The 144,179-nt window shown below is 44.0% G+C and overlaps 3 protein-coding genes across 20 annotated transcripts; 2 read left to right on the forward strand and 1 right to left on the reverse strand.

Annotated features, from left to right (window-relative positions):
- The first annotated feature begins 1,378 nt into the window (after positions 1–1,378).
- On the forward strand, positions 1,379–21,343 carry pax6b (paired box 6b). 13 transcript variants are annotated; one of them, XM_020051326.2, is made up of 15 exons: positions 1,379–1,397; positions 1,497–1,581; positions 6,553–6,710; positions 9,792–9,845; positions 10,732–10,755; positions 13,277–13,407; positions 13,722–13,763; positions 13,854–14,084; positions 14,571–14,736; positions 18,308–18,466; positions 18,612–18,694; positions 18,815–18,965; positions 19,524–19,636; positions 19,990–20,128; positions 20,985–21,343. In XM_020051326.2, exons 3-15 carry the CDS (start codon positions 6,698–6,700, stop codon positions 21,068–21,070), a joined length of 1,392 nt encoding a protein of 463 aa, XP_019906885.1. In that variant the 5' UTR covers positions 1,379–1,397; positions 1,497–1,581; positions 6,553–6,697; the 3' UTR covers positions 21,071–21,343. The 13 variants fall into 13 exon arrangements, with proteins under 13 accessions (XP_019906885.1, XP_019906889.1, XP_019906892.1 ...); XM_020051330.2 differs by lacking the exon at positions 1,379–1,397 and adding an exon at positions 9,443–9,497 and having other exon boundaries at positions 1,434–1,581; XM_020051333.2 differs by lacking the exons at positions 1,379–1,397; positions 10,732–10,755 and adding an exon at positions 9,443–9,497 and having other exon boundaries at positions 1,434–1,581.
- A 7,021-nt stretch (positions 21,344–28,364) lies between these two features.
- elp4 (elongator acetyltransferase complex subunit 4) lies at positions 28,365–97,209 on the reverse strand. Of its 3 annotated transcripts, none has more exons than XM_010876159.4 (10): positions 97,000–97,209; positions 94,508–94,543; positions 89,455–89,573; positions 85,342–85,473; positions 84,254–84,417; positions 76,414–76,498; positions 71,744–71,932; positions 65,073–65,181; positions 60,640–60,746; positions 28,365–28,982 (listed from the first exon to the last, which is right to left on the reverse strand). In XM_010876159.4, the coding sequence occupies exons 1-10, from the start codon at positions 97,175–97,177 to the stop codon at positions 28,857–28,859; spliced, it is 1,245 nt and encodes a 414-aa protein (XP_010874461.2). In that variant the 5' UTR covers positions 97,178–97,209; the 3' UTR covers positions 28,365–28,856. The 3 variants fall into 3 exon arrangements, with proteins under 3 accessions (XP_010874461.2, XP_010874452.2, XP_010874470.2); XM_010876150.4 differs by having other exon boundaries at positions 89,455–89,576; positions 97,000–97,208; XM_010876168.4 differs by lacking the exons at positions 60,640–60,746; positions 65,073–65,181 and having other exon boundaries at positions 89,455–89,576; positions 97,000–97,208.
- Positions 96,611–106,796, forward strand: immp1l (inner mitochondrial membrane peptidase subunit 1). Of its 4 annotated transcripts, none has more exons than XM_010876179.4 (7): positions 97,251–97,331; positions 100,384–100,487; positions 102,931–103,043; positions 103,136–103,224; positions 103,357–103,483; positions 105,852–105,962; positions 106,645–106,796. In XM_010876179.4, exons 3-7 carry the CDS (start codon positions 102,939–102,941, stop codon positions 106,714–106,716), a joined length of 504 nt encoding a protein of 167 aa, XP_010874481.1. In that variant the 5' UTR covers positions 97,251–97,331; positions 100,384–100,487; positions 102,931–102,938; the 3' UTR covers positions 106,717–106,796. The 4 variants fall into 4 exon arrangements, with proteins under 4 accessions (XP_034142871.1, XP_010874505.1, XP_010874481.1 ...); XM_010876188.4 differs by lacking the exon at positions 97,251–97,331 and adding an exon at positions 97,350–97,458; XM_034286980.1 differs by lacking the exons at positions 97,251–97,331; positions 100,384–100,487 and adding an exon at positions 96,611–96,740.
- The last annotated feature ends 37,383 nt before the right edge of the window (positions 106,797–144,179 follow it).

Raw genomic sequence — 144,179 nt, forward strand, 5'->3', positions numbered from 1 at the left:
GTTGTGACATGTATCTTAAGGCTTTTAGTCCGTCTTTCTAAAGGAAAAACTGAAAGCACATAACGTGTTAGGGACAAATAATAGATTAAATCTGCTCCTCGGCAATACATGGACTAAGATGAATGCATCACATAAAGATAAAATGAAGCTGTTCTGAAATGTTTTATAATCGATTTATATAACAATCACAGTGAAGGAAAAGTGATCATTTTAGGTTGCCATAGATTAGTCTCCCAAACCAGTGTTAAAATTAATTACTTACTAAGGCATTTATTCATTTTACACATGTTTTGTGAAATATTTTTTTTTTAAAGGATAATTGGGGTGGGGTGGGGGGGGGGGGGGCAAGGAATGTTCATTTTTACCTGTCAAGTACACAGAGTGAAATGTATGGCTACAAAAAAATTTACCCATGCGTGCAGATTGTGCTTGTTGTCGAACATCCTGTATAATCATATCCTGGCTCAGAGGGTCCCGCGTTTAATTCCAGTGTCAGCTGCACATTTCTTTTCAGTTTGACAGACATTTAAAATACGGCACCACATGGCGTAGGCCTAATTATAACGTCATTGCGAAATTCTGTTGCTGCAGTTTTATTGTGGTTTGGGTATTTCTTTGGAGAATTTATGGGCTATCGACTTGGAATTGTATTGCTATGAACATGTGCAATGCATTTACATATAATTGTATTTAATATTATTATTTTGTAAATGGGATCCTTTAATTCTGTCTATTCAAAATGCTCCTCTTTACTTAGAGTACAATTCCCCAACTCCTTAAATTTTTATTCGTAAACATATAATTGAATGTTAACATTGCATTAGAATTAACATTTAGATGTTTGTGTATCTTACATGTGTAATACTCCAATATACAAGAAGTACGGGGGACTCAGACACAAGCTTTTGATGTTCCAGGGAAGTCCTAACAACTAATTTTGGTTTGCAGGGAAAAGAGGTTAAAGCCTTCGTGGACATGGGTCAACTGACCCATCAAAGCTTTGACACTCTGTTACAGGACCAAAGGATTACATTTGCCAAACTTGTCAGTAAATTGTGAATTAGGCCTAGTGAAAATAATTAACCAAATAATATTTTATTTTTTAAATAAAACTATCCAATCATTTTCAGAAACGTTTTGCATGATGTAAAAAAAAATGTCGAATTTACAACCAGCAGCGTTTAGTAGCCTAATAACTTGGACACATGTAATCAAGTGGCTTTTCTTCTGTCAATGTCCAAGACAATGAAGACTGTTGGTCGAATTGAATTGTGACCAGGGCATGTGTTCCATAGGAACTTCACCATTTCCCGGACAAGTGCCATGGAAGGTGACGTAGTCCCGTCGCTCTAGCCAATCACTGCCAAGTTGAGGCTGACGCCAAGGGAAAGTTGGTGGTAAGCGCGCTGCGTCTTTTTTCACTCTCATTGACATTTCAACTCAGCGGAGAATCCGAATGTAATCTGGACCCATAACTTTAACTTGATTTGTTACAGCAACTATTTTTGGAGGGTGAAGGAGCGAGTGCTGGTATCAGCAGGATATCGGTCATTGGTCTGCGCCCTATATACCCTATCCCAGGTGAGTTTCTATGCATCCGGAGATGTAGCCTATATACTATGTCGCATAATGCTTTGAGATTAACTTTATGAACCTTGTATATAGTTATATGCACATCGCAGTACTTTCATTGCATTGGATTGAGAGGATTTCGTTGGCTGCTGCGCGTATTCTGTACGTGGGCGTCCGCTGGATGGTAACATCAGTTTTAGTTTTTTTTGTGTCTAAGGCTTACTTAATGTTACAGTGCATCTGATGACCGTATGAAGGTATTCGGTGGAGAATACATAAATTCAACGATACATTTAGAGTAGGTTAAAAGAGGAAATCCCAGTGTCGCTGGAATGGAAACACTGTTGCGCATGCATGGCCTTTTGATGTGTTACATTTGTGCTTTTCGTAGTACAGCAATAGCTAGGCCCTCTTTGAGGACTCCGGTAGAATTCAATTAGCTGTCTTCACTGAAGTAGAAAGTAAAACGAGCTTTTAAGAAATGTTATTACGGGCTTTAACGCGCTCGGAACGAAGGACAGACATGGACATAAACCCTGACATGTTCGGAGCAATTGAGGCTTTGTCAATTCCAACAGTTTGAAGAATATAGTCCTGAACTATCCAAACCCTCTTTGAACAAAATACAAAAAAATAGAATAAACCCGTTTTAGACTGATTCACGTGAATGCCTATGTATATTTAAGGGAAGTATTCTCTTGCCTTAAATGTCCCGATGAAATGAAATGTACTATTTTAGGCTTAAAAACGATAATGTAGATTTAAAGTGCTTTAATGTCAATAAAATATAGTGGACAGAAGCTTAAGATCAATAACTGAAAAGGGGTTTTAGGATATCAGCCGTAAATCGCAGTTACAGGCCTACAGTTGATTTTATAACATGCAAGAGCGCTGTGATCCACACTTGGTATGTTCTGGTGCGTAATAAGTCTCAGAACGTGTCCCGCGCATCCAAGTCCATCTGGCCCATTAGTTATAATTTGTTAGTGCGTTTCTCCAGCTGCATCACCTCGGAACAGACCGTCTTCTGCCAGGAGAGGGCTTCACGTTCCACACTACAGCTTTCTCGCGTCGTCAAACCACTTTCCCTGCCAGACGTCACAGTTGAGATTAAGAACGCTCCTTGCAGGAGTTTTCTCAACAACAAAAAAAGAATAATAATAATTTCAAGTTCATAACATACGTTGAAGTGAAAAACAAAAATAATAATAAATATTACTTACTAAACATAAACTTGAATTTAATATTAAAATGTGTTAGATCAGATTTTTTTCTCTGCCCGGGTACTGCGGTAAATGAATGAAGAAGAAAATATGCATAAACAGTAAAAGACCAAGGCAAGAGCTCTACCACCGCACAACAACTCACTAAACCCACTAAACGAAAGGGGTAGGAGTTAGCAAAAGAATCGCTGGTTAAAAACTAAAATTGTGTAGGCCAAATAAATGTGTTATCTTGCCAAAGCTTTTAAAATAAATGTCCCTCATCTTAATGATGGGTATACATTAAATACAAAAGACTAAATTAAATATTTTTATAATTCAATAATAATAATAATGATAAACATCGTAAAAAATAAGTATGCAATAAAAGTATTATTTGTATACTTTGTGCTTATTTATCATATACATCTTTCTAAAATAATATTTGTTTAATTTAATGGAAATACCTTATTTAATGTAATTAACAGAAGGCCCAACAATAATATAATTACTTCACTTATTAATATCCCATTTAGTATATTTTGTAATTGAATGTATTTTAAACCCTGTATTAGCCAATCATTAGGCCGTTGCATATTACATTTAGAAATGCAACAACTGGCAAATGCATCATCCTAATCTTCTACTTTAGTGCAACGGTGACTGCTAGGCCCCAACTGTATATTGTCATGCAGAAGTGTCCTGAGAGTCGCTGGATGATGAAAACTCCGCCTCCTCCACAATTAGATGATTATTGAAATGATTAAGATTTATTTCCCATTGGCTCAAAGGTCCTCTGTGCCTAAAGTCCAGATAAATTAATGGAGGCAGCCATGACTCCACTCCTCAGTTGTTTTCTAATATAACTTCCTTTCTCGCTCTCTCACTCCCTCCAAGCATGACGTCAGCCGTGCTCACGACTCCCTCCTCCCTAGTCTGATTTGTTTTGTTAAAAGTTTTTCGAGGGGCCACAAAGACCACAGCCCCAGGGGAAAATAGCGACAAGATTAGGATTTATTTTCAGGGCCTATGGCATTAGTTGCTGCTAATCCGAATTGGGCTAATTGCTAGCTTCTATACAGTTACTCGTTTAACAACATTTTCACACTTACCATGGAGATGCTGCTGTAATGCACTCCCCTGAACAGATATATATATATATATATATATTCCCGTCAACAAGCTTTTCTTTATATGCGTTGAAAGAGAATGATAACTTAGGCCTATCGCTTTTTGACCAGCAAGGGAGTCGAGAAAAACTTATCGTGAGGAGAATGCACTCGGAGCGGATTTACTACTTTCCCAAAGAAATCAATAATCTATTGGACTTATTGTCTTCAGAGAAAACTACTCGAAACACTCATCAGGGATTCTCTCTCACTTAAGCGGGTTAGTAGTGAATTTTCGTCAGCTGCATTCTACTTGCTAGAGGATGTCGATTAAATTAGAATGACTTAATGTGTCCACACATTTTGCCCACCAAATTAGCATACATTTGATATTAATTAATTATTTAAATAATTGGTTAGATTAGCCTAACAATATCTGGACGTATGTAAATTGTATAGGCTTTTCGGCTCAAAAGATAGGCCTACATTAAAGTCACCAAAAAAGTAAAGTATTGTCTTCGGTGCATTAAACATTATAAGATTTGTGAATCTATAAAATCAATGTGCCTATAGTTCCCATTTGCTTCACTGTATTTTTTTGCGACAACGATGCATGGGGCTGGTCAAACTGTCACATTCACCTTATCAACGTTTGTTGATTACTGGCATGTAATGTCAATTCCCCTACTTTCACAAGTTCGTTTACATTAAGAAACGAGTTGAGAATCAGGAGTAATCAGGAATAATTGTCATTCAGAAACACAGAAAAAGAACTAACTGTTAACGTCAAAACAAAGTGAAACATCACAATGATTGATATATCTAGTCAAACAGACCAAGTTAGTAATCCAACAAACAGTGGACAAGAAATGGGAGAGAAAATCTGGGTTACTTAACAGCTAGTTTGGGGAGAAACTTTTGGCAGAGGTGTTTTTCTTGTTCCTCATTGGAAGACTGGGTGACAGTTTATGCTGGTTCTCGAGCTCATTATCCCGCGCGCCCACTGAGGCCCCCATTCAGGCCTCGCGGTCCCCCTCTCTCTGGCAGCGTCGTTTGTCTGCTCATTGAACGCGTAGTTAGGAATCCGATGGTTGTCAGGGAGCCCTCTTTCACCTCCGAGGTAGTTTATTGATGAGCTCTGACTTCTCTGACTTTTTCACATGTCAAAGAAAGTCAAGTGTAGGCCTCCATGACTTCATTTCATGCTCTGCGCTCTCCGAAAACCTAAGAGATCCCCATCCCCTCCCCCTCTCCTCCTCTTTCCCCCCTTTTTTGTACCCCCATTTTGCATTGGGTTGTTTCACACAACCATACAGCTAGCATTCCCCCCTTCAACACAGCTTTGGAATAAGCAACAGGGACTCCCAGCATTGAGACTGGTGCTACGCAAGCTACGAGTGTAAGCTCCAATACGGGCTCCGAGGGGTTGCTTTCGGGTGCGCTGAGGTGTGCCCTAATGGCCAGGCATTCAACCAGCGCAGTTAGGGAGCGTGTGGTCATGGCTGCAGTCATTTGCCTTGATTTATTTACGCGTGTTATTTGCTGTCAGGTCATATGAGTGAGGTCGCCCTGTCCTGGAAATGCGTGTATAAAAAGCAACAGAGCCTGTCTAAAAGCAGAGGACCATTACGCATTGCGGCGGCAGGCGGAGAACGGTGTGTTTTTATATGTTTACAATGTCCCTGACAGGCTGAGCGGTCAGTGAAGGAGATACCAAAAAGTAAACAAAGGCACGTGGGGAATGTTTGCGATTCTTTTAAGCGAGAAGGCCTATACTGGAGCCCACCTTTAAGTCAACTTCATACACAAAGTAGTTTCTCCTTTCAGAAGCAACAGCTGGCAATGGGAAGACCTCTTCAACTCATATGTGATCAGTAGCTCTGATTGCCATGGGCCACATCACTATGTAATCCAAGTAGAACCATTACAACCATTGCAACAGCCATTTTTTTTTATCTGAAACGTTCTGTTGTCATACAGACCTCAAGTAAATATTTTACTTTCGTATTTTGTTCCAATAAACTTAAAGTGGACTAGTAAAAACATAGGCTTACCATACGCATAACAAATAAACATTTCGAATGGAGGGCACCTGTGCTATCATTTTAGCTGTAAAACATGCCTGAGTTTCCCATCACTACCGAGCCAACTAAGCCTCTGCTGAAAACCGGGCCTTTCCTCTCTATCCAATGGGCATGTTTGCTTTTCAGCGGGCAATATTCAGCTACCGGGGGAGAGAAGCGGAAAAGGGGGGTGCATGTGTGGGCTGATTAGTGTGTTCTGGAGACCGGTATCTCCTCTCTCTCCCCACCGTTTCCCGCTATGGCTTTGGCGGAGGGAGAAGTCTTTACGTGGGGCTGATGATGACAGAGGTCGCCTAATGGGCAAGTGAAGAGCGGCGGAGGCGAGACAAGGCACAGTGCACAGCAGACCAGGAACACATACAGTAATACACTTACCATCACCAATCAGCACCGGTGTGTTCTCTCGTTTAGCCCCCAACCCCCTTCTTTTCTTCCACTCTTTCCCTCCCTCCCCTTCGCTTCTCCCTCTCTCTTCCCACTCTCTCATTCGCTCGCTCTTTCACTCACACACACGCGAACGCACATTCTCGCTCACTCTGTGGTCCTGACATCTGAGTTCACTGTCAATCTCTGTCTCCTTCGCAGGGATATCCCTTCCATCTCCACTGAAGATCACTGGAAAACTATTTTTTCTTGTTGCTGAAAATCTACCACAAGAAACTGTCCTACATTTGTCCCTTTTCTGTGGCGCGGAGAACTATTTGACAAGGACTTTAGACAGCGGCGCAGGATGCCTCAAAAAGGTGAGGAGTGGACATATTCTAATAAAAAGTTTGTCTGTACATTTCAGCCTAGACCGCAACCCCACTACCATACATACATTAGATTGGTCACATTTAATGCTAAACACTCAATCATATCATTGAAAACAAGTCTATGGTTATGATTAAAAGTGTCGATATTATTATTAATGTTATTATTATAATAAACATCAAGGCTGCAGACTATAAGCCTAGCCTGTGTAGGTTGGAGTTTGTGTAGCATAGCCACTGCTACTGTACTCTCTACTCAATTCCTACTGGAATGGCAGAGTACGATTTGAAGCGGAATTCCGGGTTGCTTTCCTGTTTTTTATGTGCTCTTTAATGCTCGGTAGTGTTGGTGTTTACGGATAGCTTAATGCGTATTTATGACAGCAAAGAGTAAAAAGTCACGTTAGGCCAAGACAGTGATCATCGTGGAAAATGGGGAGCAATGACCCGTTGAGGAAAGGTGTCACTTTGATTCATAGACAGCGGAGTCACCCAAGCGCTTTCGCTAAAATGCACCTAGAACAAGCGGGCTTACTTATTTTCTTTCTTGTTTGTGTGCCAAATAAAATATATCTCAAGTTAACTCTTTTCCTAAACTCGCTTTTCCCCCTTCAAAGCAAGTGGAGATAAAACTAGGCAATTATTTATTATAATCTCTACAATTATTAAGTTTCCTTATAAGTACGCTAATACTACCTAATCGAAACAAAAACAAAAAAGTTAATCAAGTATATAAAAGATCAAAACATGGTGCTATGAATATAATCTGTAAAAATATAAATAAATAAAAATCGACATTCACACCAACTAGAAAACTATGTCCAACGAAAGTGTCAGAAATACCTAGATTTCACAGTTATTCTCATCATAAATCTTATCGTTTTAATTTATGACAAATTAACATAGACTATAAGCCTGACAAATAAAACGAGCTAATAACCAATTATTATATGAAAGATAACACTAAGATTCTTTGTGCATGTAAATGCCTGCTGCTCACATCTTCCTACCGAGCCATTGTTGACATAGTAATGTATTTCTGCATTTGAATGTTGTGAACTCAGGATCCAGCAGCCTGAATAAGCATGTTTAATTAAGGCGATTGTTGTTACGGATTAGCTACTACTAAAGGAAAAGAAATGCAGATTAGACCCTTGTTAACCTCAAGGACAACAATGGCAGAGTTTTCGACCATAAATAAATGATTAACTGGGCCGATGATGTCATGGAATGGGAGTGTGACACGGATGAATTTTCTAAACATTGTGCATTAATATTTTTTTCAACACGGATAACCATTTCAGATTATTTTACCATTCGCCAATGGCGGGGTGGTTAATTTAGTGCCATTGCACTAGCCACATTACAAATAAATGTAAATAACTGAGAATTGCATTTCTATTTCTATTCTAAAATAAAATAAAACATCTTTTTTTTTGTGCTCCTAGTGACCCTTCGGGTGTTTTCTAATAGGCTGCATCAAAAAACAGGACTGAAGAGAAAAAGTAGCCACTTTTTCTCCCCAAAGTGTACACCCCCGTTTGCAATACAACTGTTCTGATAAATTGTAAAATGGCCTTAGAAACACGCTGTTTTTCAATAGGCAACATTTTCCAGAAAATGCTTAGGTCTTAATGCATAACTCAATGCGTGTTTCCAAAGTGTAGCTTCAGGCAGGAATACACAGATGCCCACAACAGGTTTGTTTAGGCGTAAAGACACAAAATTCGGACTATTCCTTCACTGGGCCCCTTTTTAACCGTTCGTTTGAATGGGTTCTTTATTGCGTTTGTCTTTTCCCAATTGAGCTCCCTACTGAGCTGTTGTATCTTTTTACAACCGCCTAACAACTCTCACCAGCTACACAATTATTTCCAGATATTTATAACAAGAAATTACTTTTCCATTTCCCAAAACGAAACAAACAAAACCCACATTGGGCTACGGGCAACCGAGGTCACGTCGTCCGCTGTGCAAGTGAGAAGGTGTTGTGGTGGTGTGTATGGGCCCAGAGGGGGTGTAGGCATTCGGGTCTTTGTATTCTGGAGTTGTTGGTACGTTTAGTGGGAAGCTATGTTTCTAGTTGCTGAGGCCGAGTTGTGCGCCCTGGGTTTGGGTATAACAGTTGAAAGGGGCGCATTGTTGGGACTACGGCGGGCATTGTGCGCCGGCCTCTAACCCCTCCTGGTTTGTACTTTCGCTGGGCAGTGAGGCGAAGTAGACAGAGTGTGTCACTGTACACTTTAGACTAGAGGGGTCAAGAAAGGGGAGGGAAACTGGTAAAACGAATATCATATTATCTACCATTGATACAAGGCTAAATGTGAGAATTTAAGACTGGAAATATCTCCTGTGGACGCTGCATTAAGTTTATATAGGCCATGTTTACAAGCCATTGACTAGAACAGAAGAAAAACCCAGTCAAGGAATCAGAAACAGGGGATCAGTAAACAAGCATGCCATGATGCACGCACTAATAGAAATCCTCTAACTTATTTGCTTCAGCATTTTCAATCAGGCTAATAAAACGGACAATCTTTTAACGTTGTTTTGGCTACACAAAATAAAGAACAGAAATGTACCAAAATATATATATTAGCTGATTTATTAATTAGGATCCGAATTAAATTATTTTAATATTTTTAGTAGGGTTTAGCTGTAAAATGTAGGACACAGTCTTCTCTAGGGCTGTACTAATCCTACTGTTTTGCTTTGTCCTATAGGGAGACATTAAGATTGGCTAAATTGTTTTAAGCGGACAGTCAACTCTGTTTCCAGGCAAGTTTAATGCTAAAATATATATTTATATATACAATGGGGATATGCCAATTAACATGGATCATGGCGAAGTTATAATGAAAGAGCAACATTGTGGTGGTATTTTACCAAAGTATCCGCCGTAATTGCCTTGGAATTCGAAGTAACCAAAAGGAAAAAAATAGAGAACATATATTACATATATTTGAAAAAAATAGAGAGAACATTAATTAAAGTATTTCGGCATTTGAATACTGCCATTATAAATTGTAATGTTGGTACTAACCATTATTGTTATTTCCTTATGACGCATAGAATACCACAACCAATCCACGTGGGAGTCTGGCGTAGCCTCAATGATGCAGAACAGTAAGTAGATTTGCATATTTCTGTTTTTAAACGATGATACTAAGCGCAAGTGGAGATATGAATGCATGCAACCACAACATTGACAATCCTATATGTATTTTTGCACCTTTTCCTTCAACATAAACATATTAGCTTTAATGCCTTGTTTTCCACGAAAACGTACTGCCTCAGTTTATGTATTTTGTTCAATACTGTCTTGATTTTGATAGTCCATTGTTTAAATATTTCCTCATCTTCATATATATGTTAAGCATGTTATATGGCCCATTCCAGTAACTGAACATTGAACGGTTATAGTATAATTATATGTCCTGTTAATTTCCACAGATTGTTTTAGTGTTCTGCTATGTGCACAGAGAGAGAGAGAGAGAAAGCGCGAGCGAAAGGGAAAGAGAGAAAAAAGAGCGAGAGAGAAAACGAGCGAGAGAGGGAATAGGGGGTTGAAGGGGGAGATCTTTCTGCTTGAGTTGGTATTAAATAATTGCACAGCCGTCTGCATTAGTGTTAGGGCTGACTGCCAGGCTGCATACACGATTAGCTGGGCGGAAAGGGAAAGGACATTGCATGAAACATGAGGAATACCAAATGTTTTATGTAGATTAGTCTCCTCGTGGACAGAGCAGTAGTTAGAATGATGATGTCCACATTATAAGAACAGAGTAAAAATTTACACATACACTTAAGGAAGGAAAAACATGTTAAAACACTATATTGTCTTACATGGGCGACATAAAGGAAAATATACTGTGTGCAGGCCTATTATATTTGTTAGAGTGTGTTATTTGGCTGGATTGTTTAACATAATAGCCCATGTGAGTAACTGGCGAAATTTACTGAACCATAAAGGATAAACATAACATTATCTTCTCTCTTGCTGCTGGACAAGAGGTGTATGACATCTGTGATGAAGGTGTGTGGAATGATTTTCGATTTGCTATTCTCCTCACCTTGATGACGTGTCTGTGCTGTAACTTGTGTTCATATAGCCACATTTTGTATCTGTCTAAATTCAATGTTCTTAGCTAGATCACGTGTAGTTTCTAGGGCACCTTGTTATGTTGTTCTGTAAGGTTAATGTGAAGGTTTATAATTTCTATGAAAATTAGGAATTTGATTTTGTTCAGTGTCAGGTACAATTACAAAAGGCTCACCAAACATGTCCTGTCAGATTATGACAATTGGTCATTGTCTAAGTATATTTATTTGTCTCATAATTCGAATGTATAAATACATTGTCTATTTTGAAACGTTAAACAAATGGGTAGCCAATAACACACCGTACCCCACCTTGGCACAAGTGCCGCGCTTTGCATTGACAAAGTGGGTAGGCTAATCGCTGACAGTGTTTACTGAGATAATGTTTAAACGAGGCTTTATCAAAGCTGTGCACTGCCCCCTCTGCCCGGGACAAGCGTTAATGGGATGCTCCCCTGGCTTGGCCGGGGATTTCTGGTGCGAATTGCCGAGGAGATATCATTGGGCCAAGCCCTATAGTGTTGTGTAAAGGTCGCCGCGGCCTCCGTGGCTTTTGTGCTAATAACTCCTGGGTGTATATGGTGGGGAGCGTCCAAATTGACACCATATGTTTTCCTATTAGTCAACTAGCAATAGAATACAAGGCGCATAATCAGCGCCAGCGGGCGAGAGCGACGCTGCTAGCCGTAGGGAATTGGACCCATGATTAAGACTTAACCTTTGAAGAGCAGAAATTGTATGTGATGTCCTTATCTGACGGCTTTATCGATCCCGTGGATTTATATGATAGTTATACATCTGTTGAGGTGACGGTGCCGCGGTGTAAACCCGCGGCGCTCAGCTGCTTAGCGCCGACAAGCCAATTTGAGAGCCAGAAGTCTATTAATTCCACTTAATCCTGGAATTACCAAAGAGCAAGAAGGATGATAATGGATTTTCTATTAAAGGTCTACTTAGAAAAATAATCATTAACCACGGTGGCCAAGGAACTGTGTTTGATTCTGTTAAAGAGATTTATCACCCAAAACATGGCATTGAATTGGCACATGACATTCGTAATGCATATTGGTCCATTTACAGAGTACATAGCACAATGCAAGCCTACCTCTAAGCAGAGATAGCCCACTGATTTTACACAACAGGACTGTAGTGGCTGTGAGGATTTGTTGCCAAATACAAACAAGAGAAAAAAACTAGATGTCAGTTTTAATATGTTGAGAATCCAAGCGCGCCCTCGTTGTTGTGCCCGCGCGTCGCCCCTGGCCACCTTAAAACGAAGCCTCCCTCGAAGGGTAAACGAGTAGCGTCCAATTTTGTCTGAGTGATATCCAAATGCAGACAGAGAGGGTCGTTTTATCATGCTACTATTTGTCGTGACGATGCGTTTTTCAAAAGCAGAGCGGTGTCATAAAGTGACATGCCTGCCACAAGTGCTCCAACTGATCTTTTCAATTAGCCTTCCATGCATGATCCGAGGCGACTTCCGCCTATTTCCAGAAATTAAGCTCAAACTTGACGTGCAGCTAGCTTTATTTTAAAGACAAATGTCAGCCAGGCTCATCATATTTTCCCCCTCTTCTATATTTGGAGCTTATTTATTGCTAAGGAGCCTCTGCTCCCAGAGTCAATGTAGCAGGCGGCAGCACAGGGGAAGGGAGCGGAGAAGTAGAGCACAGCCAAGGCACTCCGGGGAGGCATCTGTCCCACTTGGCTTCAGGTTTGCTGGCTCTTTCGATGCTTTTCAACCTCCTCGTCAACTAGAAACCTACCTGAATATTCGTTTTAAAATTATTTATATTCAGATAACATTTATTGATTTTTGTATATTTAGGACTAGGCAAATCGATTGTGTTTGGTTGCATTTGTGTTGATGTGTTGCGCAACGTGTACATTGGAAAGGCGGAGAGGAAGATTAGGGGTTTTCATTTCGAAGTTTGGGAAAGGCTGAATTTGGTTGGCTTGCTCGGCGAAATAATATTAGTCACCTCTCGTATGAATAGCTGATTTCACCTTTGAATAGCTTATTTAATCTCAGTTGGATGGAGATGTTTTGATCCAGATCATTAGATGCTGCTGACGCTTAATCAATGCTCTCTGTATGTTGATTCAAGGCTATTGAATTACAGTGACAATTCTCCAAAGTGGGCTTGACCCTGAGGCGCTGATAACAATAGAACTATTGAACAAGAAATAACTACTACATATTTATTTTGCGGAAAATTGGAAAATTGTCCAATTAGGCTGTGTATCTCGCGTTTTATTATAAATATATTTTTTGTTAACAATGAATGCCATTCTTTATTTTCTTATTTTTACTCTGAACGCTAAACATTCTAAACGAAAAGCATTAATTGACTCACTTCTATTTTGTTATACAATATATTTTGTGATCATAAACTTATATTGTTACAGTGGAACCGTAGCATATAACGGGGCTCTCCTTTGTCTCCGTTCAGGTCACAGCGGTGTGAACCAGCTGGGCGGTGTGTTCGTTAACGGTAGACCGCTACCGGACACCACCAGGCAGAAAATCGTCGAACTTGCTCACAGTGGTGCACGGCCGTGTGACATCTCCAGGATTCTGCAGGTGACAAGGGCGCATTCTTTCTGTCTAGCGTGGGATACAGTAGCTTTCAGTGTGGTTTCCAAACGTCTTTAGGCTACCAAAAATAAAAATAATAAAACAAGAGCCTTTTATTAAACCCCCCCCCCCCCCCCCCCACAATATGTATGGCTGTAAGAAGGCCTGCATATTTTGTTCTCATTATCTATGTCCTATTCAAATTAAATTAAGGGTAATCGTAGGCCTAAGCCTACCACGTATCCCCTAAAACCGGTTGCATTTTAGAAAGTGCATTATCTGTTATCCTATACCATTTAAGGCATATTTTCTGTTTATAGACCCATGATGACTCAAAAGTCCAAGTGCTGGACAATGAAAACGTAAGCGTATTATTGTTTGACGTAATCTTAAAAAATTCGCAACTAGTCTTAAATAATGTATGTGAATTGTGTCTATTGTTTTCTATCCAGGTGTCCAACGGGTGCGTGAGTAAGATCCTGGGCAGATACTATGAGACTGGCTCCATTAGACCGAGAGCGATTGGAGGCAGCAAACCGAGGGTAGCCACTCCAGAGGTGGTGGGGAAGATAGCGCAGTACAAGCGGGAGTGCCCGTCTATCTTCGCCTGGGAGATCCGAGACAGACTGTTGTCAGAGGGGGTCTGCACCAACGACAATATACCCAGTGTAAGTGCAGTGAGTGTAAGTTATGAGCATGATTTAATTTACCATCTGAATTTTTTCTCAGAGAGTGGACGCAAAAGCATGCATGACGAGCAGCCGACCGTTTAGTCATGAGTGATGGGAAATACATCCATAAGTCTACATATTTACACCATATGATCTGCATGAGTTGACTTGTGGAGGCATGCAGGCATTTTGTGATTTCGAAATATTTCGTTGTAATAATACGTTTTGACCAGATGCATGTACAAAATTCGTAGTTTATTTTTAAGTACATTTTCATGGTTTATCAACAGTATAAAGTTTTTTTCCCACTGTTAAATATTAACAAGCTCTGTTAATATATTTATTTGCAGCTCAATTGTCAGGACTGACCTAGGCCTGTGTGTGGTTGCGCATGTCTATTTGTACGCCTAGTGATCGCGTGCCTACACACCACCAGGGGTGGCGGCACATTTTCAATCGTAGCGCAAAACAAGGCTTTCTATTTTGTTTGTCTTTCAGGTGTCATCGATAAACAGAGTCCTTCGCAACCTGGCTAGCGAAAAGCAACAGATGGGCGCAGATGGCATGTATGACAAGCTGAGAATGCTCAACGGTCAGACAGGAACTTGGGGGACCCGACCCGGCTGGTACCCCGGAACTTCAGTGCCAGGACAGCCCAGCCAAGGTGAGCGTTTATCATTAAATGATGGCAATAACTAAGACTATATAAGACTATATTATATATATATATATATATATATATATATATATATATATATATATATATATATATATAGTCTATATATAACACAAATGTCTGCAGTTGTGCCAGCAATGATTATAATCACCATAATATAATATAAATTTGTATCAACCTATATTCAAGGCCTTCGGTCTTGATTTGAAAAAACCTTAGTCATATAGTTTCTGAAAAACAATATTCACGGGCCATGTGTGGTTGGACAATTCGGAAAAACCTGGGCATTTACCGAAGATTCCCGAAATTTTCCAACCTTACATCCATATAAAAACATTTTTAATTGTTCCGAGAACAGGGTATGGCGATGCAAAGATTAACTGCAATGTTTTACCCATATCTTCGCGTCTATTCAGCAACTCTGAGTCACTTTATGCAAGGGTTCTGACAAGAACATTACGTAATTGACTGGTTAGTTACTTTGCGGGTATACCTTGGGATAAGCTAAAGTCACCAAATATGTTCTGCAATAGAAATCTTAAAGCCACACATTTTAATGAGATTTGAGCATTTGGTCATAACAAATACATTAGGACCGTTCATGATTGGTCAGCATATTAAGCAGGTACCTATTGCCAACATGCTTTGATGTCTTTCGAGGACAAGATTCCCAATTAATCGTAGTCAATTAGTGAACGGCCAATTAATCAGCGGTCTCAATGCCTCCACTGTCTCAGACCGGGATGTGCGTGACAGAGGCCTGTCCTTTCAACGGAGGTGTCCATCCAACAGCCCGCATTTCCCTGCTCTTCTGGCTGGGGGAAAGGCCTGAGGGCAATGTGCGGGATATCAGTACAAAGGAATGTTTTCCTTCACACGCAAGGTTCGGTAATGAGAACAGGCCTGCTATGTATAATTGCTCATTAGACATAGCTTTGTCTCCCGTTATGGTGACATGCAGGAGTGCCTAGTTGGGGAAGACTGATGGAGACATTTTCCGCAGGAGACCCCTGGACATGGTACGACATGGCAGGGCAATTACAAGAAACTAATTAAAATCAGACGTATGTGTATATGTTCGTTCTATTTTCGTTCTGTATTCACTTACCACACACGGACGGAAACGAATAAAAATTACAGGCACAAGCTAACAGCCTATGCATTGACAGGCTGAGTATATGTTTTTCCACGAATGTAGTTTGCTGTGAGCATAAAGGCCATTAATTTAGCCTAATGTTTAGGCTAACCGAGCTTTGTTATTATTTGTATTTGAATATTTAATTAAAATAAGCTTACCTGTGCCTATATGGTAATATTACTGTCTATTTTACAAAATAATTCACTCAGTTTACACTTCGTTTGATTTCATGTATCGTAATTATTCATTATTGCAATAATTATAATTATAGTAGGCTATAAAAATGTTGAATGCCTTAAATGCAATATTGTTTTTCAAATAGGTATTTTATTCCCATCTTTATAGTTTTATTTCCAGGATTAATGTTCAGTGGGCTCATTAGGTTCAAACCATAAGTGGAGGCTAGGTCTCCAAGGAGAGCGAAATATGGTCCCCGTCTGACAACAGCTAGGCAACAGTGACTAAACTAATGATTACGAGGAGTCTGACAGGAACCTGAAAGCAGACAACTCTATCTGGAGACGCAATAAAACTCAATTTATTTATTCGCTTCGATTTCATACTGTCATTCTACTAACTACATTCTGTAGGATTTAGACACTTCCTCTTTCGGTCTAATCTGTTTCTTAAATCTCTATTTTGACTAAACTGTGTCGCAATTGGTTCGCTATCTCCTTTTGATGCTTTTCCACCTCACTGCCCCAGACACCGTAATACCAAAGAATGTGTTTTAAAAGAAAACAAATAGCAAACCTAGCGTCAGTAGGCCTGGAAAAGGGATCATAGGAATAATAATAGTACATTCGCTCGTTACTGCGGATTTTCATTCGAGAATAGATATCTATAGGACACTGGCAATGAAAAAAAGTACAAAAAAAATCTTGATTGTCATGATCACACATTATTTCGAGCGAGTTTTATGGGTTGCAAACCCTTGCTATTTATTTAATTTCCTATAGCTTTAGCAAATTCATGTCTAGAATTAATTGGCTACCTTAGTCTATATATTGTGTCATGGATCCAAGCCTGCGACAGAAGCGTTGAGGTATAGCCTATATATTTGCGTTCACAGTATTGTTATTACGTGGTACTTTTATTGTTACCAACCCAATATTTCATAATGTTTTATGTACATTAGGTTTGATCCTATGGCCCTACAGTTGTTCAAATATGAATATAAGAGACAATAAGGCTACTGTTATATCAGTTTTAAACAGGTAGAGTAGGCCTACACAAGCTTTGTCAACTCAGAAATGTTTCTCCATAGGCCTACAGGTGCTACTAACCTGTGAAATAGCGTAACACGCACAAAAACATCTAAAAAATAACTTTTTGCTTAATTTCTTATGCATACATTCCTTTTGCTTACTTTCTAATGTTCAGTGTGACAATACTGTGAAATAACACGACAGGCATTAGTGGATAAGCCTCGCCCTAGAACAGAAGTCCCCTATAGCCCTACTACGGACAACCTGAATACGTGAATAGATATGCCTTATTCAGGTTGTACAGGGGGTTGCATGCCCTCTCCTCACTCATTTGTTTCCAATTGAAGACAGAAATCCTGACTGGCGTTTAGCCGGCCGGGGGACGTGATTAATGATGCCAGTGGATAAGGGTTAACACACTGAACTCAAAGCTCTGTTGACCGGTATCCTCGTGTGCACAAAGCACAGAGAGAGGATCCTTTTGTCGCCTTCTTCGATTGTGCTCCATCTCGCTTTCTGGTGATATTCAGCCCACGATGAGTTCGCTAGCCACCTCTTGCTGTGTGCACGGAGTTTAATGGTTTCCCTTACCCGAAACTGCATTGTTTCATTGTGAAAAGAGCCTCCTTCTATTCAAGTGTTGGTGGTCACCTCAATGGCTATACGAACGCCCATATGGGGACGGCCATTGAGGCTCCTCGACGCTCTTAAAAGGGGTAGAGAGTTTGGGTTTTAAAACATCTCAGAGGGCCTGAAAGGGGTTCGCCACATCTTGTCACATTTCTCTTAACCCTTTGAGCACATGTGCCATTGTTGAGTGGTGATAAAGGATCTAAGTTCATGCAGCTTTGCTGAGCAAGGTTATTTTTCCCACAATATTTTACAAATAACTAGTCGGTCTTTTAGTCAGGCTATTGATGTGTATAAAACATGAAGAGATCAATATGTTCGCTAGATCATTAATTTATCATTGAAGACCTATATAGCCTATATCGGTTTTATGCCAAATAGACTTCTATTAGTTGTAAGATGTAAGAGTTTGCTGCAATAAAAAAAAAAAAAACATCGAATTAAAACTAAATTCCTAGAAAATGATGTATTTAGAAAGAAATAAGCCTACTTTAGCAATTTACTCAGAAATATTAAACAAAATAAAAAATTTTTAGATAGTGACGATTTATTAATGAAAATGTGTTTACTGATTATATTATAGATGGCTGTCAATCACAGGACGGAGCAGGAGAGAACACTAACTCCATAAGTTCAAACGGGGAGGATTCAGATGAGACGCAGATGCGACTTCAATTAAAGAGAAAACTACAGAGAAACCGCACGTCGTTCACTCAAGAGCAGATCGAAGCACTGGAAAAGGGTGAACTTGAATTTGCAAGCTTAACGTATCTCTGAAAAAAAAGCAAGATGTAATGTTACATTAACTTCAGTGGCCTGCTCGACAACACAGACAACAATATTTGTGATAGCCTACTAAAGCTAGGTCTTTTCATGTTTTATTACAGAATTTGAAAGGACTCACTATCCTGACGTTTTCGCGAGAGAAAGACTTGCAGCGAAAATAGATCTGCCAGAAGCAAGAATACAGGTGTGGACACATTTAACAATATGCATTTTGATGCCTGGTCTGAAGACGAGGAAAAAGCAGGCACGACTCAGATGTTTAAACGTTCCATTCATGTTTTGAGTCACTTGGCTTTTTGTGCAGGTCTGGTTCTCTAACAGAAGAGCGAAGTGGAGGCGAGAAGAGAAGCTCCGCAACCAGCGTCGTCAGGCCAGTAACTCCTCCAGTCACATCCCCATTAGCAGCAGCTTTAGCACAAGCGTCTACCAGGCAATCCCTCAACCCGCCACACCCGGTAAGTCCGAAAGTCAGAGCAGCCTAATTCTGAGCTTTTGCACAACGAATGTCAGAAGACCTGATTAGTCAAAGGGCCAATCATTTAGTAAAATATTACAGTTGAGCTTCATGTGAGAAAACAGCAACATAGAGCATTTCATCCTTGATCTATCAGCAGCGCAGCGGGACACGTCAAGATTTGTAATATTTAGTTGACCCATGTCTGTTTGTCTTCATTGCACATCTATACATTCCAATTGTAACATACACTTTACGTAATTCTTGTACATTTCCTGCCCTCTTCTATTTGCACTTCTGGTTAGATGCTAACTGCATTTCGTTGTACTGCACTCGTTCTGTTCAATGACAATACAGTTGAATATAACCTAGAAATCTAATCAGTGTTAGATAACCTTTATATTGAAAACTGCACAGGGACATGTTTGGTTTTCTGCATCGAAAATACCATATTTGTGATACCGTTAAAGACCATATTGTGCTACCGAAAAGATCACCTGTGCTACCGTTAATCTGTGAAAAACATATTTTAACCAACGTCTTCACCCTTGTTCCTCAGTATCATTCTCTTCTGGGTCTATGCTGGGCAGACCTGACACCGCCCTCACAAACACCTACAGTGCACTGCCTCCCATGCCTAGCTTCACCATGGCTAACAACCTGCCTATGCAAGTAAGTCGATAACCGGACAGATCTATAAAAGAAAATAAAACTAACTTCCCGGGAAATGTCTAATCTGTGATCTGATCAAAACATTTTAAAATAGTACAGCCACATTTGTTATTTAAAAGACAACAAGTGATCACCCGGCTTCTACCCTTTCCAGTGATGCTCTTTTCTTCAAGTCCTAACAACAGGTCGAGGGGAAAGCCAGCAGCATTCATGATGTTTATAGATGCCTGAAGGAAATACTAGTCTTTCTATATCTATACCTGGGCATTGCTTGTAAGGACTGACTGCTGAGCTGAAGAGGGTATATAGTTGGCTAAGCTAATATATAAACATTATTCTCTCCCTGTCTATAGCCCAGCCAGACCTCCTATTCCTGCATGCTGCCTACCAGTCCGTCAGTGAATGGGCGGAGCTACGACACATACACGCCCCCTCATATGCAGGCACATATGAACAGCCAATCAATGACCACTTCTGGTACCACCTCAACAGGTAGGCAGAAAGTTCATTGTTTCCAAAACAAGCTTGGCCAATAGAAAAGATGAACAAAATTCCAGATAGTTGCTAACTAAACACCTGCCGCACAACCTTTAAATAGGGGGTGCTACAAAGCCACATGGTCACACTTTCATAATTCATGCTTTACATTTCAGCATAACTTGCCATTTAGCTTTTCCCCGTTAATCAGACTACAGACCCATAGCTACCTTTAATTTACACACCATTTTATCTCCCCTGACATTCTAATCTCAGTGGATGAACGCACCTTATTCCATTTCAGCTTAACGTCATAATGTCATTTTAACCACTCCAGACTGGCGGTTTAGTTCCAAGCGATTACATGGCTGTTTATTGAGGGCCATATATACTGCTCATAGTAATGAAGGGTTAATGGACCATTGAAACATTTCCTCTATGCTCAATCACTAATTAATTTGATTCATTTGTGGTGGTATTCTCTGTGAGACCTCAATCTATCTAGCTAATGGAATACTGTAAGTCTTAAACTAAACACTGTAATGGATTCTGCTTCTGTTCTGTATGCTAACGCCCAGGTCACAATATTAAGAGGCCTGTAGTTTTCTGTGGTCAATCTTTACATTCACATACACTGTTTGGATGTGCGCTCTGTGCTAAAGATTTAATCAACTAAAGTGGATATTACATTTGTGCTCCGGCACTCTCCTCTCAATGTACATGTTTTGTGTTACGGTTAGTCTCCCACTATTATGCTCATTGCTTTGGCTAAAGGAAGCTGGAATCCAAACTCCCTTTGCCCAAAAGTGGTACGGTACAATCTCTCCGGGCCATTTTGACTGATGGGCGTTTCTCTTTCCTCTGTCCCCAGGACTCATCTCTCCTGGAGTGTCTGTCCCTGTCCAAGTCCCCGGTGGCGAACCTGACATGTCCCAGTACTGGTCAAGACTACAGTAGAGAAAAGAGCTATTTCACCCTGTGACTGTCCATCCTCCTGTACCAGCCATCGCCCTCCGCCGGCGTCCCAGACATGCATAGAGAGAACTGGAGGAGTGGAGTCTCTGGAAGAACCCTACAAACTACGGGGCTTGGTTTATTCACTGGGACCGTGGGCTGCTCGCTAGCTCCTGGCACATGTGAGAACGCTAGGGGAGATCAACATTTGAGAGAGAGGAGTAAGAAAAAAAACATGGACCTATGTGAAGTGCCCGGTGTAAAAAAAAAAAAAAATGATGGAACAAAACGTCTTTTTTTCCCTTCTGTTTTCAAGTCATTGATTCTTTTTTTCTTTCTCTGGTGTGTTTGTTTGTATATGGCCATGTGTATGTTAACGAAAAACCCAGATCAAGTACTGATAGATGGACTGCTAGAAAGCCATGTTGGTCTGGTGTTTTCATGCGGCAATGGACAACCCGAGAGATTTCAGCCATGACTATTTTTTAATCTGCTTATATCAAGACTTTCTACCAGACGTTTGGCAGTCTGTGGACTCTGGCAAAACCTTTGCATATCACTTGAGAGGAGCGCTGTGGGGAGCAGACTGTGTTTGTTAAACCTATTTATTGGTCGTATTCCTTCAAAATGGACGTCGGCAGAGGAGGACCTGCAGTGATGTGAATCCATCCATCTTGGCCTCAGGTCTTTGAACGTCGCATTATCAGATGAAATGTATGGTTCTGGGTTTACCTGTGGTCACAGAAAACCGCCACTAACAGTTTGCAAGGACAGTGGGACATACAGGACTGATGGACGTCTGTGGTGGATGGATTGATTCTAGGTCCAAGTGAACAGCAATACATGAAGTGGAGTTTGGGGAAAAAGAGTTGATTCGCTAAATGGTAGACTGCGTCTTTGATATAATCAAATTTGTTTATGTTGAATTGTAAGTATTTGTCTTCCCTAGAAATTGAAAGGATTCTACAATAAAATATAATTTTCATTTATATCCCCCAATAATATTCTCTAAATGTTTTCTACACATTTTCATGCATCATAAGAAATAAATTTCTTTAGGTCAGGTAAAATTTGTCTCTTAGGTATAGTTGTAATATAGTGTCCTATGGTCAAATAATTTTGTGCAACTAGAAATATTTAATTCCTATAATTATGATTAAACATGCTTGACAGAGTTTTAAACATACGTGTTTGGCAGTTGTTTACAAGTACATATCAGAATTAATCATTGTTGATTGTAAAACAGACCAAAGCCTTTGTATTTCATCTATTAACATCTATTATGTTATTTTTGTTATAATTATTGTTATTTTTTTTTTTTACAGATATTAGTCTTGTGTTGCAATTTTTAAATTTTATTTCTGTTCTATTACATTGGCTTCGAGTATGTTCGACTGCAGACTAATCAGCAGTCCTTATTTATAATTGAAGACCATGGGTGGGTTTTTCTTGCGTTGTCTGTCATGCCTTTTTTTTTAGTTCTACGTTGTTTTTTAAAAATGTGTATGTAGAACATGGACATGTACTCGAGGTCTACGTCTGAGCAATGCTTTTGAGATGAAACGTTGACACTGTCTCTTAAATATTTCAATTTAATTTTATTTAAAATGGAGCTTTCTAAATGTATTTTGTGAAAACTATAAAAACATTTTGTACAGTAAAATTGTGTCTTAGCGAAAACTTTGTGCTATTAATTCTTTAGCCAGTGTGAAATAATATGCTTTAGTTGAGACTTGCTACAACCCACATTACCAAACAAAGTATTCTACAAACTGGCAAAGGGATAATTCCAACAACAACGAAAAAACTAAACAACGAAAGCTGGGCTTGTTCCAACCAAACATGTATTACAAAATATCATGTGATCCACGCCCTTCACCAGCTCCACACAGACAACACAGCACAATGAAAAAGGTCAGTCAATTCACCACCACTGGCCCTTGTTTCGGTAGAGTTATGAGCAAGAGAGAGCAAGAGCGGGAGGCAGGGAGGGATGAATGGGGGGAGGTGGAGGGATGAATGGGGGAGGCAGAGGAATAAAGCAGTCGGTGCCCAGAGCTAGGCAGAGGAGCGATTCTATGGCAGAGTGAGTTATTTTGCTTCACTTGCTGCCACAGCAGGGGTGTGTGTGTCTGTGTGTGTGTGTGTGTGTGTGTCAAGGGGGATCTGAATAGTTGCAAGCGGATGAGGACCTGGATAGAGCTGGGTCAGGTACCCGAGTTATTGCTGCTCTCACACTCACAGGACATACAGCAACACCCGCAGCCGTGCTCTCAACAGAACCGGGCCTGAGCATGGCTGCACATTCACTGTAGACGACTGAAAGCTAGTGTGAAGAGTTCTTTCTGGAAGTGGTAATGTATAGGAACATAAAGCATGGATCAGTTGTCTGTCAAAACGACTACAGCAACATTCACAGAAATAAAAGAGAGCGTGATAGAACAGCATTAGAGATAAACTGAGAAGCAAATATAAATAAATGAGCTCAGACAAATACAATGTAAGGTTTTACCAAGCTACGCTCATCAAAACCCTAATCATGAATAGCCACATGATACATACAGAGTGAGTGGTCATTAAAACAGGGCCCAGTAAAGACGGGCCTGATTGCTTCAGAGAACATCTATTCCTCGGCTCATCTCTGCAGGGACACAAGGATCACGGCCTGTTCGCGGGGAGTTTTTCTGCACACCACAACCGCAAACAAACAGACACTCATTCAAAGGTGTCAAATGGATCAGTCTCTTTCAATGGAACAATAGCACTCACACTAAAGGATGGACTTGCTCTGAGCATTTCTGTGTGTGTGTGTGAAAGTCAGATGTCTCTACAGCGTGTTTACAGTGGTCTCTCTGATAAAAGAACTACTGTTTCCACACCACCATCAAGCATTAGCACCGCCACATGAATATCTAATTCATAAGCACCTTCTGTACATCCAGCAGGACAGCGGCATTCGACATCCTGGGAGTCTCCAGAGTAACCCTGGGGGAAAACCGGGGGAATCGATGAGGGAAAGTGTCAGCATCGTTAGCTGCAGAGGACCAGACTAGAAGAACGGTTCATGAGGTATTCATCCAGATTTTGGTGCACACCGCGCTGATATGTAGAACACGCTGAAGTGAGAGAGGAAAGAAAAGCTCTTGAAAAGTCTCGAACAAGATGACAGGGATGAGGAGGGCCAGGAGGAGGAGGTCCAGGCTTAGGAGGACCAGGAGGAGGAGGGCCAGGAGGAGGAGGGCCAGGAGGATAGGTCCAAGAAGAGGCAACGGTGATGCTTGGAAGGAGAATTTGACCCCGTTTAAGAAAGATACCGAACAAGCATTTAATTAGCAGTGGTCTCTTAATTTTAACCCTTTTGTTCCTTACTCAAAACCTTCCTTTTCTACTTTTTTTGGAAAGGAAAGAAAAAGGTGCAGTGGTCTCTTCATTTTTTCCAGAGCTGTATATTTTGTTGCCCTAACATACTTGACTCAAAATCATCAAAGCTTGATGATTGGTTGATGATATGAAACCAAACCTACGGCCCAGGACTGAAAATCCCTCGTTCTAACGTAGATAATACAGTTGCAGTGTGTGAAGCCAGTCATGTGACTTTAACAAGGCACCGAGACTCTCGGCAGAGACACTTTCTTGACTTCAGACAGGTAACTATACAGTAGCTGTGCGCATTAAAGCGAATGTGTGCCGACATGGTATGGACTGAAGAATCAGAAGATGCCCCGTCCATGAGCTGATTTACAGAACCCTCCTGGATGCAGGACTCGTGGCTTAAAGCATTTCTTCATTGTTAACACAATTTCCTGTAAAAAAAAAAGCTTGTACCAACTGAAAGCACAGGCTACGTGTGTGCATCGCATATATTAGACAACCGGCCCATGCAATAAAAAACTTCCAGTAACATTACTGCCACATCTCCGTTAGCCAAACACTGTTAATCTCACTCAACATGTGAAAGAGCGTACACACACTCAAGGCCACATTCATCTCTAAAGGTCTCGATATTTCATGTTATGTTTAAAGACTTGGCCATGTCTGATCATTTCTGTGTCTTTTTTGATCCAGTGAACTCGGTTTCTGTTAAGAAAAGGTACATTAATAAGAGTACCAATGCTCAGTTTATTGAAGCCATGGCTATCTCTCCAACAATAAGTGCTGAGTCAGTTGATGTACTCCTGGATAATTTTAATGCAAAATATTGAATGTCATGGATCGTGTTGCACCGGTAAAGATAAAGAAAACTATGAGCAAACAGAAAACAACATGGAGAACCACTATGATGGTAAACGCCCTGAAAAGAGAATGTAGGAAAACAGAATGTAAGTGGAGGAAAACTAAACTTCAAATTCACTATGACATCTATAGACTATGCCTTGGTAGCTTCAACAATGAGTTACGCAGGGCCAGACAGCAACATTTATCGGGAAGGATCAACAAGAATATCAACAATACCCGCACTCTATTTGTCATGGTCGACAAGCTTACAAACCCAATAAAGCAGATAGCATCAGAACTCATGTCCACTGTGAAATGTAATGAATATAAGTATTAGACGGAACCTAAGAACTACACAGTATAACAAGGACTCTGTACCATCACCACCACCACAAAGACATTACTTGGTTATTATATCGCATTTTACTACAATTGATAAAAAAATCCCTAGAAGAAACATTTTGACTTCTTAAAGCTTCCACTTGCTGTCTCGACACACTGCCATCAGTGTGTGTGTGTGTGTTTAACTTATAACAATGGACCTACAGCACTAGTTAATAGCTCTCTGCAATCAGGCCTTTTCCCAATGTCTCTAAAAACAGCTGCCATTAAGCCCCTATTAAAAAAGAGAACACTGGATGCATCTATAATGAACAACTATAGACCTGTATCAAATCTCCCTTTTATAGCCAAGATCATTGAGAAGGTTGTCTTCAATCAACTCAGCAATTTTGTGACCTCAAGCGGTCTCTAAGACAAATTTCAGTCAGGTTTCTGACCTCACCACAGTACTGAAACAGACCTGATTAAAGTTTTAAATGATATACGGCTGAATACTGATTCTGATAAAATAACAGTTCTGGTTTTATTAGATCTCAGTGCAGCATTTGATCATAGAACATTAGATCGGCTAGAAAATTGGGTAGGACTCTCCGGGACAGTCCTTTATTGGTTCAGATCTTATCTAGATGGCCGGAGTTACTTTTTCACTATTGGTTATCATTAATTTGATAGGGTGGTTATGACATGCGGAGTTCCACAGGGATCAGTTCTTGGACCGCTTTTGTTCAAATTCTATATGCTACCTCTGGGCCAAATTCTACAGAACAACAACATTAACTACCACAGCTACAGTGGGGAGAACAAGTATTTGTATCTGTAGCATTTAAATCCATGATGGCGTAATGTGTTACTAATGGTTTTCTTTGAGACTGTGGTCCCAGCTCTCTTCAGGTCATTGACCAGGTCGTGCCGTGTAGTTCTGGGCTGACCCCTCACCTTCCTCATGATCATTGATGCCCCACGAGGTGAGATCTTGCATGGAGCCCCAGACCGAGGGAGACTGACCGTCATCTTGAACTTCTTCCATTTTCTAATAATTGCCCAAGTTGTTGCCTTCTCATCAAGCTGCTTGCCTATTGTCCTGTAGCCCATCCCAGCCTTGTGCAGGTCTCCAATTTTGTCCCTGATGTCCTTACACAGCTCTCTGGTCTTGGCCATTGTGGAGAGGTTGGAGTCTGTTTCATTGAGTGTGTGGACAGGTGTCTTTTATACAGGTAACAAGTTCAAACAGGTGCAGTTAATACAGGTAATGAGTGGAGAACAGGAGGGCTTCTTAAAGAAAAACCAACAGGTCTGTGAGAGCCGGACTTCTTACTGGTTGGTAGGTGATCAAATACTTATGACATGCAATAAAATGCAAATGATTTATAAAAAAATTATACAATATGATTTTCTGGATTTTTGTTTTAGATTCCGTGTCTCTCACAGTTGAAGTGTACCTATAATAAAAATTACAGACCTCTACATGCTTTGTAAGTAGGAAAACCTGCAAAATCGGCAGTGTATCAAATACTTGTTCTCCCCAATGTAGCTTCCTATGTTTTTATCAAATTTTTCATCTTTATGTTTTCTTATTGTATTTTTTATGATTGTATCATTTCTTTTGATGTTTTCATTTGAGTATTTATGTTATTGTACTTTCATATATTTTTCTTTGATGTATGAATTGCTTCGATGTATGAATTGTGCTATATAAATAAACTTGCTTGCTTAAGGCCGGTCTGAACTATTTAAACCGCAATTAATATCTGACCCTCTTAAAAGACATCATATAGTAGCTTGATCTTCATAGACTGGCCTAGTGACCTTACACTTGTAAATGGGAATTGCTTGGTAGAAAATTAGCTTGAACACCCAACCCACATACAAGTACACAGTCATGCACCGCCACACACACTGTCCTTGAGGTGAACTTGAAGGAACACTGGCAAAAACTGCTTCACTGAGAAATCCTCGATTCCACTAGTAGGTGTCATGGTGACATTAGGGGGAACAACTTATTCTCTTGTCATTGGGTTTGACAGTTGTGTGACGCCGAACTGCTTAGATATAAAACAGTTTTTGACAAAAAAGGAGGTGTCATTTTGTCCCTTTCACATGGGTGGAGTACTGACAGGTATAGCTACTAAAACATGAGCTGGATTTGGGGATTTGCATTTAGATTTTGAAGAGAAAACAACTAAGGATGTATTTGTCACTTCTCCCATGGGCTTGTGAAACCCCACACCCGATGTGGACCTGGAAGGCTGATGTTGCGTCTCTGGGTTTGAAAGCTCTGTGCTGTGCTCCAGTCAGGCATAAAACTGTCAAGACCCATACAACCCTTTCAACTCACTCAAATTGTTGATCTTTAGAAACAGTACCGGTTCTTACTAGGTCTTACAGACCAACACATCCAAGCCGACACCAACGAGGGAAAAGATTTTACATGCGCTACATTCAGCGTCACTGTCTGACCTAATTATTTTGGTCTCGTCATTGCAGAGCAGTACTTCCAGATAAGAAGACTGGCAAGCTGCGAAAACCTACGCCCAAGTTCAGACTGTGCCTCCACCCACAACTCCCCCTCACTCAGCCTGCCCCCTTCTAGGGTCAGCTTACCCTAGCCACATTCTCACCATAACCATGAATAGATAAAAGAGAGACAGACCGCAGATCAGTGGAGAATGGGTGCTACGACACAAACCTCAGATGTTTTCAATAGACAATAAAAAAACGAAACATTGAGATTAGTGTTTTTTTAAACAAATTTATTCAACCCCACCCCCGCCACCAAAAAACTATTTAAAGTAACCCTTTGATAGAATCTTGCTGTAGCAGATTGGCACATCCGGTACTGGTCAGACAGGATGAATGCAGTATGGACAAGTGCAAGGACTTACAATATAGATGCAGCATAGCTCTATGACTCCCTGGAGTATCTTTGCCTCATTAGTCCAATGCGTACATTGTGTTGGACACCAGCATTTATTAAATGACTAAAACATAAAATGTCAAACAGTCCTAGGAGGGAAAGGGGGGATTTCTGGGTCAATTGGACAGTTGGTTGGGGGGGGGGCGTGGTTGGCAGGCGAAAAACAGTTGTCAGGGAAACAGTTGACTAAGTGACAGTGGTGTAAATGGCTGCAGGGTAACAGTGCGTAATGCCATGGTTGCCATGCCAAGAGAATACCGGGCAAGGGGTCAGGGGTCCAGGTGTTGGTTGCCCTTGGCAACGCTGCTCATGGGTGTTCTAGAAGTCCAGGTGTTTGTTGCCGGCGGAGCCACAGCCCGAGGAGCCCAGCATGGCTGCCCCGGCCAGCCCCCCATGCGACACGCGACTCACTGTCTCTGACAGGTCTGGAGGCAGATGTAGTCTCTGTACAGAAAAAGAGGAGAGAGACCACTGTGACTGAACCAAAATGGAGAACGCACAGACTCAGTGAGCGAGGCCACATGCAAGCCTGGCAAGAGATCTGGCAAGACGGACAATGGGCCCAGTGGCCAAACAGTTAGGTGGAAACAGAACAATCCCTAATCTCCTGCCAAACTTACAACCACTTCACATACACATATCTCCCTCAAATCATACAGACTCACAATGAATAAAAGTATTTCAGCCAACCAATATTCAGTATCCGAAACACCCAGTTTAAAGATATGTCTTGCTTATCATCCACAAGTTTCCCATGTCTATGAAGCCTTTAACTTGAAAAGAGAGAGAGAGAGGGGGAGATGGCCCTCTCCAGGCAAGTGATGTTGTGTTCAGATAGCCCATGTAGGGTTTGAAATCGTATTAAATGCTTCAGCACTCCGCTCAGCACGGCCAGGGTGGAGAAAACCTGCTAGCGTGACACCAAATGCCTCGGAGAGATTTAGCTCTGTGACAGCTCAGAAGGAAAAGGTTTGTGTAAGTGCTTGCACTTTGTGAAGGCGTGTTTTAAAGGAATGTGTATCCATGGGTTGTATGAGTTGCATTTGTGTCGGTAGTATTTTGGTGTGCGTGTATGTTTACGTGTGTAAGTATCTGGACGTGTGGGTGTGTATGTGTGTGTGGGGGGGGGGGGGGTGAATTGCATAAATGCCGCTATATGTAACACAAGTGACAATGGTTTGGTTAATACCAGAGTCATTCGAATCAAGCGCTTTAGCAGCTAGAGTAAATTGCTCCCCAGCAGGCAGGGTTAATCTTTGGAGCTGCCCTGTGCCAACATAACACAAAGACGTTAAGCTAATGAGACCAACTCACGTAAAGCCTCGATGCTAACACGCCAACCACTCAACAGGCTAAGGGTGACTGCCCTGGTCCTCTTGGAGGGCCGCAAGAGTGGCCGCTAATGTGTGGAAAAGGTTTTGAGCAGGCTGAGTGTGTGTGTGTGTGAGTGTGTTTTGGTATTAAGGCTGGGGGGGTGGAGGTCTTTGTGCAGGGGGGAGCATGTATGGACAGAAGGCTGTTTCGGGAATCTCAGGGATCAAAGTGAGCATCTGGTTAATACAGATTCAGTATGTGTGTACGAGTGTTACCTGGTTGTGTACTGTGGAGATGTGTGTTTTTCGGCATAGTGAGGCGATATGGGGGCACATAGCGGTACACTCTTCTCAACAGGACCTAAATATAAAACCCTATAATTACCTGACATCTAAAACCCAGTGGTCCATCCTTCCAACCCCACCCTGTAAACCTTCTGGGACCCCCACCCCCTTTTCAGGCATGCAGCTTATCGAGAGCTCCTCTCCTCCCAGAGATACTCATCTTTCCTGTAATGACTAGGTGTTTCGGTACAGAGGTTAACAGCGTCAGAACGTGAGGCAAATTGGATGCTTCTTTCAGAACTTCCCTATCTCTCTCTACAATGACCCCAAGGGTGGACATGGCCGGTCCACTTCGCTACCCTGGAGCCAGCTGAATTACTTTGTGGAAACACGTTACCACAAATCACGTAACTGGGAGTATTTCAACAATAATACATCAAAACAAATAAAAAGAGAGAGTGTCACCCGTATAACTTATTTTAACTATAACTATATTTTGTGTAACCAGTTTACAGTAACCTTTCCATTTGTTTAACCTGACAGCCTGTCACTTGTACCCACAATAGCAGGCATTTTCTAGCCGGAGACACTGCTCATTCCTCTGGCCGGAGCTGGAGGAAGAGCAGTGGCAGCACATGCTGCATTAGTCTCTGGGCTGAGTTTCACTTTCTTGAAAGAACTATTTGGCTTTGTCGTATTGTAGGATCTAAAAGTTAAACTGGATTTCCCTCAAAGCTCTAATAACAGAGTCTCATGGCACTTTAAAGTATTCGTAACAAAAATTATTATAAATGAATGCAGCACAGATAAATCAGGTGTGTTGTACTTAAATAACAACATGAGTTATACAGGCATTTGTAGTAGATGTTTGAGTAGTCACTACTCAATTTAATGAGTTAGACAGATACTTTTTACAGTGTATAAAGCTTGGCTAACTGTTGGTGGTTCATAGATTCTAAAATAATCTATTAAATTAAATAATTAAATGAATTAAATATTAAAAACCTACAAGACTGTACCAATGCCATTGCATGCAAGAAAACATTTCTAAATGTCTTGTAGAGATTATCGAGACCTGCCAAATGCACTGTGAAATAAAGTTGAAATACAAAAGCCACTTAAGCCCATCCCCTTCCCACTTCAGTAGTTCTTGCAGCACTTCAGGTCTGGTATGTCAGTCTGTCAAACGGCCAATTGAGCATTCTGGATGACTCACGGAGACTAACAAGACTATGACTATGCACACCCTATCAGGCCACCTCCAAACTATTAAGTGTTAATTAACTGCTCGGTACTGCCAGTCAAATCAAACACTTCTTCCATACATTAGATCCCTTGCAGCCAATACCACAGCATTTTCAGATGGCTCCTGCGGTTCAGGAATTGCATTGGATCCGGGACACCAGACACCGGCTGTAGACGTGCCCGTCAGGCAACAGGAGGAAACAGGCCGGAAACAGGAAGCCCAGAGGTTATCTACGGGGGAGATCAAGCCTGGTTGAGCCAGGAGACTAGAGGCGAGGAGCTTCAGGGTCACCTAAGAGATGGTCTGGAGAAGGGACTGTTGTTAAGGCCATGCTTAACCTAAGGTGAGAGAGGGTAAGCACAGAAAATACCTGAAAATCCATGGGGTCAATTTAACAGGATTAAGCGATTCGGTAGACACAGAGTAAACTGAACACCTGTCGAGAGAACCGGCCCCTTTCACGATATCCACAATGACATGTGCCTTTTCTTTTCCATGGGACTTTAATGCACACCCCCACAAGACAGAAGAACACGCTGTCACAGGGCCTCCCTATGCTTCCGGGGGCCTGCGTCTCCCCCTGCCCAAACCCTCGCCTCTCTGACCTCTGGTGCCTGTAGCTCATTCAAGTGTGATTGGAAAAGAAAAACAAAGAATTGATCAAGCCAGGACTCAGTCCTGCGAAGTGCACTGAAGTGGAAACTGGCTAGAGAGAAAATCAATCGCATATACATCTTTCCTCAGTGGGTGAGGACAGGAAACACATCGCACCGTTGTCGGGCTGTCACGCACCTAGAATCCTAACCTCCTGCCTGGTGTGTGCGTGTGTGTGTGTGTGTGTGTGTGTGTGTGGGTTACTCTGGGCCTGCAGACCCCCACAGAGAAGGTGGGAAACAGAAGGTCAAACCGATCCTGGAGCTGCTCCCCTAACCTTGAGTTCAGGGGCAGACCAGAGCAATCGATGACGACGACAAAGTTGAGGACAGAGACAAGACTGGTGCCGTCAATATACCGACGGGAAATGACAACAGGGAAAGAGTGAAAGAGGCAAAGGGAGAGAGAAGGAGGGAGACAGAGCGATTGGAAGGGGGAGGGACAGGATGAGATGGAGAGTGTGGAAGAGAGAGAGAGAACGAGGGAGACCAAGAGATAGGGATAGAATGAGAGGAAGAGATGGAGGGAGAGGAGGAGAGGTAAAGATGAGACAAATACAAGGAGAGCATGCAAACATCCCTCTGACCTGCTGACAGAGTATAAAGAGATGACAACAAAAGCTGCCATCAGTTCACCCTGGAATCCTTTCTTGATAAAAACAAAGGCAACCCTAAATCCATGCATCCACACAGTAGTTAGACGGTTTCGGTACGCAGCTTGTGCAGAATATTGAAAGCGTACATTCCCAGCTGGGAGAAATCCCACATAGTCATGTTAACAGTGTTGATCACTGGATGAGTGACCTTGGGTAACCCGGGAAATTTGTATTATTCAAATTGATTAAAGTATCCCGTAATTGGTCAAATGTTTGATTAAGGTCCATGTGTGTTAAGAGATGAGCTCAGAACTGGAATGAAAAGCTCCACTCTCTCTCATTTAAAGTGATCAATGTGCCAAGTCTGCCCGTGCAGATACACCTGCGTATTTGGGATTTCTCTACCGCAACAGAAATGTTGCTCGCAATTACAAGAAAACAGTTGTTTCATTGATTACATTTTTTTTTACGTAGTCTGTCTGCGAGAGATTAGTGGATGAGTCTCATAAAGACAGACTCCCACCAAGCACATACATTTTGCCAATGACTGGCACCAACATTTTGGAAACAAAGACACCTGGAAATGAAGGATGAGGGCAGGACAACAGAAAATAAGACCATTGGTTGAATGAGTTGGAGGAAATAAGACCATTGGTTGGATGGGTTGGAGGAAATAAGACCATTGGTTGGATGGGTTGGAGGAAATAAGACCATTGGTTGGATGGGTTTGGGGGAAATAAGACCATTGGTTGGATGCTAGCTGGTGTGTGTATGTACGTCATGTGCAGGAGCGCTAGCTGGTGTGTGTATGTACGTCATGTGTAGGAGCGCTAGCTGGTGTGTGTATGTACGTCATGTATAGGAGCGCTAGCTGGTGTGTGTATGTACGTCATGTGTAGGAGCGCTAGCTGGTGTGTGTATGTACGTAATGTGTAGGAGCGCTAGCTGGTGTGTGTATGTACGTCATGTGTAGGAGCGCTAGCTGGTGTGTGTATGTACGTCATGTATAGGAGCGCTAGCTGGTGTGTGTATGTACGTCATGTGTAGGAGCGCTAGCTGGTGTGTGTATGTACGTCATGTATAGGAGCGCTAGCTGGTGTGTGTATGTACGTCATGTATAGGAGCGCTAGCTGGTGTGTGTATGTACGTCATGTGTAGGAGCGCTAGCTGGTGTGTGTATGTACGTCATGTGTAGGAGCGCTAGCTGGTGTGTGTATGTACGTCATGTATAGGAGCGCTAGCTGGTGTGTGTATGTACGTCATGTATAGGAGCGCTAGCTGGTGTGTGTATGTACGTCATGTATAGGAGCGCTAGCTGGTGTGTGTATGTACGTCATGTGTAGGAGCGCTAGCTGGTGTGTGTATGTACGTCATGTGTAGGAGCGCTAGCTGGTGTGTGTATGTACGTCATGTGTAGGAGCGCTAGCTGGTGTGTGTATGTACGTAATGTATAGGAGCGCTAGCTGGTGTGTGTATGTACGTCATGTATAGGAGCGCTAGCTGGTGTGTGTATGTACGTCATGTATAGGAGCGCTAGCTGGTGTGTGTATGTACGTCATGTATAGGAGCGCTAGCTGGTGTGTGTATGTACGTCATGTATAGGAGCGCTAGCTGGTGTGTGTATGTACGTCATGTGTAGGAGCGCTAGCTGGTGTGTGTATGTACGTCATGTATAGGAGCGCTAGCTGGTGTGTGTATGTACGTCATGTGTAGGAGCGCTAGCTGGTGTGTGTATGTACGTCATGTGTAGGAGCACTAGCTGGTGTGTGTATGTACGTCATGTGTAGGAGCGCTAGCTGGTGTGTGTATGTACGTCATGTATAGGAGCGCTAGCTGGTGTGTGTATGTACGTCATGTATAGGAGCGCTAGCTGGTGTGTGTATGTACGTCATGTATAGGAGCGCTAGCTGGTGTGTGTATGTACGTCATGTATAGGAGCGCTAGCTGGTGTGTGTATGTACGTCATGTATAGGAGCGCTAGCTGGTGTGTGTATGTACGTCATGTATAGGAGCGCTAGCTGGTGTGTGTATGTACGTCATGTATAGGAGCGCTAGCTGGTGTGTGTATGTACGTAATGTATAGGAGCGCTAGCTGGTGTAAAGGTTGCTTGCTCTGTTCAGCTTTGAACCCACAGGGGCTGGCCGGGGTGGAAGGGGGACATGTCATTGGGCAAGGGGGCGAGGAGTGCCACAAAGCCCCAAATGAGGGCTAAGCACTTCAAATGAGCCCTCTGGGGCAGGCCCAGAGACTGGCTTTGCCTAAGAGGGTTACTAATATCTCCTCACAATGGTCAAAACCCCTACAGCCTATTACCAGCCCCCCTTCAAACACCAGCCCACCTAAAGCCTCGGCTCTGAACACTGTATAAGATGATGGGCATAGCTGGTCACATAAAACGCTGTAGCTCAAACAGGGTGAGCTTATTCGGACGAGGGTCTCTGATCCTAGAGCAGAACTCTGAGATGATGATGGCGTTTGAACAAAATTGACCCGTGGTTAATGGCCACCTTTACCCTCCACCACAATATCCCCTCTTTACCGGTCTCCCTATGATTACAACGAAAAAGTTATAAAAACAATAAAGGAGAGTGAGTGTTCATTCTTTAAAAAGAAATTACTAAAAATAAAGAAATGCTCAAACTTAAGGACAAGTTACATGTTTAACTGTTTGAATCACTTCATGTAAGCAGATAGTTTTGTCTTGATTTGGGGAAAAAACGCATCCCTGCATCAAAGACATTCCACAGGCAATACGAGCACTGCTAATGACTGAGGTATTAAGTGCTAATTAAACAAGTAATTTTTTCCACATGAGTTTTAGCCACTCTTTGACTAGGACCCTGGATGTGTCACTGAACTGCTTAGAATTCTGGGAAACCCACCACCGTGTTGGAACACATGACTGTTGGTCTGGCCGCTCCAATCAGATTAGTCAATGTAAGAAAATGCTAAGAGAAATTAGCATGATTATTTACTGTAAACCACAAATTATGGCAATATTTTGTTTGCACTTCAAAAAACATATTAGCCCCCTGTGTACAACTTGTAAACTGCGATAGGAATTTTGAAACATAGACAATACGAATCAGCCATTTTAGGGACGTTTTCTAAAGATAGCTGGACAAAAAAAAAGTAACACTAAACAGCAAAAAAACTAATATAATAATATTTCCAAAAACAAATAAAAAATGCATTACAGGAACCAATATTTTTTTTTGTTGGTGGAATTCCAAATTGTAGATGGAGGTGATGGACACAGACCTACTGTATAAGTAGGTCTGTCCAGTGAAACCCTCCACTGGTCATTTCATATATCCAGACCCAATTTTCTTCTCACTTCTGCTTGTGGCTACAGTGCAGCCAGTGTTAAATATTTGCTTTCCATAACACCAGTCCAATATCCCTCCCATCCCACAATGCAATCTGTTCTTTCGGCCGTATGTCCAAAATGTTGGAGAAAGTTTCCCTGTCTGAAAACGAGTAGAAATGTCTCTGCCAGTCACCGGGCTTGTTCCTTTCAGGCTGTGACTCTGAATCACCTCCCCAAACCTTAATCCCTAGCTGCGATAGAGTTACACAGCATTGTGTGGGAAATCATTTGTCAGAGTTAGAGGAACGAGTATTAACTCTGTCTAACTCAAACCCCACATAATCAGGTGATGATCTTTTCTATTCCAGGAAACTATCACATTTGCAACAGCAATTTCAGAGAATACTTCCGCTAGTCAGACAGATGGAGAAAATGCAGAAGCAGCTCTCTGAAATCCCATTACGTTGGTAATTCTAGCCCACCCTGGAAATAACAAAAGCTGACGAGAAGCTCTGCCTTCATCTTCTATTGTGATGCTAGAGAGAGTGTAACAAGATCTCTGGTTCGTAGTAACCCCAGAATAACCTTACGACTGGGGAATTTTTACTTTTACTGTGGCTCAGCTCACGATTCACCTTCACTTGGGAACTCTCTCATGTATATAATGTTTCTTAATAATAAAGTTGCGTTGCTGTAAAACCTCAATTTCAAAAAGGACGGTGGATGCGACAGCGACTAGCTGAGCTAACAGCATATTTGGGCAGGTGGGGCAGAAACAGAGGGAGCCATTTTAAACAGGTCTCATGTTTCAGTCGTGAGAAGACGCCACACCCTCTCACTAACTGGACTGAATGTCACCTGTTCTGTGCCTCACCTGCTTGTCTGACCCAAGATAACCTCAGGGAAGGGCACAGAAAAAATGACAGACAGAGACAGAGTTGTTGTACGCACAGAAAAGTATGTGTAGAGAAAGAAGACTAGCCAATAGCGAGCTGACATGTTGCCCACCGTTAGTGACACACCGCACCCTGTGCCAATCAGAGTGATTTTGTTTCAAAGCTGGATCTCTACGAAAAAACACATCTTTGAAGTACAGTCAGTGTAATGCCATTAGCGTCAGAGACGTTGGGAGCTCTACCTGTCAGTAATAGGGGAAATAATGCTACAGTTACATATTGTAATATTGATAAGATATCGTACTGTTTGGAACATATCGCAATATTCTTTTTGTGCAAATTTGCATTTATGATCGTGGAAACGTCAAATAGCTTGTCAAGGCAAGCCTTAACATGCACGCATAAATACCTCGAAAGTGATCCACAGTCTTCTCCCCTACTGCATTGGGGGAGGCAATAAAACCTAATGTTCCATATTTTCTACTGGTACCAACTTTAATTAGTGGCAAGGCTTGGACGCGAGCTGGGTTGTTGTCAGGTCAAACAGGCAGAGACACACACCGAAACACTGGAGTTGCATCTCTTCTGCTCAGTAGCTGATGCTTTTGACAGACCAGGCAGGATGATGAGTTGGCAGTATTTTGGGGGAAATCACAGCCATGAAACGCATATGAAACCAACAATAAAAAGTGCAAGAAAACTACTGTCGAACAACTTGTTAAAACAGGAAACTGATTAGATGCAATTATTTTTACTGGGTTTTTAATATAAAATGGAATGTTTTACTAAGGCCAGACACCCAGGCGTCACTGGTACTCCATGCCACTTGGAAAGTTAGATACCGGGCCTCACTCACACACAATGCTTCAAATTAAAATATACCAATAACAAATGGCATCTGTTGCCAATGCAGACATGCATTTGCCCTAAACATTTGTCATGTCCCTGAAATAAGATTAACTAATAAATGACAGTTATAGGGGGAAAACCTGCCAGAACGGTCATGATAAAGGTAAACGGGTATAGCACCAAGACAGAAAAAGTGTAACAGAAGAAAAGACCCTTCATCGGGATCACATCCCCCTACAATATGGTCAGCCCTGTCAGTAGCTGTGAAGACACCTAGTTGTCGGTAGATAGCCGTGTCAGTATCTTTTAGGAGGAAGGAAGCACAGGGAGATGTAGAGTGGCCTGAATAAGTATCCACCCCCCTAGTACATTGTTATGGAAATTACTCCGTAACATCCAAAAGGAACAACAGTGAAACAAATGCAAATATCAACGGGGAAAAAAAGTCCTCAGTCCTGCTAAAACGAGCGTCTGGTAAAATGTTATACCTTAATTAAATACGATTTCAACCTCAATACAAGTCAGAAATGGCTTTGGCAGTAACTGCACTTGGATAATACAATATTTAGCCAGAATTAATTTCTAAACTATCCAGACTCTGTTAAGGTCTTGATCATGGCTAGACAGCATTTATAGCCATAGACTCAAAACGGTGAATTTTCCACTCCATTGAGAATGCATTCTATTTCTGTAAATCAACTTGTTGATTTGGCCTTTTGATGGTTGATAGCTATTATCCTGCTCAATAATGCATCTCCAGTGTCGGGTTTATAGCAGACTAAAGGTTCTGCAAGAATATGCCAGTAATTAACGGCATCCAGTGTCAAGGCCACCCATACCATGAGGCCAGTTGTTGGAATTGCAGTGACATACCAATCACTGCTTTTCTCTATGAAACTTTAGAAAACCTTCCTGATCAATGCAGTTATACTGTATGTGCTTGAAATGCAGTACTTGACTGACAGACATTACAAATGTTTTCAATATTGTGGATATTATCATGTCAAGCCAAACATTTCTCAAAAAGTGTGCAGCTTAGGTGATTTTTCAAGCTGCACTTCACTCTTCAAGATATTTAGGTTTGCCCTCAACAATGACTACTTATGCAACAACTATATTTTGTTTTGTAAAAATGCACAGAATTCTAATTTCACATTGACTTCATAGATTACATTTATTGTAGATAAAAAAAAAAAAATCGAATCAAATAAATAAAAAAGAATACATTTCTATCCCTTCTTGTAACGCAAACAAAACACAAACCGGTACACGGGGGTAACACTTACTCGACCCACTGCAGCCGCCCGCTTTCAGTTTCATCCCTTTTTAGAGGGCAGCACACTAGCTTAGACCACGGGCAATATGATGTTAGGGGACAATGGGTGAGGGGTGAGGGTGTGTTGACCCCAGTGGGGAAGGACGAGGGGGGTGACGCTGGCGTTATAGATCGCGGCACAGGCAGAGGGCGCGGGCAGCCATGTTTCCCCGGGGTGACATGGAGCCCGGGGGCAGAGGAGGGGGGGGGGGGGGGGGGGAGGGGGGAGTGTGTGTGGGGGGGGGGGGGGCGCAGGGTACAAACACATGTAAGTGCTGCCTTCCATTCAAATAGGCTTGTAGCAAAGAAAATGGCTGCATAGATTATGACACCGGCCCCACTAGCCCCTACACTCCAAATAAACACTATACCCCTTAAACCATGAGTCCGACGCCCAGCTACAGTGCAAAGAGGAGAGTATCATGAAGACATCAGGCACGCTCGCCCTCCGCATCCCCGTGGAGATTTGTCACATACTGAAATCAGCACCGAGGTTTAAGAGGCTTGGGTTGGAAGGATGAGGCTAACAAAGATCAAGCTTAACACGTCGTTCCACCAGCCCCGCACGCCAGGACAGTCACCGCCAAATAGGCCCGTGGGTCGCTCACTCTCAGGCAGGACTGTTGGACCATAAACAATGTAACCAGTTTATCTGTTCTCAGTTACAAAGCCTTTCGGCTCTCTAGGTGAATTCATTTGGGTACTAATGGGATCATTCTAACGTGCTGTAGCCTGCCACGGGCTCAAGACATGGGCCCGCAACCAGCCGATCTCATTTATGTTTTTTCAAGTCAGAAATAATGCTATACCAAATATTTTTAAAAAAGAAACGTAATGGAAAAGTACTAAACTACTACAAATGAAACATTTTAGTTAAAGCAACATAATGAAAGTATTAGAAATGCTTTATAATACAATTCAATTGATGTTACCGCAATTTGACTTTTGCCATAAACCTAACCCCTAAGCCAAAAACGTTGTATTTCCTTATGGGTACGCTTACATTTAAATTGCATCCTTGCCAAGATTTTGGTTCTTATCAGTTCAGTAAAAGGTGAACAAACACACACCCGCCTCCCCTCCAGGTTTATGTTGATATTTAAAACATAATTCACTGTGCTGCCTTGTCCAACTTGGCCGTCCTAAACAAAGAGATTTCATCCCCCCACCAGCTTCGTCCTTCTCTTCCCTCTCCACTGATGAGGATTTACAAGCAGTTTTTGGGCTCAAGGTTTCTAAGGCAGACACTGGCTGTGAGGTCGCTGTGCCAAATCAGGTGAGAGGGTGACCCCCTTGGGATGAGATGGCTCCCAGGCAAACCCTGTCCAACTCAGGAGCAGAGCAGAGCAGCACAGCAAGGGAAGAAGAGGAGGTGGGAGGAGAAGAGAGGGAAGGGATGGGAGGAGAGGTGAGAATAGGAGAGGTGAGAGGAGAGAGAAAATGGGAAAAGATGAGGAGAGAAGAGAGCGAAGGAGAGAGTGAAGAGGGGGAGAGGTGAGGACAAGGTCAGAGGAAGAGAGGCGAAAAAGGGGAGATGTGAGAGGAGGAGTGAAGAGAGGGAAAGGAGGAGAGGAGGAGAGGAGAGGAGGACGTACAGTGGAGTCCTGAGACAGGCTTGTTGGCTGCAGTAGAAGGGCGTTCAGGATCTGATTATGTGATACAGTTTGCGTGCGTTTCAGTGTCGTTAGAGTGTGTGTGTGTGTGTGTGTGGGGGTGTGCGTGTATGTGTGTGTGGGGGTGTGCTTGTGTGTGTGTGTACTGCCTCTTGGGGTGCAGATTTATGGGCTGAGTTGAAGAGAGTGTGCGTGCGTGGTCGGGTGTGTAAGTGATTGACTGCGGGAATCAAAAGGAGTGGGTGCAATCCATCACTAGTCGATAGTGCCCACAAAACAGGAGGCCCTTGTGCGGACAAAGACCACCATACTGGAGACTTCATAGGACCAGGCTGAAAAGGTGTTGCCCGGAGTAACCTCATTCACAGCAACAGGCATGTTGGCCACAGTCAGCCGTCAGTGCTGAGTTAGACCAGCCAGCCCACACAGACACTTGACCGCGGTCCCATTCACCAGGCGACAAACCTGAGAGACCGGGGGGGATTACCTGAACTCAGGCAATAAGACCATCGACTCAAGGTAGAAAACGCTTAGGCATGATGCGGTCAACGAAACGCACACCAGTCGAGAGACTCCGAAGGCAGACACTGAAGCGGACAGCGTGAACAGCCGCCTCCGCAAAACATGTGAACAGAACCCACCTCCATCTGACCGGAGGATTGGTTATGAAGCCTCATCCTTAAAAGCTTGACTATAGGCTCGCCATGAACAGACGTAGAAAATCTGATGTAACTAAAACAAGGGCGCTATGAACGACGACAGCCAAGAACCACCACTACTGTTCATGACCAGAATACACAGTGGCTGAATGGAGAAACCCTCTTCTCATGTGTAGACACACTTTACACATGGGAACTTCTGTTACACAGACTGCCTCCGGTCTGACTGCACAACCCCCCCCTCCCTCGCTTGTGGTGCCCCTGAAAAGGGAGGTCATGTTTTTTAAGGTTACACAAAGTTGCGGGAGAGGGGAGCTCAGCGCCCCCGTGGACGTCCAATGAGATCACAGGGATATGGGCCTGCCTGTTCTGGTAACCCACTGAACTCCTGACCGCGTTCAGCCAGGGGGACATGACATCCAGATCCATCAGAGCTGGCAACACCCCACCACACGAGACAGTCAGAGAGCCGAGACCGACCCACGGAGAGAAATGGAAAACACCATAAAAAACTAAACGCGACGACGAATGTGTGGAAATCGTTGAGTTCTGAAGCTGTTAGTGACAGCAAGCGTCCGTCAAATGTTGGTATAGCTAGACAAGGTTTGCCTTGCAGTGAATTACCACAGTTCCCCCGACAAGAGACAGAAAACCAGACAGTACAACCCTGCGGTAGCCCTCCACCAGACGCCCCCCCATCGCTCCTCCCCTTTTCTCCCTCCCGTCCTGTAGGCAGGTGGCTGGGCTGTATAAATCCAACAACGGGTAGGTGAAGTGCACCCTGGGTAGACGGTTGACACGGTCAGTCACCTTTAGGGTGTACAGCAATGTCAGAGGAGATAAGGCGTCACCTCGGCCAACCTGTCTCCTGTTCTCGCCACACCCCCAAGCTGAAAACTGTCATGCACGGTGTTGTGGATTTTTCCATCGCCGCGGTTTACCTGAAACACACGAGCTTCCATCTGACCCACAGCACTGGCTGGCTGTTGGCACCACAGCCATACAATGTGAGTAACCTACTTGCCGAAGCTCAAATTAGACCCTTAATTGCACATGGTAGCATTTGGGGCCATGACACTTATCGTGGCATTTCACCAGCGGCCAAGTTGAGGGGAAAACCCAAAACGTGACAGTTTCCAGAAGAATATATATTTTTTTTAAATACTGAAGAGGGCTTGTATGCCAGGCATTACCACATACTTAGGAGGCTTCATACAGAGGTTATGAAATCTCGGGTATCTGTAATCCCATATGAATAACCTCCGTCTCAAACAGAGGCGCTTGATTTAGACTAGCCCCAGTGCTGAGTATAGATAATGTTTTAGGCATGTCTGGGATCTCACCTCAGTCTGACTCAGAGGTCATGTGTCAGAGGGACTGGAGGGGTGTTCAGTATGAGGCCAGAGGTCAGACAGAAGGTGTGGTGCGTTGGGGGGGGGTCCCTGCAGGTACTCAGGTTCTGTCACAGAGGGTTTGTCAGACCGTACTGTTTATGTCCTGTAGTATGTTCTAACACAAGCTAAAACTACAACCCAGTTGGCACAACAGGCCAGGGCGTTTGGATCCCGGGACCATCCTTGTAAAATGTATGCACGCATGACTGCGTTTCACTCTGAGGAAAATAGAAGAAAAAACTGTCTGCTAAATGTGCCACATGACTGACTCTTGTTCTGTCCTAATTACTACATCAAACATCTCCTTCGAACAGGTGGAATAAACATGAGCAGCACATTGAGATGTGAGACTCTTCGTCCTCCGGGCCGTGGTGATGAGGAGAGCCGTGCTGGGAACTGGGCGGGCCGCCAGACTGGGACCGGGTAGGAGTTTTGGGGGGATTACAGTTCTGCGCTGGCCACCACAGGGGGTATGGAGAGGGCCTCAATTACCCCACAGCGGCCTGTTTGATTCGGCCAAGCACTTTTGGGGACAAACCAGAAAGCTGAATAATGCCACCATTAGCAACTCAAAGTCCGTCCCTGAAGCGGACGAGGCCAGTCTGCATTAATTACAGAAAATGAACCGTGCATAATATCACAAACCAAAAACCGGTAGACAGCGACCCCATTTCCATTCAACATCTCAGAGACATACAGTTCAGCAGTTTCATTTTCTAGAGCTGCGGACGTTTACGAGAAAGAAAAAGAAAGGAAGGGAGAGGGGGAGCAATGGAGACAAAGCGAGAGGAAAATATGAGAAATCCCATTCTCTGGCTACAGTGTGAGATGTGCAATTGAATTTCACAGGATATGAGGCAGCAAATGGCATGTAAACGATGAGGCAGCCAGTGACATCATTAGGTAGCTCTGGAGGGCACACAGGCTGAAGACCAGTGGTCGGGGAGCCCAGGACAGTGAAAGGCCTTCCTTCGAGGTCCGCTGAACAGAGAGCTGAGGCCGGATACGCGCGAGGGCGCGCACACTAAACCCACACACTCCACGAGACTACGACCCCCTCCCCCCACTCCAAAACAAACAAACCCACACCTTCCACCACACACTCCACCTGCCATGTGTAACCAAGGACGCCTCATGGAGGTACCGAACCCTCTGAGTTTACCTGGGTTTGACTGAGCCCAGCCTGGGACTTGGACAGAGACAACAAGGGTGACAGGGGCTTGCCAGTTGTCCCCTGCCCCCCAGTCTGTCCACTCTTAGTCCCTCTCGGAGGGGAGCGCCCGTGCTTATTGCCTCTCTCATCCACACCAATTACCCCCTAAATAAACACACACAACCCACAGGCAGCTACTATGACATCCAGCCTGAAAGGGAAGAAAGGCTGTCGTCCAGACAATCTGCACGCAACAGAGAGCTCCAGCTAGAAAATGATGATGGACTGACAGGGATTGGGGGGAGGGTGTGGGGGAGGCAGAGAGAAGGAGCGGAGAAAAAAGATAGAGAGAGAGAAAAAAAGAGTGAGTGAGGAAGAGAGAGTGAGAGATTGAAAGTGAAAGCAACAAGTGGGGAACTGGATCTTTTAAGGGCTAAAAGAGAAAAGATAATGAAAATGAAGTGACAGAAAAAGATCTTGGTAGTCTTATTGCATTTCACCTGACATGTCCTACAGAAACGACTGTAAAGGGAGGGGCTACAAATGGGAGGGGCTAAGGGGCGGGGTCTACTGGCAGGGGAAAAGAAGGAAGACAGAATATTATTTGGCTGCCACACACTGGTAAAATTGTGAACATTTTAAACCAGGCCTGCTGTCTGCTCCAAAATAATTAGAAACCTTGAGAAAGATTAACAAAAAGTATGTAAAATAAACAACACAGGTAATGATCTACAGCAAACTCCAAAAGTATATGGATTATGACAAATGTATTTTTTTGCCCTGTATTGAAGCACTTGGAATTTATAGTGATTCAATGACCATGGCTTCAAAGTATAGACTATCAGCTTTAATTTGAGGGAATCTGATTAACCATATAGAAATGACTGCATGTTTTGCACATAGTCCCTAAATTGGGGTGCAAAAAATATTTGGACAGATTAACTGGGTGTTTTGTAAAAAGTGCTTTATAAATACATTTGATTGATTGATTACATTATGTTTAATTAAGTAGTAATTAATTGGTACCTGGTAGCATTTCCTTCACGGGTATGATGATGTCAGATGATAAAATTATCTTTGATTTGTTTTGGAATAGTATTGGTTCCATCTAAACACAGTTAAAATCACTACCACAACAAAGGCTTTACATGTTTTTTGTTTTGGAATAGTATTGGTTCCATCTAAACACAATAAAAACCACTACCACAACAAAGGCTTTACATATATTTTTTTATTGTTATTTTTCCAATACATTTCCCTTAGCTTATTTAAATATTGTTGGTTAAAATATCTTATTTTAAGGTGAAAAATGGTCTGACATGATTTGTCTTGATTTCATGAGCCTTAACATGAACAAAAGCTGTATTTTCAATAGGGTGTAGACATTTGAGTACACCACTGTAGGCTTAAAATGTTTAAGGGGCCTCAAAAATTCTCTAATTTTGCAACATGACAGGTTGTCAGTTGTCAACACGCCCGAGAATGCCACCTGCCAAACCATGGAATTCACTAGGTTAGAATTGGAATCCACTCATATTTTGTCTCTTAAACTGGAGCGCACCGTTAAGATATCTCACTCATATCTTTGTGTGCACAGACTCTGCTGGTTTAGCTTCTTGGTCCCGGATCTACCAATGGGGTGCCAGGACCGAGAAGAGCTCCGACAGGGCTAAGGGGGAGCTGCTCTCACGCAGGGCTAGACTTGGGAAAGCTGAGAAATGTGTCTTCTGATGGCGTTCTGGTTGTTATCATGCCGTTTGCTCAACTAGGAAGTTTAGACCGTAACCCTAAAGTGCTGAAAGGAACACACACTCCAGCCTTCTTTCTCACAGGCACACAAGCCACCACAAAGAGTCAGTAGAGCATAATAAGGCAAAGCAAATGTATTTAACTACTAACCCTAACCCCAAACGTGGACAGTGACGGGCAATCGCAATGCCCTCTGCGGGACCCATACTTATCCGGCAGCACGGTTTAAACCCTGGCCTGTCGATTCCAACCTCAGACAGGGGTTACCACTGCTGCTGATGGGGAGAACTTCACTCTCCCCTTCACAACTAGATAATGTTTTCGACTGCTGTGGAGAAGAAGGAACCAAAGAGGGATTTGTTCCCCCGAGGGGAAATGTAGAAAAGAAACGTCTCCCAGTGGAGTTGTCCAAAATAAATGGATGAGCGTGTGTGTTCATACCTGCTCTCATGCTAATCATTTCCTGTTAGACACCTGGCCAGTCAGGCGATGGGTAGGGCATACAAAATGTGTCTGTCAGGACATGACTAATTAAAATCAAATCAACAGGATGTATTACGCTCAGAGTAGAAGTTGCCCTTCGGCAAAAATCTAGGATCAACTTACCATCCATGCATCGTAACATTGACCATTAACAAGAAAAACAGCAAACTGATCTTACATCAGTATTAAGGTTAATTACCATTCCACCTGCATCGGCTCATCCCAACGTGAGCTACGCCCACTTCACCTGAGCAAGCAAATCACTTAACCGGGGCAGATTCCAGTTAAACGGAAAGTGTTGGGAACATTTGCCTCGTCCGCTCCATCGGTCTCAGGTATCAGGCGGGAGCTGATGGATGGAATTGGACAGCAGGGCATTCCTATCTGATAGAGGGCTAATTGGGAGCGCGAGGGCAAGGCCATCATGCCATGTCAGGGTTGGGGGTGGGTGGAGGAGCACAGACATGCCAGAGCCCTGTTATGTAAAGTGTTGTTGTTGGTGCAACTGGGAGTTGGTGTATAACCATCCTAAAAAGCCCAAGCACGCACCACGTGCACGCGAAGGTGGACAAACACAGAGGCACAGAGAGACGCCTGCGCCTCCTCAGCCTAACATCGTCTGAGAAAACAAGAAGGGAATATGGAGGACGGGTGGAGTTCTGCCTGCTACATTGGAGTTCCCACGGGACTGTGCACAGCGCTATGGGGGAAGCACCCACGCACTATCACACATAAACAGGAAAACACCTGAGGTCTGAGACTCAATGAGTTCCAGCTATGCGGTTAGTGTGAGAAATATTAAAGCTGCGCAGCCAAACATGCTAGCTATGCAATCTGGCAATGTTAACCTACTTTGTAGGACTGGCAAGGTCGACGGCATTTATGCCTAAAAGGAATGTCCTGGAAATATGTAAATGTCCTCATATTTATAATACACACCCAAATGCGAGGACATTGTCCTCCCTTCTGGTTAAGTTCTCTGATCATGCATCACTCACGTCAGTCCACTTGCAGAACATTGATATTGAAAGAGCTCCATTTTACAAAATAATGTATTACAATGTGTGCTGTGCATGAACTACCATGCTATGTTGTCTATAATGCAGACAAAGGCTCACTGGAACACCCCAGGACACTCCAGAACACCCCAGAACACCCCAGGACACTGCAGAACACCCCATGACACTGCAGAACACCCCAGGACACTGCAGAACACCCCAGAACACCCCAGGACACTGCAGAACACCCCATGACACTGCAGAACACCCCAGGACACTGCAGAACACCCCAGGACACTATTTGACTAACTGGTCTCAAAGAAAAGTACCCATTGTGGTTTTAATAGTGAGCAAAACAGACAGTCTCACTTAAACATATCCTAGGGTCTTACCGGAGCAATTAAGACATATTTAAGATGAGTCATCTTGTGTAAGTCCAAACTCTTTTGTTCAGTACTCCCGTTGTGGACAGAGCAAGGACTGAGACATTCCAACCAATATGTTTTTTTTAATAAGGGGTACTGATCCCTTATACACGGCATACTGATCCCTCACAGGGTTAAACTGAACGATACAGTCGCCCATGCAAACGCCTGGTTTCCAGGCCTCTGCTAGTTAAAGGAACAAGAGAGGAAGTCAGGGAGAGGCAAATCAAGACGCCATGTACCTGCATTCTGACATTTGATAAATGTCTTCATATGAACTGATTCATTTACATTCCAATTTCCATGTTAATCACGGCACTCTGTCAGCGCGTGCTACGATAATGAGCTGGGACCCTGCTGAGTTTGAGAAGCAGACGTGTCAGGAGACAAGTGTTCCCTACCGCCACCCAGCCACCCCGGCATGTTCCAGTAAAACCCAGTCAATCCTGAATATTAACAGGGTGCGAGCCGCCACCTGTAAATGACACTCCCATTAAGAAGGCAACGAAACGACAAACACATTTACAATGCAGACGTCCCTGCATAAGGAGCCCTAATTTGGAATTACAAACATCTTAACCCTTTGTGGGTGTAGGTAAAAGTCTACTGTATGCCACACTGAGGACAGACACCAAAGTATCACAGATTACTTCTGGTCAGTGGTCAAGCGTGTGTTAAAAACACACTGAGAAAGCACTGGAAATCAAAGATGAAACCAATCTCTCCGACTGGCCATTGCCTCACTCATCTCTTCTCCTTACTCCACCTACAAAGATAACCAAAAAACAGCGCCCAATAAAAAAACAGTCTTTATACTAAACCCATAAACCAGTGTTCAGTGAGCCAGCCCAAAGTCTCTAGCTCCTTCACTTGGTGGTTTCTGACTTAGTTCAGTTCCAAACCTCAAAACACCAGCCCATGTCTGTTAATTGCACAAAACCACAACCTTGTCTTGGAGTAGGCTTTAAAACCAGACAGAGGAAGTTTGGACTCTCTTAAAACACTTTAATACGACTTTGTGTAGTTGCAGACTCATCTCCACACTCATTGTCCCAACCTCTCAATGCTCTGGTTTCAGACTCCCTGAACCTGCTATAAGGCCCGCCCTCCCAAGGCGTGTCCAAAGTGAACACCTGGCCCAAATGGGAACAACCCATGTTTTTCACGAGCCAGTTAGAGGGAAGTGAGTTTTCAATTCTTTAGAATAATTAACATGAACCACCAATGACAACACTGTCAGAGCTGTTTGGTGTCACTGCAATGACATGCTGTCAGTGATAAAGAAGAGAATATTGTTCCATTACAAGGGCTCTTTTCTGGAATGTGTCAGCCGACATTAGAGGAAGAGATTCCTGAAGGGAAGATTGGAACCGGTGAGTTCAGGTCATACAAGACATACTAAGCGCAAAGGACAGGATATATAGGTCCAACATAACCTGGGACAAACGTATGAAGGGGTGAATGTCTGAGGAAAGCAGTGTGAAGGGGTGAATGTCTGAGGAAAGCAGTGTGAAGGGGTGAATGTCCCAGGAAAGCAGTGTGAAGGGGTGAATGTCAGAGGAAAGAAGTGTGAAGGGGTGAATGTCTAAGGAAAGCAGGGTCATAAACACCCTCCATGGCTGGGTGATGTGAGGGGCGGGTCCTGGAGATCCAGTGTTTTCCTGCTGGGTTTTAGGACACAGTTCCAGGTACACGCCCACCTGGGCTCCCGTTTAACACACGCCCAGTGGTCACAAAGTGCTTTTACAGATACACTGCCTGATGCTACTAATACCACTTTTAACTTCTTAAGGAATGTCAGATTTGTTAACCTATTGCAAAAAAAGATTTTCATGAAATATGAAATAATTACTTAATAATAATAAATAAAGAATGTTTTTATTAAGAATTTTTAAAACCTTGTTTGAATGATGTAGAAGTATCACAACAACTAAATGGCGTGGCACTAGGCGAATACCAGTTACTAGAAATATTAATGCGAGCTGATTGGCCCATTGGCTAATCCTTCTTTAGAGCACTGATTGGCTGCCCCAGTACTATGACGTCATACTCTGACATTTGTTGAATGTTCTTTTTATATTATAAGATTGAGTTGGGGTTGTCTGAATGCTTTTCAAATCTATGAGTTGGTCCTAAATATTACTAAAAAGTCAACAACATTATTTGGGTTTTGAGTTGCCAGAAAATATTAATATTTTATATATGTTTAAAAGTTTTTTTTTTTCTGGACAGTTACTTTAGAAAATCTTACTATGAGCCTAAGTTCTTATGCACACAGCAGGGCAACACACACACACACACACCTTAAATGACAGGAACAGAAAAACTTCACTGATTAAAATATTACATTCTACATTACAGATTTACTCCCCCACTATGTGATATTTTTGGTGATGGAAAAGGCAGAGATGAACATCAGAGTGGTTTTCAAGCGCAGTATCTCAGGGAACTTTTTTAACTTTCAACATCCTCAGAGCTCTGCATGCTATAGTGCAAGACAAGAAAACTGGGCTCAGAGACACCCTAAAGACTGCAGCGACTGAGAGAAAAGTTTCACTTCTGAAGCGATGAGCAAAAATCCTCTCATACAATCAGGATCATGTTTCTTCACTTCTCTGGTTGCATCCAACTTTTGCTTTGGCAATCCATGACATGCTTTGTATGCATGCACATGCGTACTCACAAGCACATATTGCTGTGTCCTCTCCAAAAAAACACTGTAAAAGATGTGAAACCCAGTGCGGTTTCTACATAACAGTGGGAGAGCTAGGTTGATAAGGACCAGGGAACAACATGGATGATGGTGTTATGGTGAAAGGTCAACACACACACCTCACATTTTACTATCCGTGTGGGGACCCCATTGTTATTCCAATTCATAATGACATCTTCCCAAACCTGAGGATTAAAAACAGAGGATGAACCCATGATAAAGATGTCAGCAGATACCTTTAGCTGTTATTCTTAACACATCACCTGATGGAGATATCAATGTTTTGTCACTTTCATGCAAATGCAGCTTCTGTGACACTTCTGACATTAACAAATTCAAATTAAATCCTAGAAAATGTCTCTTTCAATATATTGTAACCACAAAAGACTGGATACACATTTAGTAAATAGAGTATTAGACTTAAAGTAAAGTATTAGACTTAATATTTAAAAAAAACGATTAATACGAAAGCACAGTTGGTAGTAAAAAAAAGACATTAAAAAAAGTACTTTTTAAAGCAAACTGGCAATATCGATTATGACATTCTGTGCCTATTATCGTCCGATACAGATTGGTAGTCAATATATCGGTGCATTCCTACCAAAAAACCTAACGTTAACAATAAACCAAACCACTATTCCTAAGCCTAACACTAGTTTAACATGCCCCCACAAGGTCAAACTGTCCTCGTTTTATTATTCCTGTAGGGATTTTGTTTCCCACAAATACGAAAGAGTAAAACCTGGGCACAGGGACAAAACAAAGTGGATTCAGACTATAGGTCTCAAAACCCACCCCTCTACCAAGACAAAACTCCAGTAAATAACATATGGAATAACCTTGGTACCCTCCTGGGTCTTTAGGGGTAGCGGGGTGGGGGTGGGGGGGTCTGGCCTCTCTGACGTCTGTAGGCACGCCACAGAGAGGTGAGCTGTCACCCCCCGTTACAATCACTGCCGCTGCTACGCAAGAGGGAGGGAGGCAGGGCTGAAAGGAGGGGAGAAAAGATGGCTCCTCGCTAACCGCCATCCAGAGCCCATCCCCGGGCCAGCAGACCAAGGTCCCCTGGGACTGGCTCGCACGCTAAAATACAAACACTTCTCAGCGATTATAGAAGGGGTTGTGTATGAACGGAGTTAGAGGGTCGGTGTGTAACAGTGTGCAGTGCGTGTGTGTGTGTGTGTGTGTGTGTTAGTGTGGCAGGGCTGAGCGAGCAGAATACGGGAGATGTGGGAGAGAAAAAGTAGGCGTTTTTTTCTTACCAAAACCGTCGTAGAGAGCGAGAGGGAGGGAGAGGAGGATGATGAACGTTTGGGAGGGCAGTGGAAAGCGCCAGACAAAGTGCCGTGACGGTGTGGGGGGAGAGGGCTGGCCGGGGGGGGGGGCTCATCTAATGCAGTGCACTACAGTTGTATTAGTATCATGTAACATACACAGACAATCACAGTGAGGTACCAGACACAGTGGTCCAATAGACAAAGTAGCTGGCTTAGACACCAAGCACCGGGCCATCCCCACTTCCACAATGTCGCCCCCAAGATGACACCCCAGGAGACGGCCCAGCCTCTATTTAATCATCCGTTTTATTGGCTGACTATAAAATGGGGCTGTTGCTGGCCTGGGGTCCAGTGACATGCTGGACACTGAGGTAAAAAGTAGAGTCTAACACAGTCTAACATGTAGAGACGGGGCAAGTTTTGGGTATCCAGTTTAAAACGACATGTAGCGGAATGGACCGTAGACAGAAACGGTAGTGATGCAAATCGATGTTAAGAAGAGCAGATTGTGTCATCGTAGCCATCTCATTTATCATGAAAGGTTGGGTCATGAGTTTGGTACCGACAGGTTACCGCCAACTAACCCTAGCTAGTGTCAACTACCTAGGCAAAAGTTATCAAGAGAAAATATCAGAACCAATTTAATATTGTCAAAAAATAATATCGCAACACGCTACTGTAGACATACTGTCCCTTATTAGGTAACAGTAGTCTGAACCATTCTGCTGAATGATACAACCCACCGAGGGAAATGTAATGTACACCCAAAAAAGGTTCTGGAATTAGAAGAGCTTCTCTGACAATCAGGTCATCCTTCGAGGTCACAAATAGCTCGGAACAGAGGTTTTCAGTCCTGTGTTCCTACCTGGTGGTTAATAACGGGCCTGAATCAGTGTGAAATGAGGAGAGGATGGAAAAACCACACCGTTTCAGGCTTTCAGGAACACAGTTCAACAGACCTGGATTAGATGAACAACCGACTGTCCCTTCCCTGACTCCAAAATGACATCATTATTAATGATTCAACAAACAAATCATAAAGCCATGCCAGGAAACGGCCACTGGTGTCCTGGACCAGGGCAGGTCTTTGTTTGGCTGAGCTGCAGTGTGGTGCTCCAGTCTGCTCCTCTGGTCCCAGCGCCCTTGTCACTCATCATCACTCACTCTCATTTGGGACAAAAGACCAGTTTGTCAAAGGGACACACACTGGAGATCACAACACCATCCTATGCAACCACCAGCGTGCGCATGCACACACACACACACGGCCCAAAACACTCCCGACCCCTTCAACATACACCAAAAAAAGCAGTGCCTCCCCCGCCCCCCCCCCCAAAAAAAACTTTTCTTTTGAAGTTTGAGGGGGCTGTCCCAAACTCTCATTTGGGCCCCTGAATAATCTAGTGGCTGTAATTAAAGTCTATTCAGGGTTCATCTAGAGCTTTTCTAACTGTCCCCCATCATCTGCTCGGGCCCTTTCAATGGCCACCTGTGACCTCAGAGAGGAAAGGGGACACAGGACATCGTAAAATTCACGACCACTAACAGATTCAGGTCCACAGTCGCTCTTCCCGGCTCAATCTCACTCAATGAGCACTGGTTTATATAGCTATCACATGTTTAAGTTGTTAAGAGAAGGCGCTTTTCTAAATTGACCTGACTACACCCAAGCGTATTCAGACTGAGTGGTAAAGAGAGTGCCAGGGTGATGAAGCAGACCAGGAGAGGAACCACACAAAGGGCCCAGATGGTTTCCTTTGGAAACCAATGAGCTCAGCACATTGTGGTATTGACAAACAAACAACGGATGAGATATTAAAGCACTGATGTGTTGGACTGCAATACAAGAGACCGGGATGAATCATCCGTTTTATCAAAAATGCATGTGTTCATACTTAAGTGTAATATTTACTGTGCGGTTACAGAAGCTATACATCCTGCAGTGAAGTTTTACTCTAATAATCACAATTTGACAAGGGTAATTATGAGGTAGTCCATCCACACAGCTAACGCTCGGCCGAGGAAGCGGATCTAACTCTCTGTCCACCAATCCTTCAGAGTTGGCTAGAGAAACAAAACAGGTCTATTATGAAGGCTCCAAACTAGACGTTATTTTAGCCACATTTTTGCTGGCTGGCTGAACATGACCAAAATAAACACACACCTCTGCATTCACGCACGCCAGCACGCGCACACACACGTACGCACACATGCACGTACGTACGCACACACACACGTGCACACACGCGCACGCACACACGTGTGCACACACACACGTGCACACACGTCCAAACACATGCACGCACACACGTGTGCACACACATGTGCAAACACACACACACCCCACACACCCCACATACACACCACACACACACCACACACACACACACCACACACACACAACACACACACCACACACACACCACACACACACCCTTCTGACCCCTATTCACACTGTGCAGTGTGAGTGTGGGAAAATTATTTTTAGGGTAGAAACAGAGAGCATTTCTGGGCTTCGACTCTCCTGCTTCGGATCAACATTCCACCTTTGAACGGCTCCGACTTTGGATGTTTGTGCCGATGATGACACATTTCTCCTTTACTCTAAGGACGGAAAACTTTTAGGGGGAGGCTCTGGGGTGTGGGGGATTACTTTTTGGGAAGTAGCATTCCCAGTGTGTTGACCAGGCCCAATGGGGTCACAGACAGACTCATGGTTAGAGTGCGGGCCAGTAATCACAAGGCAGCTGGTTTGAATCCCTGAGCCGACGGGTAAGATATTCTACTGGTAACAGACAAGAAACTGTAGGATTAGATATGAAGATATTTAATCCCAGAGATTAGATATGAAAATCCACAATAATTTCTGCAGTTTCAATTTGGTTTAAGTAATTTGGTGTTAGTTAATTTTCCTCCACTCATTAATAAATATAAAAATACATAAAAATAAATCTATATTTATTTTAAACACAGCCCTGAACACAGCCCACGTGGCAGAGCGGAACTTAAAGCACAGTGATACCACATTCAGATCCCGAGGGCATCCAGACCAAAGCCCACAGCAGCAGTATTAAACTTTAGCACCCCAGTCACTACCATCACGTACATTCAGGGATTTCATGTTACCCTCCCCCATAACCGCGGGCGTCGCTACCCAACACACAAACACACACACACCCCTTCCCCGCGAACAACCAATGACCCATAGCCCGTTCGTCGTAGTAACATTCTAATCGGAGTTGAAGTTAGCCATGATCGTTTAATCTGGTTTGAACTGAGTCTGCCCCAGCTAGCCTGGCATAATTTAATGTATGGTGAACGGCTGCCGCACCCGGGTAAGGATTCCGTGGTAACGGACGGAACAGCTTCCCTTCCAGGGCCGGCTCAGGCTGACCACTGCCTTACACCGCATGGCAGGAGGGAGGCCGCGACGTCTCACTGGGTTACAGTTCACCCGCTTTGTTTCTCTACCTGCTGTTTGGGATGGGTTTGTTTTGCGGAGGCTGGACGTAGAGGCTGGACGTAGGGCAAAATGTCTGGCCACACTCCCGATCAAATCCTCGTTCTGGGAATCGGAGACTAGAACTGTGAACTCTAATCCCGTCCCTTCTTTGGGGACTCTCGGAAAAACAAGTAAATTAGTTTCACCCAGGGCCCTCTCTGAACTCTAAACATCAAATGTTTCCACGACAAAACAAAAAGAATCTCCCTCATCATCTGTCAATCTATAATTTATACATATATAAATATACACACACACATAAATATATATATATATATATATAGAGAGAGAGAAAATGTATGTCTAAGGTCTTACTGACCAATAGGAGCCCTCTGGCCATGCTGATATCTACGGATGTTGGAATACCAACGATTGGATCAACTGGCAGCGGACTGGAGAGCTGATGTCACCTCACTGTCCTAGACAGACAAATAGATGTCTACTTTGGGGAGTGTTCACGTAGACACAGGCACACACACTCCCATGCACACTCGCACACACATGCGCACACACTACAGTAGCCTATTGTACCCACAGACACCGTTAGCCAGTCTTACCTAAACTCTGTAAGGAACGGTCTCTCAACACACTCGCGGAATGGACAAAGAACTGCTGAATTATGAATGCAGATCAGATGTATGTTGTGAATATTTCCCCATTGGTAAGTGTTCGCGTGCCACGTACTGGCCCACACCGAGCCAAAGCACCAACTGAACACACACACACCTTGGCCCAAAAACACAGTAGGGCCTGTGCGCTATGACAGAAAGAGGAAGAGTATCAATTATTTACTTGGAATATTATTCAAAGTCTGGTAATCCGCTTGTGATGAAGGCTACCGTTCATTTGGCTGATCTATTGGAAATGGGACGAGTTCTTGTGTTTTGATTTTGTTTGTGTTTTGATTTTTTATTTGCCAGTCTGGCTCATGGGATTTTAGCAGATTTCTTTCTTCCTTTGTAATTAACTGTCTAACAAAGTTATCTGCTGGGATGGGTGCAATGTTAAATTAATACATTTTTAAGTAATATCCACCCAGCCTGGATGACAGTTTCAATACTACTCTGTATAACCTAGCACAGGGACATAGAGAGACAATATGCACTGTACCCGGAAAGTAAAAATACAGACCTCTCTCTCCAATCAACTTTCTCTACTGCTTCTTTCCATTTTCCTCATTATTATCTCTCATTTGAAGTCAAAATACAGTTAAATGTGAATGGCGCTATTGGCACGGGAAACATGTGTTGACACCAGCAAAGCAAGTGTGAAAAAAAACATAATGAACAATGTCAGTGAGAAAGAAAAAGTTAAAAATCTTTGTAATCTTTCTCCACTGCTCTCATAGCACTCTCTCAGTCTCTCTCTCAGTCTCAGTCTCTCTCTCAGCTAGTTTAGAGCCTCTGAAGAGGAGCCCTCATTTTAATTAAACCTGACCCTAAAATCACTTAACAGCTCCTCACTGCATCCGCCTCCCTCTTTCCTCGGTCCCCACCCCTCAGTTCACCTCCTCCCTCATAGGTCCATTAACACGCCTCCCTCGGCACCCCTGGCCTTAAACATTGGCCCGGGGAGGGGGGGAGGGGGGGGGGGGCAACAAGACGATTTTCTAAAGACATTTTGAGGCCATGCCATGGGACATTAGCCCACACTCTCCACCCTCAAGAGTCACTCTCATCTTAAGCCTCCTTTCATCACTCCTTATTTCTGAGAACCTCTTTATCTCCTCTACGCCAGGGGGACATTAACCCATATCTCACTTCCCCTGGGCCGCTCCCCATCATCTCCTGCCCGAACTTCTAGTTCTCTCGTTCCTCTTTGCTCTAGACCCCAAAAAGTGGAGCTGAAAAACAACAAAAACCCAAAACACTGAACGAGTGTCAGGATTATAAATGCACCCCCAGACAGGATCTGACCTCCCCCACAGGGGCCTCCCCTGTCTCCCGACCATAAGACAAGAGTGATTTGACACAAATATCCAACTCTAACACCGTAGCTGACCCCTCACCTGTCAACCCGACCCCACCACGGCACTCTGGAGTCGTTGTCAGTCTGAGGGGTCACAGAAGGGTAAATGGAGCTTAATTGGGTTACTACCATTCTTCCGAGCTATCTCAGGTAAGCTGAGCAACCTGCATTTTCAGAGGAACGCCTGACGTGCGACTTTGTGCAAATAACACAAGTCTGTCTGAGAGCCCTGTGTGTTTGGAGGAGTGTGTGTATTTCTGTCTGTGTGCGAACATGTGCGTGAGTGTGTTTCAATCTGGTTTTGACACCTCGGTATCTACCTGCTTAGACAGGGCCATGGGTTAAATCAGCCCTGAGGCATCGTGAGTAATGATTGTTAACCGCCAGCTGAACTCTTTGGGACTGTGGTGGTGGACATGGCAACCCAATCACGGAACCATTGAAACCACTGAGTCCAAAACCACTGAGTCCACCAGCCTGGCCACGCACCCGGGTAATGTTTCTAAGGATATTTTTGACAACCTTTAGGTCCTGTGAAAGCAGAGGCCAGAATAGGATCCGCAGAAAACCCAAAACACTAAACATTGTTAGAACAAAACAGTCCGAAACATTCAATGTAGAACAACTGCAATACGGTAGAGAACCCAGCCGGTGTCAATTACATGTTGAATCAGCGAGTGACGAAACAAAATGGAATTACCCCCTAAAACACATTGGGCGCAGGCACGGTTGCGTGTTACAAAGGCGCTAACCCACACACGAAACAGAAGATTCCGAGCTGCGGTTTGGAACGATAGTCGGTGCTTCGTTGCTTTGAAAGGTGGTTATGACGTGCAGCTATTGCTATCCTGTTTGACCTCACTGGTGAGGGCCAGAGCTGTCAATCACCTGTCAGAGATGCTTGTCAAATATTAATAGAGCTATAGACAGAGAGAGAGAGAGAGGAGAGGTGGAGAGGAGAAATATACTTTGAAAAAGTCAGACGCAGAGACGGGGACAGAGAGACAGAACATTACAACAGCGGTAAGACAAAGAGTGTGTAACGCTGAAGGCAGAACGTAGAGAACAGAGAACCTTTAATAAAAGAACTCACAAATACACATTGAAACAGAAACAATACTACAGTGGCACGGGAACCTCGCAATGACCGACAGCAAACACAGGGGGCAGAAGGCACTTAAATAGGGACAGTGGCCAGGAATACAGGACCATAACAACAGACAGGTATCTGCGCTCGGAATGAGGGAGAGCGTGTTGGTTGTCACTGGCAGGGCAGGCCTGACATGCCGAGAAGTGAAGGAGTCGGAGAAAGAGATATAACATTCGAAATGCCTTTATCCATTTTAAAACATGTTTAATGCCTACTGAAAACTGAAAAAAATCGATGATCTTTTTTGTATTTTTTATCATAGGTTCTTTAATAAAGAAAACGTAAAAACAAATGTTTCATAAACGTTGAAACCCTTAAATATAAAGGAGGAGAGAGAGAGAGAAGAAGGTGAGAGAAGATATGGGGAGGGGTAGGAAAACTGAGAGAGTTGATGAGAGGAAGGTACGAGAGGTAAGAAACAGAGTCAGAGATGCAGGCAGCTGTAGGGGAGAGAAGGAGTGCCAGGAGGTGGAGTAACAGGAAGAGGTGGTGTACCAGGAGGAGGTGGTGCGCAGTTACTCCTCTCACTGTAGTGATCTGTCATCTCTGTGTGGGCTGAGAACCCCTTCACTCTCTCACCTGCCAATCAACAGTCCTTCCAGACCGTTGACCAATGGGTCACAGCCATGTCGAGACAGGCCGACAGAACGCAAACATACACACACGCAGGCAAGGAGGTGGTCACACGCGCACACACACACACCTGGGTCGAGGCAGTGAGTCAGCAGAAATGGCCGCCGACACCCTCCACGCATCGCCCAGAATGCCATGCACTAACAGTCGGCTGCCAATCACAGTGTGGGCAGGGAGCGGGGAGCGGTACGTAAAAGGCGGGAATAAGACAGCTTATCCGTTCTTTGATTGGCGTGATGGGTGACGGGTGACGGGGTGAAAGACATCCTCTGGAACCGATCACCACCGGTGACTGACACTTCATATTGTGTGTCGGCTTATGTCAACATGTGTTGTACCCAGTAGGAAGAAGCCTTCGGCGTTCCCCTCCGCCTTTTCTCCCACTCTTACATAAGAGGACTGGCTGTCATTCCCAAGACAACCACACGCAGTGCCCTCACAGATGGAGCCCCCACACCCCGCGTGCCGCCTGGAGCAGCGGAACACAAGCTCCCTACGGAGCGCGCAGCTCCACTAAGGACGACCGCCTCAACTTCTACGGGCCCCACGAACGTACAGCCAACTGGGCTTTCTCTGTCGGGGGGGGAGAGGGAGGGGAGGGGTGGAGACAGTGTGATAAAGGTTGACTAGGGAGATGAGCCCCTCCCACTCCCTCTTGCCGCCAATCAGAGACAATGGGTTCCCTGAGTAACCCTTAACGGGACAGCGTGTGACGGTAATAGTAAGATAATAACATGGTAATAACATGGTAATGACGGGGTAATGAGGGCCAATGATGAGTCCATCGGAAGAGCCACTGAGAAATGGACAACAGTTAGTGTGTGTGTGTGTGTGGGTGTGCGTGTGTGTGGGTGTGTTTGTGGCAAAAGAGCATGAGTAAGAGTGGAAGGTGACTGCACTTTAGAGCTGGATTGGGGTATCTTGGGGGGGGGGGTCAAAGAGGCGGAGGAGACAGACATTGAGGGGCCCTTAATGGAGTGGCCAGCTAAAGAGGCCAGAGGGTCAGGGAAGGGGCAGAGAGGGGTGGGGTTGGGGGCTTGAGATTAGGGGAGTAAAGATGTAAATGGTGTGTGTGTGTCTGTGTATTAGCAAAGTCACAGCACCAACGCCAGAAGAGTTAAAGTAGGATACTGCATATGTACAATAGACTGAAAATGGGCACTTGGTTGTTCTTGTGGCAGTGGGGTTTCCTGAAGTTGAAACAGAACCGGCCTGACAGAGCCAATATCATACGTCCCAAAGGACCGCCTGACAGGACAACAGCCCAAAGGACCGCCCGACAGAACCACATCCCATGGACACGCATTTATTCAACCCAAACACCAAAAACATGACACAATGTCTGCTCTCATCCTCATTTTCTAATGGTCTGCCTGGGTCATTTTCAATTCTCAAGTCGGAGTAGTGTCAGTTACTGCTGAAGTATTACACAACCGTCATTTACCAAGGTATGATTAGGAACTAGTAAGCTCCTCGTAACTGCGGTTACATCTGTCAACCACGCAAGCGACCCATAAACTTGACATGTCTCACTTTCCAGAGTTGTTGTTGCACTGGAAATCCTAGTGAAATCCTAGTGAATCCTAGTGAAATCCTAACACGAGTAGCTGGCTGTTGAGGCAGGTAATTCAAACAATCAAATTCAATTCAATTCAATTCACGGATTTCATGATGCCCTTTTTAAATCAGCAGCTGTCAGTGTGCTTTTACAGACAGCCTGGCTGAAACCCCAATCGCAAGCAACAACAGAGTTGATGCACAGTGGGGTTTTCTCCGTTTAAATATGTGCTTGAATCAGTTCATCGGGAAGACAGAGAGACAGTGTTGTCCAGCACCAGAGGGATGTGACCTGAGGCTGTTTTGTTAGGTGGTTTATGTAACCTCACGCTCCGAAGGGTCGTCCAGGCAACAAAGGCATACCTCAATGGTGAACTGCTTCCTCTTGAGTTTAAAGGCCAAGTCCTTGTTGTCAGGCAGGTCACACACCAGGCAGTTTAGATGGGGCACCTGACACACATTTAGCAGACCTGGTAGGACGTTGGGCAGAGAGACAAATTAAGAACAAATTAGGATGAAGAACAAATTACATTTCCTTATTTCCTTCTATTTGCCTCTACTGATATGGAAACTTGTAAAAGTTTTACATCCACCAGTCACTAGTATATTTAGTTACACCTCTCATGACCATTTTAGACTATTTGGATACACCCCTTATGACCAATGTAGACTATTTGGATACACCCCTTATGACCAATGTAGACAATTTGGATACACCCCTTATGACCAATGTAGACTATTTAGATACACCCCTTATTCCCACTGTAGACTATTGGGATTACATCCCATATTCCCACTGTAGACTATTGGGATTACATCCCATATTCCCACTGTAGTCTATTGGGATTACATCCCTTATTCCCACTGTAGACTATTGGGATTACATCCCATATTCCCACTGTAGACTATTGGGATTACATCCCATATTCCCAATGTAGACTATTGGGATTACATCCCATATTCCCACTGTAGACTATTGGGATTACATCCCTTATTCCCACTGCAGACTATTGAGATACAACCCTTATGAACCAAAATAAATTATAATTGCCAGATAGTTCACAGCTATAATCGCAGTAATAAACCTGCGATTAGGATTAGGAGGGAAGGAGGAACAGGACAAATACAAGTTAGCAATGCCCCCCCATGGAAGAAGGGACTTGTGTTTTACCTGTCCCTCCCTGTCTATTTCTATCTCTCCCAATCAGTAGCTGCACGACTGAGCACTTGAAGCATCCAGGCAACATTTGGGAATTCCTACAATGAGGCTGAACATGAAAAAACAGACTCCTATTTCAAAGTAACTGCCTAGGTGACTATAATTCACTGGAACTACAGTGGGGAGAACAAGTATTTGATACACTGCCGATTTGGCAGGTTTTCCCACTTACAAAGCATGTAGAGGTCTGTAATTTTTATCCTAGGTACACTTCAACTGTTAGAGATGGAAACTAAAACAAAAATCCAGAAAATCACATTGACATGAGTATTTGATACATCAGAAAAGCAGAACTTAATATTTGGTACAGAAACCTTTGATTGCAATTACAGAGATCATACGTTTCCTCTAGTTCTTGACCAGATTTGCACACATTGCTGCAGGGATTTTAGGCCACTTTCGGGGCTGTCGCTGGGCAATACAGACTTTCAGCTCCCTCCAAAGATGTTCTATTGGGTTCAGGTCTGGAGACTGGCTAGGCCACTCCAGGACCTTGAGATGTTTCTTACGGATCCACTCCTTAGTTGCCCTGGCTGTGTGTTTCGGGTCGTTGTCATGCTGGAAGACCCAGCCACGACCCATCTTCAATGCTCTTACTGAGGCAAGGAGGTTGTTGGCCAAGATCTCGCGATACATGGCCCCATCCATCCTCCCCTCAATACGGTGCAGTCGTCCTGTCCCCTTTGCAGAAAAGCATCCCCAAAGAATGACGTTTCCACCTCCATCCTTCACGGTTGGGATGGTGTTCTTGGGGTTGTACTCATCATTCTTCTTCCTCCAAACATGTCGAGTGAAGTTTAGACCAAAAAGCGCTGTTTTTGTCTCATCAGACCACATGACCTTCTCCCATTCCTCCACTGGATCATCCAGATGGTCATTGGCAAACATCAGACAGGCCTGGACATGCGCTGGCTTGAGCAGGGGGACGTTCCGTGCGCTGAAGGATTTTAATCCATGACGGCGTAGTGTGTTACTAATGGTTTTCTTTGAGACTGTGGTCCCAGCTCTCTTCAGGTCATTGATCAGGTCCTGCTATGTAGTTCTGGGCTGATCCCTCAACTTCCTCATGATCATTGATGCCCCACGAGGTGAGATCTAGAATGGAACCCCAGACCGAGGGAGATTGACCGTCATCTTGAACTTCTTCCATTTTCTAAAATTGCGCCAACAGTTGTGGCCTTCTCACCAAGCTGCTTGCCTATTGTCCTGTAGCCCATCCCAGCTTTGTGCAAGTCTACAATTTTATCCCTGATGTCCTTACACAGCTCTCTGGTCTTGGCCATTGTGGAGAGGTTGGAGTCTGTTTGATTGAGTGTGTGGACAGGTGTCTTTTATACAGGTAACGAGTTCAAACAGGTGCAGTTAATACAGGTAATGAGTGGAGAACAGGAGGGCTTCTTAGAGAAAATCTAACAGGTCTGTGAGAGCCGGACTTCTTACTGGTTGGTAGTTGATCAAATACTTATGTCATGCAATAAAATGCAAATTAATTATTTAAAAATCATACAATGTGATTTTCTGGATTTTTGTATTAGATTCCATCTCTCACAGTTGAAGTGTACCTACGATAATAATGACAGACTTCTACATGCTTTGTAAGTAGGAAAACCTGCAAAATCGGCAGTGTATCAAATACTTGTTCTCCCCACTGTATATGTGTGTGTGTATGTGCGTGTTATAGAACTTTCTGTACATCAATTTGAATGTTTCCTATATTAAGTCAAAGGTGTTCACCAATGATTGTTTTAGATGGAAGGCTTTGTTAGAAAATAAATAGCTTCACTTTTCATAGGAAGAGACTCCCTGCCTCCATCTCTCTGTGCCTTTCTCCCCCTCACAGCCTCTCCCACTCTCCCTCCATCTCTCCCTGCCTTTCTCCCCCTCACAGCCTCTCCCACCCTCCCTCCATCTCTCCCTGCCTTTCTCCCTCCATCTCTCCCTGCCTTTCTCCCGCTCACAGCCTCTCCTACCCTCCCTCGCTCCCTAAAGTGACATTTTCATAAAACTGAAAAGTAGAGGCAGGGATGGTACAAAAGGAGAGAGATAAAGAGAGAGAGGGATAGGGAGCAAGGGAAGGAAAAGAAAAAGAGGGGGATGGTGGTTCTCTTCTCCGTACACTTGGATGATTTCCTATTGCCTGATTTGCTGTGACAGGCATCCCAGCATGCTTTGAGCAGCCCTGAACTGCTGCTACAAACACACACACACACATACACACAGGCTTACACACACAGACATGTATATATACACACACACACACACACAACTCAAATGCATACACACTGATAATCGACCATCAAAACATAATCAGACATTTGACATTTCTTAAAGTGACGCTGTACACTACACCTTCTTACAGGTCAAATACTTCTTTAAAAAATAGGGTTCAAATCCTCAGGTAGACTGTATGTTTCACTGATACGTGTTCGTGTGAGGTGGTTGAACACCAACCCAAATAAAAACAACGGCAGTCTGCCTACGCCGGAACAGGAGACGAGCTTAACTATGGGACATGGAAGAATGTAAATAAAATATGGTGTTGGAGAATAAACCAAAAGATAACATTTGATGGCCTCATTACTTAGCCATTTGTACGCCACCTAACCAGAGGAGGAGAGCGGGAGAGGGAGAAAGAGGGAGAAAGAGGGAGAAAAAAAACAGGGAAAAAGAGCAAGAGAGAGGCATGACTAAAAATACCTCCCTCGCTTGAACTGACCTTTATGTGTGGGAGGGAGAGTGTGAGTGAGTGATGGAGAAAGGGAGAGGGAATGTGTATGAGAGATACAGAGGAACGGAGAGGCAGACAGAGGAACGGCGAGACAGACAGAGGAACGGCGAGACGGACTGAGGAACAGAGAGACGGACAGAGAAACAGAGAGACAGAGGAACAGAGAGACAGAGGAACAGAGAGACAGAGGAACAGAGAGACAGAGGAACAGAGAGACAGAGGAACAGAGAGACAGAGGAACAGAGAGACAGAGAAAAACTGAGAGAGAGTGAGAGAGACAGATGAACAAAGAGCACGCGAGAGACAGAGAAGAATCTTAAAGGGATGAAATAGAGTGAGATCAAAGAAGGATAGAGAGAGCTGAATGACTTGTTCCCCTCCATCCTGTTACTGGGTCTTGTCCTCCATGTATGTGCAGACTACCCTCCTATCCATGTAGAGAGAACACGAGATAGAGTGAGACGGTGTGAATATCGATTCCCCAGCGTCGGTCCACTCTGCTCTGCTCCAGGCCTCAGGGGAATGGGACTGGGGTTGTGTGCGTGTGTATGTGTGGAATGAAAAAGGGTGAGGGAGGGGGGAGAGAAGAGCTCTGCTGGGGGGTGAGAGGGGAGCTGGGGGAGGGGAGCGGCGTGGCAGCTGAATCCCCCTCGGCCTGTCTAGTGAGAAGCACGTCTGATTGAGCAGCTACACACTAACAAGCCCTGACAGCCTAGGTTGTCCTGCAAGGGGCCGGCCAGCGCGCGTGCTCACGCACGGACGGATGCGCGCGCGCGCACGCACAAACACATGCACGCCTACCCTCAGACCTCGTCCTAATGCCCTGGCCTTGTTGTGCGAGTGTCTTACCATGGTAATCTTTGTACAGGGGGTTGGTCTCCCTCTCTGAGCCTCTAAATGACTCTAGAGCGACGGCCGTGTCACACAACCTGGTTATTCTGCCCATCAGAGCTTTATTCTGTAGGGGAGAGATGGAGAGAGGGGGCGAGAGAGGAAGAAAGAGAGAGGGGGAGAGAGATGGAGAGAGAGAGAGAGAAAAAGAGAGAGGGAGAGAGATGGAGAGAGAGGGGAAAGAGAGAGAAGCGTGAACACAGGTAATTAAAAACCTCCTGACAAATCATCAGTGCCAAAATTAAATTAGGTCATCGCAACCCATCTCCAGGTCCTCACTGCCTGCAGATGGGGTGAGGAGGTTAAGGGGGAGATGTGGAGAAAGGGGGGAGGCGTTAGGCGGGTCACATGGAAAAAGGTGTGGGGGGGGGCGGCTGAAGGTAAACACTAGGACAGCAAAGAAGAGATGCCGAAGTGCATCTACGTACCATAGAAACACACAGACGAGGAGATGGGGAGGGACACACCTACCCTGACAACACACACAATATGGAAGGGGGGAGGGCGAGGGGAGAGAACGGCTTGAGGAAGAGGGCTCCCCCTGCTGGTCAGGCTTCTCAGTCCTGACAGGAGAGGAGAAACAGAACGAGTGGAAGACAGAAAGAGGAAGAGAGGGGACGTAGGGAGAGAGTCATCCATTATTCATCCATCCAACCTCTTAAATCATTCACATCATCCTCTCTGTGTAGGCTGCCATCTCCTAATGCAGTTTTCATGCCCGCATGTCTTTTCATCCTTTCTTTTTCTTCCTTCTTTTCATTTGTGTCCTACTTTTAAAGTGTGCACGTCCCCCAGTGAGGGCTTGGGGCACTTACGGGCGGAGGTCAGCCACACACTGCAATTAAACCCGGGGTAAGAGTTTGGCTGATGAAGGCCAACTAAACACAATCTCCGGGTGGATTTGCCACAAACAAAAACATTCCAAAACACCTGCAAGCCGTCCAGATCATGTCGATCCACAGCGATCTGTGGAAAGATCTGATTATTCTCTCTCATGCATGTGAATGCACACGCGCGCACACGTACACATGAACGTATGTTAAACCTATACATGAATGATTTTCATCCACCAATGCTTTTCTAAACATGAACGCCTCACGAGCTATGACCAACTGTTGTAACCAATCAGAAGCCTGCTTTTTTTTTTACTTGAATGTTAAAAATAGTAAACAAAAACTGGACAGCACCAGGACAGGTTTGAAACTAACACTGACACAATGGATGGTCATCCTGGCCTGATATCCACAACTACAAACCCTAAGCTTGGTACTAAAACGGGGGTATCGAGTGCACAGGTATTGTTTTTTCCACTGATTCCCACTTCAACATCCGGCTCACATGACTTCCTTCCATAATTCATAAAGGACTGTGAAAAGAAGCAATTCAATTCTTACCTCACAGAGAACCAACTCAGAGCCAATGAGTTCATGTCCCCCGAGCCGACTGAACAACCCACATGCAAAGGCATGTAATGTTTCTATGGGCCTCATCTTTCTTCTGTACAGCCTAGGGTACTGGCACGGAAGTATATATTGGCATGGGGATATAAACTGGCATGGGGGTATAAATTGGCATGGGGGTATAAACTGGCATGGGGGTATAAATTGGGATGGGGGTATAAATTGGCATGGTGGTATAAATTGGGATGGGGGTATAAATTGGGATGGGGGTATAAATTGGGATGGTGGTATAAACTGGCATGGTGGTATAAATTGGCATGGGGGTATAAATTGGGATGGGGGTATAAATTGGGATGGGGGTATAAATTGGGATGGGGGTATAAATTGGGATGGTGGTATAAACTGGCATGGGGGTATGAACTGGCATGGGGTATAAACCGGCATGTGGGTATTCGTTGGTATTAGACTAGATAAGATTCAACTTTGTCATTAAACAGAACGAGTACAGTACAATGAAATGCAGTTAGCATCTAACCAGAAGAGGCACATGTACTTTGCAAGGCCTAGCGTCTACCTAGATGTGGGAACTTAGTAGTATTCATTGGTATGGGGGTAATTGTTGTCATGGGGGTATTTGTTGTCATGGGGGTATTTAAATGTATCTGTGTACACTCAGTTGAACACAAATGGTAATGTGCAAGAGTGTGTTAATGTGTTTGTTTGTGAGCCTGATGGTGTGTGTATGTGTGTGTTGGAAAATTGGGTGAATGTGTGTGTATATTATCGTTTGCTTACGAAAATGTTAGGGCCAGTTAACATTACACTACATTTTCTGACACATATGAAGAAAGACTTGAGACGCAACATTATTTTGTTTTGCAAAGATCTATAGCTCGAAAAGGCATCTTCTGAGGTAGCGTGCACCATATTTTCAATAGAGAGCCCCGTGAGTTTTGCAAGTATGAAGACAACTGTATAAACTGTGCGAAGACAACTGTATCAACTGTGCGACGAAAACTGTATCAACTATGCAACGAAAACTGTATCAACTGTGCGACGAAAACTGTATCAACTGTGCGACGAAAACTGTATCAACTGTGCGACAAAAACTGTATCAACTGTGCGACAAAAACTGTATCAACTGTGCGACGAAAACTGTATCAACTGTGCGACGAAAACGGTATCAACTGAGCGAAGACAACTGTATGAACAGAGCGAAGACAACTGTATGAACAGAGCGAAGACAACTATCAACGGTGCAAAGACAACAGTATCAACTGTGCGAAGAAATTATGCAAACCAAGATAAATCTGTCCAGCACAAAATTATTTCTCTTGTAAGGAACACTAGCCCTTAGGCTTGGTTAAGAAACAAGCAGTAGGAAGTGAATACAGGCTGAGCTGAACTAGGAGCATGTTTGGACTACAACAACTGTGCTTCATTTAAATAACATCTACATAATATATGTAAACACTATTAAACTGAGGCGGTGAAAGCCAAACCCCCACAACACACATAGTAACCAAGGGTCGAATTTAGATGGCTGCTCCGTCGGGTGGCCCGGGACACTGACCGGGTACATTTGGGTATATTTTGGGGGTTAAGGAGTGCGGGTGGGGGGAGTGTGTGTGATGAGTAAGGGAGACGCGGTCCTGATTAAAGTTTCAGATGGACTGTGCCGCTGAGCGGTGTGAGGAGGCTTTCAGGGAGTCCCTTTCCCTCCCTCAGTGTTTAATAATGGATAGCGCCAGCGGTCTGGCAGGTCTAGTCTAGACGGAGAAGGACCAGCTCACCAACTAACTGAAAGCAGGCCAACGCCACCCATCAGAAACACAGCCCTCTGTCCTTAATGTTTTACAATCAGGCCAGTCCATTCACACTCGCAACCACAAGAAAACAGTGCATGTACAACTCAGTAGAAGAGAGATTAGAAGGGTTTGGCGAGGCGGGCCCGAGATGGACTGTTAGTGACCACTCCCATCCGATGGAGGCATCTGTTGTCCATCCTAGCATTCGGGAAAGGGTTGGGGGTCCTGTACATCTGGTGTTTCACAGAGCTACAGTCAGTAGAAGGGATGTACTACTTCCCCTGCGGTAAATCTCAGTGACTGGCCATCTGCTCGACAAACACTAACAGGACTATGCTAGCCACATCAACAAACTGTAAACAGACAATCAAAAAGATGTACCCTCAAAACACTTCTCATCTTTCTACATCTAGACAGGTGTAGACCTGATCTAGATGGAACTGGAAAAATGCTAATGTGCACATCAACTGTACATTACAGTATAAGATACCCTCTTACTGCTTACATTTCTGACCCCTCAATAGGCTATGGTATATGAATGTTGGCAGAGTAGATACTGGGTAGTCTGTCTCTGTGTGTCACCATAACGACATACTGCTGTTCAAACTTCATGCTATTTTGCAGCCTAGATAGACACTGAAGAATAGGTTCATAATGCCAGGTCAACATGTCTGTTCTAGAGACTGTGTTTCTATGGCTGATGTGTCGGGAGAGGGCCACGCACTGCCATATGCCCCAGCAGATGACTCCGCCTCCACGCTGAGACTTAAGACAGACAGACGGGAAGACAGACAGCCAGACAGACGGAAAGAGAGACAGAGTGATACAGACAGATGGGCAGACAGACAGAGACACACACACACCATTCAAAGACCCATGCGATCACAGCAACGACCAGAGGATACAGTAATAGTTTCACTTCATGGTTGTCTGAATGCAGTGAACAGTCCACTGGATTGGAGCCTGAGCCTTATGCAAACCCTGCTTGTCTGAAGGATGGATGAATGGCTGAATGACTCCCAGAGGAACATGCCAGCATAGAGAGTCGTCCCATTGAGCGATTGGGTGGCATTGCCCAAAAGGTCAAGAGGCCCAGTCAAAACAAAAGGGTCCAATGACATGGCCCACAGAGGACGCGACAGAGCAGCCTCCAGGCCCAACACACACACAGAAACGCACGCACACACACACACACATCAACACACACACAGACAGACACACACACACACAAGTGGGACCCGTAGCCTGGCTACCAAAACTCCTTGTTCCGGCCAAATGATACGCCACGCCAAATTACATTAGTTTCTTCTCCGTGTGGAGTGGGGATCTGAACACCTCCCATAGGAGTGTCCCCCAGTCGCTAGATTGACAGAACCTTCGATTTGGCCCAGAAACCTATGAAACAATTTTAATATGTGACACTGGCATTCCCATATATAAAAAAAAAGACTTCTTAAATAAATTTTTGGGGTACATCTATATATATATATATATAAACAAATATGCCAAATAATATACAAAGCTAAAGTTGTAACAAGTCTGCAAACTTCTAAATGCTGCCTGTGCGTCTCTAACAGGATGTTCAGCAACATTTGTTTTTAATGTCAGTATGATCATGTTTATTCGTATTACAAGAAAGATGAAATTGGCGACAGTTATTCCATGACAATTACTATACTAAACTATACAGCATTAGCAAATACTGTTTTGGGGCATCTTATGAAAAAATGACTTTTGGTTCTTTGTTTATAGGGAGAAACCTTAAAACTTTTGTTCATTGTGATGGCACTGGAAGCTACCCAATAAGGGGTTAGGATGTCCCCAGAAGAACAAGACATTGTGTCCATCATGTCTCCTGGACAAGGGCAGCAGGAAGTCAGCCTCACCACATTAGATGCACTGTAACCAAGTATTGTACACAGACGCAAAGGAGCACGCGCACATTTGCACACTGATGTGCCTTGTGATTTGTCAACTCACAATTTCTGTCTGGATCAATAAGATTCCCAGACATCAGCGGTGGCGCGGACAGGGCACAGGGCTCAGTAGCTGAAGTGCCAAGGACCTGTGAGAACGCATCTCCCCAGAGTCCGACAGAGCCCAGCCAAAACTGTTCCATGCATGTAGCAGCCTACAGCTAACCGTTCAGCTGTCTGACATGATGTATCGCTTGGCAACATGATGATGTTGCTCTACAGACAGTAGAAAAGGCATACATTCTAGCCCACGCTGCCCCCTGTCCATCTGGAGTAAACACAGCAGGTACGTGTATTCATCGCCTTGACATAGTGAGAAGGTGTGACTGAGATAAGTAAAAAAAAAAAAAGAAAAGTGAAACCATGCGAAGGTTCAGTCTCATCCTAGTCCGCTAATCCCTAGGATGTGTGTTAGGCAGAACGATATGACTGTGGTGCTAGTACTATCCAGGACTGGTAAAACAAACCTGTTCTGTACGAACCGCCTGTCGTTCAACCATTTTACATAAAAAGTAACAAGCTTGACATACATAAACACTCACGACCAACGACAAAATGATCAAACCCAAATCTAGCTTGGGAAGAGATGATAGTTGTCCCAGACCTCGTCTTTTCACTCAATCCAGCTTTCTAACGGTGATCAGAAACAAGGCAAGTCGTGGCGCTGACATTTCCAGTGAGGGCTGGATGTGGAACGCCTCAGAAGATCGGCCAGGCTCCGCCCACTGAGGCTCTGTCAAGAAGGTTCCACGTGGTCTCAGTCCTCTCTGCCCTGCGTTTTCCAGAGCCACCTCCGCCGTCGTACTTAACACACAGACGTGACCAAAACCACCAACACACACGCTGCATCCTCATGATCAAACCACAGTGATGAAGGCCATGGGCTCAGGGCTACTCTCCAACGCCTCCTCTTCCACCACTGTCTTCACACAGCACCTCCCAGCTCCTCCTTTGCACAGGGAGACGGTTCAATGCTCTGTGTTCCAAATGATATCCTATTTCCTGCCTAGTGCCCTTCCCTGACCACGACCCATAGGGAATAAGTGGCTATTCGGGGCTCCACCTGGCTCTGTGTGAATTCTGTCTAACGTCAGCACGGCTATGAGACCCGGCTCGGTCTCGTTCCATCTCTCCCCAGTGGCTGTGTTGATACAGTTCAGTCATCCACTCTAAACCTGGTGACACTGCTCTCTAGTGGGTTGACCTCTGTTAACGGCACTACTGACAATCTGTACAAGTAATAGCTTACAGTAATCGAAAAGAAATGAACACTCATTGGAAATGGTAGGTAACACATTATGACTCTTAGAATAAGATGTCTGGGCTGTAATAGGTACCATGTGTGACCCACCCACGCACACGCACGCACATGCACACACGCACACGGATGCACACGCACGCACGCAGGCACACACGCACGCACGCATCCACACACACACACTTACCTGGATGAGGTGTGAGGGCACCGTAACCAGGGCAACGGAGAGTGATGACCTTAGCAGGGCCCGCAAGCCATAGAGAAGGGTGGTGAGGGCGTGGCCGTGACTGGGGTTGTCGCGACAACACAGGTCGTCACCCCACAGGGCGGAGCCGAGCGAGTGTAGCCCGATACGTAGGACGTTCCGTGACTTTGTCTGGAAGACAGGGAGACAGAGAGACACAAAGAGGGAAATATAATTCACTGAGTCAGGATGTGTCAGTGAGTTTAAGGTCTCCTTTTATGTTGTTAAAATCTGTATGTTCATCGCATTTCTTACCAACACTTTACAATCTGAAGTTTAACAGATTTCACTGCATTTTGACTGAACACTGGGCCAGAGAGAAGACGTTATATCAGTTTGTAACATGTCTTTGGGGGGTGGTTTACAAAACTGGTGTTGTTGTGGTAGGAAGTGAACAGTTAACTGAGACTAACAGAGACTGTTCACCAGCACAGATCATCAGAACACAGCCGCCAAACGTGATTGGACAACAACTGCCCAATCACAGAGGCCATCTGACATGGACACAATGGACCTGTCAGACAGGCTTCCAATATGGCCGCCACCCAGAAGTGCCAGCACATTCTTGGCACCAGAACGAGGCTTGCCGGCCAATGGGGGACCATAGGGAGCTGTGGTGGGTGGAGGGGCAGAATGCTACCCCAAACTCTTTCCCACCCTCAAAAAAACAAGAGATGAACAGTGGCGGAACATTAGTATTGGTATAATGCAGTGGGCTTCCAAAAGCTGTGTGTAATGTTTTATCCTCTGCATTTAACCAATGATCTGTCCCTTACTTGTTAGGTGCTTCGCTTTTTCTCAGTCTCTCTTTTCTCTAACATACCAGCACACTTTCTCCTCATCACCTCCTTCCCTAATTCTCTGTCCCTTCTCTCAATCTGCTATTCTTTCTTCTCATCACCTCTCTCCCCCTCTGTCCCCCCCGACCTGATCTCACATTAAAATCACACACATTCCTCCCCCCGCCCTCCTCTCCCCGCCCTCCTCCCTCCCTCTACCTCATACTTCTCTCCCACTGCTCTCAATTTCTCCCCCACCAATCTCTCTCTCCCTCCATCACTTTCACCCTCCCCCTCGCCACATCCCTCCCTCTTTCCCTTCATATCCCCTTGTCTTTCTCTCCCTCTCTCCCCCTTCTATAAGCTAGGGCCAGGGTTTGTATCCACACAGAGACAATCTAAGATAAATAAACCTCATTGTTACTGTGAGTTTCCCCTGCTGGTCTCACACATTCTCAAGTGTGTCACACTCCTCTCCCTCTTCCTGACAAACTTGGTCATTCAACCAACATCCTCTTCATTAATTGGAGCTCACAATCTGTCAAACATACATTCAGACAGACTTATTATTATTGTATTACATGTCTATCTGAAGGAAGTATGATTTGAGTATGGTTTGGAAAGCCAGAAAACAGAAGGTGTAAATAACAGCATGATCATCAGAATGGATCTAAAGGGAAACAGAAGGGTTCTGACAGAAAAAATACATTTCAGGAATGGGGTTATAGTATAAACCATTTCAAAGTTAGAGACACATGTAAGAAGAAAAAAGCATTAAGCAGCTGCTTGGGGATCTATGAACGAATTGCAACCCCATTATCAAATTACAACCCCAAAATTGGGAAAAGTCAAGCAATGTTGCCTAATATACTTCATTTGATATTGACATGAAAAGGAATTCCCCTTTTTATGACAACCACAAATCGTGGGAAACAAACAGTCCTCCACTGTCAAAGAGAACACCTATTTTGGAGTTACACAGAAACAATAAACATACAGAAAAACAACATTGTTGTTGAATGTATAAATTACCAGGCCAGAAAACCTGTCCTACTATCCATATACTAAACATAAAAGGTATTGTTGTTGCTGTGTAGAATTGGGTAACCAAGGTGTCTATGTTTTCCTAAGAGGGTGGAGGGGCTGCTAGGTCTGATTTAATGCTGACTAGGAGAACAGAGAGGCTCAGGATGACTCCAACAGGCAGTCAGGGAACAGTGCCAAAACAAAGCACAAGCCCAACAATCAGAGCCCCAACATACAACCACACCTTACCACCACATGCAGGAACAACTGACAGCCAAGCCAGAAAGGTAACAAATAACTAGCAACATGTAGGGCCTTACTGGAAGACTGGTAACTGTAGCCAGCATCAGAGTCATGAGCAGGAGTATGCACGCACACACACACACACACACACACATATGTCCTTACTGGACATTCTTGTGTTCATTCCCTGTTCCTTTGTGCCTGCTGCATTTCTCCGCTCTGATAACAGCACTTTGATGATGTCAGCGCATGATCCGACCTATGAGAGACAGTGCTGGGTCAGGTGGAGGGGGGTCGGGTGGAGGGGGGGGGTCAGGTGGAGGGGGGCGGTCCCACATGTGACTGACTGAGAGGTGGCTCCAGGTGAGGAGCAGAGGGGTCACACAATGAACAAAACAAAACAAACACACACACTCTCACTGAGAGAACCCGCACAGACATGCACAAACACAAACATACAGAGACAGTGAGATAAAACACACACACCATCCTCCCTCCACAGATCCACACACCACAGTGGAACAACTAAAACAGAGAGGTTGATACAGACAGACAGGCCAGGGACATTTCTGACACTCTGAAGAGGAGGAATGATTATTAAAAACTAAGATGTGGGTCAAAAGGTAAAGACACACACAGACACACACACACCTGTCTGCACAGCTGCTGAATCCCCATTACAACACACTGATGAACTCATCCATGTCAGGTGAGAGGGGGGGGTTAGGTAGGTTGAGAGAGACAGCTGTTAGGCATGGATTGTTGGAGTAGAGGGCTGGGTACAGTCTACAGGGATTACATTCAGCCGCAGGACCAGTTCTGGCAGAGGGGATGGTCAGGGGACAGAAAATAATGAGAATAATTCTAATGAAGAATTTCCACACTCCAAAATGACCACAACTCAGCACAAAAAGAGCTTGATCTTCAATGAAATATTAGGGAAATCTAAACTTTGGTAAAAACGTTCATAGAAAAACGTTCAGACCCTACACTGCACTGAGAAACGTTTACATTTATTTAAATAAAAATTCATTAACATTTATTTAAATAAAAATGTATTAACACTTATTTAAATAAAAATGTTATGCTAAGTGATTTTACAGTCTTTTTAAAACGTTAACATAATAAAAAAAATGGGTTTGGAGTAAGAGGGAAAGGTCCGCAATTAACACGCGACAAGCGCCAAATTCTCAGAAGGCTATCAGCCTCACTGGCGGGTACATGTTTGTACCCAAAGTTTCCCCCTTATTGTAATCAGATCAGCTGAGAGCGGCGCAACTGAGTTGTGATGCGGCGCAACATAAAAATATAAATAAGAATATTTGTATGACATATGATTTTATTTTGTTAACCAAGTTTTTCGCATTTTCCATCGCGCACAGTTTACTATCGTTCGAGCATCCGCGCAGAGCAACAGCGTCCTGCACGTTAAGAGTATCAAACTAGCTAGTGAAGGCAGAGAAAAGTAACTGGTTGAGTCCGTGCATGCGCACTTTTGTGTTGAATTGTCAGTAAGTGGCTGTCACATTGATATAAAGGTAGCCATCGTCTCAGCGACACCCCAAGGTAAGAAGCTAGCTAACCGTTACAACTGGATACCTTCAATGGCATGCAGGCAACATAAGAGATTCGACAGCAGCAATAAGACCTCCAGTTTTCCTATTTTGCCTCCAAAATAAAAGTCTGGGTTGTGTGGGGTAATATATAAAATATAAATATAGAAAATGACTGTTTAAATGATAAATTATATAAGGTAAAGTATATTATAAGGTGGTGCACATTGAGAAGTGGTTAGAGCTTAAGTAAGTTAATGTAGAGAACCTTTCTAATAAAAATAAAATAAGATTTTTGATGTTATTGTTGTTAATTTGCTTTTGCTCATTAGGTTTGGAGAGGGATTGTGTTATTCATGAACAGTTTTAAAGAATGATTCATTGAGGGGGAGTACTTAGGTTAGTAGGGAATGATGTTAAATAGGTATTGTCAAATAATGTTAAGTTGGCAAGGAAGAGAGACTGATATAAAGGGATGACGCTATTGCAATACATAAAAAAACATGTTTGTAGCATCACATAGAAAAATAACATTTTGTGAGAATTAGAGGGATGGAAAGGAAGTAGTTTCAAGAGGCTGGTATGATGCTGAGGCTGTGGTGACAAGTTGTTTTGTGTGGCCAGAATGCTAAAGATAAAAGAAGAAACTAAAAAGTTTGTATTCAACATAATACCTTATTATCTCAATGAAATGTTCTGAAATTAATTTATACATGACACAAACAGAAATTATTATTTTAGCCAGTAAATAATATGCTTGGCTAGTGGATTTTTTCATCTACCAGTCTCCTTGGCAGGTCAGCCAAAAAGTAAATTTTCGGACACTGTAAGAGGGTAATTGTTACGATATTAGATATGAGTACTATGGGTTTGGAGTAAGAGAGTAATAATTAGGTTATTAGATATGAGTATTACAGGTAAGGAGTAAGAGGGTAGTAGTTAGGGTAAGAGATGAGTACTATTGGTTTGGAGTGCAGTACTTAGCAGATCATGGGTTGTTATATGTACCTACCTGGGGTAGGGAGCCATCAAAACCTTCCCTGTGGATGACTTCCTGGAGATTCTTCAGCAGTGCGACATAGGCCTCAGGCATTGGGCTGGAGACGGGTGGAGGAGGAAGAGACGTGCGAAAAGATGAGACAGCGTTTAGCGTTTTCCAAAATCATAAACAAAACACTGAACGAATGAAAGAATAGTGTCGCAACCCTCCAAGTTTCAGAATCTTGAAGAATCTGTTTTCCAAAATTCACTGAATTGAAAATAGGATTGTTCATTTCAGTTTAATTTTGAGAATAATAAATGACATGGACAAAAATGTCACGTGCTTGCAACTGCCAAGATGGCAACCAACAAATACTTTTTGTAGCCATAATTTTGTTTAGTTACAGGGTCCCATACATTTCTATCTACCATTTGGCCCACTTCTCCAACTCTTTAATGTGTAAGAGGATCCTACTTAATGCTGCTTTCAGCTCAAGCCATAAGATTTGGATGTGATCAGGACACTCCAGAACACTTTATTTTTACCATTCCAGGTAAAAACATTTTTTTATTGTGTTAGGGGTTGTTTTATTTGCTTGGCTGTGTAATCAAGCGCTAGCTCTGGATCCACTTTCGATGTGTCCATGTCATTATTATTTCATTTATAATGTTCATTGCTTTAAACTTAAGAAAAACAAAACAGATTCTGCAGTGTAAAATGTAATTGTGAATTATTTACCAACAGTGCAAAGGTGTCTAACATTAACATTATAATTGGCCACATCTGTATTCCAAGGCACACTAAAGAGGATTTGACTGTTCTACCTGAACCAAATCCCCCTGACGAGGCTTTTCAAGAACCACCAGAGCAGATGAAAATAATGGAAGAGCCTCATCAAGAGAATCAATTAATTTATTCAGTTGATGAAATTAAAACGTGACTGGTCGCCTGTCAGCTCCCTGAGGGTCCGTTTTGAGGTGCGTTGACACACACACACGCACACACACACACACACACACACACACACACACACACACACACACACACACACACACACACACACACACACAGCTGAAATAAAGCTATTTAATGGGGTGCTAGTTCCGATTGGACGGGCACAGTGTTGAATGGTTAATGAAGGGTAAAATGTGCACCATTGACAAGGGACACAACTCACTCACAATAGATCCCTGCCACTCCTTAATAACCACCAACAACCCTAACACAACCTCCTGCCAAGTCAACCGTGTACCCACCTCATGGCCAGAGCAACGTTAACACCGTCATATGATACAGGAATCCTTACCTGCTCCTAACAGCACATATAAACGACAACTGTCCCCTGAATGTCCCATTGCTAACTACACTGGCCAGCAAATGAAAGCTAAAAAAAATATAAATCCATACTTTACTTTATAAATCCATCACGCTCCAGTTTCAAAGATTTTACTGAGTTACAGTTTATATAAGGAAATCACTCAACTGGAATACATTCATAAGGCGATCAGGGTAATTCCAGACATGCTCTGAGACATGTCGGGTGAGTATACAGGCCATACTGGGCCATTTTCTGCTTCCAGGAATTGTGTACAGACCCTTGTGACCCAAACTGCATTCAAGACCTTTGTGAGGATGACAGGTATGCAGATGAGCTTCCTCCAGACGGTTCTGACAGTTGGTTCAGTAATTATTGTGTTGTGCAAACTTGCGGTTCCATCAGCTATCCGGGTGGCTGCTCTCAGTTGATCCTATAACTGGAGGTCCTGGGCTTGTGTGGTTAAATGTGGTTTATGGTTGTGAGGCCTGTTGGACATACTGCCAAGTAAAACAATAGTGGGGGCACTTTGTTGGTAGAGAAAGTCACATAACGTTCTCTGGGAACAACTCTGGTGGACATTCCTGCAGTCGACATGCCATCTGTATGTTCCTTTAAAGCTCGACACATCTTTCGCATTGTGTTTGTGTGACAAAACTGCACACTTGACAGTGGCCTTGTATTTTCCCCAGCACAAGGTGCACCTGTGTACTGATCATGCTGTTTAAAAATCTTCACATACCAAACCTGTAAGGTGGATGGATTCTCTTGATAAAGGAGTAATGCACACTAAAACGGATGTTAGCAAATATGTGCACAAAATCTGAGAGAAATAGGTTTGGTGCGTATGCAACTTCCTCCACCTGGAGGCGATTGGGTTTGAGGGCGCTGTGCTTTGACTGCCCCCAGTGGTGGCCCTCCATTCAGGTGATGCTGAGGGCTAGGTGCTTAGCCGCAGGGGTTAGTGCGAGAGCTAATTAGTATCATATTCAGAGAAGCCACATTAGCTCAATGCTAGCTCCCTCCTCCTACACTGGGAAGAGATTGTGGGGGTGGCTTGGTCTTAAACAACAGGGTCTGTATCACCTAGAGAGCAATTTGTGCCAATTATGCCAGTGAGTGAAATGGAGCAATTTAAAAGCCAGGGTGGCAACATGGGGTGGTGAGGGGAGGCTTGAGGCTGTGTGTGTATGTGTGTATGTGTGAGTGTGTGGGTGTGTGTGCGTGAGAGAGAGAGATGCAGTGCAGGTGTGGAGTCCTGCTGACAAGCCGTCATGTGGTTTAGCAGATCAATGCCCTATTCAGAGGGCATGGTGGGCAGTGCCACAATGATGCCAATGTCACAGTTAAGAGTCTTCATTACCGACCCACCAAACAAGGATGTGTTTTTACACTACAAGAGTTATACAGTGGATATAAAAAGTCTACACACCCCTGTGAAAATGCCAAATTATTGTGATGTAAAAGAATGAGACAAAGAGAAATCATGTCAGAACTTTTTCCACTTTTAATGTGACCTATAATGTGAAAAATACAATAGAAAAACAAAAAAATCTTCAAGGAGGAAAAATAAAAACCTTACAATAACCTGGTTGCAAAAGTGTGCACACCCTCTTATAACTGGGGATGTGGATGTGTTCAGAAATAACCAATCACATTCAAACTCATGTTAAATAGAAGTTATTTCACACCTGCCATCATTTAAAGTTACTCTGATTAATTACAAATAAAGTTCAGCTGTTCTAGTAGGATTTTCCTGACATTTTCTTAGTTGCATCTCAGAGCAAAAGCCAAGGTCCGCAGAGAGCTTTCAAAGCATCAGAGGGATCTCATTGTTGAAAGATATCAGTCAGGAGAAGGGTACAAAATAATTTCCAAAGCATTAGATATACCATGGAACACAGTGGTATAAATGAGACATTACCAAGAACTGGACCTCCTTCCAAAATTGATGAAACGACGAGAAGAAAACTGGTCAGAGAGGCTTCCAAGAGGCATACAGCAACATTAAAGGAACTGCAGGAATTTCTGGCCAGTACTGGCTGTGTGCTACATGTGACAACAATCTCCCGTATTCTTCATATGAATGAGCTATGGGGTAGGGTGGCAAGACGGAATACTTTTCTTATAGAGAAAAACATCCAAGCCCGGGCTGAAGTTTGTAAAAACAAACATCAAGTCCCCCAAAAGCACATGGGACAATGTGTTTTGGTCTGATGAAACCAAGGTTGAACCTTTTGCCCATAATTCCAAAAGGAATGTTTGTTGCAAAAACAACACTGCACATCACTCAAAGAACACCATACCCACAGTGAAGCAGTATCATGCTTTGGGGCTGTTTTTCTTCAGCTGGAACCGGGACCTTAGTCAGGGTGGAGGGAATTATGAACAGTTCCAAATACCAGGTAATTTTGGCACAAAACCTTCAGGCGTCCGTTAGAAAGCTGAAGATGAAGTTCACCTTTTACCATGACAACGACCCAAAGCACACATCCCATTCCACAAAAGCATGGCTTCACCAGAAGAAGATTAACGTTTTGGAATGGCCCAGCCAGAGCCCAGTCCTGAGTACAATTGAACATCTGTGGGGTGATCTGAAGAGGGCTGTGCACAGGGAGATGTCCTTGCAATCTGACAGATTTGAAGCTCTTTGCAAAGAAGAGTGGGCAAATATTGCCACGTTAAGATGTGACATCCCCAAAAACTCCTACCCAAAAAGACTGAGTGCTGTAATAAAATTAAAAGGTGCCTCAACAAAGTATTAGTTTAACGGTATGCACACTTATGCATCCAGGTTATTGTGAGTTTTTAATTTTCAATTTCTTCCCTTCAAAGATTTCAGTTTTTCAATTGAATTGTTCACATTATAGGTCACATTAAAAGTGGAAAAAGTTCTGACATGATTTCTCTTTGTCTCATTCATCACAAGAACCTGGCATTTTAACAGGGTTGTGTAGACTTTTTATACCCCCTGTTTGTAGAGGAACAGGGAGAAGAGTCTCCAACCAAACACTTCAGATGTATTCCTCTTACACCAGTTTTGGAAAAATGTTAAACACTTTTTTCCCTTCCATGAAAAACAAAATCCCTTTGGATTTTTTTCCATGTTTGTCTTTGACCAATCTCTTCAAAGGATTCAGTGCTAATTATCACTTTGCCACAGGGCATTGTAAAGATTTCTGTGAGGCTTTTTCAGCAGGGCTGCCTTTTATTGAAGTTTCATGGCAACTAGGAAATTTGCACACATTTGGTGGCAGAGCTGCAAAAAAAAATCACTGTCTCTTGTCATTTAGCAGTTCTATGCAGTACTGTTAGCAGTATAAATACATTTCCCTCCATAATTAATGGATACCTTGGCAAAAACAAAATAGCAGGATGAAATGTTATAGTTGTTCATCAGCTTGACCTTAGACTCAAAATAGGAACAAAAGTCAACCTTTCATTAATGAAAAAGAATTATAAGGCAAGAAAAAAAATTATTAAACTATTTATAGCCATTTTTACTTGTCTTTGCCAAGGGTGGAGGGCACTTTATATATATATATATATATATATATATATATATATATATATATATATATATATAAATAAATATACACTCACCTAAAGGATTATTAGGAACACCATACTAATACTGTGTTTGACCCCCTTTCGCCTTCAGAACTGCCTTAATTCTACGTGGCATTGATTCAACAAGGTGCTGAAAGCATTCTTTAGAAATGTTGGACCATATTGATCCCGTTCCACCACATCCCAAAGATGCTCTATTGAGTTGAGATCTGGTGACTGTGGGGGCCATTTCAGTACAGTGAACTCATTGTCATGTTGAAGAAACCAATTTGAAATTATTCGAGCTTTGTGACATGGTGCATTATCCTGCTGGAAGTAGCCATCAGAGGATGGGTACATGGTGGTCATAAAGGGATGGACATGGTCAGAAACAATGCTCAGGTAGGCCGTGGCATTTAAACAATGCCCAATTGGTACTAAGGGGCCATAATGTGTGCCAAGAAAACATCCCCCACACCATTACACCACCACCACCACCAGCCTGCACAGTGGTAATAAGGCATGATGGATCCATGTTCTCATTCTGTTTACGTCAAATTCTGACTCTACCATCTGAATGTCTCAACAGAAATCGAGACTCATCAGACCAGGCAACATTCTTCCAGTCTTCAACTGTCCAATTTTGGTGAGCTCGTGCAAATTTTAGCCTCTTTTTCCTATTTGTAGTGGAGATGAGTGGTACCCGGTGGGGTCTTCTGCTGTTGTAGCCCATCCGCCTCAAGGTTGTGCGTGTTGTGGCTTCACAAATGCCTTGCTGCATACCTCGGTTGTAATGAGTGGTTATTTCAGTCAAAGTAGCTCTTCTATCAGCTTGAATCAGTCGGCCCATTCTCCTCTGACCTCTTACATCAACAAGGCATTTTCACCCACAGGACTGCGGCATACTGGATGTTTTTCCCTTTTCACACCATTCTTTGTAAACCCTAGAAATGGTTGTGCGTGAAAATCCCAGTAACTGAGCAGATTGTGAAATACTCAGAGCGGCCCGTCTGGCACCAACAACCATGCCACACTCAAAATTGCTTAAATCACCTTTCTTTCCCATTCTGACATTCAGTTTGGAGTTCAGGAGATTGTCTTGACCAGGACCACACCCCTAAATGCATTGAAGCAACTGCCATGTGATTGGTTGATTAGATAATTGCATTCATGAGAAATTGAACAGGTGTTCCTAATAATCCTTTAGGTGAGCGTATATGCAACATGTAAATGGTTGGCCCTGTCTTTCCTGAATAAAAAATATAACTGAAAATGTCCATATGTACAAAAATCAAGATGGCTAATCAGAAATTAATACAGGGCATAATTAATTTATTTCAATTGACTGATCTCCTCATCTGAATTGTAACTCAGTAAAATTGCTGTTGCATGTGTTTATAATTTTGTTCAATGTAGCTTACCTATATTTTCTATATACTTCATAACTGCTATTTGTCATTGAAGTTGAATAATTATTATTTTCACATATATTAAAATTACCATATATATTTTTGGAAGGGTGGCCACCATATAAACAAGGTGTTTATCCAAACTTAAAGGAATATTGGGGAAACACTGCAAGCACCTAAAAAACACAAACAAACACACACACACACACACACACACAATAACATACTAATGTGTTTGAATGGGTCCAGAGTTAAAGGGTTTTTGTTTGCTGATATAAAAGCAGAGGGGTTCTATAAAACCTCTCTGCTCCAGTCTGGTCTGTTTGCCAAGCGTGTCGGACTCAGCATCGCACAGCCAATGTTGAATGAAACAAACAAAGTCTCAGCAAACACTCCCTCTCTCCATTTAAATATATTCACCAGCAAAGCCTTTTCCTCCTCTGAAAGTCTTGTCCTAAGCCTGACAACCTAACTTGGCTGCTCAGGATGAAAGGAGTCTGACTCTGCTGTTATATTGGTTTTATCAGTGGTTAATAAGCCACATAAACCGGATAGTGTTCTGAAGAATCCTGTGTGGGTGCGTGTCCGTGTTTGGGAGGAGGTTTTCTACGATAGAACAAGAGTGTCTCTTTGCTTGTGTCTTGATTGCATCTCTTCACAGCACAAATAATGTTAGGCAAAAGCCCTTGTTGCTGCTTCCCGTCAGTTGGTTGTCAAGCGATAGTAAATCTACACAGCTTAAATCCACCGATTCACAGCTTGTGTTGGCAAGTCGGCTGATGTTTGTAATGATTCCTAAAGCTTAATTAAACCATGTAATACAGGGTCATAGACCACAGACTTGAAAGGGTGAGAAATCATCTTAGATCAAGTTGTAAAATTGCTAAATTCTTGTTCAACAGCCTTGGAGCAAACATGTCCACAGAGGCCAAGTACTGTGGTGGCAGCATCGTGTTACAGGTATGCATGTCATCAACAATAAAGTGTTTGCTAGAAGAGAGATATTAATGGACAAAAGTCAATGTTAAAAAAGAATACAGAGATTGGTCGTATAAAAACCTGCAAGACACCAAAATGGCTGTCCAAGCGCTGTTGAGATTTTCTTCATCATCTAATTCTTCTCAAAAACATCAGATATTTAAAAAAAGGCTATCCACTAATGATTCCCCAGTACATTTATTAAACTTAAGCAATGATAAAATTATGAAGTATGTTGTCCTACGGCCTCACACTTTAAATGCATGTCTGCTGTTTTCACCCTGGAATAACTAGAGAATCAAAATATTTGCAATCAATACTATCTAAATGTAGTCTTTCATAACTCATAATTAGTTATAAATCATAATACGTCATTCAATTTGAAAATGCGGAGTCAGTTATGTAGACCTGTAAGTGAAACTAAAGCAATCCATTTTAAATAACATTTTAAGAAAGCATGTCTCAAGACGATAGGTGCGTAGACATTCTCGAGTGACTAGATTACGGTTGTTTCCTCAAGTTGTAGACTACGACTATGTGCTCTCAGACATATATGGCAATGTGCCAATAACACTGAGTACCGTGACGGCATAAGGATGGGATAGAGTTCAAGGGTTACCTCTGGCCGGTGGCCGTGGGTGGAGGTGCCGGCGATGACGACACAGTGGCGGAGTGTTCTGGAAGGTAAAAGCCATGGCACCTGGCCGCCTGACAGATCTCAGGGTCCATAGTTTTGGAGACATCGTAGTAGTGTCCAAATCTCGACGAGGAGGCCAGGGCTGTCTGGGGGATGTGAACATTTGGTGTGAACGTTTTGGAGTGAACCTGCATTCGCACAGGTGTTTTCAAGGCCCTCTTTAAATCCAATACAAATGTCCAGTGAAGTTAAACAACTACTACATCCAAAGCCTTTATAACACTTCCACATAACTCTCTACTTGTAGCTGTGAAAACTGCCTTGTCTGGGCTCTGAGGGAGAGAAGGCGGATGTTTTCGCCAGGGTGAAAGGAAGAGTCCTATAGCCCCGCTCTTCACAGTGAAAGCTGCCAATGGCTCCATTGTCAGATGGACTCTTAATCTACCACTAATCTGGATTAGGGCCCCCCGTGTACCCCTCTTCTGACAAGACGGGGGGGGGGTCAGAGGGGAGCCTCTGGGGGAGGCAGGATCAGGGGTTCATGTTCTATTTGGAGGCGGGGGCGACCCGCTTAGCGTTCCGGCCCTCCCCGACCACCTCACCTTTGATCTGGTGTCTTCATTGGGTAGGGTGACTGAACGGGGAAGGCGGGTGAGGTGTGTCGGGAGAACGGGGAATACAGGGAGACTTTGGGAAGTGCATTGGGATGGAAATCCTCCAGATAGGGCTTAGGGGCAGTTTGGTTGGTGAAGTCCGGTTCTGGAAGTGTGGGGAAGGGGGGGATAGGCGAGCAGAGGGAGATCTCCAGGGACTTTGCTGTTAATCCACATAGCAATATGGATTACAGCCTGGACAGGGGAGGAGGGAGTCAGGGTACACTGCTTCCCCAGGCTAGGCAGGTGTATGTGTGAATCACAGGGCTCCACCTAGAGGCAGCTAAGCGTGAGTAATGTTCCCCAACACAGCAGAGGGCCCATTCATTCCACACAGGAGTTTAGGAGCGGATTGATTTAGTGGCAGAGACCACTGACCCTATTCCCTGACTGACTAAACACTAAAAAAACACCCACCTGTACTTTTGGCAGGTTCTGGTAACGCCAGGCGATGGACATGGTGTCTGGACCCTCAGGATCACACGGCTTGGTCTGGCTCTCAACCGGTTTGGGGCTGGCAATGTCATCCAGGATTGGGGAGGGGAGCTCCTACAGATTACATAAAACAGAGACGGTACGTCATGAATCTTACTCACAACTGCAGTGCTTATACATGTTCTTGTTTAATTCAGTGTCCATCAGCTTGATTTTGTGGAAATTCGGTATGAAAAGAGTGAAAGCAAATGATACAAATCAACACCGCTGATTTGTCTGATTGTGTTACAAGAGCCCGACGTGCCATAGAACAGGAACCCGGCATACAACAGGGATGTCAGTAATGGAGGCATGTCCCCCCCGAGGACAGAGACACACAGAAGTTAAATCAATTAGTGGACACTGACGACGCAGCTCTCTGAATGCTGAATGTGTCTGCTACAAATAGGATGAAACCTGGGGGCCAAGGGCCATGTCTAACACACACACCTGACTAGACAGGTTTAATAAAGCCACAGGGAGAAAATAATGCAAAGTAGGGGGGAGAGAGAGAGAGCCAGTAGAAGATAGGGAATTAAAGAGAGCTAGATAAAGACAGCTGATCAAAAACTATTGTTGTTATTATTTACTATTGTTCTTTTTTATTTCCATCAGCTTTGGCAATGTAACAAAAGGTTTCCCATGCCAATAAAGACCAATTATACTGAAATGTCATTATGAGGGCAAAGAAAAGAGAGAGCGAGTAAGGGGGACTTCGAGTGCTAGAGTGTGAGACTGATAGAGATGCCTAAATAGCTCAACTGAGGACCAAGGAACGTTTAAAGACAGACATTGGCCTAAGACACCTCCTGGAAAAAATATTTCAAGCCTTTACTGAAACAACACACAAATGCTAGTCTTTTCAAAAAGTTCTGATATATCATTCAAAAAATACCCACACGATTGTGTTTGAACGGTGTGGGATTTATTTTCCATTTTCTGCAACTGAAATAAGGAACCAAATTATTTGATGACATCAGATCAGATTGGTTCCCTGCTCTTCTTAAACTTGATAAGTAAAGAAGGGCTATGTTGTGACGCCTCCCACTATGAATCAATATGGAAGGGTCTCTCCTCCCGTTGTGTTGAACAGCTTCAGGAACTCAGGAGCCCTTCAGAGTGATGTATTCAGAAACATGTTAGCCCCTCACCATTAACAATGGCATTAGAGACATGTTAACCTCTCATCATTAACAATGGCATTAGAGACATGTTAACCCCACACCATTAACAATGGCATTAGAGACATGTTAACCCCTCACCATTAACAATGGCATTAAAGACGTTAACCCCTCACCATCAACAATGGCATTAGACCGATATTAACCCCTAACCATTAACAATGGCATTAGAGATATGTTAACCTCTCATCATTAACAATGGCATTAGAGACATGTTAACCCCTAACCGTTAACAATGCCATTAGAGACATGTTAATGTTTCACCATTAACAATGACATTAGAGATATATTAATGTCATTATTTAAGGGGTGAATATTTAAGGGGTGTATTTCTACCTCTCTAACATTTTCACACGTCTTCACTCATAATCAATTTATCATCCATTATATGTCTTCAATCCTATTTATTCTTTTAAAAGTTTTTCCCCATCCACTTGGGTCAACTCCCATTGCATTGGGTGCAGTTCAAGATCGTGGCAAGCTTCCTGCAAGTCATCCATACCAAGCCATTCTTTTTTCCTCCCGATGCTGCACATCCAATCAGGAAGTCAGGTGAGTCAATGCGTGTGAAGACAAACACTCACCTGACAACCTGTTAGCTCTGTGGGCGCTCATGCTGCCTTAGGGAGTAGTAGAACAAAAAGAAGAAAAAAACATCTCTGCTGACGACTGCCTCCCCCTCCACAGACGATGCTGGCCAACTGTATTACCCATAGGGCTTCTCTGCCACGTGTCAGATAGCACCACAGTCAAGGCAATAACCTAGTTTTACGCTTGTGCTACGAAAGACTCTAACCTTGTTTAGACCACCTGAACACCTGGGATACTCTAGATATACAAAAATTACACAAAACATAATGTATTTATATCATTTAAATTGTTATTTAAAAAGTTATAGTTATAAAATAAGATGAAAAGCTACAACAGAGAGAGAGAGAGACAGAAAGAACTGCCAATGCAATTTTATCATGTATACAGTCACAAAGTGGATGTAGTCAATGCTAGGAATCTGGGTACACATTTAAATTACAGTGAAAAAGACTGTAGTGTTTTAGTGTCAGATCCTGACAGCGGATGGCCATTTGTAATATACAGTACATTTCACTGAAATATCAATAGGAGAAGGTTTAGCACATTAAACTTGATACAACTTAAAAGAGAAAAGGAATTCATGATGACAGTGGACATTTTGGTGACACTAAAATAACAAAGATATACAGAATCTCACAAAAGTTAGTACACCCCTCACATTTTTGTAAATATTTGATAGTATTTTTTCATGTGACAACATTGAAAAAATAGCATTTTGCAACAATGTAAAGTAGTGAGTGTACAGCTTGTATAACAGTGTACATTTGCTGTTCCCTCAAAATAACACAACACACAGCCATTAATGTCTAAACCGACAAAAATGTCAAAATTGGGCCCAAAGTGTCAATATTTTGTGTGGCCACCATCATTTTAGAGCACTGCCTTAACCCTCTTGGGCATGGAGTTCGCCAGAGCTTCACAGGTTGCCACTGGAGTCCTCTTCCACTCCTCCATGACGACATCACAGAGCTGGTGGATGTTAGAGACCTTGCGCTCCTCCACCTTCCGTTTGAGGATGCCCCACAGATGCTCAATAGGGTTTAGGTCTGGAGACATGCTTGGCCAGTCCATCATCTTTACCCTCAGCTTCATTAGCAAGGCAGTGGTCGTCTTGGAGTTGTGTTTGAGGTCGTTATCATGTTGGAATACTGCACTGCAGCCCAGTCTCCGAAGGGAGGAGATCATGCTCTGCTTCAGTAGGTCACAGTACATGTTTGCATTCATGGTTCCCTCAATGAACTGTAGCTCCCCAGTGCCGGCAGCACTCATGCAGCCCCAGACCATGACACTCCCACCACCATGCTTGACTGTAGGCAAGGCACACTTGTCTTTATACTCCTCACCTGGTTGCCGCCACAAACGCTTGACACCATCTGAAATAAGTTCATGGTTCCAGTAATCCATGTCCTTAGTCTGCCTGTCTTCAGCAAACTGTTTTGTGTTTCATGTTTAGAAGAGGCTTCCTTCTGGGACGACAGCCATGCAGACCAATTAGATGCAGTGTGCAGCGTATGGTCTGAGCACTGACAGGCTGATCCCCCACCCCTTCAACCTCTGCAGCAATGCTGGCAGCACTCATACGTCTATTTCCCAAAGACAACCTCTGGATATGACGCAGAGCATGTGCACTCAACTTCTTTTGTCAACCATGGCGGGCGGGGCCTGTTCTGAGTGGAACCTGTCCTGATAAACCGCTGTATGGTCTTGGCCAACTTGCTGCAGCTCAGTTTCAGGGTCTTGGCAATCTTCTTATAGCCTAGGCCATCTTTATGTAGAGCAACAATTCTTTTTTTCAGATCCTCAGAGTTCTTTGCCATGAGGTGCCATGTTGAACTTCCAGTGACCAGTATGAGGGAGTGCGAGAGCGATGACACCAAATGTAACACACCTGCTCCCCATTCACACCTGAGACCTTGTAACACTAACGAGTTACATGACACTGGGGAGGGAAAATGGCTAATTGGGCCTAATTTGGTCATTTTCACTTAGGGGTGTATTCACTTTTGTTATCAGCAGTTTAGACATTAATGGCTCTGTGTTGAGTTATTTTGAGGGGACAGCAAATCTACACAGTTATACAAGCTGTACACTCACTACATTACATTGTAGCAAAGTGTTATTTCCTCAGTGTTGTCACATGAAAAGATATAATCCAATATTAGCAAAAATGTGAGGGGTGTACTCACTTCTGTGAGATACTGTATATTGTTCTTAACATGCAGCATCACATATTTAGCGCTACAATTTAATCACCGTGAGTATTTGATTGTAAACCCACACGTACCTGTATGATGTCACTGGGGTGGTCCTGGGCAGACGCCACATAGAGCTCATGTCCACACACCACCCCCTCGGCCAGGAAGTACTTCAGCAGCATTCGAGAGTAGCTGTCGTAACGGTCCTCTTCTGAGACACAACAGAAATATCAAACACCATGTCACATAACTAACGGAGAGCCACCAACATCACCGGTGACACAGATCAGTGAGGCTTTAGTCGTAAAAAGGGAATAAACAAATCACAGTCTGAACACATACCCTTCCACATTATAAAGACAATGTTTAAATGTCTATCTACATTGAAAGTATAAGGCGGGAATCCCTTTTTAGATATGGCCACAATGTCTCCCAGTGTAACATCCTACACCAGCTGACCCTAATAAGAACACCACAGATCCGGGTGTCTGTCACACTGCCTGTCCGTGAAGGATATAATGACAGCTCACTCTTATGAGGCACGCTAGGAACAGACATGACACAGGGGCACGGGGGTCGTCTCCTGAGCGGGATCTCCCGACGAGACAGATGACAGCCCCCCCTCTCGTGGAAGGGGGTCAGGGTTGTCATCTTCCCCACCCATCCCCACGTCTCAAAGAGGGGGAAAAGCAATCCTGTGTGTGGAGGATTCACCTGAGTTCTCATGGAGAGTCCAGAGGTAGGAGCTGTCTGTCGGGCCGGATTACCTCAACGATGACACACTACCCAGAGTGGGCGGTGTTTCCTTAACGCCAATGGAATCACTGTTGTATATTTATTTTAATGTGTGGGTCAAGTCATTTCAAGGCCAGGCTATTTCCTGACATCCAGATCACTTTAATTCTCTGTTGTTCTCTGAGGATCACCCATATTTAAGGTGTGTAAAAGGCATCAAGTGACATTTACTTCCAGAGAGTCATGCAGTCAGAGGCATTACAAACACACTAGGCTTACAGGCCCAGTGCAAGAGAGACGTTGGGAGATTGTTTTGATGCTGTAGGAAAGAAATAGGCCAGTCAAATACTTAGAAAAGCTTCCATTCGGACCTTTGGGTGGTTGGAGTGACACAGAAAGGACTGGGTGACACATTTGTACCTCAGAAAGCCACCTTAGACCACACAAAACACCCACCCAAACACAATGTAAACCCACTTTCTACTTCCTGTTGCTACGCCCCCGACAAGCCCCCATACCGCTACCCAGCATGCCACTGCTGCTTCCTGTCAGTGCCACCAACCACCATTTTGTAAAGCCGTCTTTGGCCTCCGCACACACAATGGCAGACAGTGGACGCACACAAAGAACAGTGACAGCCATACAGCTGACATCACATCCGACAGCATGGGAATGACAAGTCATCCTGGAAAATCCGGAGAATGTAGACCCCCATGACCTCCGACGTTCCTGGCCTGTCTTCTCATTCCTCGCCCACGGACGGCCAAATTCCCGGCTCTTCAATTTGTCGTCAGTGGGGCTCCCTGTCCTCTTATTGATGGGTTCTAGGTCACCGGGCCTTTGTTGCATTCAGTGGGGTCCACAAAGCCTTCCAGAAGGGCCCTCTCCAGATGCAGCCCATTGTGCCCTGTCTTTCTATGGGTGCCCTTAGAAATACAAACCTGCGGGACTCATTAGGCTGTTGGGTTGGGGGTTTAGGGAAAGGAGGGGGTGACATGGGGGTGATGGAGTTGTGTGGGGGCTGGGTTACAAATTGGGCACAGTACCAGAGGAGAGATCAATAACTCCCTGGAAAGTCACACGGTACATGCATCTCAACAGGTCCTTCTTCTCATATTGACCAAGTTTTGTCGTCAAGGAGTGAATCATTTGTTTTACTTTTCACAAACAAACAACATCCGTGGAGAGCGATTGGACAGTACACAGACAAACATAAAGAAAAGGACTCAGACATGACACTGGACGAAGAGAAAGGGCAGGGGCTAGGGGTAGGCTTGTTTGAACAGATGAGGCTTTAGGCGGTGGATGAAGATGGGAACAGATTCAGATAAACTGATTGGTTGTGGAAGAGGGTTCCAAAGCCTTGTAGCAGCCTCAGAGAAAGCCCTGTCTCCAAAGCTCCGTAGCTTGGACCAGGGGATGATGAGGTGACCAGCTGTAGCAGAGCGGAGTGACCGAGAAGGTTGGTAATGGGAAATAAGATCAGAGAGGTAGGGTGGAGCAAGCTGATGGAGGGCTTTATAGGTGAGCAGAAGAATTTTATAATCAATGTGCCGAGGGACAAGAAGCCAGAGGAGATCCCGGAGGATAGGGCCGATGTGCTGCCAGGACCTGGTGTGGGTGAGAAGTCTGGCTGCTGGGTTTTGGGCCATTATGTATGCATTAGTCTAGCCGGGAGGAGGTGAATGCATGTTCTAAGGTTTCAGCGGCGGTACGGGAGAGGGAGGCCTTTAGCTGGGCAATATTGTGGAGGTGAAAGAATGGGGATTTGATGTGTTGTTCAAAGCTGAAGGAGGAGCCCAGGATGACGCCTAGGTTGTGCCATCCACCCACTCACCACGTAGATATATGCACCATGAGGAGGAAGGCTAGCTTGTCTTGTATTGTGGAGTGCAGGGTCTTTCAGCACATTGCTGACTGTTTGTATTGTGGAGTGCGGGGTCTTTCAGCACCTTCACCTCCGCAAAGGGGAGGTTCAGCACCTCAGACAGCAAACACCGGGAAGAGAGCTGGAACATTCCAGGTCACAGGGAGAGTGGGCAAGTTAGGCGCAGAGAAGGCCTGGAACATTCCAGGTCACAGGGAGAGTGGGCAAGTTAGGCGCAGAGAAGGCCTGGAACATTCCAGGTCACAGGGAGAGTGGGCAAGTTAGGCGCAGAGAAGGCCTGGAACATTCCAGGTCACAGGGAGAGTGGGCAAGTTGAGCGCAGAGAAGGCCTGGAACATTCCAGGTCACAGGGAGAGTGGGCAAGTTGAGCGCAGAGAAGGCCTGGAACATTCCAGGTCACAGGGAGAGTGGGCAAGTTGAGCGCAGAGAAGGCCTGGAACATTCCAGGTCACAGGGAGAGTGGGCAAGTTGAGCGCAGAGAAGGCCTGGAACATTCCAGGTCACAGGGAGAGTGGGCAAGTTAGGCGCAGAGAAGGCCTGGAACATTCCAGGTCACAGGGAGAGTGGGCAAGTTGAGCGCAGAGAAGGCCTGGAACATTCCAGGAGGAGCCACCCTACCACTCCTGGTCCCAATGGACTAACCAGGACGCTATTAAAGGGGGTCTAGTAGCCTACCGAAGGGAGAGACTAGAGTGGACTGTTTTAGTGTGAGTGCCAACAGATTTGGTGATTTTGCATTCCTTATTCAAGTTGAGTTAAAAAAACACCTTCGGGCACCTCACCCAGGTCTCAAGTCTGTGCTGTGCTTTCACCCGCTAGAATGTGTCCTAATAATGGGAAAGACTGCACAGATAACCACGTGTTTCAGCAGAAGACAAATTTCAGTTGGCCCTTGTGTGCCATTCCCACCAGTGTATGCTTACTTCAATCTTGACCTCACACTGATTAACACAAGCAGAGTAAGGGGATTCTTCATGACAAATGTCACCATCTGCCTATAGCCATAACCAGCTTAATATCAAATTAGTAGTGTGCAAGTTAATATGCTATGTGACCTATGGACCTTACATGCATGTTTATCAATATCAGCAACAATTACTAAGCCGCCAAATGCTATTGGGCACAATGAAGATAAAGTTTACAAAAAATAACACCATGGGATTCAACAGCTCTGCAGCTAAATTGGAGATCAACTGACAAGCTTTGTTTCGTACATCCATAAATAAAACTCCAGAGATGAAAGGTCTTCAGACAGCAGCCATACCATTGGTGCTCATCCCCCTCTGGAAGACAGATGAGGGTGGACAGCTTGGCGCACATCAACCGCAGCCCTCAACCAGTCTCATGGTTTAATGTCTGTGTCTCACAAACAAGCTAGCACAGCTACTACAAGACAGGAGACAGCTCCGCATTCAACAAACAAGCGGATGCTAACCTAGCACATAAACATGCACGTGCTGATACATGCGCGCGCGCACACACACACGCACACATCACCTTTACTGGGTCGCTCATTATCAGATGAAACCAACCGTACGATGATTCACAAAATGGAAGAAGGCATTAGTGTGTAATCACAGCCTCCCATGTTGATTGGGGGGATAAATTAAAAAGGGCAAGGCAATATAATATAATCAGGGTGGAATACCAGAGTACCCGCACCACACCATACAGCACAGTAACACAGTACATCACAAAACTCTTGATAAAAACAGACCACAAAACTTCTGTGTAACGCAAACAGCGTTCATGGGTTTGAATGTAACACGGCTTCCATTATTTTGACTGGCTTTACAACCAGGTTAAGGTGATGTTGCAGTGTCCACACTGGTACGGGAATCGGCAGACCTTTTATTAGTCCACTTCCCTGATTGCGGTGGCCGGTTTGGGTTTGGGGGGGGGGGGGGGGGGGTTTATAAAAAAAAAAAGCTAATGGAAGCCTGAGACCAAAGGGATATTTTTATACTGGCCTGGACAGGGCAATTGTTACGATATGGCAGTTTTTCATGTTCCTAAATGAGTGAAGTTAAAAATGTGTTCTGTGAGTTGTGCAATATGATGTTTTCTATACATGGAAAACAGAATATTTAACCTGATTTTGAACATCTAATATCATCACAGAAGTGCAGCAAGGGGGAACACATTTTGCACATTGTTAACCAGAAACCTGGTTACTAGTTAGACATCATGCTAAACATGCTGGGCTAGTTAAGCAGGAACATCTGGTTAGCAGGTACACAAACTCACACATGAACCAATGAAGCCAGATCATTAGTTTTCTGTGTGATAAGAACACAATTGTCAACAAGTCATCAACAACTTATCTCCAAGAGTGGCTAGTTCTGATAGCTTGAATGGCAGGTGACTGTCAACAAACAAACATTGCTCTTTGCCGAGACCAAGCTAGCAGTGGTAGCAGTTAAAATACCTTACACCAGTAATCCACTTAAAAAGGTAGAGTAACACCTCTACTCATGATTTGCCTACCTGTACAATGGAACATGTGGAATTAGACTCACCTATGAGTAGTAGGGTCCCAACTGCTAATCCACCACCTGGTTCAAAAAGCAGAAAAAAGGTACATTCAAGTTATGGATTTTACATTTGAAAGAACTCAGATGTCTTGCAGAACGGAAAAATTAAATTATGTTTCTGTCTATAGTAGCCTTTGCATACATCCCAGAGCGGGCCTGTATAAATATTGGCATGCTGGAGAAATAAAGCCTACAGAAAGGATGTTAGAAAAGTGTTTTTAAAAGTTCAGAAGAAGTCGTAGAACTTAAGGATAGTTACACGTAGCTTGAACAGTACGAAGCCAGGCCACGCACACTACCATGTTATTCACATATTTAACTGTATTTAATTGTATAAAAATAAACCTTTACCAGTTTACCTTTGCTGACACATTTCATATTGTAGGAAAATAAGGAGAGACAATATACTGTATATATTTTGCTAGTACTGCCAAATCAGCATATTTTGATATTGCTTTTTACTACATGTTTTTTGTTTTATATAATATAATAACTTTAATTGAAAATGTTGATAGAAAGATGAAAATAGTGTCTAAAATTAGAACTATTATGAATATGAAATGCTTTACAAATTTTTTTCCAGACATCAGAACAAACCCAAAATATTTGGTAAATGCAAATGTTTCTGAAGTTAATACAGTTAGGTCTGTAAATAATTGGACACTGACACAAGTATTGTTATTTTGTCTGTTTACCAAAATATATTCAAGTTACAGTTAGATAATGAATATGGGCTTAAAGTGAAGTCTCTCAGCTTTAATTTGAGGGTATTCACATCCAAATTGGAGGAAGGATTTAGGAATTACAGATCTTCAATATGTAGCCCCCTCTTTTTCAAGGTACTAAAAGTAATTGGACAACAGACCCCAACGCTGTTTCATGGACAGGTGTGGGCTATTCCTTTGTAATTTCTTCATCAATTAAGCAGGTAAAAGGTCTGGAGTTGATTCCAGGTGTGGCATTCGCATTTGGAAGCTGTTGCAGTGAGTCCACAACATGCAGTCAAAGGAGCTCTGCTACTGAAACAGGCCATCATTAGGCTTCAAAGAAACATCCATCAGAGAGACAGCAGGAACATTAGGAGTGTCCGAATCAACAGTTTGGTACATTCTGAGAAAAAAAGAACAACACAAAAGAGCTCTGCAACACAAAAGATACTAACAATCTTTGGGAAAACGATTATAGATTGTGTAAACACTCGATGGAGGTGCGATTTACAAAGCAAGTTTAAAGATGCACCCATGAAAAGGAAAAACTAAAAAGAAGTTATTTAAAAGAATTCCTGTTCATTTGAAAAACATAGCCAAGTCATATTTGGAAGTTATCTATTTAAATTGTAAGCTCGGGTTGACGTTTGTATAGAATTTCTTGATGACAAAAACAACAGGCAGAACATCATAATCTATAGATATCCTAAAAGTGTAGTGTTTTTCAACCCTGATTTCGGGGATGCATACTATTGTTCCAGCCCATCACTGCACAGTTAGGGCATCGAGGGCTTGTGGAATCAGGTGTGGTGGTGTTCTGCTGTAGCAAACCCTTCACACTATGAGTCTGCAAGACAAGGACTGATGAAGACCGCAAAACCTTGGGTTATATATAACCTTTGTTCCCTGAGGGAGGATACAAGGTGCCACTACGGGCATGCATCAAGCATAACCTGGGGGGTGATGTTGGAGTTTATTTGTCAATGTTAGAGGTGTTCAAAACCGCATGGGCTACTTTTATCAAGCAGAGGCGAAAATACTGCTAATGTTTTATCAACTCCTATCTGTCAATTGCCATTGTAGTCAACTGAAATGCCCAAATTATGTAAAACAGAAAATGTAAATATTTTTTTTTTTACTTGTTAAGTGGCGTATTGATAAAACAATATTTTAGTTTTTTTAAATCCTCCAGCTTTATGTACATTCTCAGTTTGACAGAAATCTTGAGTTCGGATCACAAAAAAACAGTTGAAAAGGCACCAACAATTCTTATTGAGAGGGACTGAGTGCGATTTGCCAAACATTACACAAGAGCGAGAACAATCTGTTAATACTGGTGTAGCTGGGTATTTATAACATGGGAAGTCCGGCTCCTGGCTGCTAGATACCTGTAAGGCTTATCAGGCTTGATTGTATTTGTTATCATGGATTTGCTACACGTACGTGTGTCCCTAGTAGAGGCAGCAGAAGAGTGACCGATTGAAATGGGACAACTGGTTTTCCTATGGATTGTAAGTGTGCTGGGTTTTAATGTTGCCCATATTTTCATACAAACAACAACTGACATTTAAAATTGCATGGAGGTTGTTACTAGCCACTTAACAGTCAGTTTAAGAGTGACAGCTTCCAGTAGAGAACAACAGTATTTATTTTAAACTAATCAAATGACAACACTGACCCTTTCTGTTATTTAAATTATTAGAAATAGTACGAAGTTGCCTAGTTAGATTATAAACAGCTACTTAGCTGTCGTATACAAGACAAACTGACCGATCACGTAGTCAAGAGATGTGACACCAGTAGAAACAATAAGCTGTCCATTTTGAACCGAGGGTCTTGTGCCGGGTATAGAAACTAATTTACTTCGTGATTTCTTCTGAAAACTGGTGGTATTGCACGACAAACGGTCCCCGGTAGATTTACCCACGCTCTTGCTGGGGGCCGCCATGTTTTCATGACCGTGGTAACAAATGTTGATGTTTTGAATTGCATCAACCCAATCACAGCTATGATTGCTCAGTTCCAACCAATCACAGAAAGTTTTTTGAGGATGTGAGTCTAGGAGAGCGGACAACTTCCGTAGCTGTGGTCGCTGGATAGCGGTGAGTTCATTATCCAGGAGGTCCAGTATATTTTAAGTATCAATTACGGTTTAGTAAAATGATTTTGCTGAATAACAAGATTGTTTCATGACATAAACATATAATCATGATTGACATAAAATGGCTGGTAAGAAACAAGGGCAGATGAGAGGGTGTTTGTGAGTTGGATTTCCTTGACAAAACCGTAAACAGCTAACATTTATGTTTATCTTTAGATTACATATATGTTAATATTTAGATAAAATAACGCATTTGAATTCAAATCCCTATCGACAACACACTTGTATTTTATGGGATGAGGTAATCTCTCTACAAAACGTGTAGCCACTTCGCTCTCAAATTACAGAACAATTCCAGAGTAGATTCTGACTTAAGTGATTATTTTGACTATATCATATTCACCACCACTTCACTGCTTTATAAAGATACTACAGTTAGCAGGGCTAGGGCCAGCGTTTGAAAATGAATGCTGCTGTCCACACCATCTTCCAAAATGTCAATTCAAATTAAATGTCCATATTTATGTTACACTGTAATTATAACCATCTAACTGTTATGAAACTTTTTTGATCTTAATTGTTCTTCATCTTTTGATTTTTTGGTGAATGTTCAGCATAAGTCTTATTACAGTAGACGAGAGACTGCATACATTTTCATATGAACAGTACTTGTCACACATGGGACATGACTCTACAACCCTCGTTGTAGCAAGCGCAAAAATCTACCAACTGAGCAACGTGGGTGAACTTTACAATATATATATATATATATATATTTTCACATACATTTTAAAGTAAAAAATCTGAGTTGCAATAGTCTTTTTTGGGGTGACAGCACTTTGATTAAAACATGGGCTGACAGAAGAACTTGGGGTGTACTGACATTGTGCCTGACACACAGAAGGTCGGCTTGGCTAGTAGGAATAATAGATGCATCCTTTATGTATTATATCAAACAGTTGATGTTGCTATGGTTTATCACAATTGAATTGAAGGAATGGAACATGGTACGAACACTATTTAGTCAGTGGGAAAAATTGCAGATGTTTAAGTTATTTCCACCATGTAAAAAAATCCCCATACATAACCCAAAAGGCCCAACGTTCAATGTATACTATTAGTATTAACATCACCATCAACGTTTCCAAAAAACATGAACCCCCGCGACACCTTTTTGAATATGTCATCCGTTGCTGTGTATTATTTCTACAATGTCAGTTTTATTGATCAGTGTATCTGATTGGGGCATGTGATGTAGGCAGTCATAACATGTCAGACTCTTCCTGTGCATATTGTTCTGGTTTCTCCAGTAGGATTCAGCTGTAGTGTTAGCTGTGGGTTCCTGGGATAGTGAATAGAATGGCTTTGGCTAGAGGGGAAGTAAGATTGCCATCAACATCCTCCATTTTTGTTTGGGTGGTGTTAAATGGAAAGTAATATAGTTAGGGTTCATGACAGTAAACCATTGTTATTTATGACTAAAAGTTTTCAGCAAATTTTCAGTAGCTGCAGGGTGAAACCGTCATAAAGCCCTAGTTCTATTTGTGAATATTTTGGCTATGTTTGAAATGATATGGCTGTAAATACAATACGATTCATAAAATGTGGACGGATCCTGGGAGACCAATTCTTCAGCCACGATAGGCCTACGTGTCTGGGACGAGGTGGGGTTGCTTTAGCCGGTGGCGGGCGCTCGGTTTAGATGTCTGAGTCAGTGGCCGGGGCACAGACGCAATTGTGAATGCAATACAGGTCCCTGATAAGATCAGTCAACTCTCAACACTGGCCCAGCACCGCACTCACACGAGCCACCGGCCAATAGAACGAAGCTTAGTCACTATTATTCCACTCTCTGTCATTGTATGGAGACTTGGCCCAGCAGCCGGTCTCCCAGACACTTCCTTTTCAATTCAAAGCAATCGTATTCATATCACTAGGCTATTATTTGCTCTGGGCTGACCCATTGATTGCCAGCTCTAAGCCTCCGACTCCTCAAATAGCCGCCCTCCTCAGCTGTTTGGCGGCTGTGTTGCTGCTAGCAACAATGAAAGGAGCAATGCGCCGATCAGTCGCTTCAATCAGCTCTGCGTTCAGCACGGGCGTGGTGGTGGTGGTGGTGGGGGTTACGTGCTAAGATTGTAAGACTGATTTTGTTTTGCATCTGTCACTCTGATTCCCCGACAGGTGTCTGTGTCTAAATCAGCTGGATTAGCTCTGATTGGGCTGATAGTTGCAGACTGCTCCCCCGGTCCGCCCCCTTTAAAGCTCACATTAAGATCAAATGGAGCTCCAGTAACGTCCCCTCCGCTGCCTTCTGCTGCCCAGAGTGGGGACATCAGAGCTGGGATTCATTCCCTACCCATCTGCGCTCCACAGGGAGAGGGACCTTCTCCGCCGTGGGCTTTGTAAGCCTCTTAGCCCCTTCGGTGGCCCAGCCCTCTTTCAGACCATGTTTTCCTAATTTAAGGGGTGTTGGGGGAGCAATGGCCTCGTGGGCTGTTTGAATTGGGGATCCCTTTGTGCTCCTAATAGACCTGTCATGTTTGACAATGACGGCAGAGTGAAACCTCTGGAGACCGGGGGCAGTGATTCCAATGAGGTACCTGCTATAGAAGTTTAGCCGGCTGGTTATGGTACCCCTGGAACGCTATAGGCAGCCAATCTTCTCTGTCACTGACTGACAAGGATGAGTGACCATAGGCCTTAATTTATGGGGTATGCTTGTTTTGGGGGTACGCTTGGTTTTGGGTGAATGCATGTTTTGTAGCGTCACTCTCTGGATTCATGCCAGTGTCCTTGTTTGCCTGGGTATCTTGTCAAAATGACTTTTGAGTACAGTCAAACAGTGGCTTTGCTCGGTGCAATTCCTGAACTATTGCCTGAATGGTCTCCCGGAGTAAGAGGATCCCGGAGCCAGAAACAGCCCAACTGGATGTGTTGAACTGGATGTGTTGATTTGGGGTCATAGTAGTTGTCACTGTGAGCTTGGGACTGTAGGAGGCCAGTGGATACAGATGGTTCCACTGAGAATTCCACTTGCTTTGTTTTCCCAGAACCATGTTTGGCGTGTAATCCTGGATTAGCAGACACACACCCTGTGTTAATTCCCAGCTGTAGTACAGCACTAAAGCAACAACACGGACAGAGACTGACGGAGGTGAGGCGGGTGACTGTCCTATAGCCTACTCACTAGGGGGTCAGAGGTTAATGGAGATCCTATCAGAGGTCTCATTACCAATCCCAATGTGATTCTCTTGTGTACTATAACACACACACACGCGCACACACAAACACAGTGTAACCTAGAGGGAATTGCAAACACCCACAATGTAACAAATTCTCAGCTGTGCACACACACACGCACGCGCGCACACACACGCACACACCATAGAGAACCAGGCGGCTGCGTATGGACTCTCTTCATATCAATCACTGGCCGTGTGATCTTATTATGCAAAGGCCCTAATCCTTACCATTGATGAATGCCAACAGGAACAGGGCGATGCAATGGAGATATAGCTAAGGGATGAGGGGGCGGCTACTGTTTTCTGTTGGGAAGGGGATTCTCAAGGGATGTGTGTGTGTGTGTGGGTGTGGGTCGGTTGTGATACTCTTAAATATTCTTTGATCCTTGATACCCCATGATTGGAATCTATGTGATACGGCCAGGACCGGGAGGCCACGACATTTGGAACGAGGAATGAATGGTGCTCTGGGAAGAGGGGGGCCGGAGGGTGTGAGGAGCATGCTGATTGTTCAGAGGACCTTCTACACAGGCTCTGTGATTAAGTCGGTCATGGTGGAGCTCCGTTCTCCTCCGGACCCCCGTCCTACCCCTGGGTGCAAGGGTCCGCTATGCCCAGGGAGATGCACACAATCTGGACACACTGCCGTCTGGCACTCTTCCCCCAACCAGAGCAACGTCTCGACTGGGACGCACGTCAGGTTACCCCGTGAGCCGGCAACCGCGTCGGCCGCAGATTAGACGGGGGGCTGGGGGCGTATCAAACATGGCCAACTGGAGGGAGGAGGCAGGGTGGAGACTAGTGATGGAGAAAGGGCTGGCTGTACCCACCGGGCCTAGCCATGGAAGCTTGATGGTGTGGAGAGACTTGAGGAAGGATTATGTTAGGTTTTTGTTGGGTGAGACATTGTGCTTGTGTGCTTGTGTGCGCGTGTGCGCGTGTGCGCGTGTGTGCGCGTGCGTGTGTGTGTGTGTGTGTGTGTGTGTGTGTGTGTGTGTGTGTGGACAGAGGGGTAATGGGATTAGGTCTAACACCTTTCCTGGGTGCAGGGACAGCCACCTGACACTCGGTCTGTTGGGGACCTGGGGACGGAGGGGGCGGGGGGGGGGGGGGGGTCTTATCCATGTCCATTCGTGGGAAGTCATTCCCACAGCTCCGAGGATTTGGGGGCTTTGGTTTCCGCTCTGCTGGCTTTGGTTAATAATGGCGTGGCTGGGCGAGGAGAGGGGCGAGGAGACGCAGAGACAAAGAGGAATTCATTACCCCGTAGTGGCCTTGCAGGACAGAGTCCTAAGCCAAGCGTATGGGGTCCAGCTCCAGGCCGGTGTGATCTGGAATAAATCTCCAAACATCCAAATATCGTGTAGCTGGGCACTTCGTAATCCCGCCGTGGAGACGCGTATGGAAGTCATGTCCGTCTTAGCCGTGCCTAGGCCTGTGTCTCTGAACACATCGGATGACTTATGTCCACCGTACCATTTATAATCAAGATGATATTTCCTTGGACATTTCCCTCATGATGGACAAGTTCTATTTCAGTGTGTGTGCGTGCGCGTGCGTGCGTGCGTGCCCGCGCATGCCTGCTTGTTGACAGTGTGTGTAAAGATTGACTCACTCTGTGTCCGTCCGGCAGGTTGCACCCTGAGTAAAAGTCAATACCCTGAGTGGTGCTGCCATGTTTGTTCAGAGGACACTCCGTTATCTGTTACCGTGTATGTGTGGTGGTCAACAAAGACTCCACACTTTCCGTTTCCATGGCTCCCACAGAACTGGATCACTGTCCTGAAGAAAACGGTCGACGTGATTGATTCAGGATGGGTTAGGTTTTGAAACTTCTGCCTGTAGGCTATGTATTGGTTTGGCGGGAAGGGTTAGCCTAGGGTTAGGAATGTCTGCTAGTTCGCTATGTATCTGTTTGGCAGGAAGGGTTAGGAGCGCCTGCTTTTGGCTGTGTAGCTGTTTGTCTGAAAGGTTTAGGGAATGTCTACTATTTGGTTGTTTTTTGTTTTTTTTTTGCGGAAATTGTCAGGGTTAGGAGCCTCTGCTAGTTGGTTATGTAGTCGTTTGCCTGGAAGGTTCCGAAGTGTTGCCATCACGGTGTGTTTGGTCGTTACCTGGGAGGTGTCGATTGGTCAGTCTGAACACAGGGTCAAATGTTAGCCTGGCTGTGTGCCGTCAACAGCTGTAGAGGCCCTGAGAATGAAACACCAAGGAGTGTGACTGTCCCTGCTGCTGCAGACGGGTCATAAGACCTGCTAACAGGACCGATGTTGTGACAGCTTAGCCCTCACCTCTCCGTCGGCCGAACCAAGCGCCGTAATGGCGTGTGTGTATGTGTGTGTTGTCTTTGTGTAGGTGGTGACATGTTCCGCCGTGTGCTGGGCAAGACCCTGGGCTTCCTGGGCTACACTGTCCAATACGGCTGCATCGCCCACTGTGCCTTCGAGTACATTGGCGAGTTTGTGGCGGTGTGTATTGCTCCTTTCATATTTCTGCCGCGGCCCGCCAAGTCCTTAGTAATGAGTTGTTGTCTGAAACCTTTTTGTGAATGCATCAACAGTGCTCTGGTCCGTCTATGGAGCCCACCATCACCAGCCACGACGTTGTCTTCTCGGAACGGTTGAGTCGCCATTTGTGCAGAATCGAGAAGTGAGTTTTTATGTTTCCGTTTTGTTTTGAGATTCCCTGAGCTGGAGACTCGGCCTGGCGGTCCCTTCTGGACTGCTGCCGTTCTACCTCTCATGTCCGCCACACAACAGACCCTCTCGTCTCTTTCTTCAGGGGGGACATAGTCATCGCAAAGAGTCCGTTCGATCCACATATGAACATTTGTAAACGAGTAATCGGTTTGGAGGGAGATAAGATCTGCACCAGCGGGCCTTCAGATGTCTTCAAGACCCACCAATATGTAAGTGGCAAAGCCCTGTTTCTCAAGTCAAGTCAGTTTTACTAGGTATGTGTACTGAGAAGCCATTTATGGGAACAACCTGGAGAACCACTGAAGAGGAGTTGAACAGAGGCCTTTAACTTAATACATTGTGTCTGAATGAATATGCCGTAGCGCTACACTTTGTTTCGTTTGAATTTCAAATTTTACCGTTCTGTATATTCAGGAGATACCTACATTCTTGGCAGTGTGCATGCGTCTTGAGTCGTCAGTCCAAATATCCGTTTTTGATGTGTTGATGGCCCTGTTCCCTCAGAGCAGTGGTTGTGCTGGTGAAACCACTGTCATTGCTTTTCTCTACTGTCCCTCAGCCACGCCTCCCACAGCCAACGCTCAGGCCAGCAATCTCTCTGAAGCCTATTACAGTTAGTGCCATCTGAGTGGACAGGCGTGTGCACGCGCGTGTGTGTGTGTGTGTGTGTGTGGTGAACCTGCTATAAGTAAAGTAGTACAGGTGAATGCAACCACAGACGGGATTTCAACCACGCACAGCATGTTCTGGTGTCATCCAGTAAATGCATTTTCCTATGGGAACCACTTTGGTCTCTACAAACAGGTCGTAAAGCTACAGAGAACTGGTTAGAGCCTATAACAGGTCTCATCCACACATTTCTGGGGCAAAGGTCTCAGTCTACCCTCAGAATGTGTCTTAGTGAAACACATTGCTACTGTCATCACTTTCTGTTTCTTTTGACAGGCAGGAAGGCTCTTTACTTCTGTATACATGAGATAGACGGACAGATTGGCTTGTCACCTCTTACAAGTCATTTCTACGCCTGGTGCATTGTGTCACAACAAATACATTTGATCCCTAATATGATACTCTCTTGAGGGGCAGAGAGAGGGAGAAAATATTTTCGTGGGGAAGATAGAGACATGGCGAGAAAAATGCACTATATGTTCCCTGTGGGACAGTGTGAAGGAGGTATCACTTTTGAATAAAACAGTCAGAATATTAAATTACTGTCAGAAGCAAATATTATTATTTGTATTATTAATTATAATCATTAAGATTCGATTCTCCTCAACATTATCTTTCCTGGAACGTGGATGAGTGTTCCCGTCGTCTGGGTTATGTCAGTGACGATGATGTGTGGATGGCCCGTGACCTTTCTGAGGAGGACAAAAGCAGCGAGGTCTTTGAGATGGAAGCCGAGGCTGGAGCAGAGCAGGGGCTTATGGTCTGGCAGATGACAAACAGGGCGGGCCTACGTGGGCTCCTCCGCCCTGTGTGCTTGGGAGCGGGCATGTGTTGCCATGCTAACGAGGTGTAATGGTGGGAATGCCGCATGCTGGCATATGCTTGTCCGATGACTCTCTTAATGATATTCATCTGTGTCGTCGTCTTCGTTGTTCTCAGGGGGCCCGATTTGTTATCCTCGAGTCAGGTCAACACGTCCCTGGCCTAGCGATCAGTGTCAGCTCATCTCGCTCAATTATCGAATGTGAAACGCAACGTAAAAACAATGCGTAGGTTGTCCTGCATGAGGATTCTGGGTGTCGGGACGACATTCCGGCGTGCACAATTGAAATCAACATGTCAGTGTGCAAACCCCCCAGCCTACCCTCACCCACCCCCCGATAATATTCTCTCTTTGTGTTTTCGTTTCCTTTTCCTGTTGCCCGTCTAGTTTTTTTCCTGAAGGACGTGGCCGTTAAAAATGTAGGCAACACAAAAATAGAGTGTTGTATGATGCCCGTTATGACAATATAACGTGTTGTTGATCCTGTCTGCACATATTGGGGTGGGGGGGGGGGGACCGAGGAACTTAATTAGGGCCTTGACAAGCCTACTCTACTAAAGTGATGAGATTAATCATAATTGGTGTCACTGGGGATTAGCGCTCGCTCCGATTGGCTGCCCCACTGGCAGGTTGAGCCACGCTAGTGAAGACCCACGGACGCTGCGGATTGAAGCCTCACCCCTCTCTCACCCCTTCCCCCTTTCTCTCCTCAATGTCTCTCTCCCCCTCTTTCTCTCTTTTCCTCTCTCTCTCTCCATTTCACCCTCCCCCCTCCTGTCCCTCGGTAAGAGGGGGTAAGATCCCGGCCAACAGCCTAATGACCCTGTTTGAAGTCCCCCTAAATCCCCCTGACGCTGCCCAGTTACCCATGACCTCTCGCTCCTATGACCGTCCGGGGGTTAAAGGAGGAGAGAACAGGGGCTGACGTTATGTTGGGGGTGAGGGGTGGTAGGGCCAGTGTTGGCTGTCTCTGAACGACGGCAGGGGAGGCTGGTAGCAGCTTGTCTGGGAACCATGTTATTAACAGTATTGCCGATGCCGTTGTCCTGGAACAAATTCAAAATGTTCCATCGTTGTTTCCCTAGGTTCCGAAAGGGCACGTGTGGCTGGAAGGGGATAACCTTAGGAATTCCACGGACTCCAGGAGCTATGGCCCAGTTCCCTATGCCCTGATCAGAGGGCGCGTCTGCCTAAAGGTAACGAGGGGAACATCGAACGACCCGTCCCACATTTTAACCTTTAAAGTTTGCGTGATGGCCTGGTGCGTATAAGGGGAAGTCGATGCCACTGCCATGATACCACTCCCTCGTTTGGGCTTTGTGTCTCCATTGGTATGGTGATGGTGAAATTGCCTTGTATTGAAATTGATTGACAGTGTACCGGTGCTTTGCCTGTTTTACAAAAATGTCTGTGTTCTTTTTTTGGTTGACCTCTGTGGTTCTCCTGCTCCTATGAGGGCAGTTTGGGGAAGCCAATCACTCAAATAAGTGGGAAGTTCAAAGCAGATTTGGCTTGTGTAGACCCAGGCCTGGACACCATATTGTCTAGCTGTCCATTCTGCTGTGTTGTCATGTCACTGGATGTCATAGCAACCATGACCCTGGAAACAGGTCAGCCGACCTTCTGTCCGTCTGATTGGACAACGGCCGTCCACCGGGGGCCCAAAGATGAGGGCGGACGCAATAACAATACTTTTTTATGAAGTTGCATACATCATTAAAATCCACGTTACCAAGCGTATCCAGGAAGTGAGGATGTTGGAACAGTCATGATAAATCCATTATGTAATGGATAAATGTTGTTTGTTCTTCCTTTATGGGGGCCCTATTACCCATTTAACCCAAGGTTTTCCTTTTTCTTTTTTAATCCTCTCCTCAGCTCTGGCCTCCACATAATTTCGGTGCCCTCAACCAAAGCCCGACAGGACGAATTGTTAAAAGGAGTGACTGACACTAATTAACCATGTACATAAGTGATTTGTATACTTTCAATTGAATGCATATTAAAAAAGTTTTTTTCCCTTTACGCTATACTGACAATTACTGTATTATTTTTCGAGGGATTGTAACATCTCCTGAACCTTCTCAGTCCCACACATAGTTGATCTGGAGGTTGATGCTGTTATTTTTCAAGGCCGGCTCGCCTTGGTTTTTACAGAGCAGCACAATGTTATGCTGCCTTTGTGAAGCAGCTAATTGAAGCAGGGTGAGATCGATAGATAGAAAGGGGCTTTCTGTTACATTCAAGTCTAGAATTGTTTTTAGTAATTTCATATTTACTTTTCCTGACAGTTAACTAAAGCTTCTCTTCTCCTGCCAAGGCAATCAGAAAATAATGAACAAGTCCCATTTAGCCATTCAATGTTAATGAGCACAGTAAGGTGAAGCCGAAATGATTTCATGATTTTTTTTGTGTCCTTTATACACACTACAATTGTATTGATGGGGCAACGAAGAGGGATGGTTTGGCATTTTATTGGGAGTGCTTTGTAATCGGTCTGACAAATTATCAGGGTCAACTGGAAACAGACAATGGTTTATTGTCAAACCTTCAACATATCCAGCCCGTCGGATCCAACTGGATTATTTGGCCACTGAAATCATGCTTACATGTTTTCCAAGGTGCTTATATATTTATACATTTATTTTATTCATTTGTCTATTAACCCTTTAATTTAGGTTACAATTTTACATGTGAGACCTTTCACAAACACTTCAAAATACACTCTATATTCTATATATCTATGCACACATCAACATTAATTCTTAGGGAGTTTTTCCTAGCCACTGAAATTCAACACTACTGTTGTTTGCTCCTTGGGGTTTAAGGCCGGGTGTCTCTGTAAAGCACTTTGTGACAACTGCTGTTGTAAAAAGGGCTTTATAAATACATTTTGATTGATTGATTGATTGAACATACACATGATATAAGACACCAGTTACTCTCACTGAACACATTTTCATGTGATCGTTTAGTCAGGAGTTACATTTAAAAAGATAAGTATTCCTGTTAATCAATTAATAGTAAAATGTAACTGTCAATCAACTAAGTGTCATCCACAAGCTCTTCGCCGTAGTTCCCACCCAGCTGTACGTCCTGCTTAGACAGCCCTGGTCTAACGGGCGCCTGCGAATCGGGGGAAAAGAACCAGGTCAAATCAACACTACAATGAGCTTCAGTTTAGGAAGTCGAAGCTCTAGGATGGTTCCTGAGTTTCCGACTTGGAATTCTGAGTTGGATTGTTGCTTCAAAAACCCTCCCAGTCAGTGTTAACCCCCCCCCCCCCCCCCAACCAACCCCAAAATGATATGATGGCTCTGATTCCCCCTACAAGTATATCAGCTCAGCTGGTCACTCTTCAGGGGAGCAAGGATCTCTCCTCCTCACGGTTCCCCAGGGTGGGTGAGGGCCAGGCGGCCGCCGTCCCTGTCCAGCTGCCTTCCCTGTCTGGAGGGGATTGAGGGTCAGCGGAAACTGGCTTTCTGTGACACTGAATTTTCTGCATGAGTGTGATTGTGCCTCCTGGGAGGGCTGCTGAAGAGTGTGTGTGTGTGTGTGTGTGTGTTTGAGCATCAACATTTGTGTGTGTTTTGTAAATGTTTATGTGCAGTTACAGAGACGGTTTGGCTTGAAGCGCATCTATTTTGCCTATCTGAACTTCATCTGCTGCGTGTCCACACAGTCCCAGTGTCCAAGGGAAGTGCTGACATAGGGAATCTGTTTATTTTCTTATAATCTCGTGCCCCGTAGAGGGAGCTCACACTGTCCTTATGCAGCTTAAGCTCTAGTGGACAAAGGGGGCTGTGTTCTGTTGTATAAATGCTGGGGGATAACCTGGGGATTCACTCCCACAGATATCGGCTTATAACTAGGCCTGTTTCATGATTTCAAACCAGGACATAATTCCTTCATTGCTACAAATGTATAATTCCACAATGAAAGATTTTTATACAAGCATGCTATTTACTGTCATTCCTAAATAATACCCTAAACGGATCCCCATTTATTCACCACTTTACTGAACCCCATGTTCAAATACATCCCACAGGATACACAGCAGCTCTGGTGTTCACTGCTCCTGTGTAGGTTTCAGTTCAACCTGCTGCTCTTTTAGCAAAACTCCATTGTCTTTCAGTGTTTTCCTGTCCAATAAAGCAAAACATGCCTGAACACAGATTTTTTTGTGTAAAGTTCAAGATTATTTCTGGACCAAAGTATCTTACTGTGATTATTTTAAATTAAAATGCTCAAAACAACATTTGCTAGTGAAGAGTTATTTCTCAAGTAAGAATCTTGCTAAGACTCTCTGGGAGTGTTTGGAGAGAGGAGGGGAACTTTGAAAACAAACTTTTTCACCTGGCTGGCCCCAAACTTTCTGCAACAAAATGTGTTAAAATTGTGGTGTCTTTTCACTAGTGCTGACCATTCAAGGCTTCATTAGTGTTATTTTAGCAGCAGTGTATTATACAGCACTCAGATTTTATTAAACACAATAAAAGCCATAATTGAAATGTATAAGGCAATATAGTTAACAATCTAGTCTGTGAAAAAGACCAGAAAAGAATAACATTGGAACGGACATTAAACAATGTACAGACTAGATTGTTAACTATATTTCAATGATGGCCTTTATTTTGAAAAAGAAAATCTGAGTTAGCACTGCTAGCATAATATCCTGCAGCCAGAAAAACGGTAATAATGCCTCAAATGACCATCACTACTTTTCACACAGCTCTTACACTAAAAGGGCATTATCATAACTAAATATCAAAGTATTATAATATCACAGTATTATTCCAACATACTGTAAAATACATACTGTACATACACAAATGCACTGAGCCTTTAAAAAGTTAAATCTCAGTAATGAAACTCGACGGCTGCGCAACCTCAAATGACCACTGAAGAGACGGCAGAGATATGCGCAGCAGGAATGAGGACAGTGGAGACAGAAAGGGATGGGAAGGAGCAGAGGACAGCTGTGCCCAGGTACGCAGCAGAACGGGGCCCACGACGTGTGTCGTCACAGGAGGTGAGACGTCTTCTGCTCCGGAGACCGGGGAGGTTGGAGGACATGTCCAGTACCCAGCGAGTGGGCGCCTCGACCCGTGTTTTTTAGGACGCTGCCAGCTGTTGTCGGGGAGTGATGGAAGGGAGCGGAGTTCAAATGAGGGAAGGTGTCTCCTGATGAGCTGCCCAAACACACTGTAGGAGCTCAGGCAGTCAGTAGCCGAATCGGATTCAAGCAGTTCTCTAACACTGCTCTTGATGGTGAAATCCTCTGATTTACCCTATGGGCTGAGGCCCATAGGATCAACTCTTCCACACCCTAAGACAGCAGGTTTATCAACCACGTCCGTCCTATGTCAGGTTCTCCCGTCTCTTTTTTTATCTCTGTCCATCTTTTCTTCCACTTCCCTCCTGGCTGTTTTCTCCTTGTAGTCCTCCTCTCTTCTCCTTCTAGTCCTCCTCGCTCTTCTTCTAATCCTCCTCTCTCTTCTCCTTCAACTCCTCCTCTCTCTTCTTCTAGTCCTCTCTCTTCTCCTTCTAGTCCCCCTCTCTTTTCTCCTTCTAGTCCTCCTCTCTTCTCCTTGTTGTCCTCCTTTCTCTTCTCCTTCTAGTCCTCCTCGCTCTTCTTCTAATCCTCCTCTCTCTTCTCCTTCAACTCCTCCTCTCTCTTCTTCTAGTCCTCTCTCTTCTCCTTCTAGTCCTCCTCTCTCTTCTTCTTTCCATTTCTCATCCTTCTATTCTCACTACCCTCCCTCACCCCTTACTTTATTTTCTCTCACTCTTCACTTTGCCCTCCTCTCACTCCTCTGCCTCTCTCACCCCTCTTTGCTTTGCCCTCCTCTCACTCCTCTCACTCCTCCGCCTCTCTCACCACTCTTTGCTTTGCCCTCCTCTCACTCCTCTCACTCCTCCGCCTCTCTCAAACATCTTCGCTTTGCCCTCTTCTCTAATCTCTTACTTCTCTTTTCCTTCCTCCTTTCTTTGAACTGTGGAGGGAATCACTCCTTTCATTAAAAAATCCTTTCAGGTTTTTATATTAATCAAGTCTTCATTAGAGCATCGTAATTAAGACTGGTCCTGTTTGATCACAGTGTGTGTGTGTGTGTTTGTGTGGGTGTATGTGTGTGTGTGGGTGATCCAGCAGAATATTAACAGAGGAGGAGTTAAACTTCAGTTGTCTCACTTTGAAATGGCTTACACACACACACACATACACTCGTCAGCCCATAGATCTATAGCAGACAGATGGTATTGGTGCGCTGAGAGAATGTATCGAGCTCCCACTGTCTGTCGGGAGCAGACACACGTGATCAAAGCCACAGCTCTCTGCCCAGCACAACACAGGCATCATCATCTTCATCAAATGCTTTGAGCATGTTGAGTAGTGTTGGAGAGCATTCCGAGTGGTTTAGAGAACTAAAATGTTTGCGAAGTTTGCCACAAAGTGAGCCTTTAAAAATGAAGTCTATAGTAGTGAAATGGGCCCGAACATCCTGACGCTCACAGCGTTGCTTCTTGTCCAGCTATGAGGTGTTCAATGAGCTGTGGAGTTTACGGTAGATCTTTTCAAAAAGTAACCTCTTTTTGTCCCCTATTTTGTGATATCCAGTGTGATTAAAGCCCTGTTGGACTGCTTCAACTCCCAGCAGCCTGGGGACTGTCGCTACACCAACCACTGTCCTAATGGAAAAACATGGGACCTCTATCTGTTGGGATTAGGGGCTGGGGCTGCCTTGCTCTGACAGAACTGACCTATATCGCCCCACTCATTCAATACACACACGCACACACACACACACTGAGAAGCACACCTTCACACATACAGTGGGGAGAACAAGTATTTGATACACTGCCGATTTTGCAGGTTTCCCCACTTACAAAGCATGTAGACGTCTGTAAATGTGAGTGACAGAATCTAAAACAAAAATCCAAAAAAATCACATTGTATGATTTTTAGGTAATTCATTTGCATTTTATTACATGACATAAGTATTTGATACATCAGAAAAGCAGAACTTAATATTTGGTACAGAAACCTCTGTTTGCAATTACAGAGATCATACGTTTTCTGTAGTTCTTGACCAGGTTTGCACACAATGCAGCAGGGATTTTGGCCCACTCCTCCATACAGATATTCTCCAGATCCTTCAGGTTTCGGGGCTGTCGCTGGGCAATACAGACTTTCAGCTCCCTCCAAAGATTTTCTATTGGGTTCAGGTCTGGAGACTGGCTAGGCCACTCCAGGACCTTGAGATGCTTCTTACAGAGCCACTCCTTAGTTGCCCTGGCTGTGTGTTTCGGGTCGTTGTCATGCTGGAAGACCCAGCCACGACCCATCTTCAAGATCTCGCGATACATGGCCCCATCCGTCCTCCCCTCAATACGGTGCAGTCGTTCTGTCCCCTTTGCAGAAAAGCAACCCCAAAGAATTATGTTTCCACCTCCATGCTTCACGGTTGGGATGGTGTTCTTGAGGTTGTACTCATCCTTCTTCTTCCTCCAAACACGGCGAGTGGAGTTTAGACCAAAAAGCTACATTTTTGTCTCATCAGACCACATGACCTTCTCCCATTCCTCCTCTGGATCATCCAGATGGTCATTGGCAAACTTCAGACGGGCCTGGACATGCGCTGGCTTGAGCAGGGTGACCTTGTGTGCGCTGTAGGATTTTAATCCATGACGGCGTAGTGTGTTACTAATGGTTTTCTTTGAGACTGTGGTCCCAGCTCTCTTCAGGTCATTGACCAGTTCCTACCGTGTAGTTCTGGGCTGATCCCTCACCTTCCTCATGATCATTGTTTCCCCACGAGGTGAGATCTTGCATGGAGCCCCAGACCGAGGGAGATTGACCGTCATCTTGAACTTCTTCCATTTTATAATAATTTCGCCAACAGTTGTTGCCTTCTCACCAAGCTGCTTGCCTATTGTCCTGTAGCCCATCCCAGCCTTGTGCAGGTCTACAATTTTATCCCTTACACAGCTCTCTGGTCTTGGCCATTGTGGAGAGGTTGGAGTCTGTTTGATTGAGTGTGTGGACAGGTGTCTTTTATACAGGTAACGAGTTCAAACAGGTGCAGTTAATACAGGTAATGAGTGGAGAACAGGGCTTCTTAAAGAAAAACTAACAGGTCTGTGAGAGCTGGACTTCTTACTGGTTGGTAGGTGATCAAATACTAATGTCATGCAATAAAATGCAAATTCATTATTTAAAAATCATACAATGTGATTTTCTGGATTTTTGGATATAAATTGCAGACCTCTACATGCTTTGTAAGTAAACCTGCAAAATCGGCAGTGTATCAAATACTTGTTCTCCCCACTGTGTGTACACACATGCACACTAATGTAGTCACTGAAAAGCACACACGTGCACTATCACATGGTTTAATAAAAGCAAAAACAAACATTCTGAGAATGTATTTCTTCTGTAGTTATTTGGGGGAAAGAATACAACAAAACATAACATGCTTTCTCATTCACAGAATTCATTCAACCTTGACTTTAGAGAAAAAGAAACATTTATTTTTGTTTGTTGTTTTACCAGCTAAGTTGACTGAGAACAGATTCTCCTCTACAACAACAACCAGGGAGCTTGTTAGGGTTAATTGCCTTGCTCAGGGACAGAACACCTTTTTCATGTTGCTGGTTCTGGCGTTCAATACAGCAGCCTTTTGGTTACTGGTCAGATGCTCTAACCACTCTGCTGCCCTAAGCATATGTATAGTGAAGTTGTATTTTATTACTGAAGATCTGAGGAGATTTAATTGACAACACTGAGATCTGAATGGTCTTAGGAGGACTACATCCTCTCCTGGGGGATTTCACATCTCTGCTCTCTCTCTTTGCTTACTCACTCTCATTTCTCCTCTTTCTGCTGTTTTTGTCTCTATCTCACTGTATTTTCCTTCTTCTCTTTCACGCCTCTTCTCTCTCTCTTTGTCGTTCTATTTCTTTCCTCTCTCCTCTCTGTAATGTCCCGTCTGTATTATTCGCGTTGCGCGCTCCCTTTGTTAGAGGATGCTGCTCTGCTTCGGCCCATAATGGGTCCTGTATCTGCCCCTGGGGTAGAGCAGGGCGGGGAGGACAGGCGCTGGAGAGGTCAGGATGGAAAAAAACTTAGATCCTTATTGCTGGCACGGGGCCAAGCGGTGATGGAGTGCTGGCACGGGGAAGCAGAGCATTGCGTGCGTGTGTGTTTGTGTTCCTCTTCAGTCACTGTAGTTCAAAAGCTAAACCGTGTCCAAGGCTGAGTAATGATGCACCGGGCCGCAGCGAACTACAATAACCAACAGGCTCCGGCTGGCCAATTACTGTCCACTGCAATTATATTTCCAATTCAGAGGTAACAGGGGAGAATGGCCCGACTCGACTAATCATTTCGAGCAATTACTTTTAGAACGTCTTGGTTGGCTGTGCGTGCTGGGCCTTTTGGAGGGGAGGTTTTTGTTTGTGTTTTTGTTGCTGTTTTCACTTTGTCAAAACGGGTGGGCTTGAAAGGATGGGGGGGATATCAGCCCTGGTACAAGCCAAACATGGACCCCATGCCTGGGTGGAGAGATGTGGTCATTAAGGGTGTTGTTGGGCTTGGGACTCGGCATCTCTGCCGATGTGAAGAGTGCGCTCCATTCATTCCCCGGACTCCAAAGCGCTTTGCTCCTCTATTAAAAAGTGTCTGTCAGCTGAAGTAGCTTTAGAGGGCAGAGAGTCCAAACAACTCAGTGACCACGGATGTCCAGGTTCAGTTGCAAAGGTGGTTAGGGAGGGCATTAACAGGGTCCACTCAGGGAGAGGAAAAACCCCATCAAACTCTCTCAGGCCTACTTCAAGACCTTGCTAATTAAAAACCAGCTTAGTGAATTAAAACCTCTTCTGCCACATTTAACACAAGACTGATGGAAGGCAATTGATTCAATTTACCTAAAAGGGTCAGAGTGGACAACATCCTCAGACAGAGAGAGTAAGGGTAAGAATGAGGCTTAGATCGACTCCTAGCTTTAGGGGTTCTAAGGTGGATTGTGGGATGTTCTGTATACAATGCATTTGGCTGACATTCCTGGAAAGTGTTAAAAGCTCTTAGCTTGCCCACAACATACTGTATGTTGGCATGAAAAAAAAAGCTGTGGAAAAGAACAGAGCAAAAGGAAAACAAACTGTGCTGGAAAGACAGAGAAAGATGGAGAGATCCAGACACAAAGAGTGGGAAAGTTAGAAGGAGAGATAAAGAGCACTAGACATTGAAAAAAGTGTTGGAGAGAAAAATGTCGTTGAAAGAAGTGAGCGCGTAAATCAAGAATGTGAAAAGGCTATTGAGGTGGAAATGATCCTGTTCTTCACCTAAATCACTGTTCCATGAACAGATTTTTAGTCATGTCGTATAAAAACATCATGACAGGTTCCTTAAGAGACAGAGAGAGGAAGTGTTGGTGAAATGATTTGTCTATAGACCATTTGTTTGTTCAATGTGTTGGGATATTTTTATGTTGGTTAAACGTATTAAGAGAGAAATAACAGTGGAAATATTGATAGAATAGTTAACTGGTTGTAGTAAAGCAATGGTTTACATTCTGTGTAGTGATGGGCATTCCACCACCCCTAGTTCAAGTGTAACTAGGAGAATATGTCCTTCCAAACGACTCTTGGATCAAGTAGGAGAACCTGTCCTCCCAAACGACTCTTGGTTCAAGTGTAACTAGGAGAATATGTCCTTCCAAACGATGAAGAACGAATTACTCGAATTGTGGTTTCGAGTGAAAGAACAATATGTACATCAGGCAGCAAAACTAACAGCTTTTCCCCCAGTGAGATTCAGTTCCTCATGTTCACCATAAAATAGCCATTCAACTCATCGCTAATCCTCTGGTCCTCCGAGGACTCAGCAATTAGGTCACAGGTGAAGTTGTGATGGACTTGACAGAGTGGTGACAGCACGGGCCTTGATCCTTTCCGATTCATATCTGCCGTTTGACCAAATGTAACATTGCCCTCATCCATAAAGAACTCATCATGGGCCGTTGGGTGACATTAACACACTGCATTGGTGGGCTGCTGGCAATGTACCGGCGCCGAGAACGTAGTGTGCACATTCACTAATCAGCTGTTTTTTACGAGGTACAATGTGATGGTTATCTACGCAGCTGTTCATACACAAACAAATACAACCTTAAAGTTGGCTACTGTTACTATTCACGGATAGGTCTTCCATGTTTTGTTGTTTCAATAAAAAGTTGGGGATTTGGATCATTTCCTGCTTACCCAGTCAGAGAAGACAAGTGTGCCATGGTCATACGCCACTCACAAACAGCCCTGAGTGGTCATGTTTAAATCACATTTGAATGCCTTTGTTAAGCTTCATAACTGTAAGAAATCAGCTGTTCGTATAGTGGTGAAATTATCAAATAGTGCCAGTCAGCCAAACCCTACATCACAGCTTGATGTGTATTTTGACCGCGTCTGTGCTTCTATTAACATTAAGATTGTCCCAAAACGGAATATGCTCATGTTGAGGACAATTGCCACAGGTGAGACAAGTCTGAACACTCAAATTTAACCCTTAATAATAGGCTACCTTCCTGGAGCCCGTGGATTTACCCAGTTATGGTGAGCCAGAAATAAAGGCCAAATGCATTTTTTTATGTATATGACATTTAAGTTTCCACATATAAAAAATCTGACATGGTCCTCAGACTGTGAGTAATAAGACGTTATCTTTTCAACTTAGACGATATTTCTTCATTAACTGAAGGTTTGTATTTATTGTCCTACCCATCTAATATTGTGGCTGTTTGCAAAAATGTGCTTGTCATGTCTACACAGGAACTCAACATTAGGGTGGATATTAAGAAAACAAAATGTTGTCAGAAAACCGAGCACACACACACACACACGTTGACATGGTGCCTCCTGCTAGCTACTTTTCCGGGCGGTCAGGATGGCAGAGTGATGTCTCATTAATAGCAGGCTTAAAAGGACATGCACAGTGTTGGCTCTCTGGTCTCCCAGGGGTTCAGTGACATCTTCCAAAAAAACACTCCTTGCCCTCTAAACTTGCCTGCCATTTTCAGGATGAGTGTTTATCGGTCTCCCCAAGTCCCTCTGAAGCTCTGGGCTTCCAACACCCGAGGGGCTGGAATGGGTCGCGGAAATTAAAAAGGAGATGCTACCTTTTGATGATTTAGGGCAGACTTGAGTTTTTAATTTTTAGAAGTCTAAGCCTTTCTTTTCACTCTATGAGAAAGTCAAACAGGAGAATATGATGTGACATTGACTGCTTTGTTGTAATCCAGTTATAGAGAGAAACACAATAACTGTAGTCTTTAACTTGTTACCTTTATATTCTATACCCAACCATCTTCCTTACTCTTCACCTTCCTAACCTCTAAACTCAAGATCCTAGAACACTAATAAAGTGAATGAGTTCAAATCAGTCTCAAGGAATTCATTTTTCCCTGCTTAGACTGCTGCCCCCGCGACCCGGCCCCGGATGAAGCGGAAGAAGATGGTATGGTATGGAATTCATTTTCAAATGTTTTTGGCCTTTAGTTATTAGTTTGGAATGGTAAACATGCAGGCAAAACAATTCCATTGAACACCTCTTCCTCCTGTGGTTTTAAGCACTCTTGGTTGGTTCTGAACAAATTTAACTGCCAAGGAGTGTGGTACTTTCCCATGATGGCTGTTTGGTTTATGCCACTGCACAGCGATGTAATTACAATTCTGGTAATTACTAATTAGATATTAGAGATAAACAATTGTTAATTTTTTATTATTTTTGATTTGTGGAGTGGAGTAGGAGAGAAACAAGATGTGTTGTGTATAGAAAATTCTCATCCAAGTTTTTTCTTTTTATAATTTCCTCCCAAATAACCCTACAAGCAGGAGATTACTGACCCATTAAAACGTATTTATTCCTAGTGAGCTGTGATTGATGGGGTTTCATCCATGTCCCAGCACATTCACCATACATGTTCCCAGTCTTTAACAATAGAATATACATTAAGCTTCACTTAAATCAGGGTGAGAAACAATAACCGATCATTTCAGGTTCAACCTATAGACTTTCCCCCCTGACAATTTTGCAACGTCCAATCATGGCATTCTATCAATGCCACGCATCCAGAACAGGTTTGGGAGAGTCGAGGATTGAGATGCTTCCTCCAGTGCACATCCGGCCTAGAAATTCTGGTTTTATGCACACTGCTTGTCGAACAGGAAATATTTGATGACACACTCATGTACATTGGGCTTGCAGGTACCCAACCTACAGCAAGCCGTTGGAGGAGCACAACAACTTCCACTCCAAATGGCCACAAGCCAGTTGGCTCTGTCAGTGTGCTGCCGACTGAGTCCTTGCCTCAGTGGTGTCGCTGCATGGCAAGGCGGTGACTGCATCCCTCAAGCCCCCTGGTTTTCTTTTCACTTTTCAAAATTGTTTTGTTATGCTCACGTAGCAGTCAATACACAACTTAGTAGCCTTGGTAATTAATTTGTAAGCATTGGCAATCCATATTAATAAAATATTTATACAATGTATATAAATATATATAGTAAAGGGTTTACTGCGCTGGTAGAGTGGGCTACTAGGTACAGCAACATGTAAATTGTGTGTTTTGCAGCGTGCTAGTGTTAGCATGTGATTAGCAGGTGACACTGTCCTGTTTAACGCTACATATTCACTATTATACACTAGTTCTTTTCAAATTCAAGAAAAATCTTTGTAGAACCTGCAACACCAACAATTTCTCCCACCTTGTGCTCATCAAAAAACCCTCCTCTTCTCAAAGAAGGCCTACTTCCTCTCCAGGTCAGAGGTCAAACACCACAGAACGGTGTGTTCTTCCACTGACAAAGAAAAGAACAGCTCCACCACAGGCAGTGGTCAGAGACTATAATTACAGTGTAAAGCAAATCAAATCAAACCAACCCTAGCACATTGTGAAACCCATTAACTATTTACATTTGAGTATTTAGTAGCCCACTCTACCAGTACAGTAACTCCTGCAACAGCACCATCTGTAACTAAATATATATAAATAAATACTTAAAAACAAGATAAAGACTGTGTATAGACACAATAGCTCCACTCTAGGTTAAGAGTGAGGTTACAAGTGCAATGGGGAGATGAGACATGAAATTAACAAATAGAACTTAATGTGAAGAGTAAAAACACCAACTGAGAGTCATTACTGGTCCAATCCTCGTACCCTAGAATGATGATTTGCCGGTTTAAATGCCAAGTCATCCTTTTGACCTTTTTTAAAAGTTCAAGTATCGGACAAGTCAACACTATTATTTGGGCATGATTAAACACAACATTGACTTTTAAAAGTGAGATTTTAACCAGGCATTTACAGAAAAGAGAGAGGGCCATTGAACGAGAGTAGAGTAAAGGGTCTAACAGTGACAGTAAGCTTCTGGCCCGGTGCCTTTCAGTTTCCTCCCCTGCTGGCTGCTTTTATCTACACGAGGGCTTCCACAGAGCCTTGGCAGAGAATGTGCCCCTCCTCTCCCCTTCGGAGGGGGCTTAGAGAGGGTTTGAATAGGGGTCCCCTTGCCCTGTGTGTGTCAACAGAGACCATGGAGAAAAGTAAACAGGATTCATGTCAACTTTGACATCTCCACAAAGACAATCCTTCACAGCCTTTAATATTCTTGATGAGCAAGATGACCTATTCCTACAGCCTACTGTTCCGAAAACAGCTCCTCATAGGGCTTGGAAGTATTTGAAAGATATCTGTCTGTGTAACTGTCTGAGTGTGTCGCTGTGTCTGTCTGTCTGTCTATGTATTTCTGTCTGCTTTTGTTCAGTCTGTCTTTCTGTATATATGTCTTTCTGTAGGTTTGTCTATATGTCTATCTTTGAATGTGTCTATCTGTTTTTGTTTGGTCTATCTCTCGGTCTGTGTTTGTCTGTCTGTTTTTGTTCAGACTGTCTGTCTATGTATGTCTTTCTGTGAACATATCTTTTTGTTTTCTGTCTTTGACCTAAATCTGGTTCTCTATGTTGACATGCCCTGCCAAGTTATGGTTCTCTGGTGATGTTGGCCCTGCCAAGTTATGGTTCTCTGGTGATGTTGGCCCTGCCAAGTTATGGTTCTCTGGTGATGTTGGCCCTGCCAAGTTATGGTTCTCTGGTGATGTTGGCCCTGCCAAGTTATGGTTCTCTGGTGATGTTGGCCCTGCCAAGTTATGGTTCTCTGGTGATGTTGGCCCTGCCAAGTTATGGTTCTCTGGTGATGTTGGCCCTGCCAAGTTATGGTTCTCTGGTGATGTTGGCCCTGCCAAGTTATGGTTCTCTGGTGATGTTGGCCCTGCCAAGTTATGGTTCTCTGGTGATGTTGGCCCTGCCAAGTTAGGGTTCTCTGGTGATGTTGGCCCTGCCAAGTTATGGTTCTCTGGTGATGTTGGCCCTGCCAAGTTATGGTTCTCTGGTGATGTTGGCCCTGCCAAGTTATGGTTCTCTGGTGATGTTGGCCCTGCCAAGTTATGGTTCTCTGGTGATGTTGGCCCTGCCAAGTTATGGTTCTCTGGTGATGTTGGCCCTGCCAAGTTATGGTTCTCTGGTGATGTTGGCCCTGCCAAGTTATGGTTCTCTGGTGATGTTGGCCCTGCCAAGTTATGGTTCTCTGGTGATGTTGGCCCTGCCAAGTTATGGTTCTCTGGTGATGTTGGCCCTGCCAAGTTATGGTTCTCTGGTGATGTTGGCCCTGCCAAGTTATGGTTCTCTGGTGATGTTGGCCCTGCCAAGTTAGGGTTCTCTGGTGATGTTGGCCCTGCCAAGTTATGGTTCTCTGGTGATGTTGGCCCTGCCAAGTTATGGTTCTCTGGTGATGTTGGCCCTGCCAAGTTATGGTTCTCTGGTGATGTTGGCCCTGCCAAGTTATGGTTCTCTGGTGATGTTGGCCCTGCCAAGTTATGGTTCTCTGGTGATGTTGGCCCTGCCAAGTTATGGTTCTCTGGTGATGTTGGCCCTGCCAAGTTATGGTTCTCTGGTGATGTTGGCCCTGCCAAGTTATGGTTCTCTGGTGATGTTGGCCCTGCCAAGTTATGGTTCTCTGGTGATGTTGGCCCTGCCAAGTTATGGTTCTCTGGTGATGTTGGCCCTGCCAAGTTATGGTTCTCTGGTGATGTTGGCACTACCATATTATGGTTTTATGGTGATGTTGGTACTGTCATGTCATGGTTTCCTGGTGATGTTAGCGCTGTCATGTCAGGGTTCTCTGGTGATGTTGGCACTGCTGCCAGCAGTCCCCTAATATTACACTTTCTGTGATCAGCAGATACGACCTGGAGATATCTCGTACCCAAAAACCCTCCAGGTAATTTAGTTTGGTGTGGCGTGTTGTCTGTACGCTGTGAGTGCAGGCACGCATGCAGGCCGTTGTGTGTGTGACCTGTGTGAGAGTTGCGATAGGTGTGTGTGTGTTTTGGGAGAGTCACCTGTCACTCTTGGTTTTCCAGTGTATGCCCTTTGAGCTAACACGGTTTGACAGTGTGTGATCCAAGCACTGACGTGGGTGTGGGACAGTAGCGCGGGGTGTCTTGTCGAAACTGTGTGTCTTTGAATGAACGCCACACGTGTGCTGTGTGCATTTGGGGAATGTGTGTACATGTTTGTTTGTGTCTCTAATGGGTCTCTGTATCCCTGACAGAACCTCCTGGGTTCTCTCCCGGTCCGAAAGACAGCAGCAACGTAACGAGGCCGCACTTCCTGCCTCGTCACGTCTGACTCCACGCATTCTGCGTGGTTATGACCATAGCTCTGCTTAATGAGACTCATATATTTGAATTCATATATTAAGTTAATCAGTATTGCATTAGTTCGTTTTGTTAATGCAGTAACTAATTCATACTAGATTTCCCCTCGCCCTCTGAAATTATCACCTGAGTGTTGACCCACAAACCTTGTGGTTCTGTACATTAAATCCCGAAGAGGTAAGACCCCACAGAACTACTGGACGTGGCGTCGCCAGGTTCGGGTCATGTGATCAGGGAACACCACAAGGCCCTTGACCCCAGACTTGACATTTGTCCCAGTCATTCTTGGAGACAATTTTGTCAGAGAGGTTCCCCGTTCATCTCATGGAATGCAGACAGGTTACAGACAAAACAGACAGCTGCTCTGTTAGATGACTGACAGGTCCAATGGACTGTAACTGATATGCGCCAATCTCTAACATGTGGCAGGTGTGCGTGTGCATGACTGAGTGTGTGTGTGCGTGTGTGTGCATACTTGTGTCAGGTGTCAAAGCCAGATTATTACATTCTGCGCCCTGCAGCGTTTTCTGGTTTGAAGAGAAAACAGCTCCTAACTTGCTCTTGGGTTTCCACTGAACTCATCTCCTCCTGGATCAGCTGTGAGCAGATGTCACCTGATCTCGAATGAGGAGCGTCCGCTGTATCGGTTCAGGCAGAACATCCAGGAGAAAGCACATGAGCAACCTGACCTTCCCCTGGTCAAGGGCCATCTGTGGTAATGGTGCTCTGATCCGCTCTGATCTGTGGGGCTATGTGTTGAGTCACCGTGTTTGAGGCAGGGCTGTCTGTCTGAGGAGGGAGGTGGCTGTGTACTGTACATACAGTAGAAGTCACCCGGACCTTCCATTGCCATGCTTCCCTCGAACCCGTTCACACACGTCCTCCTTTACATTGTCTTTTTCCATCTCTCACTTTACCCCTTTTATGGTACCCCTTTATCCTTCTTTCTTTCTCTTTTGCACTCTCATTTTCTTTCTTTCTCTATCTCTCTCTCACTCTCTCTCTCTCTCTCCCCCGGTCACAATTCAATGTAAAGGGCTTTATTGGCATGGGAAACATTTGTTTACATTCTCTTTCTCTCGCTTCTTCTGCCCGTGTATTGTTGCCTATTCTAGGTATATCCTGGAAATACACTATCTTTCTCAGCCACACTTCGTCTTCACTCTCAATTTAACCCTGGTGTGCGACGGCTGGGCCCGTGATGTGGCTCCTTGCAGTGTTAATGGCCAATGAAGCAGATATCGTAATGAGTGAATTTAGCGCCGCTCCCTGTCACAGCAACACATTAGCCATTCATACGGATTCAGTCCACTCACCCGAGCAGAAGATGCGGACGCATATTTAATATATGTCTTTTACTGCTCACTTTAAAGACGCTAGGCTACCGTGCTGCGGTCTTCAAGCGGAGAAGAGAGGGAGAAAGCTCTGAAAGACAGGGTACTGTGCTCTTTGATGAGCGAAGGAGTGCTCTGCTCTCCGGAGGAGCCGGAGAAATTATACATACACAATACCAGTGTGAAAGAGCAGTGTCACGAATAAACAGAGTGAGTAGAGTGAGAGAGTGAAAGAAAGAGGGGAGTGATGACGAGTGAGAGAGAGATATAATGCATGGAGTGACTGGGAGGGGGGGGGGTGTTGCAGAGAGAGGCCTCTTCTAAGTACCTCAATCATGTGCGTGTCAATCTGCTCCACTAGACAGACGTTAGTGTTTACCTAAATGAGCTCTGACAGGGGAACAGCCTTGCTTGGCAGAGAGATGTGCAGTTTAAACAGCACAAAACGCATTGGAGGTCGTTCAGAAAAGGATCTAATGGCACTGAAATGTTTTAGCCAATCAGGTGCTCCAGCAGCCTAGGCGCGAGCTCTGTAGAAGAGTATGGTCTCCAAACAGCCCACCTATGCTGGCATTGTCCTGAGGTCGTTACATGGTAAATACTGTCATTTCATCTCCTGGCATGATCTCCAGTCAGCTAAATGGTTTCGTTCTACATGGACACAGAATATTTGTGAATGTTGTCGTGGCTCCTGGACGTTTGCAGCAGTACCCCAGCTGATCATCAGCACAATGTGGTCCTGTTGATAACATTCCACTGCGGCCTTAGTAGAACGCTATGGGCAATTACACACTGAGCTTGGATTTCAACAATCTTTGTGTTTGTCCGTTTTGATTTCACACCCTCTTTCTCTCACTTTCTCTCTCTCTCTCTCTCTCTCTCTCTCTCACACACACACACACACACACAAACACACACACGCGCACAAACACACAAGTTCCTGAAGGCTCAATAACAGCAGCATCATGCGTCTGTCTGCCCGCTTGGCCGAACCCAGACTAAAAGCAGGTTTCAAGCAAGGTTGGTTCCAAATCATCTGTGATGAATGAGAGGATAGGGCAGCCAGGACACACCGTGGTGACACAGTGCTCCGGCAGCGGCCCGCGGCGAGAGGCTGTGTCCTCCTGGTGCACCTAACGCTCCTTCAGACAGAGGGGGTGGGGAGGAGGTCTCATACCCAAACCAGTAGCTTTTTTCTCGTAGATATATCTGGGCTCTATGGGCCTTCGATGGGAGCTGAATCCTCCCAGGATCCCACTCTCCCGGGACGCTGACTGTGCCAAGCCTCGCTACTCCAGAGACACGTCCTTAACCTCCACCCAGGATAGGGTCCCTCACTGGGGGCTTGTGTCTGACCAAGTCCGGCAGTCTCTGAACAACGCAGGTGAGATGAATTGAAAGAAGGGCTGTGGCTGAAAGAGTGCGCCCGTGTGTGATTTTGGGTATTGTTTTATGGATGGGGGGTGAGGGGTTTCTGGGGTGGCCTTTGCATGGCTGTAACTACGGTCCGTGGGTACGTGAGTTGGGCTGAGTTGGAGCGGCTGGTCACAGCGATGGGCACCCACAATGCACTTCTCCGATCTCTCTGCAGTCTAACTGTGTGTCTCTGTTGTCCTTCCTGTCACATGTTTTCGCCTCACAGCAACATATTCAACTCCTCTTCTCTCCCTCTCTTCTAACTTCACCCTTCTTTTTCTCCCTCCCGGTTTCTCTCCCTTCCCCCATCCGTCTTCTAAACTAGCTCCCTCCTTCTCTCTCTCTTCTTGTCTCTCGGTCCCTCTCCCTTTCTTTCTCTCCCCTCGCTCCATCTCTTCCCTCTCTCTTTTACTCATATCTCCACCCCTCACTCTCCATCTCTCCTCCTCTTTCCCTCTATCTCTCTGGTCAATGTTTGCAGGGCTGGGTAGTTTAAAACAGCAACCTCTTACCAGAGAAAACTTTGTGAGAATCACACGAAACATTAACATGATATAGTCCGGTTGAGGCCTACCGTTTCTACACCTCAATATGAACAGTATTCACTCAGTTGTCAAAATGAGCATTTCTTGAATCAGTAGTAATGGCTCTGTAAATGGCTGGTATCTTGTGCTTGGCGGGGGAAATTCCTGTGTGCTTGTGGTCTTGGGGGGTTCCCGCGGTATAAGCTGCTGGTTGTCATGTACTGCTGCAGTATGGGTTCAAATCTTCCCCAGTGCTTTTTCAGCCGAAAACTCTCTCCTGGATCTTCTCCTGCCTGTCTCTGTCAAAAACACCCCAAATAAATCGAATGGAGTCCTGTGGTGATGGCCTGTATCACAGTGGCACATTCATGTCCCAGCATGAGTCAGTGGCAACAGATTACAGTACCTACTCATATGACAACAGCCTATGTCCTTAATATTCTACATATCTAGGTGTCTGATGAACGTGTACGAAAATCATCTCCTTAGGTTGCAAAGATGGAAATGTTGGCTAATGCCCAAGACCATGTTGGCATTCTCTTATAGAAAGAAGAAGAAGCCATCAGAGTGATCTGACTGTGAACATATGTTACATATCTACATACTATATAATAAACTGTACAAAGAACATGCAGATCTTTCCAGAAGATACCCTATTTCATGGTTATGTGGACTAACAATATTGCCAGGTTACCCTCCACGCTTTGGGTTTGTGCGAATGACACTTGTCAGTGTGTTCTTGTTTGTGTGTGTGTACATTGTGTGTGTGTTTGTGTGTTTTTTTTAGGGTTGTGCGTGTGTGTGTGTGCGCGCGCAGTGGAGCAGAGGAGAGAGAAAGGTTGTATTGCTGGAGAGAAAAGGTGTTTCCGATAATCAGCCTTTAGCTGTGTTCACAGTTCTCCCGTCAGGATGAGAAGGTGTGCGGGCGATTTGGGTCAGAAGCACATATAAAGGCAGTTTGGCACGTCACATCACTGGAGGGTCCATGTTATAGGGTGGCCAGGAACCTCAGCCTGCCAGTGTAGATAGTTGACATGGCAACACTGCCCCCTAGAGGCAGAAGGATTCCTGGCAGAAGGATTCCATGTGGGGTTTTGATATCACTCGTGCAGCGCTCTGCCGATTACTAAACAATTTGGGACGTTAGCCCCCCGTAACAATAACAGCACAGTATTTAATGTCCTGATTTGGAACGGGGCATTGTTCCTGCAGATACTGCAGCTACATTGTTGGGTACTAGGAAAACATTGGAAGTAGGTGCGTGCGTGTGTGTGTGTGTGCGTGCGTGCATGCGAGTGTTTATCTGTTAGAGACTGGCTGCAGTATGGTTGCATCAGGTGAGTCTCCAGGTGGGTCCACTGCCTAATCCTCCTCCCCTTTGAACCCACCTGGTCAACAGAAGCAGCGTGACACATGACGACCAGCGCTCATCTGCTGTCACACAGATAAAGGGATGGGGGGGGGGGGGGGTGACTCGATAGAGGAAGAGGGATGGAAAGAGACGAGGCGAGGAGGGTCCAACTGTGAACCCGGAAGGGCCTGTTCAGGTGGGACCTGTTTTGACCTGTTGCCATGGGAACCCTGGTGCTAGAGGTGAGTGGAGGGGCATTCATCTTTGCGTGTGTGTGTGTGTGTGTGTCTGAGGGTGGTGGTGGGTTATGGGGCATATACGTATTGGACCAATTGTACAAAACACTGGAAATAGGAAAAGCACAACATGACAAGAAATTGGTTAAATGCCAAGCAGGTCGTGTTCATGTCCGTTTCATTTTTCCATGGGCAAGTGTACACCAATGAAACATCCAGGTTCTGGGAAAACCAAGATGTTTGCTTAGGATCCGGAACGCTGCTATATGTATCCACTGGAGAATCCCAAATGGGAATGCTCAATATCCCACATTTCCTAGGAGATAATGGCCTTCTAATGGCAGCCTGGAGGGTTGAATCACCCAGATCCTCTCAGGGTGCCAGTCTCCCATGCCCAGCCTCCGGAGTGGGACTTTAATGTTTCTTAAAACTCACATCTCCCTGTTATGTAAAGACAGATTATGAAGAGAGACATTGACAATGATGCTGATTTGGCCCTGTGTTTTCTTTTACAGTCACAGGTCAATGTCTCTGAGGAGTGTAACAGTTTCACACACGCTAACCGGGAAAATGACATACACTTTCTCAGACAGGACATAACCTTTGTTGTTTGGATACGGAACTGGTTGTCTGACACACGCACACACACACACGCACGCACACACACACACACACACACACACACACACACACACACAAAGACAAACACGCACGCACGCACACACACACGCATGCACACACACAATACAAAATACACACAGAGTAGACTAAATGAAAGGGTAATTGGGACGTCCAGTAGTTTGATGGGCGCGCTGCCTGCGGCCTGGTTCGTCTGTGTGGTCTGTCCATACCCCCGTCTCCTCACGAGGTCATTTAGTGGTGCTTGTTCAGGGTTGAGTGGTTACCAGGGATGTCCAGGGGCTCACTGCTCATCGGTGGCTTCCTGGAGAGCCAGGCTGGACCTGCTGCACAGATGTGGTGTGCAGTGAGCGCTCCGGGGGATCGGCGCGGTCTTGAGGCTGGTGGACGCTCTGGCGTGGTTGGAAGGGCCGGGGTTTCAACCAGAGCCGCTTTCTAGATTGTGGTTCTCCCTATCTGTCATTGGCAATGTTGAAATAGCAGGATGTTGTGAAGGTGTTGCTTAAACGGAGGCGGCGATTTCAGACGTGTAACTGGATGATAAACACATGCTGAATTAGAGGAAGGGAGGCTTTTGGCCTAGAGTTTCCCTTTTCAAAGGAGGAGGCGTCACTTGCTTTGTATAATGGAAATCACAGTTGTCATCGTCATCCCCCCAAGATGCAGAAAGGGAAATTACAGAATGTTTGCGTGAATTTTACTTCCGGGTAACCAGGACTAATGTGCATGCTACAGTCTGGCTGCTTGATTCCTGATGCTAGAGGCAGTCTCTCATTGAGTAACCCTAGACGACAACCTGTTACTGTGCCCACAGGACGATGGAAGACACACGCCACGCACGGCCACACACACACACACACACACACACGCCGAATAACACCATGTTAAATGCAACAGTACACACACCAGATTAGCGTCCCTCAACCAGCGTCACTGGAGAAACCCTTCCGTTGGTTGCCCTCGACGTGCCTGTTTAGCAGACACCAGTTAAAGTCCTGTTGACAGTGGGCAGGAAGCGAGAAGAGAGGATATGACATGAGAGGAGATCGCCTCCTTCTGTTCCCTGTCACTCCTCGTTATCCAAGACTTACCCAACATGCACCTGGGGGAATCACTGTCTGTCCACCCAAGTCCTGTCTCTGTCTCTCATTCCCATCGTCTTTCCATCTCTTTCTCTCTGTATTCCTCCAATTTCTCTGTTTTCTCTTTCTCTCTGTATTCCTCTTACTCTGTGTATTTTCTGTTTTATTCATTCATCACATCCTCTCGCTCCTTTCTAAACACACACACACACACACACACACACACACACACACACACACACACACACACACACAGTCTTTGTCTCCCTCTGTCTTTCTGTTTGTATATGTGTGTGTGTGTGTGTGCATGCATGTGAGCTTACCTATGTACATGTGTTGTTGGCGCATGTAAGTGTGTGGGTGTATGTACATGTGTGGGTGTATGTGCATAAGCGTACATGTGGAAGCAGATGTTGGCTGGAGGCTGTCTTGCATAGATGTCCCTGATGCATTCAAACACAGTATAAAATGTGGGGCAAACCGTGAACCACAAAGAACTTTGAATGGAGATATATTCAATAATATTCCACATTTACATCCTGAATAATTATTCATGTTACCAACATTCTATTTGGCTCAAATTATACCTCCTTTGTTTCAGCGCTGCTCTTCACTTGATGTGAATTTATATAATTTTCATGACCACCATGTGCGTTCAAGGTGAAAAATAGACAGACATGTTAATAGAGTAAAACCTGTGACAACGTCTCAGCCAAAAAGCCTCCCTGGATCCATCTTATACAGTATTAATAGCTCCTAGACACACACGCGCTGTCGTTTTGCACATTATTTATACAGCAAAGCAAGAAGGGCACAAAGCCTGCATACCCCAGTGAACAGGGGATGGATTTAGTCAAACTCTTTAATTGTAATTTAATGAACCGTACTCATAAGATGACAATTAATGCCAGGAAGACCTTGTCCAATTTTCTACATTTATTATGGGCTAATTTTACTTTGCCTACATTCATCCCAATCCAGATATGTTCATGTTCTGATTGAAATGTACTCTATGTCCTTAGTTAGCTGGCTAGGCCTCACCAGGACAAAAACAAGGTATTCTAAGTATTTCAAAATGACCCACAATTCTTAATGAGTACGTTTATTAGAAACTAGAGGGAACATCTAACTGGATTCATAGCATTTTAATGACTTGCTTTGGTAGTGATGGGGAGCCATAGATGTCAACATATGGAGGACATTGTTGATATTAATTACGTTAATTATCTCTTCATTGAGCAAACAGACTGAGGTTGTGCATTTCTGATGGGTTCCTAGATGCAGATTTTCTATTTTATTTGTGTGACGACATTGTTTCACGCTACTGTATTCACGGGTCAAATGGACAATACAGTGATACAACAGCGAAACAGTCCATTACATTGTGACTACGTAATGGACCATAGTCACAATAGACCAATGGCTTATCAAATATATTTTGACAAGGAAGGAATCAAGTAGCTATAATAAATGTCCTAAAAACACAACAATAACTACTGTATCCGTCCAATTCGGGACAACCGTAATGTTTCAAATGTAACGGACATCTCTGTCCTGATGGAAGGTCCCAACTTGATCATTAACTGTATTTTAGTCATCATATAAGCACCATGTGACAACTGCTGATGTGAAAAGAGCCCTCTAATGACATTGTTAATGTACACTAGCGTTCAAGATTGGGGTCACTTATAAATGTCCTTGTTTTTGTCCGTTAAAATATCATCAATTTGATCAGAAGTACAGTGTAGACAATGTTAAAGTTGTAAATAACTACTGCAGCTGGAAACAGCAGGATTTCAATGTAATATCAGCAGAGGCGTACAGAGCCAGCGATCAGCAACCATCACTCCTGTTCCAATGGCACGTTGTGTTTGCTAATCCAAGTTGACCCGCAAAACACCACAGTCTCAACGTCAACAGGGAAGTGGCGATTTCAGGATGCTGGCCTTCTAGGCAGAGTTGCAAAGAAAAAGACACATCTCAGACTGGCCAGTAAATCTTTAGTAGACCAACTTCTGCGATATTTACAACATTTCAAAGGTTATTTAAATCGGACAGTGATTCCCAAAACTCTTCAGTATTTGTTGTCTTGCTTGCAACAAAAAAGACAAAATGACTGCCATTGCTTGTTGTAGGAGAAATAATCACGTGTCTTTTTAGACATTAAATGCAAAAGATGATGCATTTAATTTGACCAACAGAAATTCTGTTTTTTAGAAGTGGCCACAATCATTTGTATGCATCAACAATAATTACCGGTGAGTAAATGTTGTGAAACAATACATCTCCACCATTACTGCAGACACATCATGGACATTGTCTTGCAAAAAAGTCTGCATAATGCCCCTTCAACCAGAAGAATGCCGTGATGTCTTAACTTCATCTCCATGTTTTTCTAAGGCTGAGCCGTTGCATTCTGTATTCCATGAGGGTACGGCCAAAAAGGTTCAGCTGTTCACTTTTTAAAAAGGGAAACTAGGCCTAGTTTAGCAAAGGACTTGTAATGTAAAGTAAAAAATTGCTATACACTCAAAGCATCTGAAAACATGATTAAAATATGAATATGAGGCAAAGGTACAGAATGTCAACTTTTTATATTTTATTTCTGTCCATTTCCAACATGTTTTATTAACTAAGAATATCAGCACTGTTAGAGTTCCTGTGAGCTTCAGTATTGGGATATTTGGCTCACAGATATTTCTAACTGATCAGGTGTTTCCCGCTCCATTGATAGTTCACACATAAAAGAGATGTGAATGTGTAGTCTCAGCTCTAACCTTTGCTTTTGCCTTTGGAGTCTGCAAAGTATGTCAATAGGCATAATCCAACATGAACACTAGGGAGCACTCTTTATGTCCAAGTTTCGATGCTAAAACAGAAGAGGAACTCAATTAGAACCAGAGCACAATGTGGATGACTTGGGCATAGCCAAATCAACAGTTTGGAACTTCCCTGAAAAAGGCTAACAAAAAAGTGAACCTTAACCAAGGTGATGGGAAGGCAAAGTTTGTCAAGTATGGTGGAGGTGGTGTCTTTGCCTGGGCATACATGGTTATCTTTGGAATGGGCTCACTCATTTCTTATTGATGATGTAATTAATGATGACAGCAGCAGAATGAACTCAGTAGTGTACAGAAGCACCAAGGAAATGGCACCAGACTTATTGGGCTTCACAATGCAACAGGAAAATTACCCAAAACACACTGGCAATACAACAAGGAAGTTCATCAGGGGACAAAAGTGGAAAGTTTGAGACTGGCCAAGTCTATTTCCTGATTTAAATCTGATTAAACATTTCACATGCTGAAGAGGACACTTAAGCCAGAAACTCCACAAAACAAGCCACAGTTAAAAAAGGCTGCAATAAGACTTGAAAATGATATTATTCTTAGTAGGTAAAACGTGTTGAAACAGAAATAAAGAGTGAAATTGTGTTATTTTTCCCCATATTCAAAATGTTTAAAGATTTTTTTTTTATTTGGTTACATTTTATTTTGGGAGTTCCAATTTCCTTCTGTTGATATTCTATAGGTGGTAATATTGTCAACACACATTCAACAAACTGTTGATAAGCAACTGCTTGTTAAGGTTAGGGTAAGGTTTAGAAGAAGGTTCAGGGGGAGAGTTAAGATTTGGGTTAGGATAAACGTTAAGGTTAGGGTAAGGGACAGGGATAGTTAAAACGTTACTTTTAGTTTGTAGACAATCTGTAGAGCATCGCAGCCCTTCCCAATACTTATGGAGGTCTCTGTATGGTGCAGGGCATATGAATTAAGCTACTATTTTCCTAATCATGTTCTGGTCTGCCAACTATTAGCTCAAAAAAATGTGTCTGGGGGCTAAATCAAGCTTCATCACAAGTCTGGCTTTGAAGAGTTCACATCTACTCAGACAGCCATCACGGGATCATACAGATATCTCAGCTGTGTCTTATCTTCTTCCTCATCTCATTCCTCTTCTCTCCCTCTTTCCCCCTTTACTTCATCTTCTCTCTCCCCTCTCCTTCCTCATCTGTTCCTCTGTCCCCCTCTTCTCTTTCCCCTTCCCTACCTCCTCTTCTTCCTCTCCCTTATCCCCCTCTCCTACATCCACCCTGTGTATCCCGTCTATCCTCCATCCACCCTGTGTATCCAATCTATCCTACATCCACCCTGTGTATCCAGTCTATCCTCCATCCACCCTGTGTATCCAGTCTATCCACCATCCACCCTATGTATCCAGTCTATCCTCCATCCACCCTGTGTATCCAGTCTATCCTACATCCACCCTGTGTATCCAGTCTATCCTACATCCACCCTGTGTATCCAGTCTATCCTCCATCCACCCTGTGTATCCAGTCTATCCTACATCCACCCTGTGTATCCAGTCAATCCTACATCCACCCTGTGTATCCAGTCTATCCTACATCCACCCTGTGTATCCAATCTATCCTACATCCACCCTGTGTATCCAGTCTATCCTCCATCCACCCTGTGTATCCAGTCTATCCTACATCCACCCTGTGTATCCAGTCAATCCTACATCCACCCTGTGTATCCAGTCAATCCTCCATCCACCCTGTGTATCCAGTCTATCCTCCATCCACCCTGTGTATCCAGTCAATCCTCCATCCACCCTGTGTATCCAGTCTATCCTCCATCCATCCTGTGTATCCAATCTATCCTACATCCACCCTGTGTATCCAGTCTATCCTACATCCACCCTGTTTATCCAGTCTATCCTACATCCCGCCTCGCCAGGATCAATGGGGCGTCAGTCCTTTGATGTCTCACTGAGTTAAGCCGGGTTAGAAGTCAGATTAGTAATGTGTAAATGCTCTCCTTCCTGGCTCTCTCAGATACCTTACAGCGAGAGAGAGGCATGAGTGAAGAGACATAAAATGAAGCAGTGATAGAATGAGGGAAAGAGAAGGGATGGATAGACAATGGCCTAGTTGAAACCAAAACCAACGGGCCAGTTGGTACCAAAAAACAACTTCTCAGTTGCACATTTGAAATTAAAAACACTGTCCCAGTTTTAACTAAACACATTGGTACAGTTGAAACCAAAAACAACAGGCCAGTTGTAACCACAAATGACAGGACAATTGTAACCAAAAACAACAACAGGCCAGTTGTAACCCAAGACAACCTCTCAGTTGTAACCATAAACAACAGGCCTGTTGTAACCAAAAACAACAACCTGATTGTAACCAAAAACAACAACCTGATTGTAACCAAAAACAACAACCTGATTGTAACCAAAAACAACGTCCCAGCTGTAACCAAAAACAACAGTACCTTGTAACCAAAAACAACATGCCAGTTGTCACTAAAAACAACCTGCCAGCTGAAACCAAAAACAACATCCCAGTTGCAACTAAAACAACAGCTTCTTGTAACCAAAAACAACAGGCTAGTTATAACCAAAAACAACAAGCCAGTTATAACCAGAAAAAATGGGCCAGTTGTAAAAACAACAGGCCCTTGTAACCAAAAACATCATCCCAGTTGTAACCAAAAACAACAGACTCTTGTAACCAAAAACAACGGGCCAGTTGTAACCAAAATCAACGTGCCAGTTGTGATCCAAAACAACAGGCCTTTGTAACCAAAAACAACAAGCCAGTTGTAACCAACAGCGCTGCCCTTTTGTTGTCTTAAATCATGCAGCATTATGATAATGTACAGGTAGGTACTGTAGGGTGACAGTGTTGTTTTCCTGATGAGATACATTCAGAGTCAGATGTACTGAATGAGCTGTGAAGGCTGTCTGTGTTTCTTTCTTATCTCTGTAATTTTACATGGGGATGCTAAGATGATTGCTGGCTAGCTGTGTAGGTGTGCATGGGCCAACACACACACACACACACACAAGCGAACAGAAGGGAGAGAGTGCAATGTTTTTCAGACGAGGTGCCCGTCTGTCTCTTTCACATTCCATTAGCTCCTGGAACTACATCAAAGGGCAGAGAGAGCACAGACATTCCTGCAAGACACAGATGTCAGGATCAAAAGTCAGAAGGACTTCAGTACACTGCAGGGGAGCGAGAGAGAAAGAAAGACAGAGATGGAAAGAGAGAGAACGGAGGGGGAATAAAGAGCGGGGGTGTGTATACCTATGATGATGATAGAACGCTGTTTAGGTAGAGTTGCTCTGCGGCTTGGAGTTTAATTACTGTTCTCTGCTATTTGTTGTGTTTATTGTCCCCCATGATTAAATGACGAAGTGGTCTGTGGATTTGTCTACGTCCTCCCGTAAGTCCAACACACACCTGACATTTCAGGATTCACTGGCCTGGTAATGACAAAACCTTGGGTGAATGCTGTATCGGGCTGATTAGTACCTTAAATAACATGGCTGCTAATGACCTTAAAACCGTTATAACATGGCTTGGCCTGGCACATCAATACTTACATCATTTCATGTCAAAACAAAGACTCGAGACTTTGCAGGAACATTCATCACAGTGGCTATAACTGGGACGTATTTGTATCTCTTCATCCTTTTGATTCAGTGTGGTGAAATTTGGTGCAAATGCTCAGAAATACGACCTGGGCACCATTTTCTCAGGATCTTGTCTTGTGTCTGAAACACCATAAGGCCCACTTTGGAATTAACATGCTGTAGGTGACTGACACGTCTTGCTATTGGTATGATGCATTCCATATTGATTGGCGCCAGGGGGCCTGTCGCTAAAACAATTATTAGAAAATCATTACTTACAGGCAATATCTTAAATGGCCTAAAGGGGTCACTGTATTCTTTGGTGGGGGACAACGTGTTTCCTGTTGCCTTGTTTACTGTTCTTCCAAACTCTGGCGGTCTGACGGGAAACGCCTCTGTCTGTTGCCTTGCTCCATTTATTAAAAGGCACAGGACCAGATGGTGTGTGTGTTTGTGTGCGTGTGTGTGTGTCTGTGTGTGTGATTGTGTGCCTGCTTGTCTCCAGGTCTGTGCCTTGGCTCCAGGCTCTTCCTAACTGGCACAAGCCCAACTGGGTCATCCATGCAAAGACTCCCTCTTTCTCTCCTCCTCACCAAGAGTGCATCTGCGTAGCCCTTTACATGTGTGTGTAGGGGGGGGTTGTTCGTACTGTATGTCCATCTCCCTCCTTGATTCTCCTTCTCGTTCTTTATTTTTTCTCCCCCTTTCATATTTGTCCTGTGATGAAACCCAGGTGACTCCCAGCCCAATGGGCATTATTTAAAATACTGTTAGATAAAGAGGGATGATGAAGGAAAGGGAATGGGGGATGTCGGAGTACACACACACACACACACACATGTATACAAACAAACACAGCCATTGAAAAGAGTGTTCAGGGTAAATTCAGCTGTCACTGAAGCTGGCAAGCTTCCACTGATGCTCAGTTAGTTCAGTACAGCCCTGCAGAACCATACAGACCGGTGATGGATGATGTGACTGGAGACCGATTCTTTTTTTATTTGAGTACAATAATTTAAAAGGAACAAAGTTGTAGAAAGTGCTTTTGAACAAAGTGGGACATGAGGGGGCTGATTCTGGAATGGCCATAGCGCCTTTTCTTAAATGTCGCTGTGTTCCTGTCTCACTGTCTTGCACTCTTTTTCTTGCTCTCTTTCTCTCTCTCTTTCAATTCAAATTGCTTTATTGGCATGGAATGTGTTCCTACACACATTGCCAAAGCAAACATCAATATATATATATATATATATATATATATATATATATATATATATATATATATATAAATTATAGGCAAAACAAACAAACAAAAATGAATACATTAAAACAGAACAGTGAACAACAACGATCATAGTTACGTGGTTACGTCAAGTAAGTAGGAGGAAGGATTCAGGTATTACTGTAGATTCATTATCCTGATACATTATTAAGTAAGTAGGGGGAAGGATTCAGGTATTACTGTAGATTCATTATCCTGATACATTATTAAGTAAGTAGGGGGAAGGATTCAGGTATTACTGTAGATTCATTATCCTGATACATTATTAAGTAAGTAGGGGGAAGGATTCAGGTATTACTGTAGATTCATTATCCTGATACGTTATTAAGTAAGTAGGGGGAAAGATACAAGTATTACTGTAGATTCATTATCCTGATACATTATTAAGTAAGTAGGGGGAAGGATACAGGTACTACTGTAGATTCATTATCCTGATACATTATTAAGTAAGTAGGGAGAAAGATACAAGTATTACTGTAGATTCATTATCCTGATACATTATTAAGTAAGTAGGGGGAAGGATTCAGGTATTACTGTAGATTCATTATCCTGATACATTATTAAGTAAGTAGGGGGAAGGATTCAGCTATTACTGTAGATTCATTATCCTGATACATTATTAAATAAGTAGGAGGAAGGATTTAGTTAGTACTATAGATTCATTATCCTGATACATTATAAAGTAAGTTGGGGAAAGGATACAGGTATGACTGTAGATTCATTATCCTGATACTTTATTAAGTTGATTGTCCCTTCGGGTGTGTCAGGAAGCTACATATTTTGCCACTAATATAGCACAACTGGGTTTCTCCTAGAATAAGCTGTATGTTCCAAGTTTCTGTTGTCCTTTTAAAGTATTACATTTTGGTTTTAAATTTTGGGTAAAAAATATTTCTCGTATATCAACATAGTTTTTGCAGTTTAGGAGAAAGTGTTGCTCTGTCTCTACCTCTCTATCTGGGCAGAGGGAGCACAACCTGTCCTCTCTGGGTAGCCAGTTCTGTCTGTGACGACCTGTTTGTACGGTCAGGTTGTGTTCACTGAGTCTGTACATAGTCAGTGTTTTTCTAAGTTTCCTATCAGTCAAAGTGGTCAGATAGTCTGCTACTGTATACTGTCTGTTTAGGGCCAAATAGCATTGAAGTTCGCTTAGATTTTTTGTGGTATTTTTCCAATAGGTGATATCATTTTCCTTTTGTTTTGAAATTATTTGACTGGGCCAGATTTTCTGAGTGCTGTCCTGCTGTTTTAGTGGGTTGGTATTGGATTGTGAACTTAGTTTTAGAATCAGCTGGCTGAGGGGCTCTTCTCTGTGGTTTCCTCCTGGCATTGGAGGGCTTTTTAGTGGTAGGAGTGGGGGTGGTTTGTTTTAAAATGATTATAACATTTGGTGACTCTTTTTTGTATATTAATCAGAAGGGGGAATTGGCCTAACTCTGCTCTGCAGGCGTCGTTTGGAGTTTTTCTCTGGACCAGGATGCTCTTGTTGAATTCTACATGGAGTTCTGCATCTCTCTCTCCTCACTCCCTCTTTCTTCCTTTCTTTTTTTCTCTCTTTCTCTCTTCCTCACTCCTTCTTTATTCATTTCTCTCTCTCTTTCTCTCTTTCTCCCTCACTCCCTCTTTCTTACTTTCTCTCTCTCTCTCTCTCCCTCACTCCCTCTTTATTCCTTTCTCTCTCAGTCTTTTTTTGCACTCTTTCAAATTCAAATTGCTTTGCTGGCATGACTTGACAATGTACATATTGCTAATGTGTACTCTGGGAATAATTAGGCATTTAATTTACAATATAACATAATTAAAGTAATAACAATAAACAATACTGTCAGCAGAGCAATTAGTTAAACAATAATAAACAGAAGAAGAAAAAAATATTCTTTCTTTTTCTTTCTCTTACGCTCTCTTTCATTTCTCCTGTGATTGCCTCAGGAGTCCCTGAGCATATGTCCGAATGTCTCCCTCTTTCTGTCCAGAGTGAGTCCAGATCTATGCTCCTCTCCTCCTCAATCAGTGTCCTGGGGAAGTCCTAGGGAATTGTCACACTGTCCCCCAGGAATCAAGATACTGAGAAACACCCATGCACTGGCATGTAGGTTTTTAAGCCTGTAACTGTTTGTGTGTGTGTGTAAATTTGTGTCTGATTCTAGTTTTATTGTACCTGTAGGAACCAAAAGGTCCACACAAAGATAGTAATACCTATTACAATGGTCACCAGAAGGATTGTTACAGTGTTAGTTTAGTGTCAGGATTGGGGTTAATTTAGGGTTTAGGTATTAGGGGTTAAGTTTTGATTTATTTTGTGATGTCCAAATCACAACTATGGCTTTGCCTCATGGCAGCAACTCCACAACATATAGAAACGTGCTTCATTCAAGCCGGTCTGATTCTTACCACAATGAACGCCCAAATCGGGAGCATTCATGGAGGTTGCAGTTGGTGGGTGTCCCTTTGGTTGATGCTTGGCAATGTGGGTGGATTGATTTCCTGCCTGTTGGGCCTTCCCTGGATAGGGCCACAGTGTCACCGGACCCCCCTGTCTCAGCCCCAAGGTCTTACGCTGCTATATTATTGTGCCGGGGGAGTAGGGTCAGTTCTCCTACTCCACTATAAATCCTTGTATGTTTCATCCCCCCCCTTTAATATCTCACCCAGCACAGCCAGAAGAGGACTGGTCACCCCTCTGAGCCGGGTTCCTCTCTAGGTTTCTTCCTAAATTTCAGCCTTATTATGGAGTTTTTCCTAGCCACTAAAATTCAGCACTGTTTTTGTTTGCTCCTTGGGGTTTAAGGCCGGGTGTTTTGTAAAAGCACTTTGTGACAACTGCTGATGTAAAAAGGGCTTTAGAAATACATTTGATTGATTGATTGATATCACACGCACATTGAGGTAATGCATTCCCCCAAATACATTACTTATGGCCGACCTGAACACAAGGAGTAGCTAGAGCGAGACGTGACAAAGACGGTCCCATCCAACCATGGTTTAGGGTAAAACGTGCATTTGGGCATAGTGTTAGAATTAGGGTTACATTTAGGTCTAGTGGATACATAATACACAAGCCAGACTTAGGTGGAACATGACGAAAATGAATCCGTTGTCACAGAAACCCGACCCTGCCTCCGGTCCTGCCCTTGCGCCGTTCGTTAATCAACTGCATTGGGTCAGTGGAGACCTTAAAGTGCAAAGCTCCACAATTGGGTGAAGTTTCATGTTTTCAGGGGGGATCTGTTTGAGCCTGTCCTCTTAAGATCAACTGAATCAATCCGTTGCTACTTACTAATGAGAAACAGAGAGAGGGAGATTACATTGGCTTTTGTTGCAATAGAACCATCCCTCAGTTCTGCCTGGCCTCTGATGTCAGAACTTCCATTTAACCTTGATCAATACCGCCTCAGTAAGTAACCAGTAGATGTCTTTGTCCCCCTTGCAGATGGAGTCAGTGGACATCTTTGTAACGTCCCTTTCTCTTTTCTCATATCTTTCCTCCTGGGCTACCTCCCTTTGTCCTTTGTCCTCTTTCTTTCTCTCCTTAACCATACACACTCCCACCAGTCTCTCCATCAGGCCCTGTCTCTCTTTCCCTTTCTCTCTCTCTATGTCAGTCTATCTCTCTATCACAGTGTTCCTCTATCCAGTGTCTGTCTCTCCTCCTGTCTGTCTGTCTCTATTTCTTTTTGTCTTTCTCACTTTCGCTCTCATACTCTCTCTCTCTCTCTCTCTCTCTCTCTCACACACACACACACTCTTTCCCTTCTGTTTAATTACAGACATTGTCCATCCTGGTCAGTGTGTGAGCTGATGTGGCAAGGTTCTCAGCCTCCCATTGTTTCTGGAGGCATGATGGGAAATGATAGACGTCCCTCTGCTGTGGTCTCGTAACTCACTGTTTGATGGTAATCATCTGCAGAGACCCTATATTTTTATTCACATTTCAGTTGTTTAGTAGGTGCTCTGATCTGGAACAACATACAGGATGTCCATACATTTTAAAAGAGCTTGGTGAAACAGTCACGCAGTGTAGCAGTAAGTGCATGTTAATCAGTTAATTTGTCACTGGCAAAGGTAAGTGCCGGACAGAAGACCATAAAAATAATAAACATTAAAAAAAATTAAAAGACAACCAAAAAATTATTTGTTCATACTTAAAAAAATCACTTTTTCCACAGAAAATGTGAGTTTTTTAAGTATGAAAAAGTGTGTTTTCAGTTGTTTTTGAAAGTAGGTTGAGACTCCGCTATCCTAGACTCCAAGGGAAGCTGGTTCCATCAAATCACAACTATGGCTTTGCCTCATGGCAGCAACTCCACAACATATGGAAACGTGCTTCATTCAAGCCGGTCTGATTCTTACCACAATGAACGCCCAAATCGGGAGCATTCATGGAGGTTGCAGTTGGTGGGTGTCCCTTTGGTTGATGCTTGGCAATGTGGGTGGATTGATTTCCTGCCTGTTGGGCCTCCCCTGGATAGGGCCACAGTGTCACCAGACCCCCCTGTCTCAGCCCCAAGGTCTTACCCTGCTATATTATTGTGCCGGGGGAGTAGGGTCAGTTCTCCTACTCCACTATAAATACTTTTATGTATGTTTTATCCCCCCCCTCTTAATATGTTCGTTTTCAGTTGTTTTTGAAAGTACGTTGAGACTCCGCTATCCTAGACTCCAAGGGAAGCTGGTTCCACCATTGAGATGCCAGGAAACTGAAGAGTTCAGGAACAGCCCCAACCGGATAGGAGAGCCTAGAGCCAAGATATGGCTGAACAAAGAGCCTGGGTAGGGATGTATAGTTTGAGCATTGTCTGAAAGGCAGTGAGGAGAAGCTCCTCTTGTTACTCCATTAGGATGAACCACAGCCTAGAAGGGGATTTGAGCTTCCACAGGAAGCCAGTGTAGAGGTTGAAGAGTCAGGACGACATAGAACCTGGGAAGATTGAACTTCAGGTGGGCTGCAGCGTTGTGAATGAGTTGCAGGGTTTGGTTGCATATGCCGTGATCCCCACCAAGACTGAGTTGGAGTAGTCCCAATGTGAAATGACAAGTGCCTGGACAAGTACCTGTGCTGCGTCCTGAGTGAGCTAAGGTCGGACTCTACGAATGTTTTAGAGGACGAACCTGCAGGAGCCACTGGAGTCACTGCCTTGATGTTAGCAGAGAAAGAGAGCTTGTTGCTGAGGATCACACCAATGTTTATGGCACTCTGGGAGGAGGACACTGTGATTTCGAAGATAGGAGAGATGATAGGATTGAGGAGAGAGCAGTTGGGATGAGGGGAAGTGTTGCAGCAGCGTAAAACACTGGAGGCTGATAGGGTAGGGTTGGAGGAAAGAGAAAGATAGAATGAGACAACAAAGTGATCACATGACTGGAGTGGTGTAGTGGTGAGAATCGTTGGAAGACAGCATCGAGTAACGATTGGATCTAGTGCGTTGCCTGCTTTGTGAGTCGGAGTGGACAAGGAAAGGTTGAGGTCAAAAGAGGGGACAAAGTATTGGAAAGGAACAACTCAAAGGCAGATGTTGGAAGGTTGAAGTCACTGAATTATTTGAGTGGTGAGCCATGATCTGGGAATGAAGTGATCAGCATGTCAAGCTCTTTGGGGAAGTCACCAAAACAACTTAGACGGGAGATGACAACATGTCCAGCTTGAATGGAAAGGTTACACTGACAGTGTGGTAGAAACAAGTAGCCTTGTGACGCCACCACTGCAACCAGATGCTCTTGAACTATGGGAAAACACATAGTCAGTACACACACACACACACACACACACACGCATAAACACACACACCTTAGAGTGTGTAATTTCTTTGGGTGAAATCACCACGGTGACCACAGCTGTTAGGGCCACACCTTGCTGGGTGGGTCAAAACCTACAGCGCCATCACAGTGGAAAACAACCATCCATTAGTTCCCTGTATTTATCTGCCTGTCTGCCGTTTTATGTCTGTCTTTCCTTTGACATCTGAATCTTTGACTGACATCTGCACAATGGCTGGATGAGGCTTTCGGAGTCATGGTGTGTGCTCTCTATGGCAGCGCTGTCACCAAAAAGTGGAACCAGAGTGGAGCCCTACAGAGAGCCTACTGAGGGGCCTACAGAGTGCCTACTAAGGGGCCTATAGAGAGCATACTAAGGGGCCTATAGAGAGCCTATGTGAGGGGCCTGCAGAGAGCCTACTGAAGAGGTCAACTGAGAGCCCACTGAGGGGCCTACAGAAAGCTGACTGAGGGGCCTACTGAGAGGCCTGGAGAGAGCCTACTGCCTGGGTACTGTTGTGCTCAGTAGGGGCGAGTTATGCTCCTGTCATTTCCAACAAGCAGGAGAAATGGGATGTCCACACTTATAAGAGAGAAAAAAACAGGCATACAAATGTGACAGAAGAGCTGAAAAATGATAAATATTTGTTAATATTTTGTCTGTTTACAGTTTTTCTGGTCGCAACATTGATTTTGTTTTGAGTTATGTTTGTAGTAAAGTTTTACATGTTTTGTAACCCATCAAGAATAAGGTAAATTCTAATTAACAGTCCCTGTACTGAAGAAAGTGATTAGAATGTAAAATAAATATCTAAAATCATAATATGTAAAAGAAATCTCTCTCTTGGAAATTAATGCCTGTTTTTCAATTACTGAATTTCCATATACGTCCTATATTGGCTGAGTTCTATTTCAACTGACACCAACCCTGTTCCTCATCAGGTTCACATTTGTTTTCTTTTCAAAATCCCTCCAGTTCTCTAGCCCATATGGACTTGGGTTAGGGTTAGCCCTATTCTGTACACTCCAGTTCTCTAGCCCCTATGGACTTGGGTTAGGGTTAGCCCTATTCTGTACACTCCAGTTCTCTAGCCCCTATGGACTTGGGTTAGGGTTAGCCCTATTCTGTACACTCCAGTTCTCTAGCCCCTATGGACTTGGGTTAGGGTTAGCCCTATTCTGTACACTCCAGTTCTCTAGCCCCTATGGACTTGGGTTAGGGTTAGCCCTATTCTGTACACTCCAGTTCTCTAGCCCCTATGGACTTGGGTTAGGGTTAGCCCTATTCTGTACACTCCAGTTCTCTAGCCCCTATGGACTTGGGTTAGGGTTAGCCCTATTCTGTACACTCCAGTTCTCTAGCCCCTATGGACTTGGGTTAGGGTTAGCCCTATTCTGTACACTCCAGTTCTCTAGCCCCTATGGACTTGGGTTAGGGTTAGCCCTATTCTGTACACTCCAGTTCTCTAGCCCCTATGGACTTGGGTTAGGGTTAGCCCTATTCTGTACACTCCAGTTCTCTAGCCCCTATGGGCTTGGGTTAGGGTTAGCCCTATTCTGTACACTCCAGTTCTCTAGCCCCTATGGACTTGGGTTAGGGTTAGCCCTATTCTGTACACTCCAGTTCTCTAGCCCCTATGGACTTGGGTTAGGGTTAGCCCTATTCTGTACACTCCAGTTCTCTAGCCCCTATGGGCTTGGGTTAGGGTTAGCCCTATTCTGTACACTCCAGTTCTCTAGCCCCTATGGACTTGGGTTAGGGTTAGCCCTATTCTGTACACTCCAGTTCCCTAAATAACTTGCAGGGGTTTACACTTTAACATTTTGCAGAAACTGTTACCCAGAGCGACTTACCGTCACCTTAAGCCAGCTAGGTGGGACAACTGGGTCATGGAGAGTACATTTAATGATATATATATACCAGTGAAGGCAGTGCCAGACCTACAGGATACTCCTCTTCGTCTCTTTTCTGAAGAACCTCACAAGGGTAATAATTCACAATTATTTGTTATACTTACAGTACACATTTTGTGAAAATATCGCAAGGACAAGGGCGATGACATAATGCAAGGGCTGTTATGTCATTAGTGTGGAAAGTGATGTCCAATTGTAAATAAAACAAACAGCGAGACACCACAACCACATCTCTATTGCCACAGTATACTGTATCAGCAGCATATTAAGGGCACAGTGATTACAGTTGTTCCCATAGGGCTTTAGCTGCCTCTCCCGTTATTGTAGCAATTGAAGAGGAGCTGTGTGCTTAATGTGTAATGCACAGCACTACAGCCACCCCGAGCCGCCGGCTGAATGTGGGCAAAACGGCAGGGCCATACTAAACTGGTGTGACTGAGGACGCTCTTACAGAGAGAGGGGAGGATGAGAGTGGTAGGAAAATACACACACACACACACATACACACACACATACACATAAATACACAAAGAGTCCCTGGGGCCAGGAGGAGCTGACAGTAAATAAAACTAGAGTCCCTCCCTAATTAGCTCTGTGCCTCGGGGTGAAACTGCAGAGAAAAAGTGTGTCAGACCAACTCTATGCTGGACACTACAACCACTATCTCTGAGTACTGAATACTACAACTACTGTC

Source organism: Esox lucius, chromosome 2 (genome assembly GCF_011004845.1).
Source record: "Esox lucius isolate fEsoLuc1 chromosome 2, fEsoLuc1.pri, whole genome shotgun sequence".
Classification (NCBI taxonomy): domain Eukaryota; kingdom Metazoa; phylum Chordata; class Actinopteri; order Esociformes; family Esocidae; genus Esox; species Esox lucius.

Coding starts and splice junctions, on each gene's coding strand:
- pax6b (XM_020051326.2), top strand. Junction 10,756..13,276: donor GTATGACATCTGTGATGAAG/GTGTGTGGAATG, acceptor GTCTCCGTTCAG/GTCACAGCGGTGTGAACCAG. Junction 19,637..19,989: donor CTAACAACCTGCCTATGCAA/GTAAGTCGATAA, acceptor CCCTGTCTATAG/CCCAGCCAGACCTCCTATTC.
- immp1l (XM_034286980.1), top strand. Junction 103,225..103,356: donor CATTTGTGCAGAATCGAGAA/GTGAGTTTTTAT, acceptor CTCTTTCTTCAG/GGGGGACATAGTCATCGCAA. Junction 103,484..105,851: donor TCTTCAAGACCCACCAATAT/GTAAGTGGCAAA, acceptor TTGTTTCCCTAG/GTTCCGAAAGGGCACGTGTG.
- elp4 (XM_010876150.4), bottom strand. CDS start 97,177: ATGGCGGCCCCCAGCAAGAGCGTGGGTAAATCTACCGGGGACCGTTTG. Junction 84,418..85,341: donor AGAACCTGCCAAAAGTACAG/GTGGGTGTTTTT, acceptor CACATCCCCCAG/ACAGCCCTGGCCTCCTCGTC. Junction 65,182..71,743: donor TGCCCTCACACCTCATCCAG/GTAAGTGTGTGT, acceptor TCTCCCCTACAG/AATAAAGCTCTGATGGGCAG.